Source organism: Pongo pygmaeus, chromosome 18 (assembly GCF_028885625.2).
Source record: "Pongo pygmaeus isolate AG05252 chromosome 18, NHGRI_mPonPyg2-v2.0_pri, whole genome shotgun sequence".
Lineage (NCBI taxonomy): Eukaryota > Metazoa > Chordata > Mammalia > Primates > Hominidae > Pongo > Pongo pygmaeus.
The window spans coordinates 46310715-46454893 of NC_072391.2; the positions used below are offsets into that span (position 1 = coordinate 46310715).

The 144179-nt window shown below is 44.1% G+C and overlaps 2 protein-coding genes and 1 long non-coding RNA gene across 12 annotated transcripts in view; 2 read left to right on the plus strand and 1 right to left on the minus strand.

Annotated features, from left to right (window-relative positions):
* Positions 1-41236: 41236 nt before the first annotated feature.
* Positions 41237-44552, minus strand: CBLN1 (cerebellin 1 precursor). The gene is made up of 3 exons (XM_054455188.2): positions 43927-44552; positions 43648-43767; positions 41237-42321 (listed from the first exon to the last, which is right to left on the minus strand). The coding sequence occupies exons 1-3, from the start codon at positions 44188-44190 to the stop codon at positions 42124-42126; spliced, it is 582 nt and encodes a 193-aa protein (XP_054311163.1). The 5' UTR covers positions 44191-44552; the 3' UTR covers positions 41237-42123.
* Positions 44553-44764: 212 nt separating this feature from the next.
* LOC129015798 (uncharacterized) lies at positions 44765-111970 on the plus strand. 9 transcript variants are annotated; one of them, XR_010124434.1, is made up of 9 exons: positions 44775-44952; positions 46387-46462; positions 48218-48320; positions 50037-50170; positions 52138-52349; positions 93074-93263; positions 94768-94918; positions 104647-104766; positions 110585-111970. It is a non-coding gene; the product is annotated as an uncharacterized LOC129015798 (long non-coding RNA). The 9 variants fall into 9 exon arrangements; XR_008494666.2 differs by lacking the exon at positions 46387-46462 and having other exon boundaries at positions 44765-44952; XR_008494664.2 differs by lacking the exon at positions 46387-46462 and having other exon boundaries at positions 52232-52349.
* Positions 111971-136398: 24428 nt separating this feature from the next.
* C18H16orf78 (chromosome 18 C16orf78 homolog) overlaps positions 136399-144179 on the plus strand; it is a 24839-nt gene continuing 17058 nt past the window's right edge. For both annotated transcript variants that reach the window (XR_008494667.2, XM_054454372.2), the window contains exons 1-3: positions 136399-136708; positions 140349-140465; positions 141089-141212. Coding sequence is in view for 1 of the 2 variants with exons in the window: in XM_054454372.2 (XP_054310347.1) it covers positions 136559-136708; positions 140349-140465; positions 141089-141212 (391 nt within the window). In the remaining variant the exon portion in view is untranslated. The remainder of the gene's footprint in view (positions 136709-140348; positions 140466-141088; positions 141213-144179) is intronic.

A 144179-nucleotide genomic window follows, 5' to 3' on the forward strand; every position in this document is an offset into this window, starting at 1 on the left:
TTCCAGTAGTTCTGGAGCCTGGGAAGTCCAAGATCAAGGCACCCACTGATTCAGTTCCTGGTGAGAGCTATCCTCCTGGATGCAGACCACTGACCTCTCACTGGTCCTCATGTGGCCTTGGTGCATGTATGCCAATATCTCTCTCTCCTCCTCTTCTTAAGGGCCACTAATCCCATCATGAGGCTCACACCCCCATGACCTAATTTAACCCTGATTACCTTCCAAAGGCCTCATCTCCAAGTAACATCACACTGGGTATTAGGGATATATCATATTAATTTTGGAAAGACACAAACATTCAGTCCTAACACTACAGCAGCTGTGTAACCCTGGCTGAATCACTTAACCTTGGTGACTTCCATCAACTCATCTGAAAGTTGGGGTTTGGGATCATGCCCTAGGCTCTGTGCTAAGTGCTCTCTGGGCATTAAACCTCTTAACACTCCCAAACACTCTGTACAGACTGAGAGCATGTCATCATTTCCATTTTATATATGAGGAAGTGTAGGCTTAGAAAGACAAAATGACTTGTCCAAGATCACAGCCGCACAGCCAAAGTTTGGACTCAACTCTATCTGAGTCCAGAACTGGGATTCTTAACTGGGTATGCAGAAATATTATGGTTGAGGCTGGTGTCATGATTTCTTGAAAGTTCTTCAGTGGTGGAAACATTTTAGGGAATTAGACAAAGGCAGTTTAAGCCATGTGAATCTTCTTGCTTAATAAGAGTTCAAAGGAAGCTCTGAAATATCTATAAATGAATAACAAAGGTGTGTGTATGTGTGGTTACTTGCGTATATTTGCAGACATTGTGCAGAAACTATCATTGTGCAGCAGAAATGTTACAGGTAGAACAAAGCACTGTACAAGACCTGCCATTCACAAGGCATCCCCTAACAATTTATGCCTGCTGCCATTTTCCACCGCAAGAGATATGTGATTTCTGTATGTCAGGCGACAGTGTTTAAAAGGCCTGCAGTGATTCATATTTCAATGTATATTTACTCCACTCTGGCAAACAGCCTATGCGGTGCCTCTGCACTGCCTTCTTCCTAGCAACCAAGGCCTTTTGTCGTCACAGCCTCAAATGGGCTCATTGTCGCTTTGTGTGTGGGACTCAGGTTCCTGACACCAAACCTGTCTCGCCTCTCCAGCTGACTGCATTGAAAGATAAATCAATGTGGCCACTATCTTGGAAATGAGTTCAGTGTCAAAGGCCCATGTGAATCTTGTTTATGACTGTCCTCTGGCACAACCCAGTGCATCCTGTTGCTCAGAAGTAAGGACTTTGCGTAAGACACCTGGTGTTGAGACTGAGCAAAAATTGTGCTGTTCTTCTCCTTTGATGCTGGATCCCTCCCCCTGGCCTTTGCACAAGCCTCCATGGGGCCCATACACTTGATCCCCATGATGGAAGGGAAAGGAGGAAGAGAGAAGGGGAAAGGCAACTTGAACTTCCTGGGTGTCATCTGACTCTGCAGACAGATCTTCTCCCGTCTTTACAGATAACATCTTTCCCTAGGCTTTCAAAGAGCACCTCTGTGCCGATGACTGCCAAGTCAGGCTTTGCCAAAATGGCTTCACCAAAGTCTAGACTGAAATAGCCAATACCTAATAGCTATCTCCACCTGCATGTCTTACAGACATCTCAAACTCTACATGTCCACCTGTTTGCTCTCCCACATACATATACACATGTTCTTATCTTAGTCTTACCCACCTCAGTAAATAGAACAAGTAATAGAACAAAGATTCAAACCCAAGGCTGTTCCTGTCTCATGTTTCCAGAATCCCTGTGCCTTCTCTCTCCACCCTGACATACAACCCATCAGCAAATCTGGATGACCCATCTTCCCAAGTATACCTCAAATCTGCCCACCTCCCTCTGTTCCCACTATCACTATCATCCCTGAAATACCACAAAATCCTCTTGATTGGTCTCCCTATAGCTACTCTTGCTCCTCTTTCAAATTAGTCACCTCACAATATCAGGAGTAATTTTTTTAAATGAAAAAATTGGATCACATCACTCTGCTTTTAAAATACTTACATGCCGTCCCTTTGCACTTAATATAAACCTAGGCCAGATGCAGTGGCTCACAACTGTAATCCCAGTGCTTTGGGAGGCCTAGGCAGGAGGATCACTTAAAGCCAGGAGTTAGAAACCATTCTGGGCAAAATAGCGAGACCCCACCTCTACAAAAAAAATAAAAAAAGAAATAGCCAAGCATGGTGGTGCACACCTGGTGTCCTAGCTACACAGGAGGCTGAAGTGAGAGAATTGCTTGAGCCCAGGAGTTCAAGGCTGCAGTGAGCTATGATGGCACCATTGCCCTCCAGCCTGGGTGACAAAGCAAGACCTTGTCTCTAAAAATCAAACCAGCAAACAAATGAAAAAACCTAAAGTTCTTTCCTTGGGCTTCAATGCCCAGCAGGATCTAACCCCTGCCTCCTTCTACAACTTTATCTCATGTCTCACTTCCCTTCATTTACTATTGGTTTAGTCACCCTGAGCTCCTCTTGGTTGCCCACGTATTGTGAGCTCTTTAATACCTCATGGCCTTAGTACATGTGGTTCCATCTGCCTAGAAAGCTCTCACTCCTGCATTTCCCATGACTGTTTATTTTTTTTCCCTCCAGCCTCAGAAACCTAGCCTTACCACTCATCTGTATAGTCTATTCACCTTCTCACCCACCATCTTCTGTTACTTTACATGATTCATCTTTATAGTACTTGTAACAAATTGTTTCTATCTTTTATTTTCTTATCTATTATCGTCTATCTTCTTCTGTAGCCTGAAAGTTCTGAGCAAGCTTGTTTCATCCCTGAAACAGAATCAATGCTCTGTTACTATTTAATTAGTCACCGTACAAACGAATAAGTGACCGCCCAAGATCCCACAGCTGACAAGTAATAGAACAAAGATTCCAACTCAGGGCTGTTCCTCTCCAACACCCATGCCTTTAAGGTTGAATCATGGTTTTTGACCTCCAGGCTGGTCCTTGGCAGAGTTTTACATCTCCCTCTCTTACCCCATGATGCTGGGAGTCCAGTGTTGCTATGCTGCATTCCCACCAAAGGTTTCAGTGGAAAAGGCAATCCTCTAAAAGGGGAATCAAAGTAAGAATTTCAGGAACCCAGTAAGAGGAAATGTGAGGAGATTCCATGTACCTTCCAGGCAGCTTTCTGGTCTACCTGTGTTTTAAATTGGCCCCCTCTAGGACACATACTCTGCCTCTGTGTATGGCATTGAAAAGTACAGCCAACCACTCCCTGAAAACCTTTCCACTCATCTATATGTCCTCAGAGACTGAGTCCCAAGTGTGTGAGACTATGAAGGCTTTCAGACCCTTTCTGGTGGTCTAGGGGGGTTGTTATAAATACTTCATGTGTCCCATGTCATATGCCCACTCAGTTTCTATGCAGCTATCAAGGAACCACTGAGCAAACAGCCAGCATCCTACCTCAAACATGTTGCAGTGTCTCTCCCTTTCTTTCTGTGCCAAGATGCTTTCCACAGCCAAGCAGGTCCTTCAGCTGTTAGCAGTTGTAGCCTGAAAGTGCGTGCTAGACAGTAGCCCCAAAGGAGGTCCTCAACCAATGGGAGTGAAAGTCAGTGGCTACACTTTAGCTTCCTGTTCTGCAGAGGGACAATTCCGCAGTGCATTCTACACAGTTCTTGAAGAGCCCCAGCTGCCCACTGTGGCAGCCCACTCAGTGAAACACCTTTTGCTGGCTTTTTCTCTTTCCCTAGCTCACTCTCCCTGCTTCCTCACTTTGCTTCCTCACTTTGTTCGGGTCACCCACAATTAAATGACTTACACCTGTATTAGTCCCTTTTCACACTGCTGATAAAGACATACCCAAGACTGGGCAATTTACAAAAGAAAGAGGTTTAATGGGCTTACAGTTGCACATGAATATCGTGGCAGAAGGCAAGGAGGAGCAAGTCACATCTTATGTGGATGGCGATAGGCAAAAAGAGAGCTCGTGCAGGGAAACTCCCATTTTTGAAACCATCAGATCTCATGAGACTCAATCACTATCATGAAAACAGTGCAGAAAAGACCTGCCCCCATAATTCAATCATCTCCCACTGGGTTCCTCCCACAACACGTGGGAATTGTGGGAGTTACAATTCAAGATGAGATTTGGGTGGGGACACAGCCAAACCATATCACACCCAATTCTGTGTCTCAGGCTCTTCATTCAGTGGAAGGCAAATTAAGAAAGCCTGAAGCCCACTATAGTTGGTCACCACCCAGAAAACTGTACAGGGTTTGTTGGGAACTCAGGCTGCAAAGAAAAAAAAGCCAAGTATTGGCTCTGATTAGTGCCCCAGAATAAGTAAGTTTGCAAGCACAAGTCATTGCAATGAGAGGAAACCTTTCCACCTGAGGCAGTCTTTGGCCCTAGACCATCAGCGAGCTTGAAATTCTGAGGTCATCACACTCTGCTCTAAAACTTTGCATAACTTCCTTGTCCCTTACCCTGGCTCTTAGGCCTTTTATGGTCTGGCTCTGCCTAACCTACAGCCTCGCTGTTCTTCCTACAGTGATTCCTTCTAACTTCTCCACTCCCCATGGTCCAGTGGGACACGAGCACTTCCCCAACTCAGGGCCTTTGCTTTTTATGCCACCAAATAAGGCCAAACTTCATGACCATTAACTTGTGCAGTTACATCAGGCCCCACCTTTAGAAGGGCCCTGTGCTTGGTTGAATGTTCTGCTTTTGCCATTTAAAAATTCTTACCTATTTATTAAACAAGGGGTTCTGCATTTTATTTTGTACTGGGCACTGCAAATGATGTCACCAGTCCTGCTTCTGGAGTACGTAGAATGAGATCTGGCTTTCAAATAATAGTAATTTACCATACAGGATTATCAAGAAATTGTCATCTCTCTTACTAGGACATAATCTCACTTTTTCATCCCTTATCTCTCACACCAAAACATTTTTTTAAGTCAAAAGTGGATTATTTGAAAGAAGGAGAAGATTGTTTCAAAGTCGTCACTCTACCCATTTCCTTAGTGAATTTTGGGCCAAGGGCAGAGTTCATTCCCAGGGTGCACATATTCCCAGGTGCACAATAAATATTGTCTAAAGGTAGAGGTTCCATCTGTGAGTTGCAAGGAAGGGAATTCCACGAGTGTTCTTTCATACTTCCTTTGTTGAATCTCAACATCTTATTCTAGTATTTTGCAGGTCTTTAAATACCCATGGTTTATTTATGAACTGAGGGTTATTAACTGTTTGAAACTTCATTAAGTCCTTCCCTGGGGACAGTCTGGGCTGAGGTCCTTTTAGATGATCCCTCCCCAAATATCTGTCTAATTTAGATTTAATAGAACAGTTTATTGTATGTTGATAAAATAATAATGAATTAATAAAGCCTTCACTGAGACTTAGGTAACAGATATATAACCTATCGTTGTTAAAGTGCCATGCAAATGTTTTTAATAATCAGCATTTAATATGCAGCAACCCAGACGTAAATCCAGCCTAAACACACATTTGGAAACTCATTTTAAGCAGCTCATGAGTTTCTTGGAGATGGGAAAACCTTAAGGCTGACTGTACAGCAGGCCATCTGGTGTCTTTGAGCCCCTTAAAACCTGGTAGGGATCCTGGGACCACAGGAGAGGCAGAGAGTCCATAGCTGGAAGATGCCCCTGGCTTCCTCTCCCCAGGCTTGGGGTTTGTGGATTCTTGCTGCTCTGTCATGCACTTTAAGATGTTCCACCCATAAAACGCATCAAGGACACTTTTAACCGGGAGATTCAGAACCCATGATTATTTATAACATGACAAGGAGTGCTACTGCAAAGCTTCCCAGGGCAGTAAGTAGGATCTACAGAGGGTCAGTCTATATGTATATGATAACTAAGTCTTACCTGCTTTTCACTTTCTCCAAATCTCAGACTTGCTCTCTGGCTGGAGTTTTCCAGAAAGGGGGATCTACACCAAATATTTAACCAAGATATTACAAAAAAAGTTATCTTTTATCCCCCCCTTTACTGCATCTTATCCTTAAAAGAATATGGATACATGGGCAACTGACATTTGTGGTCATCTTAGATTTGGGCAAAAGGTCACATGTCAGGTTGAAGTTTTTATTACCTTAGACAAGTACCTAGGAGAGGTGAAGGCAAGTTGTCATGTTGAATCCATTCAGGAGGGCTTCTGTTCCCACATCTCAAGAAAGTCGGCTCTACTCACAGATAGAGACCTATAGTACAACCAAACTATCTCCACCAATGATCAGTCTCGGCCAGAGGCTCCCACCATCATCACACTTCTTTAGGATTAACTGTAAATCAGAAGTTGGTTAAGTGAGAAAAGTACTGGGTTTGAAACCACAAGACTTGAGTTCAAGGCCAATATACCACTTACTAGCCATGTAACCTGGGCAGGTTACATGTCCCTTCTTTGAGCCTAAAAAGATATTAACTTGAAGTGCACTTACGACTTCTGTGGTCTGTCCTGGGGAAGTGAGACATTTAATGTCATTAGCAGCCACACTCACCTTACCACTGATTAATTTGCTCGATATGGAAACAGCTTGGGAAGCAGAGAGCAGGTCAGTAAGAGATTGGCCAGCAACCACAGACAATTGTGATGAAGATGAAATATTGGGGTCTGCAGTGGCACTGGTTAGACAAGTTCTAAATGCAGCAGTGGCCCCTGTAAGAAGCTCCAGGTGTTGATGGATGTGGTGCGGACACCTTCAGAGCAAAGAGAAGAGTGAGGATGGAAGGGAAGAAAGGCAAAAATCAAAAACTTCGCTGGGTTGACCTTTCAACCAGAAATGACCTCTGGTCACTGGGAAAAAGAAATCTCAGAGCTGTGTCGCTCATCCCAGAGGAGCTTCATGCCTAAGGGCACAGCCAGAGCTCTCCTGCCTGCCGTCCAATCCTGGCAGGTTACTTGTACTCACTGTGCTTTCATGTCTTCTTCTGGAAATTGGGACTGATAATCCACTGGAAGCTGTTGTGGGAATCAAATGGGTGCACACATGTAAAACTTGGCTCAATGTGGGTGTGCTATCACTAGGATACCCCCACCTCCGCCCCTGGGCTCCTATTTCATAGGGAGAGGGAAGCCTGGTTCCCCTGCTGATATTTGGATATTTGTTTCTTCCAACACCCATGCTGAAATGGGATCCCAGTGCTGAAGGTGGGGCCAGGTGGGAGGTGCTTGGATCATGGGGCTGGATCCCTCATGAATGGCTTGATGCCTTCCCCAGAGACATGAGTGAGTTCATCGTCAGTTAGTTCACGTGAGAGCTGGTTGTTTAAAAGAGTCTGGCACCCCCTCCCCTCCCTCTCTTGCTCCCTTTCTCACCATGCGACACACCAGCTTTGCTTGCCTTTGGCCATGAGTAACAGCTTCCTGAGGCCCTCACCAGAAGCCAAGCAGATGCCAGCACCACACTTCTTATACAACCCGCAGAACTGCGGTTGTAAATCTCTTTTCTTTGTAAATTACCCAGTCTCGGGTATTCCTTTATAGCAACACAAAATGGACTAATATGACTGCTCAGTGATGGCAACCCTCTTGGCTCTTACCATACCTTCCTGCAGATCCTGCCATCTCCCAGACTGCCAGGCCAGGACCGGTGTCTGGGACAATGGCCTTGGGCAACATAAAAAGGATTTGTAGCCTAGCTAGCAACTCAGGCCTCTGCCTCCTGTCAGGGAATTTTGTCCTCAGAGGCTCTGAAATTGCCAGGAAGAGATTACATTGTCAGCTCTTAGTCCTGCCACAAGCACCTCCCACACACTTGTCAGCATTTCCAGATGTGCGTATGCACAGACACATGTGCACACACAGGTATGTAAGAATACACATAGGAACACATGCTCACAGATGTAAGTACCCACATACACATATACAAATCTGTAGAGAGATTCACAGACTAACATGCACGCATATACATGCAGCAAGATATACATCCATATAGAGAGACATGTACTTACAGCCTGATGCACATACACCCACAAAAGATAAATATGCACAATATGTGCACTAGTAAAATGTCACCTGGCACACTGTTACACTGTCACACACTGTGCAGTCATGAACTAGACCACATGTGCAGCACCTTCAAGAAACAGAGAACCTAGGAAGCCCCCAGCCTTGGTTCTAGCTCAAAGTCCACACTACACAGGCAGAGCTTTGTAGCCGTGCTGATGGCCCAGAGCAGAGGGAGGAAGCACATGAAAGGAGACAGTGCTCTGCTGCTGGGGAGACCCAGCTGTCAGAGACTTAGGCTTGGAAGCCCTGAGACCCCAGGGAAGTCAACTCTAGCAGCCAGTGGCTGTGTTGCCCAGAGGGCTGGGCAGGAATCATTTCTTAAGGCTTTTGGTCCCAAAACCAGCTTTCCCACCAGCTATGAAAAGGAATTTCTGAGCAGCTCCTTGTTGACTGAGGGCAGAACCAGCCAAGAATGTGGCAAGCTTTATCCTAATGGACTTTACAGAAGAAGAAAATGAAAACCAGGACTCTGGACAGAGTTCACCAGGGGTGAGTGGGTGGGGATGGGTGGGAGGTGAGAGGCAGAAGGAGAAGGAGGACCTAGTCAGGAGGTACTTGTAGGATGTGGGAAGACATGGGGGAGGCCAGCCTCTGGTCTTCTCCAAACAGAAGCCTCTTTCCAGATTAAGCATTAAGATTTGCATTTTAGATAACAATTCTGTATTGCAAATTTCTGCCTATTCCGAAATCCTGTACTTTTTACATCATTTTGTAGATTCGTCATTAACTCCCAGAATTCGTCAGGATGTCATGGCCATTCAGACCAGCCCTTTCATGATGCATGAATCCGTAATGCATGGATCCTCCAGCATATCTTCTGCTTTTTCTATTATAAAGCCCCTCTGCGGAATTTCTGTCACATTTCTCTCTGATGCTTGCTGATTATGGCTTACTATTCCCAAATGCCTTCCTTCTGCCCCTCAAATAAGGCTTCCAATCTCAGAACCAGCATCCTCACCTGGCACCTGTTGCCCACCTCAGGATGACAACTTCTGCCTGCTGAAGACCCCAGAACCATGACCAAGACAAATGAAAAGTTCTAAATGGTGGAGAAGATGACCAGTGTTGCCGGCCCTGCTGAAGATTCAGCCTAAAACAATTCACATTGCATGTTATCTGGAGGGACAAAGGAGAACCAAAGCACCTACAAAGAAACTGTGCCCACCTTGACTCCCTAGGGTGATTCAGAGAGGATGTCGACTCTCGGGAATTCCCCATGTTGTTTGCTATATTTTGTCTGGGACTATTTTAAAAAATCATTTACGGGAGGCTTCCATTCAAACGCACCTGGAAGAAATAGTATATTTACTGTCAGGAGTTATTAGTACAAGGAGAGCTCGTGGGACAGATGCATTTTCATGGAGAGCACCCTGAAATATTGGGGATTCTTTGGACCTCTCATTCAACTGGGCTACCAGGAATGAGCCAGTTTACATTCCCCTCCTGCCCAACTTTAGATGGGAGTCCTCAGGCAGAAACTAAACAACCCACCAGTTATGAGGCGGTTATGTCAGGATTCATGCATCTTGCAAGGGGGGTCTGAATGGCCACAATAGCAGGATTCATGCATCTTGCAAGGGGGGTCTGAATGGCCACAATACCCTCACCAATTCTGGAGTTTGTGAATCTGTGAAACTATGAAAAAGGCCCAGGGCTTTAGAGTAGGATTTGGTTCTGGATTTTGCAATAGACAGTTGGCATTTGAGCTGCAAATCCGAGTGCCTAATTTGGAAAGAGATTTCTGTTTGGAGAAGGCCATAGGACCAAGGGATCAGTTGGCCCCCAAGAGGCTTCCTACATCCTACAAGGTCCTCATGACCAGCTCCTGCTTCTCCTGCTTCTCATTTATATGGATCCCATGCTCCAGTGTGGAGTAAATTGGGATCTGAGAACACACTCAATGCTCCATTTCCATGACTCTGCATTTGCTGTTCCCTAAGCAAGTGTTCTAATTCTCTTGTTTTTCACCTGCTGGCTCCTACATATCCTTCAATTCTCAGTTTAAGGGGGATCTCTCTGGAATAGTCTTCTTTGACTCACTTTTCCTAGAGGCTAAGTGTCTTTCCTTGAGCTCCCTGAGTGTACAGTGGGAATTTTTGCTTTCGTCTCAATTTCTCCACTTGACTGCATGAGCTTTATAAGAGGAGAGCATTTAACTTACTTATCTTTATATCCTTGACAGTAGAATGAAGGCTGCATGCAGTCAATGTTTAATAAGTATTAGTTGCATGCATGCATGGACTGTGTGAATAAGAGGTACCTGGTGTACTGGTGAGCTTTGGGGCCAGGCTGCCTAGGTTTGTATCCTAGTTCTGCCACTCCTTGATAATTGGACTTTGATAAATCCCCTTATTTTCTCTGCACCTTAGCTTCCTTAGTCTGTAAAAGTGGAATAATAATAGGGCTGTTGTAAGTATTAAGTGAGCTAATATATGTGGAATGTTTAAATAGTGGCTAGTTCGTAGTAAGTGCTCAACATGTTAGTCATTATGATTACATCAAATTAGTCCAAATCCATTCCCATCTGAACATCATCAGTGATTCTGAAGACTTCTCTTCTAAGTCAATATCACCAGAGAGGAATCAAGAAATGACTCTACTTGCTCTTTGGGTCTTGTAACAGTTTCTTCTCTGGTGCCCAAAAACCCTCTATTGAGGCTGAGTGGACTTTATTTACAAGGACCTAGTTAATCAAGTCCATCTGTAATGTAAATGTGCTCCTCATTATGCTAATACAAGCACTAGACATGCAAATCCATAAGCATTTGCATGCCTAATGCAACTGTTCTTGTCCATCCTGTTCTGTTGCTATTTACTATCTAGTTTTTATGACTTATGGATTTCCAACCCTTTAAATTTATATCAGCATCGTGACATATCTGCAAGCAGTGACAGTTTTATGAGCAGTAAAAAAGCTGCAACACACCACCACTAAATACTAATGACATAAATGGTAGTTGTAATGGCCCCTATTTTTATTACAATACCAAACCTCAATATATTGCAATTACCTCTGCACTCAAACTAGACCAAGCCAAACTGTACAGGAGCCATCCCAGTGAGGGAAAAGAGACCAGCAGCAGAATTTCTGGGTCGAGTCAGTCTATAGCACTGAGAAGCTGAGGTCAGCAACTGCGGCAAAAATTTCCTCTGAGAGGCCACTGGGCCTGCAAATCAGAAGCCTTCATCAGGGAGAGATGTGCCCAAATGCTAAGGTGGTCTCACAAGCCTTAAGTATTACTTAAAGGTGGTTCATAAGTTTTAGCCATCCACTCTCTGCCATCTCCATGAAAAGGATGAGTGGAATGGAGAAGGAGGCACCAGGACTACCCAGTCCCAATCCCAACCGAGTCCCTAATTTGTGTGACCCTGAGTAAGTCCCTTCCTTCTTTGAGCCTCAGACTCCCCATCAGGAGGGGTAGGAGTTCATCTCTCTAAGGGACTTTCTAACTCTGACAGCCTGAGACTGACTCTATGAGAAATTCAAGCCCAAGATGTAGCCATTAATTTTCTCCAGAATGAAAATATATCCACCAGGACATTTTTATGCTTGGTTTTATAAGATCTGATTTCGTGCCTTAAAATAATAACACCTTGAATTTATTTTATGGTATTTCCCATCTAAAACACTTGTCTGCCTGTTACGGCATTCATTCTCAGTGTCCCTGGAGGCTTATCCTTTCAGCTGTGCCAGTAGGGAAACCGAGGTCTGGAAAAGGGAAGGGATTTGCCCAAGATTATGTAACACATCAGGGCCAACATCAGCATTAGAGCCTGGGTCTTTTTTTTTTTTTCTTCTGAGAGTCTCTCTCTGTTGCCCAGGCTGGAGCGCAGTGGCGTGATCTTGGCTCACTGCAACCTCTGCCTCGCAGGTTTGAGCGATTCTCCTGCTTCAGCCTCCCAAGTAGCTAGGATTACAGGCACATGCCACCATGCCCAGCTAATTTTTGTGTTTCTAGTAGAGACAGGGTTTCACCATGTTAGCCAGGCTGGTCTCAAACTCCTGACCTCGTGATCCATCCGCCTCAGCCTCCCAAAGTGCTGGGATTACAAGGCATGAGCCACCGTGCCTGGCCAAGGCCCAGATCTTTACTGGTGACCTTCTATTAAGCCATGTTTCTGCCTCTCCAGTGGCCACCCCTTCCAGAATCTGCAAGTAAGAATAACACCTTCTTGGTGCAATGAGAAGAACAACAGAAAGGACCTTTGAAGCAGCCCCTCTTCAATGCCTCAAATTCCACCAGGAGGGTTTTGTTCATTTGGCTCCTGAACTGGACCCCTGGGAGAGGGAGCTCCCTAAACAGTTACCCATCACTAATATTTCAGTGTGGACTTGTTTACAGGCTCACTTTCCCCAAGGATAGGTCGTTAAGGGCAGCCTCGGATGGGCAGTTGTGGGGTGCATCAGTTAAGTACAGAGGGGTATTTTTGGGGGACAGGAGGCCTGCATGGGAGATACTGGATGATGAGAGGACAACAGGAGAAGAACGGGCTTGAGAGGGAAGAGGAGGGTCCATGAAAACAAACTTCCCAGCCCTACTTTCATTTGTGCTCTTGGCTGGGATTTCTTTTCGGGATAGATGCCGTCCTGCTGTCTGAGTGCAGCAGGTGGTACAGAGAAGGTGCTTAACTAATGTCTGCTGAGCAACATTTTCAACACTAAAACCAATCATCATTCTCCTAAGGCAATTAAAATCCACCTGGAATTAAGAGAAATTGCTGGGACTGGCTGAAAGGTGGTGTTATGGACTGAATTTTGTCCCCCCCAAAAAATTCTTATTGAATTTGGTGGGAGGGACACATAATCCCCAATTATGTTGCTCAGCAGACATTGGTTGAGCACCTTCTCTCTACCACCTGCTGCACTCAGACAGCAGGACTGCATCTATCCCGAAAAGAAATCCCAGCCAAGAGCACAAATGAAAGTAGGGCTGGGAAGTTTGTTTTCATGGACCCTCCTCTTCCCTCTCAAGCCCGTTCCTCTCCTGTTGTCCTCTCATCATCCAGTATCTCCCATCCAGTATCTCCAAATGTGACTGTATTTGGAGATGGGGCTTTGGGGGAGGTAATTAAGGTTAAATGAGGTTACGACGGTTGAGTCCTAATCTAATACGACTAATGGCCTTATAAGAAGAAGAAGACATGTGCATGCACAGAGAAAAGGCCATGTGAGGACACAGGAAGAAGGTGACCACCTGCAAGCCAAGGAGAGAGGCTTCAGAAGAAACCAAATCTACAGACACCTTGATCTTGACTTCTGGCCTCAAAGACTGTAAGAAATACATTTCTGTTGTTCCAGCCACCCAGTCTGTGGTATTTTGTGTGGCAGCCTGAGCTAAGACAGAGAGAAGAGGTTTGATGCCATGTCCTGCTGTGGATGGGGAGTTGATTGATCCACTGCCCAGGACACATTTAGGTAGGAATGGAAAGAGTTGCCAGGCAGCAAAACTGCTCTTGTGGAATGGTAGGTGTCGGGTTGCCACTGAGAGACACTGGAATGCACCTATACTCTCTATTTAGAGGGCAATTCGGGTGTTGATGGACGAATTTCTCCCCCACTTTATGAGGTGGTGGCAGTGGGAGACCTGGTATGCATTTATCCAGCAGAGAGAAAAAAATAGCAAGTCAATGGATCATTGTTCATGAACTGAAATCCTAGTTCTGCCACCACCCAGCTGTGTACCCCTGCACCAGGCTCATCTTGGTGCCTCCTCTTCTATCTCTAAAACAAAATCATTGGATAAATCAGTGTTCCCAAAAGTCGGTCACTAAAGTACTTGCTACAGAATGTTTGCCACACTCATATGCCAATTGAACTATTATCTCCTGGATTTGTTTCCTAGAATTGCTGTAGCAAATTACCATCACTGTGGTGTCTTAAAACAACAAAAATTTATTCTCTCACAGTTCGGGAGTCGTGAAGCCTGAAACCAAGGTGTTGGCAGGGCCAGGCACTCTCTGAAGTTTCGAGGGAAGATTTCTCCTCTGCCTCCTCCAGCTTCTTGGTAGTTCCTGGAGTTCCTTGGCTTGTGGCAGCATCAGCTCAGTTTCTGTCCCCATCTTCTCATGGCTTTGTCTCCACTGCCTCTTGCCCTCTTTTATAAAGATGTCAATCATATGGGATTAAGAGCTCAGTCTTCTGTATGTCATATATACTATGCTTAGCTTATACTATATAGTTTACTGTTATTACCCATTTAATTCAGATTTCCAGAGAAGAGACTGTATTCAAAATGCCTCATACAGTAACTGGCACAGAGCACATAATCTTCCCCATGTTTCTGCATCCTCTCCTCCTCTTATAAGAACACAAGTCACTGGAGTTGGGGCCCACCCTAAATCCAGTTTATCATCTTGAGTTTAACTTAATTACAACTGTAAAAATCCCATTTCCACATTCACAGCTCCTAGGGGTTAGGACTTGGACATATCTTTTCAGAGGACACTATTCAGCTCACTACATATGCCAAATATTTTTATTATATTAACTTTAAACCAGTCCCTCTTTTACTTGCCTTGTAATATCCATGAAGCTACAGGTTTGATGTGTTCACTATATTTTCCTTAAAAATGTTTTTAAAATATATTTCAAACCTGCAGAATAAAAAATTTAAACTAACATAATGAACACTTGTGTATCTACCTTTGGCTTAACAAATCTTAGTACTTTGCAATATTTGTTTCAAATCTTTTTCTTTCAAGATATAAAATGTCATAGAACTATGTTAGGCTGGTTTTGTATTCTTTCAGATCCCATTCTCCTCCTCAGAGGCAACTACTCCTTAAAGTTGGTATGTATTATTCTTATTCATGGTTCTATACTTTTTATGATGTTAATGTGTCATATAACATATATATCTGTCATACATAATCTCAAATCAATCTGGACTCCCATGATTGTTGCAACACTGTCCACAACAGCTAAGATTTGGATGCAATCTAAGTGTCCATCAACAGCTGAATGGATAAAGAAAATGTGGTACATATACACAATGGAGTACTATTCAGCCATAGAAAAGAATGAGAGCCTGTCATTTGCAATAACATGGATGGAAGTGAAGATCATTATGTTAAATGAAATAAGCTAGACACAGAAAGACCAACATTGCATGTTCTCACTTATTTGCGGAATCTAAAAATCAGAAAAATCGAACTCATGGAGGTAGAGAGTAAAATGATGGTTACCAGAGGCTGGGAAGGGTAGTGGAGGATTTGGGGTGAGGTAGGGATGGTTAATGCATACAAAAACAATAGAAAAAAATGAAAACAACATACTATTCGATCACACAACTGGGTGACTATAGTCGACAATAACTTAGTTGTACATTTTTAAATAACTAAAAAAGTGTAATTGGATTTTTTGTAACACAAAGGATAAATGGTTGAAGAGATGGATGCCCCGTTCTCCATGATGTGATTATTTTACATTGCATGCCTGAATCAAAACAGCTCATGTACCCCACAAATATATACACCTATCATGTACTCCAAAAATAAAAAATAAAAAAATTCTCAGATTACATATTTTTAATCTTAGGTAAATACTATCATTATACTCTTCATTTTGAAACTTGATTTTATCATTCAACATTATGTTTTTGAGATTTATCCATGTTGCCACTTGTATCTATAGTTCATTTATTTAACCAAAATTTGGCAAATTTTTTCTATAACTAACCTGATAGTAAATATTTTTGGCTTTGCAGACCATGTGGTCTCTATTGCAACTACTCGTGAGAATTTGCTCTTGTAGTATGAAAGTAGGCATAGACAATATGTTAATGATACTTATTGGAGCATAACTGTGTTCCAATAAAACTTTATTTATGAACACTGAAAACTGATTTTCATATAATTGTCTCCTGTCATGAAAAAGTATTCTACTTTTAATTTTTTTCAACCATTTACAAAAATAGGTAGTAGGCTGGATTTGGCCCAAAGTTTGCCAAACTCTGGGTTAAGCGATCTCCAAGTTGCCAGCAGGAATTTTGAAAGTCTGTACATACACTTGCTCGATCCCCCTCTCATGATCTGACTTGAATGAGGCAGGATCCCCCACCATCCCACTGCTTCACACACTGCAGGACCCCTGGCAGTCCTGTGAGCATAAATGGCTCTGGTTGGCTCCCTCAGAGGAAAAGCTGCAGAGGTAGGCTAAACTCCACACTAAATGGGGATCTATGTCTGAAGAAGCTGAGGGTAAAAAATGATAGAAAAAGGCAGAATCATCTTCAAGAAAGTATTTTAGAATCTCAAAATCCCATGCAAGAATGGCCCACCTAGAATCAGATACTAAGAAAACTTCCCGGGAAACCGTGGGTAAACGGCAGGTAAGAAGAAGGAAAAAGAGCCTCGGCAAATAAACACACACCCTGGTGCCACATAGTGGGATACAGTCACCAGGGCATGGGCACATAGTTGGTGAATTGTATCTCCCCTTATAAGGTCTGAAATTCTTCCATTAAAGGGTCATCTACTTCATTTAGGCATTGTTCTCTGGCATAACAGAGTTTATTGACCACAGATTTCTCTTGCATTCAGAACTTTTATTTGGTAGACAGCAAAACTAAATCCAACCCACATGACTTGAATGAAAGGGAATCCTGTGACATGAGGATCCTGTAAGTGAAAAGTTCACAAGCAGAAGAGTTTTCAGGAACAGCTGGAAGCAGAACCTTAAACAATGTCATTAGGATATGGTTTTCCTCTGTATTACTCAAGTCATTTTCCTCCATATTAGTGTGATTGTCATCAAGCTCCTCCCTTCTGATATCATAATGCTTGCTAGTAGCTCCTGTCACATCTCATTGGCTCCAGTGGGATAATGGGAATATTTATGAACCAATCACTGTGTTCAGATAAACTCAAGGCTTTGATTAGCCTGGCCAGAGTCACATGCCTGGCTGCAGAGAAAGAATTGGTTTCATCTGAAGCACACAGATTGTTGCCTAGGAATAGGGGTACATCACTAATGGAAAATTGGGAGCTTCTACAAAAGGTAGAACATATGTATGGCTGCATGGTCAAAATACAACCAATGTCCACACTGACATGACTCTTTCACAGGTAAATTCCTGAGTGATAACCTCAGAGTCAGAAGAGGAAAAATAGATAGAGGCATTGTTCAAGGAAGACTGGTCTGGATGAGAGATCTGGATCACCATCTGGAGGTGAGGAAAACCAAAAGGGAAAAGGACAGGCCTGGGAACCAGAGACCCGAAGGGCATTGCCAATGTTCTCAGCCCCCATTGTTTTGGACACCTCCATGATGATGGCAGGCCCCAAGGGGTGGTGAAGGTGATCTTTTCTATTGGAGAAGTCATACTTGTCCTTCAGGACCCAGCTCAAAAGTCACCTCCTGGATTTTTGGTTTTAGTTCTTACATATAAAGGGCTTGGAAGTCATCATTCTCCTCCTTACAACAACAAAAATGATAGCAAACCAAAAATTACTGGCTTTTCTTGGACTTATTAGAGAATTAAGGCTGCAGGGCAGAAATCTGAAGAGCCAAGCAAATACAGAGAAACAGTCAAAATTAGCTTACTTGGAGCAGAAGCCACTGGAGTATAAACTAGCAGGACACTTAAATGATAGTTTTGGTGAACTGCTGGAGGTTGAGTGCGGACTAGCTTAAGAGTGAGAGAATCATGGGGGTCATAGTCCCAGAAATACTCCCACACTTTCTTGGGTTTTACCTCCAGGAACCCCACCAGATTTTCACGTGAAGAGCCAAAAAAAAGTCCCTTGTATTTCTGGCAAAGAGTGGGGGAAATTAACCATTTTGAAAAATGCTCACTCTACCCTCCATAGCAAAGGCCTACTCTTCAGTGAAAAAGACTTTACTAGAACCTTATCTCACATAAATAGAAGAGCAATTACCCAATCTCAGCCCCTTCTAGCCTTCCTATCTCACCTAAGGGTGGAGGAAGGAGTTGTGATAAGAAATACTTGTGAAGGTCACAGCCCAGAGGCCAAGGCCCACTAAAACACTAAGATTTAATCATAAGATTATAGAATCCCTCCCCTTATCCACAGCATACTACCACAATAACAGAGTGGCAGTATAATAGCAGTGGAATATAGCTGAAGGAGCTGAGAGGCTTAGACTCTGTTTATTTAAGAAGTAAATTTTAGGAAAACTCAAAAATATGAGGAGAGACCAAAAAAAAAAAAAAAGAATACCCAAGGACACAAGAGGAATTTGAAGTCCCTAACACTTATGGCTACAGAAAACATTAAACAAACACCAATACTTAGCCAGATTAATATAAAACTTTACACTAAAGGCCTACTTACATCTCGGTTCCTATTTCCCTAGATATCATATCTGGCTTTCAACAAAAAATTACAAGACATGTTAAAGACAGAAAAAACACATGCTGAAGAGATAAATCAAGCATTAGTATCAGACTTAGATATGACACAGATTTTGGAATTATCAGATAAGAAATTTTAAATAACTACAATTAATACATTAAGATCTCTCAGAAAAAAGTAGATAACATACAAGAACAGATAAGGAATGTAAACAGAGAGATGATAACTCTTCGAAGAAATCAAAAGGGGATGCTAGAAATCAAAACCACTGTAACAGAAATAAAGAATGCCTTTAATGGGCTCACAGTAGACTGGACATGAAAGAGGAAAGAATTCATTAGTTTGAAGATGTGTCCACAGAAGTTTTAGATTAGAATACAAAGAGCTAAAATGATGGGGAAAAAAAACAGAATAGAATACCCCAAAACTGTGGAACAATTTCAAGAGTTTTAACATAATTCAAATTAGAAGGAGCAAAGAGGATGGAGCAGAAAAATCCCTAAAGTAATAACCACCAAGAGCTTTCCAAAATTAATGATATGCACCAAACTATAGGTCTTGGAAGCTCAGAGGAACATCATGCAGGATAAATGCCAAACATTCTACACCTAGGAATATCATATTCAAACTTCAGAAAAAAACAAAGACAAAGAGAAACTCTTGAAAGAAGCCAAAAAAAGACAAACACCTTTGCCCCTACCTATAGAGAAGCAAAGATGAGAATTACAGTGGACTTCTCATCAGAAACTATGCAAGCAACAAGAGAGTGGAGTGAAATATTTAAAGTGTTGAAAACAAAACAAAACAAAAAAAAAAAAACCACCAACCTAGACTTCTACATCCAGCAAAATAATCCTCCAAGAGTGAAGAGAAAAATGGATACTTTGGCAGACAAACAAAAACAGGAAATTCATGACCAGCGGACATGCCCTATAAGAGATGCTAAGAGAGATTCTTCAGAAAGAAGGAACAGTACATAGGTCAGAAATGTAGATTTACATGATAAAAGGAAAAGTATCAGAAAAGACATAAATAAAGATAAAATAGAATCTCTTATTTTTCTTAATCTAATAAATAAATGTTTACTCAAAGCAATAATAGTAACAATGTACTATGTGATTATAACATATAAATAATTGAAATTAATCACAGCAATTTTATAAGAGATAGGTGGGAGGAATTGGGCAAATTCTATTATGAAGTACCTGTACTACCTGTGAAGTATTATAGTGTTTTTTGAAAGTACACTTAGATTATTTGTGAAGATATATTGCAAACTTTAGTACAACAACTAAAAAATTTGAAAAAGAAGTTTAATTGATGTGAAAAAAGGGGAGAGAAAATAAAATAATATATAATTCCAATTAAAACCAGAGAAGGAAAAAAAGAACAAGCACAATGAATAAAAAAACATTTACTAAGTAGATAGATATCAATAGATACTTCAAATATGACTGTTTTAAGCACACTGATTAAAAGACAGAAATGTCAAAGCTGAACTTTTTTTAAAAAGAAAACAAACCAAAACACACATATAGATTAAAAGTAAAATTATAATCTATTGTGTATCTTAATAGCTAAAATAGATAATTTTAAATATTCTCAACACAAAGAAATAACTATTTGAGGTGATTGATATGATAATCAGCCTGATTTGATCTTTCCGCAATGTATACATGTATTGAAATACAACATTGTACTTCATAAATATACAATTGTTATTTGTCAAAAATAAAATAATGCTTTCAAGTCACTTTTTAAAAAGTAAATAAGTACAAAAATGGGTACCAAATGATACCAAAGCCAGATAAAGACACCACAAGGAAAGAAAATTACAGGCCAATGTCCCTAATGAACATAGATGCAAAAGTTTTTAACAAAATAACAGCAAACAGAATGCAACAGCACATTAAAAGGATCATTCACCATGATCAAGTGAGATTTATCCCTGGTATGCAAGGATGGTTCAAATGTGTAAATCAATAAATGTGACACAACACATTAACAGAATGAAGGATAAAAATCACAATCACCTCAGCAGATGCAGAAAAACATTTGACAAAATCCAACATCCTTTGATGATAAAAACTCTGAGAAAATTAGGAATAGAAGAAATGCACTTCCACACAATGAAGACCATATATGACAAGCCACAGCTAACGTCATACTCAGTTGCAAAAAGCTGAAAGCTTTTCCTGTAAGATGAGGAACAAGGCAAGGATGCCCACTCTCACCACGTCTATGCAATATAGTGCCGGATTTCTTACCCAGAGTAATCAGACAAGAAAAAGAAATAAAAAGCATCCAAATCCGAAAGAAAGAAGTAAAATTGTCTACTGTTTGCAGATAACATGATCTTACATAGTGAAAACCCTAAAGATCCACTAAAATGTGGTTAGAACTAATAAATGAATTCAGTAAAGTAGCAAGATATAAAATCAACATACAAAATTCAGTTGTATTTCTCCACATATGATGAGCTGACTGAAAAATAAAGAAAGAAAACAATCCCATTTGGAATAGCTTACGAAACAATAAAATACTTAGGAATAAATTTAACCCAGGAGGTGAAAAATCTATACACTGAAAGCTATCAGACAGTGATGAAAGAAACTGAAGAACACACAAATAGAACAATATCTTGTGTTCATAGATTGAAAGAATTAATATTGTTAAAATGTCCATACAACCCAAAGTAATCTACAGATTTAATGCAATTCTTATCAAAATTCAACGACATTTTTCATAGAGGTAGAAACAACAATCCTAAAATTCATATGAAATGAAAAAATTTTCCAAATAGCCAAAGTAATCTTGGGCAAGAATAAAACAACATTGGAGGTATCACATTATCTAACTTCAAAATATACTACAAAGCTATAGTAATCAAACCAGATACATAGACAAATGGAACAGAATAGAAAGCCCAGAAATAAATCTACACATTTATGGTTAACTGATCTTCTAAAAGGGTGCCAAGAACACACAACAGGAAAATGATCATTTCTCCAATAAATGGTTCTGAAAAAACTGAATATCTACATGCAAAAGAATGAAATTGGGCCCTTATCTCACAGCATATACAAAAATCAATTCAAAATGGATTAAAAACTTAAATATAAGACCTGAAGTTATAAAACTACTAGAAGAAAACATAGGCAAAGCTCCAAGGCATTGGTCTGGGCAATTTATCTTTTAAGTATAGCCCAAATAGCACAAGTAACAAAAGCAAATGTAGACAAATGGGATTGCATCAAACTAAAATGCTTCTGCACAGCAAAGAAAATAATCAACAGAGTTAAGAGACAACCTACAGAATGAGAGAAAATATTTGTAAGCCATACATCTGATAAGAGGTTAATATTCAAAATATATAAGAAACTCAAACAACTCCAAAGCAAGAAAATAAATAACCCAATTTTAAAATGGGCAAAAGATCTAAATGGACATTTCTCAAATGAGGACATACAAATGGCCATTAGGTATCTGAAAAGGTGCTCAATGACATTAATCATCGAGAAAATGCAAATCAAAACCACAAGATACCACCTCATATCTTAGAATGGCTATTATCAAAGGACAAAAGATAACCAGTGTCAGTAAAGATGTAGAGAAAAGAGAACTTTTGTACACTGTTGGTAGGACTGTTGCTTAATGTATACACATTTTAAAAACTAGGAGTTTTGGGAATCCCTGGAAAGAATGCAGATGTGACAAGAGAATCTTATGTGTAATATAAGTGTATGAAGCAATCTCAGTGAAAGGAGTGGGAGAAAAGGTGCTGACCTAAGTAACTTTGGAAATGAGCAGAGTCTGTAAGACTAAGGGCAAAAGGAACTTCACATAAGCTTTGTACTGTAGTTGAAAAAGTTATTTCCTACATGATTGCACGTTAACAATTCTGAAACCACTACACATATATACCAGAATTGAACAATTAAGTAAATGAATGGTAGATGGTTGGAGCTAGGTTCCTTGCTGTTAGAGTGAGAATTTACAGAAAAGCAAGGAGAGGAGGCTAGAATGATCCATGTGGTAAGAGACATCAGTATGAACTCATCTTTAGCCTAGTATAAATATAAATATTTATGCACAGAAATACTTATTGATATATGCATATGCAAGGGTTAATATACACATATATTTTCTTTCTCTGTCAGCTAAGAGGTCCTACAAGCAATGACACCCCATGATAATGAAAATACCCAATGCCCAGATCTTGGTTTCTAATACCAAAAAAAAAGAAACCAGGGCTCCTCCGAGAAATGGCTGATTCTAGGACAGGAGTAGGAAATGTTTAAAATGATCTGGGAGTGTCTTGAAATGCCAGAAAGTGAGGAAGTTAAAAAAAAACAAAACTACATTGAAAGGGGTATGTTAAGTGAACACAGCAGGTAACTAACTTGCACATTGCACACATGTACCCTAAAACCTAAAGTATAATAATAATAAATAAATAAATAAATAAAAAGAATTCCTAATGCCCCAAACTGGAAGAATTTGAGCAACGAAATAAAAAAGTAATGCCTTATAATCTAATGTATAAAATAAATATCCATGAATCCATACTGATATAAATAAACGATTGAATAAAGAGAAGAGACAAATCTTTCTTGCAAGAGAATTCAAAATAATTTATGTGCTTGGCTCTCAACAAGAGGAAGAATAATCCTTCACTCCTTAAATATATGCTGGACATAGTGACTCCCTGCCAAAGAATACAGTATAGAAAGGAGGGAAGGAGGTGGAGATTAACTTTACAGTGGAGAAACCTGAAAAACTACCTAGCCATGTGACGAAGGTCAGTATCAACAGTGGTAAGTCACACTGATAGCATGTACCACTAATAGATGTGTTGAAAAAGCACTTTACTTCTGCGGTCTTCCTCTCAAAAGTTCATAACTCATCTATAATCATGAGAAAATATTAGATAAATTCTCATAGACGGGTATCCTACAAACACTTGACAGTACTCCTCGGAACTGTCAAGGTCATCCAAAGGAAAGTTCTGAGAAACCATTACAGCCAAGAGGAGCCTAAGGAGACGTGCTGACTAAATATAATCTAGTGTCCTGGATGGGATCCTGGAACAGAAAAAGACATTAGATAAAAACTAAGGAAACCTGAAAAATCATGAACTTTAATCATAATTTATGATTATTAAAATTGGCTCATTAATTGCAACAAATGTACCATACTAATGTAAGATGTTAATAACAGGGGAAGCTGGGTGAGAGGGAAACTCTCTGTGTTATCTTCTCAATTTTACTGTAAACCTACAACTGTTCTAAAAAATAAAGTGTATTGAAAACAAAATTACTTCCTCCCTGAAGTCCTCTGCCTCCCCCGAGATCCCGTGGGTCTTGGCACCTCTGTCTACTGTGGCACTGACCACATTTGCACATATCTATCCCCAGCAGTTCCTAAACCTCTGCCACAGCACCATCCCTGCCATCGTTCGAGAAAAGGGGATTGCATTTTCTGAGAACTGCTTTAAAGACAACAACCTGTGCTTGCATGCAGATGTCCTGGTCGGTTCCTGAAATAGCCCATCCCACTTCCTGTCACCAACTCCAAGGACACTGCTGTCTGTATTAGGGGACTTGGGTGTCCCATGTGGACTGATACCTTCCCTTCAGAGGCCAGGGATCACTTTGGCCCATTCCAAGATGAAGCTCCAGGACCAGAATCCAGTTTAGCTCCCTCCCCTTTTGCCCAACTGCTCTCCACTTCCTTTCTGGGGCTCAGGGACCCTCTCTGCCTCAATGGCGATCAGTTGCCTAGAATCAGGAATGCAAGCTTCAGTTGGGATTGTTTCCCCACCACCTGAAGCAGTTAAGAGGTTCTATTTTTAAAGCCCTTGGTTTCTGTCTGTCTCGCTCAGAGGGTGGCTGGTGCTCCAGGACTCTGCTCAGGATAAATGCTCCATCTTTTGCTCTTCTCTCTCTCCTCGGCTTTTATGCCATCGCCAATATCATCCTCCCCCTGGTGCTGTCAGGGAAGCTGGGCTCGTAATTCTTCCAGGGAAGGCATTAGAAAGAAAGAAATTAAGTTCAATCAAAGTGTCAGGCCTGAATTGTTTGTGTGTGGAGGTGCAGGTGAGAGGAGCTTAATAAGTTCACCTCTGTGCCTCAGTCTTCCCCTGTCTTCTCTCCCCTGCCCCACCCCACCATACTGTAGGCACTTCACCTTCATTAGGTGACCAGAGGGGCTAATCAAATAAACTAGTCTCAATCCTGTATCAGCAGCCAATCATAGCAGCAGTCTCAAGAGGATAGACTTGGCTACAGGAACACACATACACACACACACACTCACACAACACATACATGCACACTCACATGCACATACACGCATATATACATATACACACACACATATACATACACAAACACACACATATACACATGCATACACACATGCACACACATACACATAGAAACACATACACACACATATATACACATACACACATGCACACACATACACATAAACACACATACATACACATACAAATACACACACATACACACATGCACACACATATATACACATACACACATGCACACACATACACACATAGAGCAACCACTGAAGTCTTTGTAACATGACAACACGGGCTAAGACCCAATTGTCTTGGTGTCCCCCTCAGCCAGCTCATCTCTGCCAAGGCTTCTTGACCCACCTTAACGCTGGTGAGGCTGAAGTCTATTCCTTCAGCTCAGACCTGTTCTCTGGCCTCCAGACCCTGATATCTTGCTGTCTGTTTGCCACTGACATGTAATACCTCAAAGGAACCTTAAATTCCACATGTCCTCACTGACCTCACTACCCCTCCCCACCATTTAGTTCTTCCCTCGAGGAGTGGCAGTGCATAGCATAATCAGAAATCTCAGAGAAATCAGAGACCACCCCACATGCCTCTCTCCCTGCGCTGCATCCTAATCCATCACTAAATCCTCAGGATTTAGCTCCTAGATAGCTCTCAAATCCATCTAGTGTTCTCTAACCTCACTGTCACGGCCCTAGTCCACCTGCTGAGCCTGGTGGCCGTCACAGCCTCGCCAGTATCTGCCTGCTTCCATTCCTGTCCCCCTCCAGGGTATCCCCTTCCCCACAGCCCCCATGGCATTCTGTAGATGTACAGACAATCGTAGCACTCCTCTGCTTTAAATCTTCCCACACGAGCCCATTCCTCTCAGAATGAAGGCCTAAATCCTCACCCTGGCCTGCCAGGACTTCCATGATCTGACTCCTGCAGCTCTCCAGCCTCATCCTGACTTCTTTCCCGCCCTTACTTTTGGGGCAACACTATCCCTTCCTCAGTCTTTCCAGTGCTTCCACAGATTCATGATATTTTCCACCCTTGGGGTGTTGCCCATGCTATTCTTTCTGCCTGGAATGTTCTCTCCCCACCCAATCTTGGCCTAGGTAATTCCTAACTTCAAATCTCAGCTCAACATCACACTCCCTGAGAGCTCATTGTTCTTCATGTAGGCATTTGCTCCGTAGTATTTATAACTCTTTGTGATTATGTAACACAATATTATTATTGAATTAAGGTGTACCTACTAGCTTGACAGCAGGGACTGTGTCTGGTTCATGCTATAGTCTAGGCCCCTGGAACAATGTCTGCCTCATTGTAAGGGTTCAATAGCTGCTTTTTTGTTCCTTTTTTCTTTTTTTTTTTTAATTATTCTTTAAGTTCTGGAGTGCATGTGCAGAACGTGCAGTTTCGTTACGTAGGTATACATGTGTCATGGTGTTTGCTGCACCCATCAACCCATCACCTAAATTAGGTATTTCTCCTAATGTTATCCCTCCCCTAGCCCCCCACCCCCTGACAGGCCCCAGTGTGTGATATTTCCCTCCCTATGTCCATGTGTTCTCATTGTACAACTCCCACTTATAAGTGAGAACATGCGGTGTTTGGTTTTCTGTTCTTGTGATAGTTTGCTGAGAATGACGGTTTCCAGCTTCATTCATGTCCCTGCAAAGGACATGAACCCATCCTTTTTTATGGCTGCATAGTATTCCATGGCATATATATGTCACATTTTCTTTATCCGGTCTATTATTGATGGACATTTGGGTTGGTTCCAAGTCTTTGCTATTGTGAATAGTGCCGCAATAAACATACACGTGCATGTATCTTTATAGCAGAATGATTTATGATCCTTTGGTAAATACCCAGTAATGGGATTGCTAGGTCAAATGGCATTTCTAGTTCTAGATCCTTGAGGAATCACCACACTGTCTTCCACAGTGGTTGAACTAATTTACACTCCCACCAACAGTGTAAAAGTGCCCCTATTTCTCCACATCCTCTCCAGCATCTGTTGTTTCCTGACGTTAAAATGGCGATCATTAAAAATGGCTGCTTTTATATAAATACATGGGTCCTCCTAAGAACTCTGACAAGTAGGATTTTATTATCCTTCTTCATATCTGGCTCAGAAATACCCTACAACTTACCCAGGTCACACAACTGTTTGTAACAGAGACAAGCTTTGAACAAGACCTAGATGCCTCTAAAGCCTATGCTCCTGATCAGTATTTATACTGCCTTGTCCCTCTTCGTTCATGGGACCTATGGGCCAGGTATGTCCTGAGACTTCCTTCCTTCTGACCAAACAGTACTCATGCAGGGGGAGAGGGTAACGAACCCCACAGAGCCAAGGCGTGAGGGTCAAGACATACACAAATCCCATGGAGAAAGCACTTGCCTTATTGGTCACCCAGCATATCACCATATGTGCACACCTTTTGTTAGTCTTATGAATAATAACTAACATTTACTACAAATGGCCAAAAAACATATGAAAAATGCTCAACATCTCTAATGATCAGGGAAACGCAAATCAAAAGCACAATGTGATACCAACTTACTCCTGCAAGAATGGCCATAATCAAAAAATCAAAAAATGGTAGATGTTGGCATGGATGCGGTGAACAGGGAACAGTTCTACATTGCTGATGGGAATGTAAACTAGTACAACCACTATGGAAAACAATGTGTAGATTCCTTAAATAACTAAATGTAGAACTACCATTTGATCCAGCAATCCCACTGTTGGGTGTCTACCCGAGGAAAAGAAGTCATTATATGAAAAAGATACTTGCACGTACATGTTTAAAGCAGCACAATTCACAATTGCAAAAATGTGGAACCAACCCAAATGCCCATCACACAGCAAGTGGATAAAGAAACTATGGTACATATATACAATGGAATAGTACTCAGCTATAAAAATGAATGAATTAATGACATTCACAGCAACCTGGATGAAATTGAAGACTATTATTCTAAGTGAAGTAACCCAGGAATGGAAAACCAAACATCGTATGTTCTCACTCATAAGTGGGGGCTAAGCTATAAGGATGCAAAGGCATAAGCATGACACAATGGACTTTGGGGACACAGGAGAAAAAGGTGGGAAGGGGGTGAGGGATAAAAGGCTACAAATCGGGTTCAGTGTATACTGCTCGGGTGATGGCTGCACCAAAATCTCACAAATCGCCACTAAAGCACTTACTCATGTAACCAAACACCACTGGTTCCCCAATAACCTACAGAAATAAAAAAAATTAAGAATAATAACTAACATTTGCTGGGTGCCTACTGTGTGCCTTGCACCATTTTAAGTGTCTCACATATTCCTTTAATTAAGCCTCACCACCATCTGATGATGTGGCCATTATTATTATCTCCATTTTCAGAGGAGAAAACTGAGGCCCACTCAAAAGAATAAATAACTTACTGAAAGCTACACAGCTGATCAGGGCAGAGCTGGAATACAAACCCAGACAGGCTATGCCTCAAGAGCCCATATTTTCAGCCATCACTTCAACCAGAGGAACTTACTTGGCTCCGCTGTCTACAGCTTTGGGCAATCAAGATGCCCAGTCTGCCCCTAGATGAAGCTGTCTGGGTTTGTATCCCAGCTCTGCCCTGATCAGCTGTGTAGCTTTCAGCAAGTTATTTATTTTTTGTGTGTGGGCCTCAGTTTTCTCAAGTGAAAAATGAAGAGTCGTCTCTCCAGGAACATTAAATGTTGAGCTCAGTGACACAAGAATAAAAATCACTATCGTTGATGCATCCTGAAGGTGGGATCCCAAAGGCACTGTCATTGTTCCTGTCCCCTAGAACCCACAGCTCAGAGCTGTCCTCCTGCTCCCTGTCTTCCTGCGCCCACTTCTTTAGCCTTCACTTCAATGCTGTGTGCTGCCCCAGGGCATAGGAAGAAATTCCTTTTTGCCTAAAATAGCCAATTTCTGTTCTTTGCAACCAGAGTCCTCATAGAACTCCCAGTTGAGGCTCAAATCATGGACTATGGCCTTTGATGTTCTATGGCAGGTTTTCTTACACTTGGAAATTAAGCCAACATTCTAACAAAAAAAAAAAGAGGGCAGCAGGGAGCTCAGTGCCTGTCACAGGGAAACTCAAGGAGGTGGTGGAGAAAGGACAGGGGCCTCCTAAACCAGGAAGGGGATCAGGGATGCCCAGCCCAGGAATGGGTGTGAGAAAGGCAAGAAGGTGGATGCCCACATTCAAGGGGGCAAGCAGATCCAAGAGTGGCACTGGGCAGGGAGAGACAGCAGACAAGGTGGCTTTGGCAGTGTGAAGGGCCAAATCAAAATGACAAGAGTCAGGTGGGCAGGCTCTCCAGCAGGTACAGTTTGTATAAGGGCCTTTGTGAAGCCACCTTCATCATCCGTGCAGAAGCCAGGCAGAAACACAGTGTGCAGCAATGGGCTGTCACCATTAAGGCAGAAAGTGAAGGATGCAGTAACCACATGGCCTGCCTCCCAGGCGTCCTATGGAGAGGTGAACGTGTTAGCCAATATAGGCAGTACGCCCCTTTCTCCTGCAAAACACACTGATGCTAATTACACTTCTCAGATGAACTCCTCAGTATTACAGAAGTAACATCATTTGTATAATCAGATTTCACTATGGGAAATAATAAGTAACCCCATTTCCCTCCCACATTCCACTCCACCCTGAAAACAACACACAATCAGAGGGAAAGATGAGATGCTAATTCAGCAGATGTTGATTCACTACCTCTATGCTACCACCCACGCCAGGTGTTGGGAGCAATTGTTTACAAAACTGGGCTGCAAATCAAAATTCACACATAAGACTTGTAAAACTGCAGAGGGTCCGGACCCAGCCGAGAGCTACTGGATCAGAATATTAGGAGCAGGAATCAGCAGGTGCACTTCACACAAGCTACTGGGTGAAGCTACTGGCTGAAGAGTAGATGAGGCCAGAGATTTAGCGAGGTAGGGTGGGATGCAGGACAGATCATAAAGGGCCATGACAAATAGCTTAAATTTTATTGTAAATGAGCAGGAAACCCATTTGGAAGTTTAGCAGAGGAGTGCCATGATCTGACTCACATGCTGTGGCTGCGGTGGGGAGAATAGATGTAGGACAACAAGACAGCAGTCCACGAGACAAATGAGGTGACTGCCATTGTCCAAGGGGGAGGTGATGGTGGCCTGGATCAGCTGACTTTTGGGTTTATTTTAAAGGTAAAGTGGATATGACTTTGGGGATGGATTGGATATCAAATGTAAAAGAGTAAGACGAGTTCAGGATGATGCCAGAGTGTCTGGTCTGCGCTACCAGAAGCATGGGGTTACCATTAAATGAGAAGGAAAAGACTTTGACAGGAGCAGCTTTGGAAAGAGAAGACCAGGGGCTCCATTTTAAACATGGTATATCTGAGATGCATGTTAGCCATGTGAGTGAATATGCAGAGTGAAGAGTTGGGTATCAGAGTCTAGGGTTAGGATTGAGGCTGGGTGGTCCTTTAACTTTCTGTGCTATTTTTCAATTTTCATTTGGAAATCTTCCTCCTTCTTCTACACACACACACACACACACACACACACACACACAATCCTTGAGGCTTAAATGAAGTGGACTCCACTCTCTAACTTGATGAGGGGGAAATGACTTAGATCACCAATTCGAACCTGCATTGCCTTTCCATAGAAATGGTTTTAGAGATTGGCATTTGATTCCTTTACAATTTCTTCCACAAAAGATTCCTTTTCTTCTGTGGCAAAAAGACACATTTGTGACATAATTAAATAACAATACCAGGGTGCATGAACATGAGAACTTTTCAAAGACTTTTGAGATGGAGGACTTGAAGCAGAGACAACGAAAGGGTTGGAGCTTCTGCAGCTGTGTTGTGACTGTGAGGAGTGAAGGGAACTGAGTGCATGAGACAGACAGAGATCAGGCATGAATGTTATGTTGGCAGTGATCTTTGTCTTTCATACTTACTTTTCATACTTACTCTTATATGAGCCACCAGTAAATTCTCTTCCAAAAGAAAAAAACCTTCCAGGTCTGCCATAACTCATCTGTGGACTGGTATTTGGAAATAACTACGGTCTATATATGGTCCTATGCCATCACAACTCAAGCGTGGTGTGCAAACTCGTAACATGGGAGCTTGTTAGAATCAGGAAATCTCAGGCCCTAGCCCATATCAAAGGAATGAGAATCTTCCTCTTAATGAGATCTCCAGATGATCTGTATGCATGAATAAGCATTATTAGGCCACAAGGAGCTTGTGCTCTTCTGCAGAAAAAAAGACACATTTGTGATATAATTAAATAACAATGCTAGGGTGCATAAGCATTGGCAAAATTGCCTTGGGAGCAATAGTAATAACAACTCTACTATTTACTGTGCACTAACTCTGGGAAGGAGCTGCCCATCTCACTATCGGTTGGCTCCACAGCAATGCAAAGAAATACCAGCTGACTAATGGTACGGGACCCAGCCATAGCTGGCATACAGCTGTGAGCAAAGAAAAGCCTTTGGAGCATGCTTCAGGAGGCATCTCACAATTCTAACAAAGATCAAGACATGTTCAAAATTATATTACACCATTCAGTAAAGTACAGACATTTGCTTTTGAACCCCTGTGGAAATTCTAGTTCCCATTTTCATAGGTAATGACTTATCAATCCTAATAGAACTAGACATTATTGCTCAATTCATTTTAACAGATGAGCAAACCAAAGCTACAGATGTTAAGCTGTCCACCTAAAATCACACAGCCAGGAAGTAGCCAACCTCACATGCATTCCCCCCTTCTTTAGTAATAGCTGCTCCCAGATAAGGCTACCTCTTCCCAACTCCATCTCCATCCCCACCTGGCTCCATGCTTGGCCAATTAGCTCATTTCTTTTTCTGTGACCATAGAGATTGGTTCTGGGAATGCACATGACTTAGAGTTAGTTGAATATCCATCAGCTGTGGAATTTTTGCTGGCACTGTAGGGGAGAAAAGTGCTCTTTTCCTAATGGGGAAACTAGGCAAGGAGAATGTGAGCCTGTTATTGCTGGAGTCAAATTGTCACAATTAGGGACCTAGAAATAGGCCTGCATGTGTGAAAAAGGGCTGATTTCTGATGACGTATTTAAGCATCTGGATTCAGCCGTACCTGAATTCAACACCCCTTGGATGTTTTGGTTCTAGGAGTGAGTAAATTCTTTTGGGAGGGCGGTACTAAAGCCAGTTTGAGCTGAGTTTCAGTCATCCAAAACCACAAGAGTCCTGAGTACAGTTATAAAGTCAGTCTTCAAAACCAGCTCTGCTTCAAAGCCTATTCTCTTAATCAGTGCTTGCTACTCTGCCATACAACAGGGGTGAAATCCAAAGGTCACGAAAATTGAGTTGGATCATGAGGCACTTACAATGGTGTGGGAGTGGCTTAATGCAAGTGAAATAGACAGCCAAGTCCCTAACATTACTTTCTTATCCTTCTCTGTACTACACTCTCTTGTGCTGGACTGTGGGTGAGGCAGGCTCCCCGCCTGGTTTTTCTACAGGACCTGCAGAGCAGAGCTGCTGCTGGGCAGGCACGCAGAGATTCTGAGGTCAGCATTGTGGAACCAAAGTTTTGATTGACAACTCCAAGCCACCTAGGTATTTCTGTGGTGGATATTTTACAGTCTGAGGATAAGTATCTTTTCTCAGCAGCTTTAGACTCACATTGCTGCTATTTCTGCCCCCACTCCTCCCTTCTCCCATCTTGGGGAGAGTCACGAAGCTGCTTCTGTCTTGTGCATGACTCTTCAGGCCTCACTCTCATCCCTGAGTCCTCACCTCACCACCCACTTCTGCTCCATGTTGAGCAACAGCTCCAGGAATGACATCCAGGATGCTTTTCACCTCTGCCCCAGACCAAAGCCCCTCTGCTCCTTGTTCTCTGTTTCCCACTTGCAGGATAACTTCTGCAAGAAAAAATTCAATAATTCACAGCTAACTTCAGTTTTCCCTAGCCCAATCACATGCTTGAGCTGAATTATGCAATTTTAACAGCAGATATTAACAAGGAAAAGGCCCGTTTATTGGGCACGTGGCTAAGAGACCAGTTTTCCAGCCCCATCCTTGAGCTCACAGCTCCTGATGCACTTCCCCTCAATATGAAGATGGTTTCTGGTGGGTGACATGTTTAATGGCTCCCATGGACCTCAGCTTCTCCTGAGCTCCTGAGGAGAGGGACTAATGAGGAGATGGCTCTGCTCTGATGGAGCAGAAGCCCTGAGCTCTGGGGACCAGGACTGTATGGCTGGTTTGCCATTCCATCATTCATACATGAATCAAGCCCCTACTATTCTAGGCTCTCTTCCAATCACTGGGAATAAAGTAAGGCACAAGACAGCAAGGTTCCTATCCCCAGGGAGGGAGAGAGGCAGTAAACAAGTGAACAGATAAATGAGCATTTTCCAGGGTCACAACTGCCATAAGGAAGATAAAGCAAGGCAGTATGATAGAGCTCAGTTGGTAAAGAAGAGGTGTCTCAATATTAGACAGAGTGATCAGGATGGCCCCACACTGCAAAGGTGACTTTTTTAGCTCAGATACAAAAGTAGAGAAGAAAATGGCCACAGCAATAAGTGGGAGATGGAAGAGTATCCCTTGCCCATAAAGGATCGACAGGTGAAGATTCTGGGACAGGACACAGCTTGGCATATTCTAGGAACTAACAGAAATCCAGAATGAGCTAATTTGCAATAGAGAAAAACAATAGAGGATGATGTCTCAGAAGTCAGCAGAGGCCCCGTCATGGAAGGCTTGGGGGCTACTATAAGGAGTTTTGGTTCACACTGGATAGTTTTAAGCAGAAGAGTCACTTGGCTTAGTTTACATTTTGAGAAGCTCACTCTGGCAAGTGAGGAAAAAATGGGTTAAGAAGAGTCCAAAGAAGGCTCACAGCCAGGCTCAAGCATGTAATCCCAGCACTTTGAGGCAGGTAGATTGCTTGAGGTCAGGAGTTTGAGACTAGCCTGGCCAACATGGTGAAACCCCATCTGTACTAAAAAAAAAAAAAAAAAAAAATGTAGCCAGGCGTGGTGGCTCATGCCTGTAGTCCCAGCTATTGGGGAAGCTGAGGCAGGAAGATCATTGGAACCTAGAGGCAGAAGCTGCAGTGAGCCGAGATCAAGACACTGCACTCCAGTGGGCAACAGAACTAGACTGCACCCCGCCCCCCACCCCACCCCCCTACCACTCCCCAAAAAAAAACAAAAAGAAGACTGCCATCAGATCTCTAAGAGCTAGCCATCAATGGCTTTTTCTGTGGGCTGGGGCTATCAGGCAGGATGCTAGTGACAACTTTAAGCTGGAAATGCAGACACAAAGACCCTTATTGCTGTCTGTGGAGTCTTGTATTGCATAGACTTCAAGCTAGCATGGGACCCTAGAGGCTGTGTGGTGTCACTCCTCGGGGAACAGACTTGTTTCTGCCCTCAGCCTGGATCCCAACTTTTCATGACAGAGACAGGGACATATTTAGGCAATCAAGGAAAACAGCTGCAAACTTCACAGCCTCAAAGAGCACCACTGTCACTCACTTTGATGCAGGAGGTTATTGAGGCCCACATGCTGGTGAACCTGCCAAGTAAGTCCCCACTTGGGAGGCATCAAGAGCCCAGAGCAGGAGGAAGAAAATGCACCAGACATCCAGATGCCATGTGAGGATGAGCTGTGAGTTCGCACCCACAGCTCAATTGGTATTGCTAACATGCCCTCTCCCTCAGCACCTTCAGAATAAGTAAATAATCCATCTACCTGAAATGAACTCCAAAAAGAGTGAAAGAGAGAGAGCATTTGGAACATTTGCTGAGACCTAAATTGACCAACTTTGATCAAGATGAGTTAGTAAAATAGCAGGCTCCTCATCAGCTGCATTTTAATGCCATATTTGGAGCCACTCAGTCATTATAAAATCATCTGAACTTCTCAGCAGAAGTACACATTGGGGAGTTTATTTTTGAGCCTCTCAGAATACAAAGGAGAGTCTTTCCAATTCAAGATCTGGGCAGAGCACACAGCTTTCTTTTAAATGAGCAGGAAGAAAATGCCCAGTTGCCACTCTTTTGTTAGTAATTCCCTCTTCCCTCTTTGAAAGTTTCCCTGAAAGTGTGCAGTAATTTCTGATGATGGAAGAAAAGGCTCTTGAGCCTCACCTGAGTAAGCAGGTTGCTGCGGCTAGCAGAGCATTCCAGAGACCCTTTGTCGGGCTGAACTCCCAACTGGACACTGGGTCTGAAAAATGTAGGGGGTTGGGGGAGTCTTTGGTTTTATTTAGAAGAAACCAGCCAAGCCCACTCCACCTCCATGATCTGCAGGAGAACCCAAAGCTATGATGGGATTTCAGAGTTCATTCTACTTCCAGCCAGAACAAAAACCCAGTGACCTTATGGCCATCCATGAACAAGGAATTACCAGCCCCCTCATTGGCCAAGACCCTGTATGGCTACTTTTTACATCTGGCCAGTGTGCCAGTACCATGGGAAAGCCTGCTGGTTAGCACTCTCTGATCTTTGTTACCTACCACTATCACTAAGGCGGCAATGCCCATTCATTGCCACAGGCTGAATGGCTTGATCCTGGATTAAACAACCAATCAACCAATACCAAATCCCATTATTAAATGCTGGTGGGAAAAGGAGAGTATCCCTCTCCTTTAAGGAAAATAAAATATGGTCCCTGCCCTCTAAGGTGCTCACAGTATGTTGGACATGTGGACAAACAGCATACAAAAACAACTTGTGCTATAGAGTTGACTCCAGACAACAGGTACAATGCAATTTCATTCCAAAATAAACATTCAGGGGAACAGTGAGGATTTAGAGAAGAGCACAGTGCCAAGCCTGCACCCTAGAATCTCACAGTCCCATGAGTCCCACTTCCAAAGTATTATACATATAATTCCTCATTCATTCATTGGAGAAATACTTTTCATGCTGACTGTTTCCAAACACTGTGCTAGGCACTGAGGACACAGCTATAAACAAAGCAGAGAAGACAGATACCTTTGTGGAGTTCCCAGTCTGGTGGGCCAGGCAGATGCATTCACAATGCAACCAGTAATCCCTCCATCCATCTGTTCACACAGTCATGTGTTCACTTTCTCATGCATTCAAGGAACACTGAAAGAGCATTTACCACCCCTGGCACTGAGCTAGGCATTGGGCACACTGCAGGGAGCCTGCAGATGAGGGCCTGATCCTCTTGGAGCTTAGCATGCAGCAGAGATATGGTCAGGGCATGATCTGAATAGGAGAGTTCAGGTGGTCAGCAGAGGACAAGCTGATGAGTAGGGGTCAGGGAGGGCTTTGCCAATGAGGTACAGGGTATAGGAATGTGCTCAAATAGAGCACTGAGGTTAGGTTGGAGTCTGCTCAGATGAGGCACCCTGATCCCTCACCTTACACCCCTTCCTTGAAGTCTTTGGAGCTTAGCAAGATGAACAAAAATCTCCCTAGGCTCTGGGCTGTGGCCACACAACTGGAAAACCTCTGCTTAGAATCACGAGGCTCTCCTTCCTGACATCAGCAGCATTGTGTTTCCTTGCCGCCTCCTGAAGTGCAGGCAGCCTCATCTATGCACAGCAAAGCATTTTCCCCGTAAGAAGACCTAGCAACAAATCCAAATGCCAGCCCATACATCTGATTCTGGCCTCTTTCTCATTGTCCCTGCTCACTACCTTCTCAGGATCACAGCTGGGACTTGCTGGGGACAGGCTGGGCTCAAATTGAAATGTGAAGAAGAGATAAAAGCAAGTGCAGGTACCTAGAAAGGTTTCTGTCTCTGCCCAGGATCTGGGAGCACTTCCATTTCAGCATTGTTCCTGTTAGTGATATAGGGGGTGGGGAGACGGGAGGGACTGAGAGGTCCAGGAAGTCCCCTGAAGGGCACTTTCATTGGCTGTGTCCATATCCTGCAACTGTGCCAGACACAGTTTGGGTTAGCTCATGACACGATCACAGGCCACCTGCTCTGTGCCAGGCACTGTGTAGGAAGCACAGGGCCAGGCAAGATGAGGAAGACACAGTTCCTACCCTGGAGGGCTCACCCTCTGAAGGGACACAGACATGCCAACAGAGCTCTTGGTCTGATGGGAGAGCCTGCAGACATGCAGAGAACATTCATCCACAGTGGTCGATGCAAATATACAAGCAAAGGGATGAAGAGGAAAGATATTTAGGGGGTAAAATCTCCTATTCTTGTGGTTGATGTGGGTGAGGATGGGATGAGTGTGCAGGAACAAGAAAGAACACAGGGTCCTTTTCCTACATCCACCATTCAGGTTCGCTTGCTCTCTGGTTTCAGTTTTCACATCTGATGCTGCTGGGATTACCCAGATGTTCCCATATGTCCTGTTTCTGTGATTGTGGGATACGCCAGGTGTCTGATCGCTCCTTAGTATTGCTGGATTTATTCAGCACCTACTATGTGTCAGGCAGTGGTGAGCACTTTCTGGACTTTTTAGCATAGTCTTCACGACTACCCTGTTGTGAAGGCATTACTGTTCCCATTTGAAATGCGAGGACGCTGAGGCTCTCGGGCAGTGTGTATGTATCCGCTATGCAAAGAGATTGAGAGATCTTTGTAATCGCCCCTGAGCAATCCCACCCCGCCCCCGCCTTTTTTTCTTTTTCTTTTCCTTTTTCTTTTTTTCTCTCCGTGGAATTAGCTCAAAGGGAGCTGTGCCTGAGCTTTTTCCCTCTGTGCTTGACCTTCCGTTCTGGGGCACCACTGCCCCCCTCCCTCCGCCCACTTCCCCACCCAGAGTCAGTATTAGGTTTCAATGTTTTGTTTGAAAGCCTGTGGAGATGACTAGGCCCAGCACCTGCGGGAGATAGGTGGCTAGACACCAGGAGGAAGGCTTAAACTCACCGGCACTGATCAGAAAGTAAGACCTCCTGGAAGTAACACTAGACGTCTTCTAGCCCACCCCTCGCATTTGTGAGTTGAAAAAAAGTAAGGCTCGGATTCGGGGAGAGTATTCTAAGGTCTCATATGAAGCCAGAGGCCAAGTGCAGGGCACACGTCCGCAGTTCAGGGTCTTTCGCCTTCCACTGGGTCCGCCCCGCCACAAGACCCAACCTGCAATCTGTGGGAGAGTCCCACGCCTTCCCTCCGCCCCGCACTATCCCCCACCACCACCCCATTAAGGCAACAATTAAGGAGCGGGGTGAGGCTCCCTCTCCATCTGGGTAATTATGTTCTCATTAAGAGCGGATGCGCCCGGGCTCTGAGCATTAGCGCTCCAGCGCAGCTTGGAAGGCACGCTCCCAGCTCGGCTAATGGTGGAAGCGGCGGCCGGGCAGCAAGCGAGCTGGGGGGCCGGCGCGGGGCCCAGCGCAACCCAGCGCTGCTCCGCAGACAGCAGACACCACAGTGATCACCCTCGGCTACTCGCCTGCGCGGCTCCCGGGGCGCTTAGCGCGGTGTGGAGAACCCGGGCGGAGAAGCCAGGTGTGGGCTTGTTGGGTCCTAGAAGCCTCCCTGAGTTCCCCCTCACAGTACCTTTAAGCCTGGCTGGGTGCCTGAAACGCTGCGCAGAATAAGAAACAGCCTCTGCCCTGGGAGAACTGGCGGGGTGTGGGGAGGGAGGAGGCAGGCTGGTAAGAGAGGCCACACTCCAAAGTGGGAGGCCAGAGCAGAAAGGCATGAAAGGCTTCCCGGAGGAGGTGACCAAGGTGACCTGGGCTGGGGAGGATCCTTCAGGACCAGGGTCAGGCTGAATGAAGGGGTGGCTTTGGAACCCCTACAGGCTTTGCTCTGAAGGGGTTTATTTGAGATGAAAGCAAAAGGCAGGGCCCAGATCTGGAAGGGCCCAAAGGATTCTAAGCATGAAAGGATGCCGCTGTGAGGTGTGGGTTTCTGAATCGGTCCCCTTCCTAGCCTCTGGCTGGGGGAAGGCAGGTAGTCTCTACCTAGTGCCCCTCCTTTTCCATCTCTCAGTCTCCAAGTCTCTGGTTCCCTCCCAGCTGAAGCCCAATGCTCAGAAGGTGGCTCCCCTGCCTCTAGCAGAAGTAACACTCACCTCACCTTCACCCCAGAGGTGAGGGAGGTGGTCCAACCGCACGTGCCAGGACCCTAAGGCCTTGAACCTCCAGGTCCCTGGGGAGAGCTATCCACAGCCCCACTCAGGCCACTGGGAGGCTCAGGCCTGATGGTGAGGGCAGTTTGAGAGATATGGAGCCCCACATCTCCCTAGGCCCTCTGGGGCGGGGACACCAGGTTAGCATGCTAAGGGCTGTGTGGGCTGTCTCTGCCCCTTGGAACCCACACAGAGTAAGAGACAAGCTCAGCCCCAGATGTCTCCCTTCCCAACCAGCACAAAACAAGTCCTGGTTGGAAGGTGCGGAAGGGGTGTTGAACCCCGGGGAAGCAATGCCTGTACTGTGTGGGTAGAACATCTTCCCAGGGGAGGCAGCCTTTCAGCTGGACTTCTTGGGTCCTCAGCAGGATAGGATTTTGCAAAGTGGAGGAGAGAAGGGGTGCTTCAACTTCAATCAGGAACAGCAGGTGTGGCGGCATAAAGACAACAATGGGAGGTAGAATCATCAGATGGCAAGGGAAGGGGTCAGCAGGTGGAGAAAGAAGAGGGAGGCTAGAGCCCAATTAAGAAGGTTCTCCAATACTAGGTTCGGACATTGTGGGAGGCAGGGATCCTTTCCCAGGAAGGAGGTCTGCTGAACTACAGCAAAATCAAAGGAAAATCAACCCCTCTTCTTCGAATTTGGGAATAATTCGCTCCCACTGTACTCACTTTCCAGGCTCCAGAGCTAGGGCTCAGGAGTGAGTCCCAGTTCCAGGATGCACAGGCTTCCCCTGGCCTGCACTCTAGCCCGAGGCCTAGCAATCAGGAGCTGCCACTTGGCAGCCAGGTAAGCACAGGCTGCAGCCAGGACTCACTCACCCAGGCAAAAGAATCTGCAGACTCCCGGTCTGGGAGCAGAGGAGGGCTGGCTCCACAGAGCAGGAGGAACTCTGAGAGGTGTTTAGATTTCTCCCTGTCTTTATATAAATGGGCAAATTTAGGACCTGAGAGCGGACTTGCCAAAGTCACTCCACCGGGACACAGCCTGGTGGCCCCACAGAACAGGCAGCCACGGAGACCAGAACCCCGGTGGTTCTCGCCCTCAGGAAGAGAGGTGACCCACCCACCTGCAGCCCAGGGAGCGCCAAAGCGTTCAGGGGCAGCTTCCTTGAGCGGTGGCTCTCCAACCTTCGCGGCCCTACAGCCTCAAGCTTACACGCACCCTACTGACTATAGGATCTCCACAAGCCCGGAGGGCTGGCCCTGCCACGGCAGAGCTGCTGGGTGGAGCTAGTTTCGCTGCCAAAGGCTCCAACTGTCTCCTACCTCTGCTTCCCAACCAGGAGACTTCGGAGAAAGCGCGTCTCTTTATTAAAAGCAGTTTTTCTTTAAATCCCTTTAAGGCCCCTTATTTCTTCTCATTCCCACTTCCCTGGGGCCTGACAGGGTAGAAGGGAAACTGTTGGGCAGAAACAGAAAAGTACTGGGGTCCACTCCTCACTCGCGAAGTCCCTACCTATCTCTGCGGGTCCCGGAGCCACTGGCCTGGAAGGGCGCCCGCTAGAGCTGCTCCACGGCTTACCGGATTGCATGCGGAGAAGAAACGGGCCCGGGTTTCAACAGAGGCCCCGTGCTCCGTGAATTTCTAACTCGAATCAGCCGCTAGGATAAATCCGAGAAACGTTGTTTATTGTGCTATTATTAACTTTCCCTTCTCCCCACGCCCCTAGAGGAAATAAAATTCATTCCTGAATATTGGGCCAGGAAAAAGTTTCTCTGAAAGGAACCACAACTGCAGGGGACCACCCGGCTGCAGCTCCCAGCTCCTGGCCCTTCGCCCTAGGCTGCCCACTCGCTCCGGCTCCCGACCTCCCCGCTGCCGAAGCAACTGGGTCAGCCTTTCAGACTTAAAACGAAGTCGTTTATTTCAATTTTGCTTTCACATTATGTTCCGATACAATCAAAACTCCTGGACGAACCTCTTGAATAAAGTCCTGTGAATTAGCGGAATCATATATCCTGGGCGCCCGAGTATGCGGCGGGTGGACTCCGGATTCAGAGGAGGTGTATAAAACATACGCTGCTTCGGGAACTGCGAGGGGGACGCGGTGGGAGACATCCGGGGACAGAAGGCGTGAGGAGTCTGCCGCTCCAGGCAGGGTGGTTTGGGTCCTCAAACTGGGACTATTCCTGATGCATTTGGAATGCAAAGAAAAAAATCAAACTTCGCTCCTGGGCCAGCGGCCGCGCCTGGCCTAGCAAGATTTCGGCCACATTTCTTACGTTTCCGCCAAAGCTGTGAACACAGGCGAATGCAGTGCTGGTCCCCGGCCTGGCGCAGGAAGGAGCGCAAGGCCGGCTTTGCGAGGAAGCCCTCGCGCCCAGGCCTTTCTATGGTTGCGTTCCCCCAAGTCTCCTGCCTTTCGGAACCTCGCCCTTTGGCACCCCAGACCCCCAACCTCGCAGCTGGGGAAGATGTGGATTTTAGAAAGCTGTTTCAGAAAAATAAAAGTCCCACTTCGACTTTATTAGATTAAAGCAAAATTAAACCTTGGCTATTCACACGTATGTTACAGAGGAAGAGGAAGCGTCCGGAAGAAGCTCCTTGGCGTTTCGTGGAGCCACAGAGCACGACGGCATTGACAAGCATCAGAACATCAAGCAGCCTTAGATTTCACGATCACTCCGAATAGGACATAGAAATACGGAAACACAGCCAGTTTCCACTGGGAAGAGTTCTTCGTGTACAAATGATATATATTTATATTTTTTAAACCAGTCACCACTAAGGTGAGTCCTTTCTCTGCTAACAAGCAGCCGAGGATACTAAGTATCTTCAGCTAATTAACTTGAACAGTGTTTTAAGAAGAGCAACACTTGCCAAATGAAAACTACCTTCCCCATCCAAAACAAAACAACAACAAAAAAAACCTTACCCCTTTCCAAACTGGAAAAAAAAAAAAAAAAAAGGTTGGGGGCGGGTAATATATCAGATTTCAGTAGGCAGAAGGATTCAGAGGGGGCTAGGGAGAAAGATTTCAGATTATGTAGTGAAATACAAAGTTTCTTTAAATAAATTGCAGGAAACATGAAGTTGGGGGACAAGAAACAATGACAAGGCAGTCTCTTTCTTGATTACTGCAACTGGAATGGGGGAGGCGAGTTTGTTTTTGGAAATGGGAGTGCGCAGAGCTAAGTGAAATTTATTTCTCCTAATAAGGAAATGGACAAAGTTGTCCCACAGCTGGCGCGCACCTTTTAACCCAGATACAGTTAGAGAACATGTAGGAAGTTTCAAGTCGTGCTGCTTTCTCGCCCTCTTAATTTCAGCCTCTTTCTCACTCCCCTTCCTGCCTTCGCCCTCTCCCTGCCTCCCTTCCGGCTACGAGCCAGTCAGAGAGGAAACACGAGGAATCCGGAGAAGGTCGAGTACTTCCAGCCCCCCATCAAGTTTCCCCGCTCCAGCTTGAGGTATGCTCGGTCGCCTTTTTCCATTTGGATTAGGACTCCGTTGCTGGCGGCCTCCCGGGTCACGTCCTGGTCACCAGCGAAGGCTGAAATCACCGGCCACCCGTTTAGCATGAGGCTCACCTGAGAAAGAGAAAGGCCTGCTTCAGAGGCGCAACCTAAGGCCGGCACCGAAGCCGCGGTGGAGCGAACCTCCTCCCTGCTTGGCTAACAGCCTGTAAGGCCTGGAAGCACGGAGAGGTGGGGGGTGGGAGGGGGGGTGAATGGAGGAAAAGGGGCTTTGCAGCTTACTGCTGAGGCTCCAGTGGGGCGAAAGACCACACATCTGGGTGACAGGAAGGGTCTGTCCCCAAAACGGGAGTTGCTCTTATTCCAGTTTCTCAAATGAGCGCGCCAAGCGAATCTCGACTGTGCTCTGTGATCCAATTTAATAAACCCATGAGGTGGCTCTAGCGCCCTGAGACCTTTGACCTCTCTCCCGTTTCCCCTCAGCCTCAAAAAACAAACAACAAACAAAAAAACCCCAGCAACTCAGGCTCCTTCTGGCGCTACCGGAAAAACAAAAACGAATAAACAAAAAGCTCCTGATCCCTCCTGGACTCAGCTGCCAGGACACAGTAGAGAAGCCACTGTGATTTCTGATTAGAAATCTCGCACCGAGGGGCACAATGTATTTCCTCCCCAAACCACGGGCTCAATTCCCGCCCCCATCCAGCCGCGCCCGCCACCGCCTGGTTTTGCCCCTGCAGTGGCACCGTCAGCCAAGGGCCTCGCGCCCTCTCCCCAGCTGTGCGACCCACCTCTCTCGGCGCCCAAGGGAAACCTGGACATCTTTGGGGACCCGGAGAGCCGGCGAGTGATTGCTGGGACACGGCTGGAGCCGGGAGAGAGTAGCACTACGCCGCCTCCCTCCCTTCTCTCTCCACCCCTCACCCTCCGGGGCTAAATGCTGCTAGCTCAAAAACCCAGAGTCCGCACAGGGTGGGGACTGGGGACACTTGGGAGAAAACGGGGGCCCCGTCCGTGGTGCTGAAGACAAGCACACAAGCCGCATCGCAGGCTTCTGAGTCGGGGCAAGGGGTGGGGTGTACTGTCGACGGTGCTTCCTGGGGAGTCCGGGAAGGCTCCCCAAGCGGCAGCTGTCTGGGGCGCTAACAACAGCCGTTACAAGGAAGTCCCTGCAATCCAGGGAACCCTTCGGAGGGACCCGGAAGTCAGAAGCAGAAAATTCTGTCTCTCGGGGGATGGGGCTGGATCCCAAGAGCCAGAGACAGGGAAAGCAGAGGACAGTTGAAGCCACAGAACTGAGAGGACCCGCTATCTGTCCCTCCAAGCAGCCCGAAGTACATGCAGCTGCCACTTCTGCCTACCACCTCCGGACAGCCCGAGCACCCCTGCGGCCAGTAACCCCCCTATGGGGCCAGGGCCCGGCCCGAGGCGTCGGCTGACCTGGATGGTCTGTCTGTTGTAGACTTTTACCACGTGGAAGTTAAAACTGTAGATCCCTTTGCGCGGGGCGATGAAAGTGCTGCGTTCTGAATCAAAGTTGTTCCCAATGTTCACTAGTACCTATAACGAGACCGGAACGAAGGGGAGTGGGCAGGAATCGGTCCCGGACTGTCGTCCCCGCGCCTCCGCAGAGCCCTTGGAGAGGACCGGACATCGGTCTTCCATCCATCCCTCCCTCACCAGCCCAATCTGCAAGCCGCGGGAGGAAGGAGCACTCACCTGGTCGAAGTAGATGATCATGGTGCGATTACTCATCTCGGACGGCTCGTGGTTGGTGCTCCTGATGGCAGAGAAAGCCACCTTGGCGCTGCCGGAGCGCACAGAGATGCCCAGGGCAGTGCCCGTGGGGTCGGACGTGGGGTTGGAGTCGCACACCACCAGGCACTTGCCCTCCAGCACGATGGGCTCCGTCTCATTCTGCCCGCGGGCCGGACCCGCCAGCCACGCAGCCCCCAGCAGCAGCAGCTCCAGGACGCCCAGCATCGCGCCGCCGGCGCCCACCCCGCCCCCCACCCCCAGGGCTGCTCGCGCCAGCCGCCCCCCCCGTCCCAGTCCCGCTCCGAAGCCCCCTCCTCAGCTCCGTGCGCAGCTCAGCCGCCGCCGCTCTGGACGCTACACCTCTTCCTCGCACTCCGGGACTAGCGTCCCCTCCGCGCTGTGTTCCCGGAGCCCCGCCCGGGCCTCAGGGGTGCCGCGGCTGACCAGCCGCACTTGGATGCATAGCCGCTGCTGCTCGGTCCCGCTGCTGCCGCCGCCTCCTGCCCGCACCCGCCGCTGCCGCCGCCGCCGCCGCTCTGAATTATTGATGCAGCCGGCGCTGCAGCCGGAGCGGGCGGAGAGCGCGCGCCGGGCACAAAGGCGCGGACCTCGGCCTGGCCCCGCCCCCGCCGCCTCCCGGCCCGCCTCCCTCCGAGGCCATGCCCCCGCCCCGGCCGAGGCCACGCCCCCCAGCCAATCCTGACGCGCCGCGCTCCCCACCGAGCCAATGGCGGCGCTGTCCGCGCTCGGCCACCTGACCCCGGGCGCCGTTGTTATTAGGCGCGGCGAGGCGGGCGGCGCGCGGCAGCAGGGTTGGGCTCTAGCCGGGAGTCGACGAAGGGAGCGCGGGCGGGGAGCGCGGGCGCGCGCCCGCGTCGGCGCACGGAGAGTCGCATCGGCCGCTCGCTTTCTCGTCTGCCGCCTCGCGCCTCGATCCTGTTCCGCCTCCCTCGGCCCTCCTGCCCGCCCCCGCTCGTCGGCCCTCAGGTAGGAGGCTGCGCGCACCGGGGTCGGGAGCTGGAGGCTGCGAGTCGCCCGCCCGCTTGTGGGCGCGCCGGGTGGGAGGGGAGCGCCCCCCAGCGGGCGCGGGCGCGAGGGCAGCCGGCGCGCTGGGCGAGCCTGGCGCAGGGTCCCGGCGGCCGGGCTGCAGGGCGCGTGCGCGCGCGGCGGGGTGGGGCCTGCGCGGCTCTGGTGGGCGCACGTGGTGCCCGGGAGCTGCTGGGCCGGCACTCACCGCGGGGACTCGGTGTGGAGCCGGGGCGCCGGGTGTCTCCGTGTCCCTCTGCCCCAGCCGGCGGCCGCGATGGTGGAGCTTGGCCTCTCGCTCTCTCCTGCCTCCCGCAGCGACTGCTCTGCCGGCCGCAGAGGTCGGATCGAGAGGTCATTCATTCATTTGTTAATTTGTTCACTTATTCAGGAGAGATCATTGAACCCCTACGGAGTACCGGGTACTGGGCCGGGCGCTGAGGACGCGGGGCTGAGCAAAAGCAGCCGAGGCCCACCTTCGTGCCCCTTAAAACCCAGCGTGCGGGGCGGCAACGAGTACTTTTTTTCTATTTTGCACTTAAAATTTACATTTTGCATCCGTACTTTTTATTTACTGTTCACCCTTACGGCATGCTTTACGCACCCGTACCTGCACCTCCTAGCCTTGAGTGTAGACACCAGATCCTGAGATGGGCGATTTTTCGAGAATAATTTTTACCCTAAGTGGATTTTCGTACCACGCATGGACTTGGAACTACACACACGTAGTCCAAAACGTGAAAGTCAAAATGCAGCTTTGCCAAGTGGCAGGGAGAAAGGAGAGCTGCGAAGATGGGGAGAGGAAGGGCGCGCTCCAGGCGTTCCAGCCCGGGTGCGGGAGACGTAGCCCTGAAGGATGGACGCAGGCTGGTAGTAGGGCGGCGGGAGGGTGGGGGGACCTGTCCGTCAAGTCCAAAGCAGAAACGCGGCGCCGGATCCCAGGCAGAGGCCGGCTGGAACACTTCCCACAGGCTCCTGGCGCTCCGGTCCCCACCGGGCGACCTTGATCCTGGCGTGCTAAGCGGAGCCAGCGCAGCGTCGGGAGTTGGAGAGACGCGGGGCGCCGGCTGAGCGCTCCTGCCCTCGGTCTCGGGGCTAGCCTCTGGCCCGGCCTGCCGGCCGCCCCCAGGGTACGCTCTCCCCCACGCGCGAACACCAGCTTTGGGATCGCCAGCAGCCACGTCTCTCTGCTTCTAGATCTCTTTTTTTTTTCTTTGAGACTTAGTTGATAGCTGTTTAAGGAATTATGTGGAGGAAATCTCACCTCCGACCCCCGCCCCCGTTGAGCACGGCCGGCCGGGGTCGCTGGGTGAGCCAGGAGGAAAGGAAGGGGCGGGGAAGAAGCAGCAATTTTACTTTAAATTAAAATGACACAAAAATATTTTTTCAACTCAGATCTTTCTGAGACATCCCCAGAAAGCGTTGCAAGCTGTGATTACACCTAATGTGAGAGCATGAACTAATTTAAGAGGTGAGAGCTGAATAATGAGGCTGCATCCCATGTAGCGGCCAAGACTGGCAGCTCTGGCGGCGCGCTGGAGGGGACCGGGAGGAGCACCCTTGTAGAACCAGTCCCTGGCGCCCTGGGGTCTTCTCAGTGCCCTGGCGCTGTGTTGTCGGTCACTCCATAGATATTTACGGGGTGCCTTCTGAATGCCGGGTTGCAATCAAGAGCAAGAGATGGGGCGAGTGAAAGAGCCTGTTTTCAGGAGCTCACAAGCAGGATGACAATTACCCAGAGGGAGGTAGTGGCCAGCCTCCCCGTCTTCTCTTCATGCTGAGGCTCTGGTGGGCAGTGCCCAAGCCTGAACTGCAATCTGTATGCCAGTGGTTACCCAACTTGTATTTACAGTCTTAGCCTCTCTGTGGTCCAGACTTGTCATTCTAAGGGCCCTTTTTCACTGACTCACACTGTCTCCTCCCTCCCTGCCTTCCAAACTCAGCCCTTTTTCCCTTTCCTACTGACAACAGCTGCACCCACCCAGAGGTGAAAACTCCCAAGAACCCCATGTCTAACCTAACTCCCTCTCTATGTCCTGTTGCTTGAGCCATTCTCATTAGGCTGCCTGTTCGGTGTTCATTATCTCCTAATTTTTCATCCAGGAATTGATGAAGAATCACCTCCTGCCTCTCCCACACACTGTTTATTCTTTCATTTGATGATATCTGTTAAGTGCCCTGAGATACGTAACCTCCACTTCCCTCCCATATAAGAGATTTCACATTCATTACTCCCTTGGCTTTCCTCATCCCTTATCCACATAGCATGGGTTCAAAATAATGAATATTAATTTAATGTTAATAGATATGTGTTTTTCTGAATTGTGAGGATTAAATGAAATCACGTATATAGGGAGGAAAATCCATTAGAAACCTCAAAAGCAGTTATGTTTATTTTTGCTATTGTCACATTGTTAGAGTCAGAATTCTTTTAGCTGCAAGTGACAAAACCAACTCAAACTGGCTTCAGGACTTTATTGGTTGATGCAAAAAGCCTCGGGTTAGGTCCTGCCATTTAAGGTAGGCTGGATCCATCAATCCGGGTTACCAGGATCTGTTTTCTAGTTGTGGCTTCATTTTCAGACAAGTTGTTTCCATACGATAGCCTCGTAGAAGGTACTACCAGCTTAGTCCTAGCAAGAAAAAAAGAGTACTTACTCTTCAATATTTGCAGCAGAAGTCCCAGGTCTGTTCTTATGAGGGCAGTTTGAGTCGCTTGCTCTTCTCTGAACGTGGAGAAGGCACTGTTTAGATGACAGAGGTTGGATTCAGGTGTATCCCCTGGAATGGGGTTTGGCATTATCTTCACGTGGTCTAGAGTAAAGGGGTTCTCCAAAGGAAAATTAGGGTAGGAATGCTGAGCAAGCAGAACAAACAGATGTCTACTTTAGTCCTTCCCAAAGGGTGAGCTGCAATACATTGCAGACTATCAGAATGGTGATGAAGACGGATACAGTAGCCAAGACAATAGATGCGTGTTTGTCATGGTCTTTTTCAGTCTTCAAGATCTCAGTTAAACATGAAGTCAACCACTCACTATGATGTTATTTGAGGTTTAGCTTTGAAGTGTAAATGTACCACAAATAGTAGAGCCAGATAAATATAAATAAATAATTTTAACAGTCCATTCTAAAAGATTTCTTTGGTAATATTCTGTTGGAATTGATTTCTATCTTTTCATTTGTTAGGTTCCTGGAAAGTGAAAATTTCATTTCTTTTTGGACAGGTACCTAAAATGTGTCATTATTCATCAATTAATGAAAAACAAATGAAAATTTCAGAGAGATATTCTGAAGAATAAAAGGATCAAGTTGGGTCATTTCTAAAATGTAAGATTATAAGGTTTAACTTGCTAAGACTTTTGAGGGGTTGAACAATTGGTAAATTATTATAGAACCACTTCTCTGAGGCTTTTAAAAGTGATGTGTTACAGAGATTTAGGGAACTGCAAGATTGCAGATAAAGAATTTATACTGTTAACTGTTCTATACTTTACCTTCTGCTTTAAATGTGGCCTTATATTTTGAAGTCAAACATTTATTTTCTCTCACTGCGTTCTGAATTTCCTACCACAGTGCATTTTGAGAACTGAATATAACAGCAGTCTTGATAGATGCCATATTCATGGCAACTCTGTCCACCCCCAACACCACACCCTGGAAAAAAACCAACCCTCTATTGTTGGAATGAGATAACATTTTCAGGAAAAGGGAACCATTTTCTCACAGGATATAGAACAAATTCATCCTTTTATTAAATCAAAATGGATTCTCTAATGTTTATACATATCATATAGGATTTCATCTCTTTCAATCTTGGTTCAAAGGCCCAGACAGTACTATTCCCTAGTATTTAGTCCATTTGCTCATAAAGCAGAAGAGAAAAGCTACTTTGTTCCAAAGAGTGTTAGATTTAGGATTTCAAGGTTATTTCAAATTAATGCCTGGAACTAGACTGTAAAATGCAGGAAAGATTCTAAGTTGTTCAAAGATGAAATATCTTAACTTTCACCAAAAACTCTGTCTTCTGGGTTTGTTTTTTTTTTTTGCCTGTCCAGATTTATTTTAAATACAACATTTTTGCTGTTTACATTTTTAAAAGTTACATTTCAAAATTGTTCGTAATTGGACACTTTAATAAAATGTAGGAAAATGCAGTTTTTCTTTTTAATGAAGGACAGGTCTGTTGATAACATTTTGATTCTTAAAATCTTTTTTATCTTATAAAAATGAAACAATGCATTTAAAGTGTCTTCAGCTCTTATGTTAATACCAAATTATACATTTTCTTAGTCCATGTTCAGGAGAGACAGTATATCTTCCAAATTAAGAGAAGCTGGCACCATTTTTAAAACAAGGCCTTGAATCTGCTGTGGTATGTGCTGGTAGGAATTTTGTATGAAGCTGTTATTGAAGTAGATGACATTAAGGTCAAAGGAAAAAAAAAACAGAAAATAATATAATCCTACAGAGCTGCTCTTGAGATCTTGAGAGAAAAACCACATAGGTAACATCAAACACTAGTTGGAATCTTTCCAAGAAGTAATTATCTGTGTGCTGTTTGTGGTGGTTGATTATGGGGACAAACCAAGGTTTAGCCAATTCAGCAAACATTTATGGAGTGCCTGCAATGTGCATGTCACTGTTTTAGGGCCTGTGCCTACTGTAAAGGTGACCCACCCATGATGCCTGCCTTGCAGGACTTGGAGTTTAGCGGTAATAAGAGATGCATACCTGAAAAGCCTATTTAAGCCTCTTCCGGTTCTACAAAGAAGGCTTCTTGAAAGTGGTAGCTTTGATTACTCTTTGGATTTATTTACATTTATCCTATAATCAGAAGGTATACAAAACGGACTCACACATATATAAAATTAATAGATTAGAAAGCATTTAAACAAATATTTCAGGTATGTACTTCAAATGCATTTGGCATTTATCAAAGAAATGGTAAGTGCTGTCATCCGTGGGTGGCAGGATTAACGTGGGACTGCTTATCACCAATTTTGTTAGGGATCTTAGGGAAATTCCTGGATCTTGTATTCACAGGCAATTGTATAAATACTTCCCACAGCTCAGAGACCTAATAGGATGGGGTCTTAGAGAAACATCTGTTGAGCCACAGACTTCTTTGTTACCAGAAGGAAAATGAAAGAAGAAATTTAAATACCACTTGAAGAGAGGTAAATAAATGAGAAATGGGGCTGAGAGGGCGGGTATTTTTTTAAAAATTCATTAAATGAAAAAATCCCGAAATGTTATTTCTGGTAGATTTCTTAGAAATTAGGTCAGAGGAGCATGCCCGGTCTTCCTACCCTCATTAGGCCTCAGCGACAGGTACTTGAACAACTGAGCCCCTAATGTGTATGCTCCCCCACTCCTGAGCCAGTCTCTGCCCTCCTCTTCCCTCCTCTTGCCCCTGGAAGCTGATCGCCACCAACTGGCCTCTGGGTGGATTTGGCCAATGGAAGGCACCAGTAGAGGGAAGAGAGTGAGGTTAGGATATTTCTTCCTGCTGTCTCCCAGCTTCCCTGCAGAGAGTGTGAAGAAATGACCCTGAAAAGCCTCTGGCAGAGGATTCTTCTTTCAGGATGGTGTCTCCTGCTCAGCAGCCCATCCTCCTCCCCTGGGCTCAAGCTCTCACTCCAGTAACACTCCTTCCTCCTTCTCCATCTTTAGGGGGAGGTTTGCCAGTCGGTGGGTTCTAAGCATATCTCGCTGATTCCCCCCCGACCCTGCCGACACCTCTGTAGGTTGTCCCTTCATTAAAATCTCTCCATTTGAACTATCTGAGTTTAATTCCATTTCCTCCTGGCATCTCAGTGATACACGGTATCAGTACAAAAATCTCGCTTCACCTTCAGAACCAACAGATTTGAGACATTTTATCCTCTGTGGAACCATTAGTTATTTCGTCACTGGTTGTATCAGAAAAAAAAATCAGGAATGCAAACCCTTCTTTATTACAAAGTAAGATTTGCATATTACCAATGTTATATATTTTAAACAAAACTATTCATCATAAGTTTTAAAAATTAACTACTGGAGTAGTTAATGAATCAATGTAATTATGTAGCTTTCATGATATTAAAGTAAAAATACTAAAAGAAGTATTTTTTAAAGAAGCAAATGCTCAATCTCCAAGTAAATTTTATTCTGTGCTCTTCCAGTATAAGAATATGTTAATATCTTGAGAAATATCATATTATTTTATGAACTCATAAAGCTATTTTGAGTTTTTGTAAAATGAAAACCTTACCAAAATGTATTTTATTGTTGGAAAGCTTGACCGTTACTGCTATTTAATTTTTTGAGCTTGTAAATTTTATTTGTGCATGTTTTCAACAAAGAAGGATTTTATTATTATTACATAAAACAGGTGATTTCTAGATTTTAAAATCACAAATTGAAAGCAAGGCACAATAATGTATATTTCAAGTTATAGGTACTTAGGAGGCATCCTTTTAGTCATCCATTCAATGTAGCCATCTATTTTACACCTACTGTCTACTATTGTTTGAAGTCCTTGCCGAAGTATTGCAGGCTAGTTAGGAAACATAAAACAATTAGAAAGTAATCTTTGACAAGTAAGCTATCTATAAATGGCAATGAACGGTAGAATAAATTCAATGAAAATATCTATTTAATCCTAGTGTTTACTGGTCTAGAAGAATAGGCTGAGTAAATTAGTATTTCTCTGGCTGTTGTGGTAACACATTGCATGCTGTAACAGTTTTCAGTAATTACAGGTGCATTGAAATTTATCTATGGCTTTGTCATCATATTCTAAAATGTCATGAGTACTTTTTTCTGACCTCAATTACTATGAAATTGATTTCCAATGTTTAATTAACCAAGAATATCAAGATTATAGGGTATTATTAAGGTGAGACTTCTGTAGCCTTTTCAATAAAGACCAGAATTTTGGAGTGCCTTGAACCTTAATCATTGATCTTTAATTCTTATTAAGTCAACTGCCCACCTTTTAAAGACTGAGGCCCAGGAAGAGTAAGTTTCTCTGAGACAATGCATACAGTACAGTGCTTCTTGGGTATTGGCTCTAAGACCAGATGCAAAGAAAGGCTAAAATCCCATTTCATTGTTCATTAGGTGAGAGCCCTTTGTTAAGCTGTGTAACCTCTGTACATAGTTTCCTCATCAGCAAAGTCAGAAAAAGTATGTACCTGAAGGACTGACTGTAAGGCTGGGATGAGAGAATCTATGTGATCAGCCCTCACCAACAGGTGCTGCCCACTTCATGAGTGCTGCTGCTGTCCTGCCCAAGTACCCAGCTTGCAGAGTGCCGGAGTTAGAGTCCCAGGGGTGTTCTCCACAGCTGCATGCTTGATCCAGGCCTATCAGGTGAGTTGGCTCTTTGCTAGTGGTTTTTCTTCTCTTGCTGTACAAAAGTCCAGACAGTAATGTCTTTCTTTCATTTTTATAGATAAATTCCATTGAAAGTCCTCATTCTCAAATTTAAAACAAAGACTCTGTGTACCTCAATAGCAATGCATACACAGTTGGCTTCACAAACATACTGTACATTTCTTTTTTTCGTATTTATTCAACAAATGTATATTGACTACCCACCATGTGACAGGTGTTATTTGTTGGCGGAACCAGGCATCATCAGCAAACAAAACTGACAAAGCTTCCTGCCCTCTGTGGAAGGCATCTGAGGAAGAGACTGGATTTTGTAGCAACATGTTATTCTCATTATAAACTTTATCATTGGAATACTGAAGCCAAATCATCCCCCATCTCCTTGATCAGGATACCCACCTAATCCAGGCAGCTACACAATTGTGAGAGCCTTTGTTTTTTTCTGCTGAAACATCCTTAAAATGTTTCAGAAAACCCAAGATTTGGCTTTTCTTAAATACGATTTTTAATTTTTTTCATTTCTATCTAGAGATTTAATTGGAAATGGAAAATCATCAATTTTCCAATTTAAATGTCTGTTCCAATCAACATTATACCTTTTAGGTTGTCACTGTTATTTTTAAGTTTAAGCAACTTTAAGGATTTTGAATCTGGCTGCCTGTAAATTAAAGGTGAAAGTAATCATTGTGTTGGATTGGTACATTTTGTCAATTGAGAGTGGTTTCCTTGTTCTTAGTGTATGAAAAGTTTATTTTTCTAATGTAGATTAATAAAGGAGATAAAGAAAAACAAAATGAATGATTTATGTGGATGAGAAAAGAACCATTTCCTCAAGGATTAAATAAAATTCATACCTTTTGTTTCTTTTGAAAAGTTTTTTAAATAAATTTTAATGTGTCCTTTAAATATTCCTTTAAAAACATATCCTATTTTAAAATGGACTCTCTGAGAGAAGGAATTGATACCTGTGTTTGAAATCAAAAATAGCATGCATGGAGACTGTTTTTCTAGTTGGTTGAAGCTTTTTTCCCTCTCCTTTACATCAGTGAACCAGCATCTTGCCCTTCAGACCCTACAGCACACTCTTGGGCTCATGAAGTGTATGACACATCCTCCTTGGGGGATCAGCCATGTCCTCACTCTCATGACTACATGAATTCTTCTGTATGTCTTTTCTCACAGCTGAGTACTCTCTTCCTGACTCCCTTGTGGAGTGGGGAAAGGAGGCTGTGACATTGTGCTTGTGCAAACATAATTGAGAGCTTTCCAAGTCTCCTGCATCTTCATAAATGATTTTTTGTTTTATGCTGGGACAGTAGTTCTTTAAATAGAATATTCTCCCATGGAAATCGCCCACAATGCTGAGAGTACACCTTGCAAAAGGTAAGTCTAGAATATAGGGTGCCTCCTCAGCATTGCCCAGAAGCTGAAGTTAGGACTCTCTAGAATACCAAAAACAAATTTATAGCAGTTCATTAAGGAATTATGAAAACTGTGTGCCACCATCATCCATACATGAAACAAGAGCCACCACACAAGCACAGACACAAAGCCCTGAAGATGAAGCCATTGACAGGGCTCTCATTTATTCTGTAGAAACCCACTTGCCTTTTTGAACCAGTTTTCTTTAGAGCATATGTCTCACTGTGCAACCACAGTGGTGTTTATATCCTAGTCACATGGCAAAAATTCTGTCATTGCTTCAGGGAGATCCATTTTAGGCCTGAAGCATGGAGCTCGTAATAGATGGGATTTGGTACTTCTGAAGAAAAGACCCTACTGCAAATTTAGAGAGTTAATTTTTTCTTTTGTTCCCCATAATAGTGTTGCTAGATAGAGCTACCTATTTTGACTAGAAGTTAAATATAGAGGCCTAAATTAGTTTGGTAACTCCCACTCATTCTAAATGAGAACATGTTTGTTTTTCTCCAATGAGATGAGAAATATTTGAGGCGCTTCATGATATCTCTCGCTCACTGCATTTTTTCATTTGATGTATATTTCCCCACGTATTTGAGATAATTTTCAAATAATTGCCCTTTAGAAATCTACTTGATATTAAATGTAAAAAAAAGCAAGATGTAAAATTATTATAGGATGCATTTACAGAAATTACAAAATTTCTATGAACTATTTATGGAGGAAGACTTATAGGGTATATGTCAACACATCGCTTTATTATTGTCTTTGGTTATGAGTATGATTTTTGGAAACCTGCTTTGTACTTTTGGTGTTTTCTCACCATTGGTACAAATGAGGCATTTTTCCCTCTTCTTCAGCCTTGCAAATCACACGTGAGGATGCTCATAGAAGTGCCTCTCAGACAGGCTGTTGTTTTGCTTTCACCAATAAATCATTTATAATTAGAAGTAGAAAACTATTCTTTCCAGTGCAAATACATCCCTTTCAAAAGCAGTTCTCTTTTTGTGAATGATGTCTAGTGTCTAAGAAACTAGGGTAACCTTTATTATATGCATTGCTCTAATCAAAGCATTGTTTTGTGAGGTGAACTCAAGGTTACATGTTTAAGAAAAGCATCGGGTTAATTCCATTAGGAAAACTGTCTTATTGATAAACCTTTAGCCATTGGAAAAACACCATTAGGAGACCACACAAGTGTGTATAGCTGGATAGAATTTGACAACTGGCAAAACAAAACAATAGCCTACAATTGCAGAGTGCTGTCTGTTTAAAAACCAACATATCTTTCACCAACAAATACATATTCACCTCAACACGTGACTTTCATGTGGTTATTAATATCAAATTTTTGAATGTCCACATTTTGGAGTGTAGTCTAGCAGAGGTAAACTGATTTGCCTAAGGTCCTTCAACTGTCAGAGGTAGAATTATTTTCTCTCTCCTGGCTATAAAAGCCTGTCCAGATTCTCCTGCAACACTGTCCTTCAAAAACACACTTCCACTGACTCCAATGCTAGTGATGTCATGCTTTAGCTAGTAGTTAGCAGTGACTTAACTTTAAATATGGAATCTTTTTTTCCTATTAAGCAATGAGGTTTAGTTGGAAAATTCTTAGAGATGATAAACCCCTCTCCTTTTTTTCTTCCTTCTCCTCTTTTGTCCTGAACAATGTTCCATATATATTACTGCCAGAAACAGATTTTTGACATTCCTGTTATGCTTTTCCACACCTTGTAATCGTTTCTACAGCTGTTAGCATTGCCAACAATTATATTTCCACTTTTAAAAAATTGTTACAAAGATGCAGAGAGAAAAGAGGAAAGCCAAGGAATAAACTACAGGCAATTACAGGATATTTTTGTGATGTGACATTTTGGGAACTGAGGCAGCATCACTGATAACTGCACTACTTTTTAATATCTAGATTTTAATCTTTTGTATGAAGATAAAATTCACATGCCTTAAACCTGACCACAACATAATAGGGCATTTATTTTTCTAATTTTCACACCATCCACATTTCTTAACTATAAGTAGAATGCTTATGTTGTACCAGGTTATATGATGTTGCCAAGAAGTAGATGTGTACAATTTACTAATACATCCTTTTGGAAAATGCGTATTAATAACATATTAAGGAGTAAATTGACGTTGTGCAAAGTGAGCCCATGAGTTTAAATGTATGGATTGTACACCTTGCTCTTCCCAATTGCAGATTTAACAGGATTTGATGACCTAATGAGTTTATTTCTGAATGATTTATATTTCTTTGTCAGTTCAGTGATTTAGTATTTTAAATATTTTTAAATCACATTTTATTGAGATAACGCTATTACTGTTTCTTTCCCATCACTTAACAAGGTGAAGTCACTCCTCTCCCACCCCACTTTTGTACCTACCAATGCTTTTTTCACGGTTACAGGCTGATTGGCTTGACATGTCCTAGGATACCACCCAAAGAGAGCTTCATTTTATAAATACCAAGCTCATTTTCCTAAATATTTTCAAACAGATGGATTTATCCTCATATGGTATATTCAGATTAATAGTTTTGGAAAGGGTCATGTGACCATGGTATTACATGGCTGTGGAAGTCCCTCCAAGATCTTGTTTTGGGATAGAAGGACTCAGACATCCAAACTTTTAAATTAATGAACTTATTAAATTCTAAAACTTTGTAACAGTGTTAATTTGAGAAGTATAGTATTTTGCTTAAGGTGTGTTTTGCTTTGCAAAATGCATCTCCTTCATTTTCATATTATGTTGGAAGCTTAGCATGAAAGAACGTGCCTCAGAGGAAACCATAGGTAAGCATACTTTAACAAAAGTTAGTGTCATCATGTTTGTGTCTTTGCCTGTGGTTTTTTAAATGTATAATGTTTAATGTTGATTTGGCTATCAAATTACATTTTCTTTTGTTAAAAAATTCTATAAATTGGAAATGTACTGAATCATTTATTTAGCAGACTGAAGGTTGGTAATGATGGCTGAACAGGTTTAAGCCACAGTAATTTGAAAATGTAAATACATAAAATAATGTCCTTTCTCTTCCACTCAATGTTTCTTCACCAAATAAAGTCCAGCCTGCTCTGAATTTGTTGCCAGTAGGAACAATGTTACAGTGAATCATGGTTTAATATACCTCGAAAATGGCACATCTGTTCTGTGATAGCATACCAATTTTAGCCTCTTTATAAAATACGAAGAGTTTGTCAACCAGAATAATCTAGAACCTGGCAATTCAAATACCATTCGAAGCAAATGTTTTATCTAATAACTAGAACTAAATGTTAGGCCTCATGACAGTTCAACATTTACTAAACAAGTTTAATAACAGGGTAAGCCCTCAGTATCCAGAGCAGAGACAAGCACACCATATTTACACATACAAATTCTGCCTTTAGCCATCTGAAAGGGCCCCGAACTATTGCAGCAAGCAAAGAGTCTTTGCATTGTCCTAAAATCCATACAATACTTTATATTTTACACATTTTAATAGCTAGTTTAACAAATAACAAGTACCATGCTTAATTCTCTGCATGCATTATTTCAACTAATTATTGGAATAATCTTGTAAAGTGGGTACTTTCGTCTCAGCTTACAGGTGAGAAAACAAAAGTTAAATAGATCACCCAGGGCTCTGCTGGAACGTGTTAAGCAGGGATTTCAGCCTGTTCAGTCAGACCCCAGAAGTTGTGTTCTTAACCATTAGCAACACATCATCCCAGGCAGGCCCTACATGAGCCTCATAACCAATTTTATGCTGGATAGTATTATCCCTATTTCACAGATGGCAAAACTGAGGTCCAGAGACTTTAAGTGACCTACCCAAAATTACAGTCATGAGCAGAGGCACTGGAATGTAGGGTCTTGACACTACCTCACGTGGTCCTCTTTCCTGTTTTGGGTAGTTCTCCACTACCACTACTCATTTCTGATGCTGGAAAGGCTGTGTTTTATACATTTCTGTTTCTGGCTTGGAACGAAACACTCTCTGGGTCTCTGCTTGATCAGTGGCCCCTCTAAACTGCACCTCACTACAGCACGGATGGCATAAGATACTTCTTTACACAGCATCTTTTTGTTCCCACCTCACCCCCAGAGCTGTAATAGGTAGAGCCAGCCAAATATCAAAGAGATTATTTGTCTTGTCACCACTAGTTTCCCTTTTCTCTGCCTTATATGTAACAGGAATATTCTTTAGTTCCCCCTTATGTTCTAAAGCACCCCCCCAACCTAAAATTAGAAAAGGAGTTGTGAGTCATTTACACTTTAGTGTGAATGTGCTCTTGTGACTTTGCCAAGGCTGTTGTGCCTAACCCTTTTAATCTAACAGCAGAATGAGAGTCTCTGGACTATCCTGGCTCCTTCCCAGAGAAGAATGAACTGGGAATCATTGGTCTAGACATCAAGACTACCAGAGACCTATTGCTCAGAGATGTTTGGGCTGTACAATTGCTGTAGATATGGCATCTGGAGCAGCCTTTTCTAAGCAATGGCATTATCAGTCCAGGCTCTCTCGCTCTTTCCATCTCTCCACCAGGTGGACTCTTGCCCTCCACCCCTTCCAACTTGTCAGTGATTCAGAGAACATTCTCCATCCTTCCAATGATTACATTCCTTCATCTTGCTGGGGCGCCAATTCAGTGATGGAGCGGCTCTTGGGAGCAGCCTTGGCTTATAGTGCAGCTCTCTGCTACCTTCAACAGGCTGATACTCGGGGAGCTTAGATGTGACTGGTTGTACTGACGTGTGGGTATGTGCATGTGTGTAGAGCAGTAAGATCCTTCCAGGTAGATGCTTGAGGAAGCCTCAGACATCTAGCCCCGTTACTGGGGCAATGTCTTACTTGGGTTTTTCCAGAAACAGACCTGGAGACCGGGATTCAAGTGCCAGTAGTATATTTGGGATGTGACCCCTACAGTTCTGGTAGGAGAGTGGAGAAGTGAGGCAAGGAAAGGAAGGCCGTCAAGGGGCGTGTTAGGAGGGCATTCACCGCGGGTAGCCCGTTGAGGACCTCTGGGAGCAAGTGTGGCGCACAAGCCTCAGCATTACTGCCCTGTGCCTTGAGGAGTAAGGGATGAGGATTTTTCCCCACCAGTTCCCTGTAGTCCTTAGTGAGAGTTTCTGGGGTGGAGGTTAAGGTCTTTAGGTCAGAGAAATTTTCTTTAGTTTCGGAAAAATCTTTCAGGCCGAGGTCCAGACACTCACTGGAACACACTGAAGTTGTTAGGTCCAAGGGCTGTAGGCAGAGCTCCCATATCCATCTGCAGAGGTGTTTCAGGTGGAAGGAGTGGAGACAGCCTTCTCTGCTCGACGCTGTCTTCAGCAAGGGCTTCTGTATCTGTGCATTGAGGATTAAATTATTCACATGGTCAGAGAAGCCCATCACCACTGATAGTTATTGTAGGTATGGAAAACTAACGACTAAGAAGGGAGAAAAATATACCAAGCAGTTAGCTTGGCTGAACACAAAGACTCTTACAGTCACTGGTGTGAACTGCTTATTATCAATGTCTGATTACAGTGCTGCATACTAATGATTATGCATGTCATTAAATGTGTCAGATTAACTTTGTTATAAAATTTATGACAACATTAAATTTTATTCACATGCTCAGCCTTCATAATTTATTGCTTATGTAGCATGGTTATAACTTCAGAAAAACCTCCAAGACAGTGTTGTCTTGATGACTACACTGCTTATCCGTGAGTCTAGTTTTCCTGTTCATTTGAAATGTTCACATTACATTCAGCTCTGTCTCAGGCACTACCAGTGCCCAGCGATTCCACTTGCGAGTGATTGAGGCTGGGGGGATTACTCCCCTCTCTTTGTGAATTCTCTTGCTGTGTGTTATTGATTAATTCAACCAACTCTTAGTTGACCCTAACCATGCAACATGCATTGTGCCAGGTGGTGTGGATTTAGAATATGGATTAGAACCTCATTCTGTCCTCAAGGAGTTCCTGGTCTAGTAGAGAATCACATCACTTTATAGATGATTGTTCAAGAAGGAAGCTTGTTCAAACATGAATAAGACTGTGCATCTTCTGACTTCGTAGGTGTGGAATAACAAAGAGCTGTTCCTTTATTTGGTTTCCAGAAAACATCTCCAAAGCTATACCAGTCATCATTTTGTGCTTTCAGAAATGAGTAACATTGTAGGATAGTACTTATTGCATGGCCTTAGCTTTGTGTGCTAGCTGAGCATTTGTAAATGGAAGGCATTCACGGGTAAAATGTGTTTCCTTTAGCCAAATGCACAATGGTAGTGCCTTTCTAGAATCCAAGCTAAAGATGTTGTCACACGCCACATCCACACACTTCTTAGCAAAAAGCCAACTAGAAGAACTTTGCTATTTACAACAAAGGCAAATGCTATCAAGAAGTAGGCTTAGTACCACAGGAAGCGGAGCCAAATATGTTCTTGAAATTTATAAGTTGACCTAAAAATAATGTTTTGGGAAGCCATGGCTTGCCGTTGTCAGCTGTCAAAATTGAGCTTGGCAGGAGAAATCAGGGTCAGGAACAGAATAGAGATAGTCAACAACAGACAGAACAGAGAGAGGGCTACTGTTGTTTCTGGAGTCCAGTGACCACCCAGGTTATAGTGTGGTACTGGCAGTGGACTAAATAAGTGGATCCACCCTAAGGTGGAGAGAAGGTTCATATGGAGAGAATTTAAAGAGCTGACTTTTAGCCCTTCCAAAGAATTATATGTTCCTAACTGCCAACCTAGGAACATCCTGGATTAACTTGCAATTTAAGGCTGTGGTATACCTGTTTCAAATAAAATAGCCCTGTGAGTAGCAAGGAAGTCAAATGATATCAACTAGGTTTGAAACAACCTCCTTCTTTCTTTTGAATGGAGCAGTGATTAAACGCAAGACATCAGCTTAGAAAATGCATGTATTAGCAAATGCCTAAGATGAGGAAAGATCTGGGCATGCCTAAAGCCAATGCCATTTTTCTTTCTCCACCCCAAACCTGTGCTACGTGATGAATTTACAATATTAAAAACATCGCTGCCGCCTACTTCTTTCAGCTGGGACTTCAGGACCATCTTTGAATCCTCCTCGGCTCTCCACACCCAGCAGTGCAGCAACTCCTCACATCTCTCTCTCTCTTTCTTTCTTTCTTTTTTTTTTTTTTTTTGAGACAGAGTCTTGCTCTGTTGCCTAGGCTAGGGTACAGTGGCACAATCTCGGCTCACTGCAACCTCCGCCTCCCGGGTTCAAGCGATTCTCCTGCCTCAGCCTCCTGAGTAGCTGGGACTACAGGCACGTGCCACCACACCTGGCTAATTTTTTGTATTGTTAGTAGAGATGGGATTTCACCATGTTAGCCAGGATGGTCTTGATCTCCTTACCTCGTGATCTGCCCACCTCGGCCTCCCAAAGTGCTGGGACCACAGGCATGAGCCACTGTGCCTGTCCTACCCCTCACATCTCTTTAAATATTTTTCAAATATCTGCTTTCCTTTTCAATCTCGTGGACTTGGCTGTGGTTATAGTCTCTTGTGAGAGGGTTTCTTGCTTCCATTTTTCTCCCGCTTCAGTCCATCTTCCAAACCCATGTCAGCAGCTTCTCCTGCTTGCACAGAAAATGAAGTTCAGACAGTTTGCATTTGAGCCTTGGCTCACTTTCCCAGCCTCACCTCCGGTGACCCCCTTCTCTGCTCTACCCCAGTCCTTCTTAGCCCATCTTTCTTCTCAGGACACACCAGGCAACTTCACACCACCATTCCTTGCCTGTGCTCTTCTCTTGGCCCAGCTCCCTACCTCTCTGAAATGTTCCAAAATGCTTCCAGGCAGAATTAATCATTTTGTGTCTGTATTCCAAAAACCAAGGTTCCATTCTCTGTTTATCATGGTGATGATAGTTATTTACTTGTCACTCTTAGTTAGCTTTGTAACACCTAGCACAGTAACTGAAACAGTAGATGCTCAAACATGGATTTATTTTTAACTTAAAATGAGATGGGTATTTTAGGATGCCAGAATCTTTGGGTCAAAAAGATGTGACTTAGTTTTCATGTCAGGAATGGCTCTTAGTTCAAGCAGTGAAACAACCCTGGCTCATTCAAACAGGAAGGGAAAAAATTCAAGGCTGTTGAGTTGCTCACAGGCTCTGAGAGGTTCATGGAGGCAGATGTTGGTGGCCTCAGAAGAAGGAGCAATACACAGATTCTCCACAGAGACCCCATTCTGCCACTGCTGCTGGGTGCAGTCTGGTTGCACCTACCACACCCCAAGCCTGATGCCAGATTCTGCTGCTCCCTCTGGAAACTGATGTTGCTCCCAGTGCAGCTGCCACCCCAGCCCAAATGGATTCCCTGCAGCCCCTCCTTAACCCCATGTCATGCCAAGAGTCAGTGCCATCTGATTGACTGAGCCTAGATCACATGCCCAAGCCCTAGCTGCAAGAGAGGCTGGGAAAGCAAGCATCTGGCTTCTGTGGAGTTGTTGGTCTCTGCCACCCCATCAAGACTCATGAGGTGGCTGGGCACAGGCATGGTGGCTCACACCTGTAATCCCAGCACTTTGGGGGGCTAAAGCAAGGGGATCACTTGAGGCCAGGAGTTTAAGACCGGCCTGGGAAACAAAGTGAGACCCCCATCTCTATAGAAAGAATAAAAAGAAAAAAAACTTAGGCATGGTGGTGTGCACCTGTGGTCCCAGCTACTGGGGAGGCTGAAGCAGGAGGATCACTTGAGCCCAGGATGTTGAGGCTGCAGTGAGCTGTGATGGTGCCACTGCACTCCAGCCTGGGCAACAGAGTGAGATCCTGTTCCCACCCCACCAATAAATTAATACATACATACATATACTCTTGAGGTGGGAAATCCCCAGATTCAGCTCAGATGCTGAGGTGACAGAAGGTGCAAAAAGAGTGACAGATGTCCACTAGAACTTTCTTTCAGAACACCAGAACCCTGGTTAAGAGCTTCCTTTGATGGTATGTCTGAGACTTAGCAGGAAACGCATGGCATGCTCAAATTGAGTAACTTGAGGAGAATTGAATAAAGAGAACATTTACAAAGGATGGGCAGGGTGCAGGGAAGCCACCAGGAACAGCTGCACTCCAGGGCCGGTAACACTGGGGAGCTTTTACCACCCCAGGCCTGAAGGGGCAAGGAGCGGGGCAGTTACCAGACCTGGAGACAGACACAGGGTTGTGTGTGTGGAGAGGTCCCTGGCAGGAGCCGAGACTGCATTAGAAAGACACAGCCAGCACTGGGCAATTCCTCGGTAGGGAGTAAGTGCTTCAATTCCCCCTTCCTTCCCTATGGTCCCCTGCTGAGGCTTCCCACAAGCCCCATGCGGAAGCCAGAGGGCCAGGGAGCCCCACTCCTCAAAATGAGCAGAGTATGTTGAAGAAGGGCAGACAGTGGATCCGGAGGAACAAGTAGAAGACAGGCTGCCCATGAGGCTTCATCATATGTCACCAGTATTTTTCTATTCATTTTATTCAATATCTCCTTTGGGGATGTCACTTCACATTTTAAGTACCTGAGCCCACAAGATCGATGTGATCTTAAAGTGTCCTTCTCCTATTGAATTTAACAAGCTGCTATTTTCCCCTCGTTTGCTATTTAGAATGTTCTATCATATGGTTCAACAATTTGTATCATTAAAGGTTAGCAAATGCCAGCCAAAAATTCATTTTTTTCCTTCCTGGGCTTGGGAAAAGAGGATGTGACGTGACCTGCACAAACACAATGTCAAGAATCTCCCTTTGCAAGTCTCCATGTAGAAATCCTCTTAGGATTTGTATCAGCACACGAGATCTCCTGCTGCTCATCTCTGCCTCCTCTTCATTAATATCTTGCCTCCTAAATAAGGCAGATAGAAGAATGGTCATAAAATTGAGCCCTACACAATTACCAGTAGCTATAGGTCTCCCCAAAGATTCAGGCACTGTAATCCCTGATTCTTTCAAAGCATCTGGTAACTTGTGCTAAAATAACCATTTACTTTGGAAAAGCATGCCGAGGAGAAAGCTTCATCTTTGTCTTTGCATAGATGGTGGGTTCCTTTACAGAATATGGAAACTGATTGTTTTCCCATAAACCTCAACTAGGAGAATTGAGGTAATCATGTTATTTAGATAAAAGAATGTTCACCTTTCTTTTTTTAAAAAAATTGTGGTAATAGAATTATTTTTAAAATGCAAATGATGGAGAAGTACACAGCAAAGGGCAAAAGTCACCCTTTCTGTGTGCCCACTTCCCTTGGTCCCCCCTCAATATTAACAATATGCCAGAAAAAGCAAGATTTTTCTAACCACATGATTACAAGCTGTGTCCTCAGGGATTGCTGAGGATGTGGTCTTGGAACAGTATGTACTCTACTTCTCCTTCAAGGTCCAGGCAGCCCTTGGGTCTTCAAGCCCAAGACAGAAAGTGCACTTTGTATCTCACTCTGGGAGAACAACACCCATTTGCAAAGCTGTAAACTTGGGTGGTGTATCATGACAGCCACTCGCAGGGGACTCTAGAGCCACTTCTATCTATTTACTTAAGTGTTAATTGTACATTTCTGATTTACCACTGTCCTACCAAAATAGGAATTTGCTTTCTTATTTTTTTAAAAAAAGGATGAAGGAATCAACTAACAATAAATATCTGAAATTCCTAGGTATGATTTTTGGCATTTGTAGCCATCAATTGTTTGCCAGGAGCAGAGTGTGTATGCTTTTGTTAGAAAGAGTGTCATGAAATGAATATAACTGATATTTAATGTGAACATAAGAAATACTTGTTTCCCTGGCTAACACGGTGAAACCCCGTCTCTACTAAAAATACAAAAAAATTAGCCAGGCTTGGTGGTGTGCACCTGTAGTCCCAGCTACTTGGGAGGCTGAGGCAGGAGAATGGCGTGAACTCAGGAGGTGGAGCTTGCAGTGAGCCGAGATTGCACCACTGGACTCCAGCCTGGGCGACAGAGTGAGACTCCATCTCAAAAAAAAAAGAAAAAGAAAAAGAAATACTTGTTTCCAGTATTACACCAAACACACAGAGTTTTCTATATGGATTTTAGGGATGTGTTGCAAGGATTTTGAAAGCTGCCTCTCTGTGCTTTGTCCTTCAGGAAGAAATCCCTGACCTGGCTCACCCTGGCTCTTCTCCTCTCTTGACTCCTAGATCACATGGTGTCAGTATCCCTCATAATAGCCTGTACTCCTCTGATCCCAAGTACTGTAAATGAGCTGGCTTTTGCGTACCAGGCTCATCTTAGTAGATTCTAAGTTCCTGGAGGGCAAGGAATTTGTTCCAGAATAACACATAGCCATTTGACTGAGTTCTTCCATCCTTCTTTTCCACAGCTTTCCTACAAGACCCTAAACCTTTGTCTCCACTACTATGGCAAATATCCATACTGGATGAATACAAATGCCTACCCTTGGCAGCTGTCTCCTTCACCCATAGCCTATTCATCACAGATGTTACCTCCTTAAAAAACACATGCACATACATACACTATGGAATGAATCCATCTACTTCTTTATATCTTAATTGCCACAACTTTATCCAACCACCGTCATCTCTCCTAGGTCACTGTAGTAGCCTTCCAGTTGGTTTCCCATCATCCATTCTGAAGCCCTTCCATCAGTTCTTTACACAGCAGAGTTACATTTTTAAAATGCAAATCTGATCATATCACTCCTTCCTTAAAATTGTTCAATAGCTTCCTATTTACCACTCAGGAAAGACAACACTTTTCCTATAGCCTAGAAGGTCTTGCATGGGCTGACCCCACTTGCCTCTCCAGCTCGTCTTATTTATAATAAGCTCCCCTTTGTCTCTGAACCCCAGTCCAATCGGTCTTCTTCCAATTCTTCGCTGCTTTCCCCTGTCCCTGAGCTCTTGCACATGCTAAGTCTCTGCCTGGAAGGTTTTTCCAGTCCCCTTCACTTAGTAAAATCTCCTATTCATCATTCTCTGTTAAATCAACACTTTATGAGTGAAACCTTCCTTAAGTTCCCTTGTGTATGGATAACTTTGCCATGCACCTGTCCTTAAGATATCCACAGTTGGTAATTAAGCAATTATTTTTTGAGCATTTGTTTAATGTCTATCCTACAAGACTGAGGTCTGTGAGGGCATATGTCAAATCCATTGTATTCGGATCCAGTTTTTATTCATCATTATGTCTGCCGAACCACATCTGGCATATGGTAAACTCTTTCATAAATACTATCTTAAAATACAGAAAGAGGTCAGGTGTGGTGGCTTATGCCTTTAATCCCAGCACTTTGGGAGGCCAAGGCAGGAGGATCACTTGAGGCCAGTAGTTCAGGACCAGCCTAGGCAAAATAGCAAGACCCTGTTTCTACAGAAAATACAAAAATTAGCCTGTCGTGGTCCCAGCTACTTGGGAAGCTGAGGCGGGAGGATCACTTGAACCCAGGAGTACTGGCTGCAGGGAGCTATGATCAAGACACTGCACTCCAGCCTGGGTAACAGAGCGATACTTCATCTCTTAAAAATAAAATCATAAATAAAATATAAAAAAATAAAATGCATAAAGAGGGGAAAGAAGGAAGGGAGGGAACAGAAAGTAGGAACAGAGTAAAGAAGGGGGAAGGAAGTTGAAAGATTGTTAAAACACCAGTTCAGGTGCCTACTTTTAAAACTACTCAAGTGCTTCCACACTTACTACTTAAAATTGCTTCTTTGTTGTTGCCGTTTTGCTGTGGAATTTGCTAAAATCAGTTTCTTTTAATATCTTCCTTTGGACTACATGCTGTGTATAAAAATAAATGTTTGTCATGTAGATCCTCTTATTCAGCCTGATTCAAATACCCAGCTGCCTGCTGGATACCTCCACCTGGATTTCCCACCAACCGACATGTGCAATACTTAACTCATTGTATCCCTTTCCCTCAAAACTCTCATCTCCTTCTCATTGCAATATCCTCGTTGATGACTTTACATCCCACCAGGAGCTAGATTCCTTGCTCGCTGGCTGGACATCCAGTCAATCACCAAATCCCACTGATTTGCCCAACAAATACCTTGCCTGCCTCTCTATTCCTGCTGCCATCTTGCTAGTGCAGTCACTTATTTTGTCTCATCTGAAGGATTGCAGTAATCTAATTGGCCTCTGAGTTCCAAATTCAGGAACCTCCAGCCCAACCTCCCCTGAATTGCCCCCAGAGTTCTTTCTTGAATGTGCAAATCTTATCATGTCAGTTTCTGTAGATAATTCCTCCATGAGTGGCTATTGCCCTTGGATTAACAGGGAAACATAATGTGGCGTTCAAGGCATTTTGTCCCTCATCCTGTGTCTTGCTCTCCAGCCTTATATCTCATTGCTTCTTGAACTCCATTCACACGGAGCTGCTTGCCCTCTCCGCACCAACCACATGGTGCTGATAGACACCACCATGCGTTTATACATCGTGCTCCCCTGGCCAGGAATGCCTCCACCCCAGCCAATCTGGCAAACTTCTCATCCTTCAGGTTCAAATGAAGTTATTCTCTTTATACTTGCTTTGTTCCTTGTGACAGGAATGGGGCAGGAAGTCTGGTTAGAGGTTACTGATATGATCCAGCTGAGACTAGGGTAGTAGCTGGGGAAAGGAGTAGAGAAGGCCTGAGACATGCTCTAAGTGTAGAGTTTTCAGGACCTGCTGATGGATTGGATGTGGGGGTGAGAGGAGGGGAGGGATCCAGGAGGAATCCTAATCAGAGTAGGTGGCTACCACAGCAGGAACAAAGTTATAAGGAAAAATAATTACATACCCATTATCCACTTCAATAGCTATCAACTCCTTAGTGAATTTTTTTCCCTTTATAATCTTACCTGCCTCTTCATCCTGCCCACCTTTACACACATAATGGATTATTTGGAAACAAATCCCAGACATTTCATAATTTCATCTGTAAATATTCCAGCCACATCTCAAAAATAAAAAAACTCTTTAAAAAACATAACCATAGGCTGGGCATGGTGGCTCAAGCCTGTAATTCCAGCACTTTGGGAGGCCGAGGCCGGTGGCTCACCTGAGGTCAGGAGTTCGAGGCCAGCCTGACCAACATGGTGAAACCTTGTCTCTACTAAAAAATATAAAAAGTTAGCTGGGCGTGGTGGTGGGTGCCTGTAATCCCAGCTACTCAGGAGGCTGAGGCAGGAAAATTGCTTGAACCTGGGAGGCAGAGGTTGTGGTGAGCCAAGATCGCACCACTGCACTTCAGCCTGGGAGACGAAGCTAGACACTGACTCAAAAAAAAAAAAAAAAAAAAAAAACACACAAAAAACAAAACATAGCCCAAACATAACCATATAATATCACTCCTAAAAGCATTAATGAAGAAAGAACAAATGAAAAATTAATAAAGGATTTCATTATCACCAGGTATACATTTAATGTTTACAGTTTCCTGCTTGTCTTATTTTTTTCAATTATTTTATTTCTTTGTTGTTTGTTTGAATTGGGATCTAAATTGTCCTTGTATATTGATTCATTGCTATGTTCCTTAGGTCTCTTTTAACCTCCCATCATGTCTCTCTTCTCTCCCTTCCCTTCCCTTCCTGCCCCTCCCTTCCTCTCCCTGTTTCTCCCCTCCCCTCACCTCCCCCTTCTCTCCTCCCCTCCCCTCCCCTCCTCTCCTCTCCTCTCCCCTCTCCTCCTTCCCTTCCCTTCTTTTTTCTCCCCCACTTTTTTCCTATTTTTTTGTTTTCATTGGCATTGTTGCTGTGTTAAAGAAACCTGGATGTTTGTTTTATAAAATATCAGAAATTCTCTGATTGCTTCTTTATGGTGCCGTTTAACCTGTTCCTGTGTCTCCTCTATTTCCTATGAATTGGCTTTATAAGACACAGGGGTTTTGTTGTTTTGTTGCCTTTAGAAGGGGACAGCAAGATTGTTTCATCGATTATGTTTTATACCTCCATCAGCAAGTTCATAATGTCTTGTAATCTCTATTTTTGTGGCATTAACAGCTATTGATGATTATTGCCTATATCTGTTCATTTATTACAGGTTGCAAAAATGGCAATCTGTAATAAATATTCTCATTCTATTATTTTTATCTTCATGTGTCAACTTAAATATTCTGTAAAGAGAAAATTTTCCCCTTCCCCCATTTGGCTACCATGGGGTAAAGTTTATACAGAATAGGTAGGATATGTGCTTTATTTTTCCCTGTACATACCAGTTTTCAAATAATGAGGTGTTTCCTGGCATCTTCCAAAGGTGTGCTTGTTACTGTTATAATTAATATTATTAAGAATTTATGTGTTAAATATGTTTTATATGGTGATTGCAGTTATTGTATTTTGCAATATTTAAATTGTTCAATCTTTGACCAGTGGAAGCCCGATCAAGTCAACTCTGGACTACTTTTGACATGGCCCTAATTGTCTTTGATAGCTTCCTTGCTTTCTGGTACGTTCCAGGTTCATCTTATATATATCCTACCTCAGACCTGGAATCAGCCATTTCTGTTAGGATTCCTGGTTCCTTTTAATGGGAAATATTATTTAGAGACCACATTCTGAGCAGTGTGCTGATTGCTTCTGGGCTGGTTATTATTTACAGTGGACAAAGATAGAAAACACAAGTTTTTAAACAGAAATGATTAATCCATTCTGATATGTTCAATTCAAATTCAGGACAACCATGTTTTTACTTTACTTCATGGACCTCATACCCATATTCTCCCTTTTCCTATGCTAAAAATCCCAATTCTATATAATTCCAATGTAATTACTAATTTGCTATATCCCACACAACACACAATCAGCCTCAGAGTAATTATACAAAAACTGTGATAACAATATGGCTAATGAAAACATGTCAATTTTTTTTCTCTTTGTCCTTCAGATATATCCAACTAAGGATGTACAGTCAAATTATTGTGTTATAGAATTACTTAGAATCGTTCCTCTGTGTGTAGCTATACCACTAACTGTTTATATAGTTAGGTTCACTTGCTTTATTTTGCTTTAAATTTTTAATAATTCATTTTTAAATTAAATTTAATTTATCGTTATAGAAATATTTGCATGATTGCAAAGTCAAAATGACAAAACAAGAGCTATTCAAAGTCCAGCATCCCCTCATTTCCCTCTTTTCCTATAAATAACCATTTAAATATATGATTTATCCTTTCCCTTTTTATATAAGAAAATATGTTGACATATTTTTCTCCACTGTGTCATTCTTACTTGGTATATCCTGCCCGGTGATGACCTCATGGTGACAAATACAAGTCTCTGTATTGGGCTTCTGGCTCTAAGTGGCCAAATAAGGACAGCCAACGAGTATTTAATAGACACCTGCAGATTCTCACTCCTCTCTCTCATATGCCACAGCTGGTCTGTCAGGATATAACTTCAACTCTAAAACCTGACCCCTTCTTACCACCTCACTGCCACCATCATGGCCCAGGGACATCACCTGCTGCTGGGATTATCACAGTGGCCTCCTCGCTGTTGTCCCTGTGTCCCCTGCTCTGTGCCCTGTGGTTTGTTCTCAATGCAGCAGCCATCAGGCCCAGGAGAACAAGGATTTTCTCAGGGTGACCAGAGCATTCCTTCTTCCTCCGCCATGTCCCAATGGCTCTGGAAGTAAGAGATGACGACGGCCATGTGGTACTTCCTTCCATCAGGTAGACAGCTGACAGATATAATAAGCACTTGCAGTTTATATGATGTTTATTATGTTAATATAAGCTTTGCATATATCAATTAAGTCCTTTAATCCCTACAGCAACCCAGTGAGGATGGTTTCACAATTTTCCTAATATTAGAGACAAAGCCATTGAGACACAGATGGATTTCAAAATTTCTTACAACCAGGTAGTTCACAAGTGGTAGGATTGGGATCAGGATCCAGGGAGTCTGGCTCTAGAGTCCGTGCTTTAAGCCAATGCTGTCCAATAGAACTTTCAGTGATGAAGGAAATATTCCATATCTGTGCTGTCCAATCTGGTCACCTCTAGTCACAAATAGCTATTGAGGACTTGACTTGTGGCTAGTTCGACTGAGGAACTGAGGAACTTTTTTTTTTTGAAACAGAGTTTTGCTCTGTTGCCCAGGCTGGAGTGCAGTAGTGCTATCTCGGCTGACTGCAACCTCTGCCTCCCGGGCTCAAGTGATTCTCATACCTCAGCCTCCCAAGTAGCTGAGATTACAGGTGTGCACCACCATCCCTGGCTACTTTATTTTATTTTATTTTATTATTTTATTTTATTTTTTGTATTTTTAGTAGAGACAGGGTTTCACCATGTTGGCCAGGCTGGTCTTGAACTCCCAGCCTCAAGTTTATCTGCCTGCCTTGGCCTCCCAAAGTGCTGGGATTACAGGTGTGAGCCACTGCACCTGACCAGGAACTCAGTTTTTAATTGTATTTAGTTTTAATTCATTTTTATTTAAATGAGAACGCATTGTTACATGTATTAGACAGCTCAGCTCTAAACCACTATACTATTGTGCTTTTTAGACCTGACCAGAAGAGTGGCACAGAGTTATTTAACTCTTAGTTGCAACTGTTATTTAAATCCAAAGATACAACATCTTTATGGGATTCCGGCTGCCACCTGTGAATTTAAAGTCTTCTAAACAATGGCATCCATAATCTATGAAACATATGCCTCTGTAATGTCAAAGCTCTGTTAGACCAAAAACAGTTATCCAAATACATTATGTTCCTTTTTATTGAAGGAAATGGAGGACCAAAGTGTTCTGACTCTAATTTGTCCTTACTTAAGAGCATAATTGTGTAAGATAAAAATAAAGAAAAGCTAATCACAAGAGGTAGAGCATGACATTGCAGATTTAGTTGAAATTTACAAGTTATATTTCTATTGATTTTTTCGTTGTTTTTTTTATTTTGGAAAATTGAAAATGTATAAAACTATTTTAAAAAAGAAGAGGAAAGAAAAATCCAAGGAATCTTCACCAATAGGAGTTAATCACTGGCATATTTGAGTCAGTCTTTTTTCCTATGTATATAATATTTTTTAAACTGTATGGATTAATTCTTTCCTTTTTTAAAAGAAAAAGCACATTATTGACTTAACCCTCCCCCACCTTGTCTATCACATTAATCACAGTAACTCTCCTTAGTCTCCAGAAATAGACACTATTCTGAACTTGGTGTGTATGCTTTCAGCCCATTTTGTAAACTTTTACATGTATATTCACATATCCTTAGAAACACATAATATTGTTGATGTGGGAATTTTTTTAAAACATTTATATAAATGATATCACACCGTATGTTGTTCTGCAACTTCTTTCCACTCGTCATTTTTGAGCTGTGTGCATTTTGATAATTTACATCTAGAGGCATTCTATAGGCATTCTATAACTATTATATCCTAGAAACACACCACAGTTTATTCATTTCTTGCTGGTGGATATTTAGGTTGTGTCAGTTTTTCATTATTTCAAATTATGTTGCAGTGAACGTCCTTGTACATATCCCCCAGTGCATCTGTGCAAATATTTCTCTGTGCAGATAATTTTAAGATTATAGAATTCGCTCATCTTCAATATTACTAGGTACTTCCAAAGTACCTCCAACTTGGCTATGATGTAGACTCCCACCAGCAGCATATGAAAGCACTCATTTCCCCATACTTACACCAACATCTGATACCAACCAACTTAAACATTTTGCACAGCTGAAGTAAGTAGCTTATTGTGGTTCTATTTTGAGTTTCCGTAATTGCTAGTGACGTTCAACATCCTTCCATGTTGATTGGCCATTTGAATTTCCTTTTCTGTGAAATCCTTGAACCTATTATTTATGCTTCTTTCTTTTGAGTTGCTTATCTTACTGACTTGTAGGAGTTCTTTATCATTTCTGGTTAACAATCTTCTCTTACTAGGCATGTTGCAAATATTTACTCCCTATGTATAGCTTGTCTTTTAACTTTTTTATGATGTATTTTGTCATGCAGAAGTTTTAAGTTTTAGATTTAATGATGGCTTCTAACAGGCTTCTCTCATTCTTGTTGAACTGGTTACAAGCCTTGTTAAATCTTCATGTGTTAAATTCTAGGAAAAGAGAGGAGATTGGTGTGTGACTTGCTGATTTATTGGCTGATTGCCATTTCTCAGAGAAAAATATTTTCTTGTGCATATTTATAGCATTTCCTTAAGGAGCAAAGTCCATTTTTATATCATTGTGAATGTTTTGTTGTGGTGGTAATGATTTTTTGATATCTAACAATAAAATGTTGACAGTGGTAAAATCCTTGTGATAGCTTATAAAGCAAGAATTGATTTTGCTCTTCACTGCACACTCTTTGAAAGTGTATGTTCATGGCTCTTTTTCCTGGATTTTTCTAGTTATTTTGATCTGCTATCTATAATTATACTGAGAATGAATTTCATATGTTTAAAAATTATTTTAGATATCATCTGTCTTCAGGCAGAAGTCATAGCAGACTGGAGGCAGTCTACCAGCTTTAAATCCCAGCTCTCCCACCTATTAGCTGGAAACCTTAGGCAAACCACTTTAATTTTTTGCTTCTCAGTTTCTTAATCTGCAAAATGGGGTATCTGTAAAATAATAGTGCAAGTGTCATGGGACTTCTGTGAAGATTAACTGAGTGGTAACACATCAGAGGGTCCTGGAGCAGTGCTTGGCATAGAGAAAACACTCTACAGGACCCGGCAGTCATTGTCCCTCAACTACCTTAAGATTCATACAAATGAGGAGAAACACTGTAGACTTAGTGCTCTCTGGAAAGTGTATTCAAGTCAAAGAGCAGCTGACGTCTCTAATTTTCATTTCATATGCCGTTAGTGACACTGAAAAATAGACGAATACAGACAATGACGAGCACAACTGATCTATACGAAACTATCATTTATAGATTCTCCATCACACACTTTCAGCCACCCAAGTTCAGTGCTTTCTTACTACAAACATTTAAAAAACAAGGTAAAAACAGACAAAAAAACTCACAAAAGGTATGTCCTTGAACCACAGCTCCAAAAGTCTGGCCCATCACAAGTGTGATGGTAGAGTTATCAGGGTGAGAATGTGTTTGGCCCCACCTGCCCCAGAAGTCCGTGAAGCTCCGTGAAGGCCAAGGCCATGTCCATGCCAAACACATGTTGGTGGAATTCAGTCATTTCTAGGTGCTTAGCGTCAGGTGGGTGCCGCCTTCATTCTTTGTTTTAACTGACAAATAATTATGTATTTGTGGGGCACAATGTGATGTTTTGAGGTATGTGTGCAATGTGGAATGATTGATCAAATCATGCTAACAAATCCATCACCTCACATACTTATCTTTTTTTGTGGTGACAACACTTAAAGTCTCCTCTTTTAACAATTTGGAAATATACAATGCATTATTACTTATTCTAGTCACCATTCTGTGCAATAGCTCAGTAAAGTTTGTGCCTCCTATCTGACTAAAATTTTGCACCCTCATCTCTCACCTTTTTCCCTCCAACCCCCTTTCCCAGCCTCTGGGAACCACCATTGTACCCTCTGCTTCTGTGAGCTTGATGTTTTAGATTCCACATGTGAGAATCACAAGTTAGATCATGTGGCATTTGTCCTGTGCCCGGCTTATTTCATTTAGTGTAATGTCCTCCAAGTTCATCTCTGTTGTCAAAAATAACAGAATTTCCTTCTTTTTAAAGGCTGAATAGTATTCCATCTTGTACACGCACGTTTTCTTTATACATTCATCCAATGACGAACACCTCGATTGCTTCCATAACTCAGCACTATGAATTCTGCAGTGAACACGGAAGTGCAAATATCTCTGTGGCACACTGAGTTCAGCTCCTTTGGATCTCTACCCAGAAGTGGGATTGCTGGGCCCCATGGTAGTTCTATTTTTAGTTTTCTGAGAAACTTCCATGTTGTTTTCCATCACGGCTGTGCTAATTTACCTTCCTACCAACAGTGCACAAGGGTTCCCTTTTCTCCACAGCCATGCTAACACTTGTCTTCCATCTTTTTTTATAATAGCCATTTTAACACGTGTGAAAGAAAGGAGCCCCTTTGTTCTTTCCAAACGTTTTTCATGTGCTCTGCCCCCAGCCCCTGGCTGGCTGGATGCCGGGATCAGGGTGTGTGAATGCCCTTCCACAGCTTCCCAGGAGTGCTGGGCTCAGGGTGGGAAGAGCTGAGTTTGAGGCCTGGTCCCTTACTAACAAACAATAATTAATATAACCTCTCTGGCTTTAGGGAGTCTGGGGGACATGTGGTCATTAAAGATTGAGTGAAATTAACGTGAAATGATGTAACAATGTGGGACTTCAAATAGTGAAAGCGGAATTTCACCAGAAATTACTTTGATGGCCACAACTAGATGTTAAAATGAAAACTGACGCATACTTATGACAGAACATGAGCCACATTATTTTATTTCTGCATTTCTGCACTCTCCTTACTTTGGTAAATCATTTTGAAACAAGCACCCCCCACCCTGCAGCTCTTCCATTCATGAATGATGCAATATTGAGCTGTGATATTTTCAGAAGTGTTTGCTAAGCATTGGCAGCTTAACTAAAAGCATCCTCTCTATTTTGCTCTTGCTGTTACATATGGGATCACTGCTCTCACCTGTTAACCCCCAGCAGAAAATCTGCCTGCTGAACAATAGCTTGCAAACGCAGCGTGGCACTCGGTGCCGGCATAAAGGAGTCAGCGAGCAGGGCGTTGGGTCAGCTTGCTGTTGGGGGCAGGCTGTTTTTGTTGGCACATCCCTTTTGTGAAGGATGTAGTCCTTGTTCTACCATCTGTACCAGGCTGCACACCATCTATTTATTTGCTATCCTTGAACTAACGGGATATTTTCCCCCAGCCATAAATGGGTTGGTGTGAGAGAAGCTTCTCCTGCTGAGGGACTCACTTCTGCACCACATCCTCTTTGTTAATCTTCTGCAAAATAAGGCAGTTTTCTGTTGAAGAGAAAGCAATCATTAATTTTTCATAAGAGCAGCAAAGTTGTGAATATCAGAAGACCTCTTGAATAAAGAGCTTAGAGGTTCCAATGAGAGACGAATAACAAAGCCCTGGGGGGAAGAAAAAAGTATATCCTTTTTTATACTATTTATCATCAACTCCCCCCTCCATGCCCCCACCCCCCCATCATCCGCTGTTAGGAAGGAAGAAGCCATTTATGCAAGCTAACAGTCCTTCAAACCTCATGAACCGTAATTTTAATCCTTATCAGTGCCTTTTTAAATGAATAATACAGTGACCTTCAGCTTTGTCCTATATTATGTAGGTTGATTCGTAAAGACTGCTTTAGTTTTTTAAATTAAGGCAGAAGCTATATGTATTCTACTCAATTCTAGCACTAGTGCTGTCCCAAGAGTGGCATTTATGTTCTTTTGCTTCTTCAGTATAAATAAATATCAAAGTAGGAAGACCAGTGTGAATTCTACAAGGAATAATAAACTAAAATAATATGGCATTGATTTTGTTCAGGATGTCTAAGTGTGTTTTTATGATTGTGTATGTTTATAGCTTTTTCACACAAGTGACATGAATTCTGGGCAATTAAAAAGGACATGAATTTCAAGGCGTTTAGGAAGAGAATCTGTTTTCTAATAGCTGTGTCTTTTACCAAGTTGTGGTTTTTGAGAAAAGCATTGTTGATTTCAGACCTCCACCTTTAGAAACTGGCGAGATACTGCCATTTTGTATTGTTTTACAATATTATTGCCATGAGACCACATTAGAGAACTTTGTTTTGGCTGCTAAAGTGCAATATGTGGATATAACAATCTAATAAAGAAGCAGAGAAAGATTCCTTTACACTGCATGTGTATTATCTTTTTGAGTTTCTTCTGACCAAGGGTTCTTAGACTGTAGCTTTGAGTCTTATTAGTGAGGTCTCAACCCTTCCTACTGTTGAGGGAGGCATGGGCTCCAGGAGCCTGTGAGCCTTGGACAGTCACAGAGGCAGTTCGTTTACAAATGGGAGGGGAGCCCAACGTGGATGGCTTTCCACATGATGAATTTATGACAACTCATGTTCTCACAAATTTCAGTAAACTAATAGTAACAGATCCTATGCTGCTGGGCTAACTTCTCTATCCCCTTTTCTCTGTCCTTCTTAGATCATTAGTGTTATTTTTTTAATCAACTTTTTGCTGCATTATATAAATGACTCAAGTATTACTTAAATTACTCAAGTAATACATAAATATCAGCACCTTGAAAAAATTAAAACATTACAGATAAGTTAAAAATCACCTTGGACCTCTACCGCCATACAAGTTCCTATTCCCCCTCTTCTCCTCAATACCCTCCACCTTCCCAGTAACAATTACCAGTTTAGTCTGAATCCCCTGAAATATTTTTTTATATATTTAAGCACAGTGCTGTGAATCTATAGCACTAAGCAACTAGGCAGCATTGTTTTTAAAAGGCTTTTTCCCCTCTATAGGCATAGCATTGAATGTGTCTGCAGCTGGCTTTTTACTAATATTTCTTTAAGATCTTTCCATGTTAATTCATATGGATCTACCTCATTGTTTCATAATATTTCATGTCGTGCCTATGCTGTAATTTATGTAGCTTTTCTCCTATTCAGGGGCATTTGTGTTCCAATTTTTCACTATTAAAAATGCCACTGCGGTGCGTGACTTCTTATGCACATGAGTGCCTCTCTAGGTTTATACCTACAGATGGAATTTCTGGGTTACAGAATGTGCACATTTTAGATAGGGTCAAATCACTCTCCAAAATGGAGTTAATGTACATTTCTCTTATTACTAATGAGATCGAACCACTTGTCATATGTTTATTGGCTATTGGTATTTCCTCCCTATTATTTGCTTATTCAAACACTTTGATCATTTTTCTATTGGGTTATTAATTTGTCTAATTAATTTGTAGGAGTTATGTGTGTATGCATGCGTATATATACATACACACATAAGTACACACACACACATATGTATATACACATATACACACTGTATTGTGATCCTGTATCTGTTACATATGTCAGTCTCCCAGACTATGGCCTGTCTTTTCAATTTGTTTATGGTGTCTTTTGTCACCATTGTTTTTGACCTAGATTTATATTTTTCAATCTTATTCTTTTTTTCTCCAAATTTCCTTGTAAATATGCTGTAATTATCATTGTAAACTTATTATACATTGGTTATTAGAGAAATAACCAGATTCATTTGAGGTTTGGAGCTGAGACTCTGTGCTGACTGCTTGCTGTCCATCCCTCAGTTGTAGGGGAGCCTCATGTGGGGAGGGCATGGTCATCGCTACTGAAAGCCATTTCCAGCAAACTAGGATGATAAAGCAGCTTTGGTGTGAATCTTTTCTTTCACAAATTTATGTGGATTGAAGGTCTGAAGTTTGAGGCAACATATGTGTGGAGAGGGTGAGCGCATTCATTATATGTGGGAGGGTTTTTTCGTTTTTATTTTTGGGTTTTTTTTTTTTTTTCTGGTGTAATTGGGAAGGAAAAGAAACAGCTCAGCACTTTCCCTGCCATCTACTTTTCAGAAACTATGGACCCACAACTCCCAAGGCTGTATTCTAGGTTTTATTGTATACTTCAAATTGGGATGTATCTCAAAACAGTTGCATTTAATTGGGAGATTATTAAAAAGCATGAGCAAATTCAGAGTTTCTTGCCCAGAAAATGCTGCCAATGTCCAACCTAAATGAGGACATTCTTCCCTTCCTGTTTCACAGTCCTACCAGGAGCCGTATGAAGAAGACAAGCCAGTGCAGGTGATGGGTACACCGGGACTCAGACTTCACCACTATGCAATATACACACATAAGCAATCTGCACTTGCACCCCCTAAATATACACATATAAAATAAATAAAAACAAATTTTGATAAAGGTAAACCAGGTCAGGGCTTTTACCAGACTGCTCTTCCCCAAACTTCACTTATTTGCAAACCATCTTGACAAATGTTGCCATAACAACTTTCCTCCTATTAATATGCTTAATATTCTTCTAATATTAATATCCTCCTAAGAATATACTTAATATTCTTCTTAAATTACCTACTTATTGTTTGTAAATTTATTTAAAAGGATAAATTTAACCTTCGTCACTGGCCACAGATGGAAAACCAGTTTCACTTTTCATATATAAAATAGACAGTAACCATGAAAACAAACACAAGTACAACAATCAAATATTAGTGAAATACTCTGAGCCAGAGGTCTGAGAATGAAATCTTTTAACAAGAGTTCTTGTTTAAAAGGCTACCAAACTAACATTTTTCTCCTTGATATAAATAGGATTGAAAGAGAATTGAAAAAGGAACAACTTTTCCCATGAGACTTGGGGTCATACTGATTAAAATCTTGCATCAAATTAGAATGAATCAATCATACAGAATTTTGGGTGTCTGCATGTTCTTATTGGTGTGAGGTCATCATCTGTGTATCCAGGGCACATACTTTGCCCGACTACCTTGTCCCCACACCATTTGGCTTCACACGTAAGCATTGTTCCGTCAGAGTCAAAGAGCAACAAGGCTCTTTGTCACCATGAGAGACAGAGAGAGACAGGGCTAGGCGGGGAGCAGGAGGGAGAGAGCACAATAAATTCAGTCGAATTGAAGTTTATATTGGGAAGAAAACAGCCGGCTACTAGCTGTAATATAGACATTCATGGCCATATGTAAAGTGCAGCCATGTTACTCAAGGATCCATTTAATTTGTTCTGGGCTCTGATGTCACCATGCACCCACTGAGGTTTTTTTTAAAAACACATTGAAATCATACATATAGTTAAAAACAATCAAGTAATACCAATAGGGTTATTAAATGATTCCCTATTAAATTTATTTCCTACCCCATCTTTTTTCTTCTCTCATTGTACTTCCAAAGGCAGCCAGTTTTAGCCCATTCTATTGATAGGGCTTCTGCTGGTTATCTCTACATTTATAAATAATATGCTTACACCTTTATTTAGTAGTTTGCCACCTTAAACCAATATCTATCAAATTTTTGCTATGTCAGATGAGAATTTAATTAATATTATTATTCTAACCTTTTCCTCTAACTTCATTATGTTTTGACCATTGAGAAGGCTCTTGTCAGTCTGATTCTTAGTTCTTTATAGGTGATCTGTTTATCCCATGGAAATTTTCAGGATTTTTATTTTTGTGGTTCTGAAATTTCACAATAATATGTAAGATTTTATGCCCAAGTATTTTGGATTTTTAAAAAGATGCCAACTCAGTTATTTTCTGTAGTTTCTTAGTATTTCATATATTTTGATACTGTTGTAAATGGTAGCTTTTTTCAAATATCATTTTCTGATTATTATTTTAGCATATAGAAATGCAACTCATCTTTGTAGAAAGATCTTGTATTCTACACCTTGATCAACTCACTTATTACAGCATTTTTGTACACTTCATTGGATTTTCTAGTTGACAATCATGTCATATGTAAATAAACAAAACTTTACTTCTTTTACAATCTGGTCTTTTATTTATTTTACTTAACTTATTCCACTGGCTAGGAATTCTGGTGCAATATTGAATAGAAGTGGTGAGAGCAGACATCCTTGTCTTACTTCTGTCTTATTCTAGGGAGGGAAATTCAGGTTTAAGTAATAAGTATTCAGTCTTGAGTATTCACCATTAAGTATGATATTAGCTGTATGGTTTTTTGTATATGCCCTTTATAATATTGAGGATGTTCCCTTTAATTCCTGCCTTTATTGAGAGCCTTTCCAGGAAGGTATGTTAGATTTTTTCTGGTGACTTTTCTGCATCGATTAAGATGATCATATGTTTTTTCTTTATAGTTTAGCAATATAGTGGATTATATTGATCATTGATTGATTTTTGAATTCCTGAGATAAACTCTGCTTTACCATGATATATTATTCTTTTTGGCGTATTGCTGGATTCAATTTGCTAAAAATTTTGTTTAGAATTTTTCTAGGTTCATGAGGATATTGGTCTGTCTTCTTTGCTTGTAATGTCTTTGTCCAGTTTTAATATTAGGGCATTGCTGACCTCATAGAATAAATTGGAAAATATTTCTTCCTTTCCAATTTCATGGAAGAGTTGTGTAGAATTGGTATTATTTCTTCTTTAATACTCGATATAATTCACCTCTGAAGCCATTTGGCCCAGAGTTTTCTTTGTGGAAAGGGGTTTTTTTTTTTAATTACAAATTAAATTTCTTTTATAGGTAAAGGGCTACAAGGTTATCTAATTCTTCTTGAGTAAGCTTTGGTAATTTATGTCTTTCAAGGAATTTGTTCATTTAAGTTGTTGAATTTGTCGACATAAAGTTCTTCACAACATCCTTGTTTTTATACTTTCGGCATCTGGGGACTGAACAGTGATGCCACTTCTCTCAATTCTGCTGTCAGCAATTTCTGTCTTCCTTTTTTTCCTAATAAGTCTGGCTAAAGGTTTATCAATTTTATTGATCTTCTCAAAGAACCAGCTTTTTGTTTCATTAATTTTTTTCTATTGTTTTTCTTTTTTCTATGTCATTGTTTTTATCTTTGTTATTTCCTTCTACTTAAAGTTTGATTTGCTCTTTTTTTTTTTAATTGTTTAAGGGAAAAACTAATACTTTTTTTCTTTTCTAATATAAGCTGGTACTACAAAATTTTCCCTAAAAACTGTTTTAGTGGCATCCTCCAAATTCTGATATATTGTATTTTAATTTTCATTCAGTTAAAAATACTTTCTAAATTCCCTTTTGAATTCATCTTTGACCCATGAGTTATCTAGAAGTATGTTGTTTTGTTTCCAAATATTTGAAGATTTCCCAGAGATCTTTCTGTTGCCGTTTTTTAATTTAATTCCACTGTGGTCAGATAATGTACTTTGTGTGACTTTAATTATTTTTAGTTTAATAAGACTTATGGACCACCTTATGATCTATTGTTATAGATGTCCATATGTTATTGAAAAGAATGTGTATTCTGCTGCTTTGGGAGTGAAATGTTCTATAAATGTTCATTTTAAAAGTTACTTGATAATGTTGTTCAGATCTTCTATTTTCTTATTGATTTTCATTCTGTTTGTTCTATATATTATTGAGACAGAAGTATTAAAATATCTGACTATATTTTTGGATTTGCATGTTTCTTCTTGCAATTATACCAGTTTCTATTTCGTGTTTACTGAAGCTTTGTTAGTAGGTACATAGACATGATTTGTGATTATTTATGTCTTTTTGATGAAGTGACTCCTTATCATTATGAAATGACATTTTTCATCCCAGGTAATACTCTTTGATCTGAAACATCTTTTGTTTGATATTACTGTAGCTTTCCTTGATTGGTGTCAGGCATGGTATATTTTTTTTATCCTTTTACTTTTAACCTGTTTGCGCCATCACACTTGAAATGTGTTTCATGTAGGCAACATATGGTTGGGTCTTCCTTTTTAATCTAATTTGACAATCTCTTCTTTTTAATTGGGGCATTTAGACCATTTATATTTAATGTGATATGTGATGTGATTAGGTTTATATGCTAATTTTTTTCTCTTTTCCTGCCTGATTTTAGATTAAATGAATAATTTTTACAATTTCTTTTTGTGTCCTTTGTTGGCTTATAAGTTATAATTTTTGTTTTGTTATTTTAATTGTTACTTTAGGACTTATAGTACATATATTTAGCTTATCACAGTTTACCTTCAAGTGATTTTATGCTCATATATAGTGGAATAATCTTGGAATAGTATATTTTGATTTTTCCCCTCCCAATCTTTTTTGAAATTATTGGAAAACATTTAACCTCTACAGATTTTATAAACTCTACATTATGTTATTATTTTATTTAAATAGTTAATTGTGTTTTAAAGAGATTTTTAAGTTAGAAGTAAAACATGCACACACATATGTATATATGTATATGTGTATACATACACATAAGTACACACACACCCATTTCCAATACTCTTCATCCTTTGTAGAGATTCCTGTTACCATCTGGTGTTATTTTCATAACCCTTAAAGTACTTTTTTTTAATTTTGTGGTGAAATCTGCCAGTGATGAATTCTTTTAAGTTTTGTGTGTCTGAAAAAGTCTTTATTTCCTCTTCACTTTTAAAAGCTATTTTACTAAATATAAAATTCTAGTTTGACGGTTTTTTCCTTTTAGTACTTTAAAAATGTTGCATCACTATCTTCTCACATGCATTATTTCTGTCTAGAAATATATTATACAATAATCCCTGCCTTGATTCTCTCTATATAACATGCCTTCTTATCTGAAGCTGCTTTTAAGATTTTCTGTTTGTCACTTCTTTTGAGAAAGTTGATTATGATGTACCTTGCTGTAATTTTCTTCCTATTTCTTTCACTTGGGGATTATTGGATTTCATGGATCTCTGGTTTTATTTTTTCTATCACATTTGGACATTTTATATCCATTATATCTTCTAAATTTTTTCTATCCTGTCCTCTTTTTATTTCAGGGACTCCAGTTTCTTAAGTACAGGCTACTTGAAGTTAGCCCACAACTCACTGATGCTCTACTCATTTTATAAATTATCTTTTCCTTTGTCTTCCATTTTAAATATTTTTATAGCTATGTCTTCAAGTTCACTAATCTTTTCTTCTGCAGTCTCTAATTTGCCATCTTTCCCATCCAATGTAATTCTTATCTTAGACATTGTTTTTTCATCTGTAGAAATTTGATTTTAGCCTTTAAAAAATACCTTCCATGTATCTACTTAACTTTTTAAGCATTTGAAATGCAGTTATAGTAACTGCTAATTCTGTGTTAATTTGGGGTCTATTTTGATTGATTGATTTGATATCCTCTTATGGTCCTATTTTCCTGCTTTTTGTGTGCTGGTTAATTGTTGACTGGGTACCAGATATTGTATATTTTACTGTATTGGTACTGGACATTTTTTTATTCCTATCAATATTCTTAAGCTTTAATCTGAGACACAGTTTCATTGCTTAGAAGCAGTTTTATCCTTTGTCCTCTCTTTTAAGATTTGTTAGGTGATACCAAAGCAGTGCTTGGTTTAGGTGTTACCATTCTCTCAATTGAGGCAAACTGCTCTGTCTATGTCAGAGAATCTTAAGGTTTCCCAGTCTGACTATCAGGAATAGACTCTATTTCTGGGTCTGTGTAAGTAGCAGGCACTGTTCTTCAATCTTTTTGTGTGGGTTTCCACCTAACCTTAGGTAGTTTCCTCACATGCATACACTTTTCAGCACTCAGCTGAATACTCAAGAAGGACTGTCCTTATTTTTTTTTTAATATTTATTTATTTATTTGTTTATTTATTTATTTATTTTGAGATGGAGTCTCACTCTGTCACCCAGGCTGGAGTGCAGTGGTATGATCTCAACTCACTGCAACCTCCTTCTCCCAGGTTCAAGCAATTCTCCTGCCTCAGTCTCCCAAGTAGCTGGGCCTATAGGTGCAAGCCACCATGCCTAGCTAATTTTTGGTATTTTTTAAATAGAGGTTTCTCCATGTTGGCCCAGACTGATCTTGAACTCCTGACCTCAAGTGATCCACCTGCCTCAGCCTCCCAAAGTGCTGAGATTACAGGTGTGAGCCACCATGCCCAGCCAGAAGGACTATCTTTAGATCTTTGGCATTTTCTCTTTGTGAAGCCTTCTCTCCAGTACTCTTCTCTGTAAACTCTAGCTGCCTAGGTGTCCTCAGACTAAGCTTCATCTACTCAATGTGAGGAGCCCACCAGGCTCTGCCTGGATTTGCCCTCTCATCCTGTAGCCTGGAACTTCTTTCCAGGCAGTAAGCTCAAAAATCACTGGGCCCATCTCATTTGCTTCCCTTCTCTCAAGGATCACTGATTGTTGGCTGAAGTCCAGTGTCTAGTGTACTGTTGTTTAATATATTTTGTACTGGGATGGGGGGAGTGAGGTTAGGTGGGAGGATAAAGCAAGTTCCTATTACTCCATTTTGGCTAGAAGTGGAAATTTGGGATTTACTCTCATTTTAGTGGGGTTTTAGTTAGGACAAGAAATAATGCATGTGCTCATTCCACCATATTGAGCCAGGAGCACATTGCACATTTTTAAAAAGATCCTGCTGCTTGTGTTATTGGAGCCTCTATAACACTTAGCTCATGGTTTTGTTAATTGATTGTCCAAGTTCATATTCTCTAAATGGACTTGTTGAGAAGTAGAAACTGTGTCTCATTCACTTTGGGATAGTCTCCATGCTAAATTGGAGCTCTATAAATGTTTGTTGAATGAATTAGTGAATTAATACTGTTGTCTTATTGGTAAAATTGCAAGTTTAAAGAGTCAGGACTGAAGGTAAGAGTGCTTTTTAATTAAAACCTTTGTAGGGAAATGCAATTTACCCTTCAGGACATTATTCTTTTCAGGCTACAGCTTTTTGAGAGCTGTTAACATTAGCACCCACTTCTGCCTTTGTGGCAGGAAACGCTTCTTAAAAATGTTGTCACACATTTTCTGGTAGAATGTATATGCAACACTTGGGGGAATTTTATTCTTGGCCATTTATCCTGGTCATTTTCTAATCTGATCTCAATGTAAAAGTTATTGTGGAATAACAGAAAAATACATCTTTCCAATCCATCTAGTCTCTTTTGTGTGTGTGTGTATGAAATACCAATTTACTCTTCTAAAGAATTCTTAAGGTTCCGTGTATAATTATAAAGACAAATGGATATATTTTAAGATCAAATTTCCTCAAATTTTTTCCTGTTCTAAAGAGTGTAGAATTGTATCATATATTCACTTAATCTTTCAAAGGTTCAGAAGCTCAGAAATTAGAGCAAGATCATCAAAATATGTCACTTTTTAATTCCTCTGCTTATAAAGGCATCATAGTGTAGTGATTCCAAGTACTATAGAGCCTGGTGGCCTGTGTACACCTCCACCTTTTTTTTTGTTTTAACGCAGAGTCTCGCCCTGTCACCCAGGCTGGAGTGCAGAGGTGTGATCTCGGCTCACTGCAAACTCCCCCTCCCTGGTTCAAGCGATTCTCCTGCCTCAGCCTCCTGTGTAGCTGGGATTACAGGCATCTGCCACCACACCTGGCTAATTTTTGTATTTTTAGTAGAGACGGATTTTCACCATATTGACCAGGCTGGTCTCAAACTCCTGACTTTGTGATCCACCCACCTCGGCCTCCCAAAGTGCTGGGATTACAGGCGTGAGCTACTGCACACGGCCACAGCTTCACCTTTTACTAGCTGTGTGGCCTTGGGCAAGTCACTGAATCTCTCCAAGCCTGTTTTCTCACGTGTAAAAGGGTTTAATAATAGTACATTCTAGGGTTGTTAAGAAGATTAAATTGGTTAGTGTTTACAAAGTATTTTAAATGGTGCCTGATATACACGGTAAGTGTAATATAAGCATTAGTTTAAGCAAAATAAAATATAGTGAAATTAAATAAAGTAAAAATAAAACTTTATTTTATAAATATTTCTGCATTTTATTCTTCTGACTTTCCCAAGAAGTAAAAATTACCCTCTTTTATGAAGTTATATCATACTTTAATAGCTTGCATTTTTGGAAATCAGTTGAATATTGAGGGGACAAAGAACCCTTCTAATTTTCCTTCAACATCTTCTATATAACAGTGATGCCTATCTCCCTATTTATCTCACAGGGTTGTGTTTAGCAAGGTTTTGTGCTTGGTACCTCTATTTTTCCTTTAGTCTAAACCTTCGGTTGTCCATGATTCAACTTTAAATTATATCTCTGAACGGCCCCCTCCTCACCACGAAGTTGATTCTAGAGATTTTCCCATCATAATATTTAAGATCTCCTTTTTTTTTTTTTTTTTTTTTTTTTTTTTTGAGACAGAGTCTCACTCTGTCACCCAGGCTGGGCTGCAGCAGTGCGATCTCGGCTCACAGCAACCTCCGCCTCCCAGGTTCAAATGATTCTCCTGCCTCAGCCTCCCAAGTAGCTGGGATTACAGACACCCACCACCATGCCCAGCTAATTTTTGTTTTTTTTTAGTAGAGACGTGATTTGTCCATGTTGGCCAGTCTGGTCACGAACTCCTGAGCTCAGGTGATCCACCCGCCTCGGCCTCCCGAAGTGCTGGGATTACAGGCGTGAGCCACCGTGCCCAGCCCAAGATCTCCTCTTCTCTCTGTTATGTTGCTATTACCTGGGACACTTTAATACCATAAATATGTTTTCTAACCTTACTGAGTTATTTTCTAATTTAACATCCTTATTTTATTTAGTGTTCCAATTATGAGCATCTGTGGCTTGCAGAATTTTGTCAACTTGTTAGAGATAGACTTTTGATTTAGCATTCGTTTCCATTTTCATGCTTATCTGTCTTTTTTATTTGTGTTTGCAGAATTTTCAATTTCTCATCAATCTCTCTGGGTCATTATTATTGTCTTAGCATCTCATTGTCCAGATTTTCAAGAAGTTAAGAAAGCTTAGTCAGATGGTTGACTATATTTTGTAAATATATGACTCAGCTAATGGTTCTTTGAAATTTACGTGGACTTTTTTTACTTAGTAGTCTTAGTCTGTGTAATGCCATCTTTGAGGGACTTCCATGCACAATTTCATATCATCTCCGTATATTTGCTTCTAGCTGGATATTTGAGGCTAGATAGACTCACAAGGTGTTTACAGAAACAAAGATGAGTCAAAAATCCAAATCTCCTAATTAGTGTAATTTTCAATATAGCCCAGTCCTGTCCAGCATCAGGAGACTTGACAGCCCCAAAACCAAAAAGGCATCTGAAATACATATTGCTCATCCCTCTGCCTGCCTCCCCCATGCTGAGGCAGGAGCTGTGGTGAGCGTGTGGATGGCACAGGCTCTGCGGGTGTCTGACTAGAGAGCCTCAGTTACGCGCTCTCCACCTCATCACACAGCAGCCCCATGTAATAGAAATCACTTATTATGAGGGTTGGCTAAATAAAGGCACATTGTGACCGGTCACAATTTCTAAATGAATCCTCCTGACTTATCTGGTCCTGACACTTTCAAAGCTGCCGTTATTACTGAACCTGAACGTGTGGAAAGGACAAGTCAAGACAGAATGATAAAATTCTTGAATGCTTTTGCTTAAAATTATTCATTCTCTTGTGTGTGTGTAAATGGGGACACACGCACACATACACACATTCCATAGACACTCTTGCATACTTAAACGGTTCCCTAGGTGCACTTTTATCATTTTATCTCATCTCACTTTGGTAGTTTCTATTGTAGTCCTTCTGTAGACTAATTCTCTAAATATTTAGAAAAATAAGAGGGTCTTTTATCTGTGTGTAGTCGTGGATTTTGCTGCCTCTTAAAGCATTATCTTTTCTAAGTCCTTAAGTGTTAGAAGTGGGAAAATCATCTTTCTTTTAAATTTAGCAAATGGCACTTATGTGCATATGTACTGATGCCATATACACACTTACACTGTAATAGAAACATCGTGGAAAAGCAAACCATAGGCTTTTAGCATAGGCATGAGCTTTTTCCCTCTCATCTCCGCCTGGAAAGATGGTTGGGAGAATGGGAGGCCTCTCTGGGTCTGTATTTATAAGCCTTACTGGAAAAAAAAAAGTCAATTATTTTTTAGACTCAGATCACACCATTATAAATGTGAATCTAAACAATTGCTCAAGTGCTTTCTAAGCAATGGTTCTATCTATGATCACTCAGATTTCCTTCTTTTATTTAGTAAAAAGGTAACAAATAAGAACGGAGTGCCATTTGCATGTTTCATATTTTTACTCAATATGGAGTCCAGTGGTTGAGTAGGGTCATCTGGTAGCAAAGAGAAGCAAACAAAATTGATTTCCTGTAGCCCACAGTGATTTTCCCTAGATTTAGAGAGCATGTGATTCTAAGATGGGTGTGGGGTAAAACTCTCAAGGCTTTCCTGGCGAGAGACCCGGGCATGCTGGTAGAGAAACCAGACGTCATCCTTGGGAAGTTGGGGCCTCTCTCCTCCTTGAATGAGCTCTGTTTTAGGATATTGTTCATGTGAAAGTATTGCACTTACCTCAGCGTAAAATGTCAAGCCATCACATCCTTGGGATAGAAACAATTAAGGAAGGATTTATGTTTGTAAAAACATGTGCCTATTAAGGTAAGTAATTAGGGCACATGAAAGAAAGATAATATGGAGATGTAAAAATTGGGGGTTCTGCAGTCAGACCCCCTGGATTTAAATCCTAGCTCCACTTGCTGAGTGACCTTGGGCTAGTCATTGAACCTCTCTGAGCCTCAGCTTCTTTCCCTGTGAAATGGGGAAACTAATGGGTTTATTGTGAGTATTAAATGAGTTAATACATGCAAAACAATTCACACATAGTAAGCATGAAATAAATACTAATTATTATCATTGTTATGCACTAAGAAAGGATTTTTGCAACTAAAGTATCAAAAGAAATGGAGATGCTAAGGAATTCTTTGGCTTTAAAAGATGAATTCCATTACAAAATGAGGCTGTTTAACAACCAGATTCCATATTACAATCAGAAAGTTCCAGCAGAGTACCTCAGGCTTCATCTAGGGAACATGTTTAAAGGTACCAATAATTTTTGGGTTTTTTTTTCCAATTTTAATAAATGAAATTCTCCTTCCTTTCTGTCTGTCTCTCTGTTAGCGCTGTTGCTTTCTCTTACTCTGTAGTCTGTATTTCTCTTCCTAGTTTCTTTTTTTTAGAACTAGTTGTGAATTCTTTATTCTCTCACATAGACATATGACAGTGGGGGAGGAGGGCATGTGTGTTTCCTAAATGTTAGCAAGAAGTCTGTCTTGCCATCTCCATAGAGTGGAAAATTCAGCAAGTAGAGTCTGTTAATGTCATTCCCCTTCAAATCACATTCAAAAGTGTGCTTAATGCACTGTGTACATTAATCAGACATTTTGATCATGAGTAATGGTGATGCTTTCAGAAGTTTGGGGTGGGGGTGTGGGTTTTGTATATCTTGGAAGGAATCCTAAGTCCTTGGGTGACTTTGAAGCAGTCTGTATGGGCGCTCCACCCACATCCACTACATCTTTGTCAGATACATGGCCCCTAGGCTCCACTTTGTCCATAGGCATGGAAAGGTGAAAGTGCCTGGGAATTAATATCTCTGGGGACACTCTTAAGCAATGACTGCTGGTTATATGGGTAGAAATACACCAGCTCCCTCACCCCTTGGCTAAAGTAATTCCAAGGCATGTACTTTGCACTTTTCCAGAGTTACCCTGTGAGATTCAACTGCCGTCACCCACTGTGGTAGCTGACTTAATAATGCGTCCTATATTGTGTGGCCACCTTCCCTTCCCTGTCTAACTTCTCCCTCGCTACCCAGACTCTCTGTGTCTCCCAATACACCACTCACTTGTTCGGAGTCACTTCTGGAGTTTCCAGCCCCAGATGATGTGCACACTTTCAGAGGTAGAAGTGAATCTACTAAGCCTAGACTAGGTATCATCAAAACCACTCTGGGCTGCAAATTGGCAGGGTGCAGGCCTCAAATTTGGCAGAGCTCTGCTTTCCCTGAGTTTGGAATTCCACTGACTCAGAGCCTGAATAATCATGGAGGCAGACCTGTCAAGGTGTTATCTGAAGAGTTGTTGTGGAAGTGGACCAAGACCACAGCTGCCCATTCTCTCACCCCACCTTCTTTCTGCAGAGTGGCCCATTTGTGCTTCAGGAGGAAGAGTGCAGAAGCAGTGGTCAGCATGCTGTGATCGATGCTTTCTGAGCGTGGGTGGGCCTTGACAAATGCTCCTATCCACTTTATTCCCTCTTAATAGACCCATCAGACAAGTGCTTGTTGTTTTCCACTGCCAACCTGGGTAAACCAGTCATCATGTGCCCCAGTGTGTCAAAGAAAACGCCTGCTTCCCAGAAGGTTTCCCACTAATGGGGAAAAGAAGGTTGATTCACACAGCCTTTTATTGCAAACCAGTTCATTCTTTGGCAATCTGAAACCAAGACTGCACATTTAGCCAGGCAGGTCTTTTAAAAGCATGTCCTTTACCATATTGTCCATTGTAGACTCCCATCCATATCTTCTTTCTTGTTTTGTGTTATCATTTTTGTGATGCTTTAATACTCAATACACAAACTGAAGCTATGTGGCTTCTGTATCGCAGTGTATTAGGATTCCAAAAAAACATACAATCCCTGAGCAGACAATAAATTTGATTTTGCACAAGTGGCATCCTTTATACTTTGCTCGTAAGGCGATCTCTCAAGTGTATTTTTTTTTCTGAAACACAACGCAAATAGTCTGATGAAGTAAAAATGGGTTGCGTGATGGGGTTTGTGCTCAGCAAAAAGAACTTGGACAAAGCAGCCATGCTGATGTTCTTATTTACAAAGGTTGCCATCTGGGAAATTAATCTCTGCTGTTGCTCAGTAATTAGGAAAATTTAGGACCCCTAGTGCTCCAGCATCTTGCATTAAAGGTTGTATGTCATCGGTGTTTTCATGAGAATTTGCTGGATTTCTGTCATTAATAACAGGCATAAGCCCAGCAAGCTGTAGAATATGCATTGCATTTAATCAGTTTGCTATTTGTATTCATTATGCATGTCATCCGTTTTGAGTCATGAAAAATTGAAAGGCCATTACGAATAGAAAGAGCATCATGGATTACAAATGATGTAACAAGAGCATAAGCGCTATTAATTGGTCAATTGTGCTTGTCGGTACATTTAAAGTGATTAAGGCAGAAAGATTAGAAAGGACACGAATGTGCTTGGGAAACAGAAGCATAGCAACACAAGGGCTCTCCCAAGTCCTTTGTGCCCAAATAAATGCAGCAAAATCCAATGGCATTTATTCCAACTAATTCATTCAACAGATATTTGTTGAGCACTTACCATGTGCTGAGTACAAGGATTGCACTGAGTACAGCAGAAAACAAAATAAGTAAAGCCGTTGACCTCAGGGATTTACCTTCCAGAGGGGAGGGGGAAGTATGAAATGAACAAATAGATGTACAATATAATATATTGTAGTAGTAGAGACCATGAAGACCACCAGAAGCAGAGAGGAAGCCCTCTTTGGGGAAATGACATTTGAACAGAGGTTTAAATGAAGAAAATAAAAAGACGGGGTCCGAGCACAGTGGCTCATGCCTGTAATCCCAGCACTTTGGGAGGCTGAGGTGGGAAAATCACTTGAGCCCGGGAGTTTGAGACCTGGGCAACATGGTGAAACTCATCTCTACAAAAATACAAAAATTAGCCAGGCGTGGTGGTGCACACCTGTAGTCCCAGCTATTCAGGAGACTGAGGTGGGAGGATCGCCTGAGTCCAGGAAGTCGAGGCTGCAGTGAGTCCATATCACGCCACTGCACTCCAGCCTAGGTGATAGAGTGAAACCGTGTCTAATAAAAGAAAAATAAAATTAAAAGACTACATAGATATCTGGGGGAAGAATAGACTCAATATCCCCCACTCCCATTCCAACACTCAAGAAGAAAAGAAAATTCTTGCAATTATTTTTTTACTCAAGTGATTTTGTGAGGCTTGACCCAATAATGGAATGGCTTCCCCAAGGCTAGAGAACTCACTCAGCCTGTTTTCCCATTAAAGACCTCTTGCGTGGTAGCAATTCTGTTAAAGTGGAAACTGATGGCATCATTTGCCATTTTCACTGTCCCTATACATAGTCCTTACCATGGCATGCAGACCCCTATGCTATCCAGCTCCTGCCTCCCATTTCATACCACTCCTCCTTCTCCTGCTAAGTTCTAGCCCCTGGACTTTCTGTTGCTCACATTTCCAGTTCGTTCCTGCCTCTGCACCCATGCATTTGCTGTCTCCTGCCCTCAGAAATCCAGACCTAAGCTCCCAGGCCACATCCTCAGAGACACCCTCCATGACCACCAGGGCTGCACCTGCTCCCTGGCCCCTGTGATTTGATCCCACTACACTCATTACTGCCTGAGTTCTGTGCTGTCTGCTTACTCGTTTCTTACCTACCTCCCATGTTTGAATGTAAGTTCCATGAGACTAGGCCCAGGTCACTTGAGTTCACTGCAGTATCCCATCACCTGGAACAGTGCCCGGTACAAAGAGGCTCAGTACGCCCAAATCGAATGAATGAGTGGATCAATCAATCAGCCAACCAGCCAAAAATAAAATGAAAAATTGACAGTTGGGTTTCTGCTTTTGTATTCAGGTAACTATTTTAAAATTTTGTATTTAGGTAGCTATTTTTTTAAACCACATGGAAGAAAGGGATGTTTGTTCTGCACAGCATTCTCTGGAGTGATTAGGTAGCATTGGTATTTGTGCTGTTTTGCTTCATGTGTCTACAATCTATTGCCATGAATTTCTAATAACATAATACTCCTTTTCAATATACTGACTTGTTTTTTTTTTCGTTTCTTTTTTGTTTTTACTGGCTAAATGCTATAGCATTGTCTTTGAATATTAGCAAGTAATGGAACATGGGCCAAGGGTGAACCATGATGAATTCGTGTTCCAGCAGCCCTGCTTCTTTAGAATTGACAGTCTGGCTTCGTGGTTAATTCACAGCATCTGAGGAATACATCAGAAGAGGGTGATACTGTGGCATGATGGTACCAGGATTCCAAGTTCATTCCAGGTACAGTCGGTACATCATTCACAGCAGATTCGTGAGTGTCCATCCTGTGCCAGACTCCATCACAGGTGCTGGGGATACCAGGCAGAGGACGCAGTGTTGCCAGCTATCAGGAAGACCTGACATTCAACAATCATGCTTCCAAAGCTACCTGCATATTATACTCCCTTGGGGGTCAGCTGTAATATACCTGTGCCTAGGCCCCATCCTATGCCAATGAAATCAGAATCTCTGGGCCTAGGGCTGGCACACCCATCTTTTTTAAGCCTCAAGTGCTGTTCATGGGCAGTCAGGGCTGAGACACCCTGCTGGAGTAGAAGGATGGCGCATAGGTAGCAAAACCACAAAGCAATGGGCAAAAGCCAAGCCGCAGATGGCAGTTGTGTAAGCTGGAAGTGGTGACATTTCTCCTCAGTGCATAACCACAGCTCAGAATGAAATATTTGTAGGGATCAGGAGGCTAAGTGACCTGGTACTGTGCAGTAGATAAACGTTGCATCTATTTATCACCACCCCCAAAAAACCTTCTTAAAATGGCAAATACCATTCATTAAATGATTATTTTTCCTGCATGAGGTCAAACAAATAATCTCAATTTTCTATATACACCCAAAATGGGATGTTGTATACTAAGTCAAATAAATAATTTTAATAGAGACATAATATCTTTCCTAACCAGCAGGTATGAGAGAAAGGAAACTAAGAGAATCTGCCTGGTAACCATCAGGGGGAAGGAATTAACATGTTCTCTAAGACTGTGTTAAAAGATCAGAGCCCAGCACAGTGGTACATGCTGTAATCCTAGCACTTTGGGAGGCTGAGGCAGGAGGATCACTTGAGCCCAGGAGATCAAGGCTGGAGTGAGCCATGATCACGCCACTGTACTCCAGCCTGAGCAACAGAGCGAGACCCTTTCTGAAAATTAAATAAATAAATAAATAAATAAAAGGTCAGAATTTCATGAAGTGGGATGGTAAAGTTGATGTGAAATTCTCTCCCTCAGATACCCTCTGCCTTTCATGGTGGGCATTAAAATGTTTAGACTGGAAAAAAAAAGCAAATCTTTCTGGGTAATTAAGTGAAGTTTATGTTATTCATTTGAAGATCAAGCTTTGCTTCTCCCCTTGAACACAGGTGAAAATAACAGGAAAATGATAATAACTTTATAAGGGCCAAATTATTACTCACAGTGGTACTTCTGAGTGTGTGTTGGAAAATTACATCTTTTGTCAAGTGATAAACTCTGATTTTTTTTTTTAAAAAAGCAATGTTCGTGATCTAGTAAGCACTTTACAAAAGCTAATATGCTCTATGAAAGTGTGTACACAGAGTGCCTAACCTCACACTTCAGCCTCACTTACTCTAACACACTCTACGGCCCTCCATGGGGGAGCAGAAGCTTCCACCCACGGGATGACTTCAGATAAACGCTTTTGATGCTGGGAGCAGCAGCCACCCATGTCTCCAGATACCTGTTCCTCTGACTCTGCCTCCTTGGATTTTACAGTTACCAACAGTTCATGATGATCTTCAGAAATGTTCACAGTTTCAGAGGAGCCACATACTTGAATGTTTAAAGAAAGCAATATTTTGCAAAACACAAGGATGATCCAAGAGAGCCACAGGAGGATCCAGCAGCCCTTTGTCGGGAAATGAAGGTAACCAACAAGATCAGGCCTCGGAAGACCTTCGTGGATCCCCCAGGACATGCTCCCTTCTGTGAAGCTGTGGTTCTCAGCCCTTGCTGCTCATTGAAGTCAACTGGGGGGCTAGAATAATACTGATGCCTGAGATTCTCACTCTGTTGCCCAGGCTGGAGTACAGTGGTGTGGTCATGGCTCACTGCAGGCTTGATCTCCCGGGCTCAAGTGATCCTCCTGCTTCAGCCTCCCAAAGCGCTAGGATTATGAGCATGCACCACTGTGCTGGGCTCTGACGTTTTAACATAGTTTTAGATAATATGTTAATTCCTTGCCCCTGATGGTTACCAGGCAGATTCTCTTATTTTCCTTTCTCTCATACCTGCCAGGATCTCACACCTGTGCCAGAGATTCCTGAGGAAGGAAGGGCAGTATTTTGGAAAAGCTCCCAGGTGAATCGGAAGTGCAGCCAGGTTTGGGAACCACTGATATAGTCCCAGATTAGTGACTGAAATGGGTAATAAGGGAAGCAGTGTTGGCAGCACATTCTACCAAGCTCAAGGTCTTGACATGTCCTGGGGTCAGCAGAGGGCAAAGACTTCATTGCTAAGAGAGAAGCTTTAGTGGGAGAAGATAAATAAGTCTGTTTCCAGGCAAATGTCCCCTTTCTGCTGTCGGCTTCCTGGCTATTTCTGCCCTGCCTGAGCCTGAGGATTTAGACATCACTTTCACGTAAATGCCATAAATGCCAGCTTTCAGGTCTCTCCACACATTAATGACATTGTGGTGAGAAAAGCCACTTGCAAATGAAGTAAATCCTTGAAAGAGTCAGACAATAGTGGGCTTTATAAGCTCTGCCTTACAGGAGAGCCTGCAGGGGGATTTTCAGTGATCTATGCAGGGATCAAGCTGCCATGGCCGAGGCTCTCAGGACAAAGGCCTCTTGGAGTCTTTTGTTTGCCACTGCATGTGACTTTACACCTGCATCTCCTACAGAGCTCTCCCAGGACAGATGAGTAAGAGTGGAGAAGCAATTGGGGTGAAACTCCAGACTCAGCCTGATCCCTTGAGGGGCTTTGCAACATAAATTACACCTCAGAGCCTGGGGCAAAGGAGCTGTGAGGCATTTTTCTCTACACGGGTTAGTCATTGGCTACCTGGGCTCTCGGTAAGAGTGATGCGGCTCCAGAGCCCAAGAAAAAGCGGCCCCTGCGGTCCTGGGGTGGGGAGCTCTTAGCAGCACAGCACTCAGAAGCTGCGAGACGGGTGTGCAGAGCTGATGCTAGGGATCCGGGAGTCTGGGCAAACACCACTGCATGTGCTCCACAGGTGAAGCCTTGCCTCCTCCATCCATCAGCTCAGCACCCTGTATGGAAATGTAAACTGTGATGTGTGCTTCTGCGTTTCCCACCTCTGACACGATAGATGGCACTGCAATGCTTTTCTCTTCCTCAGGGCCCATTTCCAGGCTGGACTGCAGTGGTGTGATCTTCCCTCACTGCAGCCTCCACCTAAAGTAATCCTCCCAGGCTAAAGCGATCCTCTCACCTCCCACCTCAGCCTCCCAAGTAGCTAGGACTACAGGTGCATGCCACCACACTGGCTAATTTTTACATTTTTTGTAGACAGTTTTGACATGTTGCGCAGGCTGGTCTTGAACTCCTGGACTCAAGCAATCTGATCTGCCCCTTGGCCTCCCAAAGTGCTAGTATTACAGGTGTGAGCCACCGTGTCTGGCTCCCATTTCCTTGTCTTCATTGTTGTTGGTTTTTTTCTTGTTACTATCACAGTAGAAAATCTAGCATGTTGGGGAAAGGGTGTGACTAAGGGAAAAGAGACAGGGAGGTCACTTCGACTATGACCTGTGCATCAGTTAAGATGTTAGTGGCAGCAAGAGACAAGACGCCCAACCACAAGGGAACCCCAACACTGGAGACTTTTTCTCATGTATTGGGAAGTCTGGCAGCAGGTGGTCCAGGCTGTGTTGCTCAACAATGTCAGGGCTCTTGATGGCCACTCTGCCATCCTCTTGGTGGCAGAGTGGCTGCAGCAGCTCCTGACATCATATCCTCACACAATAATATCCAAAATCAGGGAAGGAGGGACAGCTTCTTGTCACGCATTGTTCTCTAGTTAGAAAGGAAAAGACTTCCAGCTCCAGCCACAGACTTTACTTTGTAGGAGAAAGGTTGGCCAGGTTTGCATCTGGAGGCTGGGAAAATGATTATCTGGCATTTGAGCTTCTGTCTGCCATGCCCTGCAAAAGAGGAGGTGCTGGTTTTTCTCCAGTTATCCCTTTGGATCCATTCTCTGTCCCACTCTACCCTCGTCCAGGCTCTGTACCCTTGGAGGCCAATCCTGGATTTCATCACTGGGCTCTGCCCTTGGACTTGTCATTTACTTCAGCCAAAGGAAGGCACCAGGAGGAGATAGGAAAGCCAGGGAGAGAGGCTGGGTGTTTCCTCCCTACCAAATGCCACCTTTACCCAAGGCCATGAAGATACTGCCCTTTGTCACCTTCTGAGGCATTGTTTTCCCTCCCTATTTATACCTGCTATCCACCTGGAAGTGATTTCCCCTCTGATTTTTATTATGAAAGTTTTCAAGTCTACCGAAACATTAAAAATAGCTTAATGAACACTAATATCCTTCCACTAAATTCACCAATGGTTAATGTTTTGCCACATTTTTTCAAAATATAGATCTAAATAGATAGGTAGACAGATCGTGCATTGAGCTGTACAATTTTGTTTTATTCCGAACCATGTGAATGTTTTAAACATTTTGACATTTCCCTCCTAAATATTTCAGTATGCTTCTCCTAAGGATAAAGACATTATCCTAACAACCCAAAATTAACATCAATTCAATAATATCACTCAATTACACTTTTTTGCTTAAAATATACTTTCTTAATAATCTCCAATATTTGATATTTCTTTGCAGCTGACAAAGCACTTTCTCTATCATTATTTCGTTTTATTTCCACAGTAGCCTCTGAAGCAACTGTGATCAGCTCCCTTTTCTAGATGAGGAAAAGAATCAGAGAGGCTAAGTGACCAGCCAGGGTCACACAGCTAATGTATAGCAGTCTGGGATTCAAAGGCAGGCCTTCCAAATCCAAATGCCACACACTTTCTATGGCATTACAGCCCCTTCTCACAAGTGTGTTAGTTTTCCTAGAACTTAGACCCCTAAACAATTCTTATATTTGCCCCCCACCAATCTTCCCATCCACCAAAAATGAGGATCCACTTTCCAGCTTCAAATAACAATACTCTAGTGATGCTGGTGATTCACCTGGGCCTCTGTTTGATGTGGGAAAATGCTAGGCAACGCGTTTGGACATTGCATTTTATTTAAGCTAGTGTGATTGATTACATAGTATTTCTTAACTGCATTATGCCTGATTCTCCTCTCATTCCCTGGGCTCACAGTGAAAGAAAGCTTCCCTCTGCAAACCCTTGGGTTTATCCTCCTTGATGGGGAGGATCTGGTTTGTACTTTTCAGTAAGCAGGTGAGAACGAGTGTCCTTGAAGCCAACAAGGGCAGGATCTCTGACTCTCCTTAGCTTACCAGATCTGCCTCCCAGCATCTCTCGAATCAGCCCATGCCTCTCCTTCACCGTTGCTGCTGCACTGGTTCAAGCCACCTTGACTCTTGCTGGGAAAACACAGCAGCCCCTCACCTGGTCCCACGTGGCTGAGCATCTCCTCCATTTGACAGCTGAATCTCATCAGGCTGCCATTCCACCCAGATCCCTTCTGTGGGGTCCACTACATGTAGTAAATTACAGTGCCAGGTGTGGTGGGTGCACCTGTAGTCCCAGCACCTCAGGAGGCAGAGGTGAGAGGATCACTGGAGCCCAGGGGTTCAAGGCTGCAGTGAGCTAGGATCATGCCACTGCACTTCAGCCTGGGTGACAGAGCAAGACCTTATCTAAAACATAAAATAAAATAATAAAATAAATTAAAATAAATATAAGAAAATAAAACACACAGTAGAAGGTGTGCTGTGGCCTCTGCAGCCTCCTTGGTCTGGCCCCAGCTGGCCTCACTGCCTCCTCTCATACCATGTCCCCCTCCTTACCCCAAGCTTAGGCCTCATTTTCCTCAAAGAAGCCTGGGTCCTGTCTCAGAGCCTCAGGGCCTGCTTTCTTCCCTGCCCCTCGTTTCCACCCCAGTCACCTCCTGATTCCTGTGCATCCTTCAGACCGCAGCTTGAGCACCAACCCTGAAGCCTGCAGCTGGATCCCATAAGTATTTCCACAACACCCTGTACTTTTCCTACATGCACCCCAGCGTCTTCATACAATAGGTGCTTAATAAATTGTCCAATGACTGAATCCTCACAATATCTCTAGAGAAGATGGCAAGACGCAGAAAGGAGGAGTCACGACTGAAGCCACACAGCTGACATCAGAGCCAAAGCATAAGCCTCAGTCTCTCTGACCCAGAGCTGCCACCCTTGCTGCCTTGGGAAGAAGGAAGCCCCCTCCTGTTCTATCCTTGAGCTGCCTTGGCAAGGAGGGGCCCCTTGCTGCCGCCATCCTCACAGGACACCACCCACATGAGGGGATGGCGAGCTCCACTTCCACATTTTCAGGTCTGCCCTTTAAACTGCACACGTTGATTCATTCATTCATTCATTCATTCCCTTCATATTACCATTCATTTATTCATCAAGTATTTATTGAGCATATTTATCTGCATGGCATTGTGCTAATCATAATCATGATCATATTCACCACTGCTGAGCAAAACAGTCAGGGTGCTGCCCTCAGGGAGTTACCATGTAGTAAAGGAGACAGACGGAATCACACAGAGGAATGCACATCTGATTGTAGCCTGACTGGAGTGCCATGAAGGAGACCAAGAGGGAAGGGTGATGGAGAAAGCACAGGATGAAGTTCTCGTCTTCCTTCCAACAGAATCTCAGTTGCATTCAGTTGTTGCCCCCCTCGAACCTCCCTTGAGCCTCAGGAGAAACCACCCTGATTCAGAGGTCCAGAGAAGACCTGACTAGCCCAAGGTAATTCCATCCCCTTGCCAGAATGGCTTGGACAGGGACAGGCGACCCATTTCAATGAGGCCAATGAGACAAAGGTATTTCTGCTGGGGAGGCAGGGGCTTCAAGCAAAGTGTCTTGCTTGAAAGGGAGAGCCACCGGAAGAGGCCTCTCTCCTTCCTTAGGGTGTCACAGTGTCTGGATGCGATGCCTAGAAGTGCTACAGCCACTCGTACCCAGCCTGAAGACGAAACCAACCCCAAACACAGCCAAGCAGAGAGATGGAAAGAACTAAGACCCTAATTACACCACTGAGCAGCTATAGCAACCAGTCCCAGAGCCCTCTGACTTCCCGCCAAAGTGAGATGATAAGATACTGTTTAATTTCTCTCTTTTATAGCCAAACGCACCAAAATTGACACAGAGATGTGAGCCATACCTACTGCTGTTACTGCTCCATCCCTAGTTCCAACCACAGTGCATGGTACATGGTAGAGAGCCAACAAACACTTGAGGAATGAATGGTGCATATTGAGTGGGATTTTCCAGAGGCAGACCTGGAGACAAGGCTTCAAGTGCATGTGTTGTATTAAGGAAATGCTCCCAGGGGACAATAACAGAGTGGCAGAAATGGGACAAGGGGGCCAGGGAGCCAAGCACAGAGAATCAATCATCTAAACAGAGCCCCCTGGTTTTTGTTTCACCTGAGAGTAGCTTCCAACAGCTCAGCGTTGCCCCTGAGGCAAGGGAGCTGGGCTTTCCTAATCCTCCACTCCTCAGTCTCTGGCTAAGCGCTGTCCCCAGGGGACTTAATCACCCAAGCACTTCCCCAAGAGTGGCACCTGCTGACCACTGGAGGCACTGGTACAGTGAAGCGACAGAAGGGATCAGAGAGGGTCCAGGTGAGGCACAGCAATGTGGCTGAATAATAACTATATTAACTCATATAGTTAATTCTCAAGCAATGGCAAAGTGTAGGCAGCTTCTTGTCTGCAAATGTTTCCACAATATCTCTCCTGCAGCCAGGGTCTTTTCCTGCTGCCTACACAGAATGGCCATGGAGCATTCCCAACTCTTATTAAAGTGGAAAAAAAAAGCCTTTGCATTTCAATCTATTATTGCACTTTATGACTCATCTCCAGGTTCTCGCTGCAAAACATTGAAAGCCAGATCATAATTTGATGATGAAATATTGATTATGCATTTGTATGCAGAGGTCTATACTATATAGATAGAATTCCCACCCTGTAGTATCTTCTATTTTAAGTCAATATGAAGATGGATGTTCCCCCCAGGCAAATTTTGATAAGATACTTGTGTCAATACAAAAATAGATTAATGCCAATGTGAATCAATACCGTTTATTGGTTTGGATTGCTTCTTTTCCACCCAGGAGCTGGCTCCAAGAGGAGTTTCCAAACACCAGCAGCTCCCAGCCAATCTGCATATTTCTTTATTTAAATCATGAGAGTGGGAAGTGGCAAGGGAATGGTGGGTTGGCAGGGGGCTGCCCACACCCACTTCCAAATTGAGAAGCGAATGAAAATAAAACAAACGCAACTTGTCAACAAATCTGGGAGAAGCTTTATTACCATCATTAGCAGTGTGCTTGTCCTCTGCTGCTTCCAAAAAGAATAAACTTAAAATGACAGAAGAAGAGCGTTCTCCATCCTTGCTGGGTTCTCAGCATACAGCAGGGACTGGGCTTATCTTGACTGTGCATCTGCTGTGTTTCCTGCCCAGCCCCCACTGCTACCTGCAACGCCCTATATTTAGTGCTTCTTTAAAATCTCATTTATCGTCTTCCATCCCTACCAAAAGTAAGGTCCAAAATCACAGAGGACTTTTTTTGTGTGTGTGGGAGTGGGGGTGGTACTTTTTGTTCACTGCTGAATTTCCAATGTCTGGATGTTGAATTAATTTCTTTCTGCTTCATTCATTCATCTAACAAATTGAGCGACTACTATGTGACAGGGCCCTCCAGGTTCTTGGGATATATCAGTGAACACAACAGACATTCTAGTGGATGATAGAGCAATAGAGATAATTAATAAGTGCCATATGGAGAACATTAGAAGGCAATACTTGCGGCTGGGTGTGGTGGCTCACGCCTGTAATCCCAGCACTTTGGGAGGCTGAGGTGGGCGGATCACCTGAGGTTAGGAGTTCGAGACCAGCCTGACCAACATGGTGAAACACCGTCTCTACTAAAAATACAAAAAATTAGCCAGGCATAGTCCCAGCTACTCGGGAGGCTGAGGCAGGAGAATCACTCGCACCATTGCACTCCAACTTGGGCAATAAGAGTGAGACTCCATCTCAAAGAAAAAAATGCCAATAATTGCTATGAGGGAGTGGAAAGCGAGCATGGTAAGTAGGACTGGGTGGGCTGAGGAGAGGAGTTCTAATTTTAAATAGGGGGGTCAGGGTCAGCTTCACTGAGAAGGTAAGGGTGAGCAAAGCTGTGCAGGAGGTCAGGGAATGAGGTATGTAGCTATGCAGGGGTGGGCGTTAGGAATTTCCAGACACATAGACTGACTAGTGCAAACATCCTAAGGTAGGAGTGTGCCTGCTTTATTTGAGGACCAGAAATAAAAAGAATGGCTGGAGGCCGGGCGCGGCGGCTCACGCCTGTAACCCCAGCCCTTTGGGAGGTCGAGGTGGACAGATCACTTGAGGTCAGGAGTTCGAGACCAACCTGGCCAACATGGCAAAACCCTGTATCTACTAAAAATACAAAAATTAGCTGGGCGTGCTGGGCACATGCCTGTAGTCCCAGCTACTTGGGAGGCTGAGGCAGGAGAATCACTTGAACCCAAGAGGTGGAGGTCGCAGTGAGCCAAGATCACGCCACTGCACTCCAGCCTGGGTGACAGAGTGAGACTCCATCTCGGGGGGGAAAAAAGGAATGACTGGAATGGAATGAGTGGATGATGATTGGACAATTAAACAAGTGAGTCTCAGGCTTCCAGGGGCCACCTTGCCCCCCAACCTGCCTCTCCCCATAAGAAGAATAAACTAAGTGGAGACAGATCCAGTCTCTTGCTCTGATCCAGCTATGCCTCAAGCAACTTCTACCCAACATTTTTTCAGTGCTTAAGGTAATATAATCCCTTTTTAAAACCACTTGTAACTGAAATAATCCTGATAAAACACTAAGACTCGAGTGCCTAGGACACCTGAGCTTCTGTGCCCACTGTGGGATCTTAACAATGCCTGCTGGCTGGTCCTGGGCAGTGGGACGCTCAGCCTCGGAGGGCGAGGTCTGGAATCCATCTGTTCAGGGGAGGCCTGGACAGCTGACAAGTGAGAAGGAACCTTTCAAATTTGCAATTTTCAAGTGTCAGAAGGATATTGTACCGCTCCTCTGACACCTGGCATCTTAGGCAGATGCGCCCCGTTTTCTATCAACACGTCTGCTGTGTAAGGTGTGGCCTTTGCACTCACAGGATCCGGAACCCACACCTGAGAATGAGAACTCCAGGTGTTAGCTTCTCCAACAAGTCACATTGGAAGGACCAGGCAGACCCCTTTCCTTCAATTACCAAAGTTGGTGACACAACAGTTTCAAAGGATTCTATTCAATTCAACAAGCACTTTAAGCAGTGGCTCTTCAAGATGCTAGAGGGTTGGAGAAACACATGATGTGGTCTGTCCCCTTAAAAAGAAGATAAGTCAGTGGGCAAGTGACTTAATTCATTTCATTCACTATGTGTTCCATGCTAGAGGCAAGATACTAGGGGCTAGGATGGAGACTCCCCAAACAGGGGAAAGAGGTTTGCATGTGAGTACTTTGTGTATGACCACTTGTTATTCATTCAGCAAACATAAAGAACTTCCCAAATGCCCTGCATTCTTTGAGGCTCTAAGGACACAGCAGTCAGCAAGATGGGCAAGATCCCAGTCCACGCAGAGCTTATGTCCTGCTGGAGGATAAAGATAATAGGCCAGGCGAGGTGGCTCACGCCTATAATCCTAGCACTTTGGGAGGCCAAGGCAGGAGGATCTCTTGAGCTCAGAAGTTCGAGGCGAGCCTGGGCCTCCTGAGCTCAGGAGTTCGAGGCCAGCCTGGGCAACACAGCAAGACCTGTCTCTACACACACATACAAAAAAAAAAATAGAAATAAATTAGCCAGGCGTGATGTGCACCTATAGTCCCAGCTATTCTGGAGGCTGAGGTGGGAAGACAACTTGAGCCCAGAAACTGGAGGATGCAGTGAGCTATGATCATGCCACTGCACTTAGCCTGGGAGAAAGAATGAGACCCTATCTCTAAAGGAAAAAAAAGATAATAAAGTGAAACTCATTTTTAAAGGAGTGATTTCTGAAATTGTTTAGTGCAGTGAGGAAAAGACAGTGGGATATTACAATGGAGAGACGCTGGGCATTGTGGAGCAAGACGGAGAAGTCAGGGAGGGCTGAGCTGGATGGAAGTGGTGGGAAGGAACCAGCCTGCAGAGAAGCAGAGCGTGTGCTCTGGCAGAGGGAGTGGCAAGGCAAAGGCCCTGGGCAGGAGCAGGGTCAGGGTCACGGCTGTGTGGCTGGAGTTCAGCGGGCCAGGGGGAGAGTGATGGAAGGCAAGGTCAAGGTGGGCCGGGGCCAAACCCTGCAGTGCTTTGTCAACCATGGCAAGGACTTGCGGTTTTATTCTAAGTGCATCTCAGAGTGCTGGCATCTTTATCTTGGGGTGATGTTGGCATATTCCCACCAGGATAAATTAACATTCTCACCTTAACAGATCATTGGGTAGAGACTGGAAATGTACCGAGCAGTGCACAAAGAAGATGAGGAGGGTTCTACAGTTTCTCCAGATACATACCATGACAATTTTTTTTTTAAAAAAGAAGAAAGCCTGCAGGTAAGTACAGCCGAAAGTAAAGGGGGCCACAGTAGAGGAGGGAACAACACCACACAATGTGAACAGCAAGGAGGGAGCATTCATTCTGAGCAGAGGGACACGAGGAGGTGGGGCCTGAGAGGACACAGGAGGCGCTGACCCCCCGAGGCAAGGGAGATGTGCCTTCTCTTGGAGACAGCGGCTTGGGATGGTGGTGGGGCAGGTTCCCCGGGGAAGACCTGGACCAGGGGCTGGGGGTGGGAGTTGGAGAAGAGAATGCAGTCTTGGGAGCAGATTTAAAGTTAAGTGGCTTCCATGGACCCCACGTGGCCCTGTCAGTTTCGACCCTCCTGGGAGATCCTGAGTCCTGAGCCTAGGCAGTCTTGTCCTGCCTCTGCTGAGCACCCGGGCCATGGCAGCCATCAGGATGCAGGAAGGTGGGGTCCTGTCCCAGCAGCTGGGAAAGCATGAAGGAAGTTCATTTCTCTGCAGCGGCTATAGTGATCGTGAGGAGAAGTAACTGAAAAGGTCAGACACACACTTCACTTACACAGCTCATAAGTCAGTAAAGAAGCAAAGCCTGAGACTTCCTCAGGAGATGAGTAAATCCTCTGCCTTGCCAAGGCCTGCAAAGCTAGGCTCGGGGCTGGCCAGCCTAGGGGAGTGGCTTCTTCTTCTCTAGTTCCCAGTGCCCTCTGGCTTGGCTTTCTGAAGAGAGGGCTAGAGGAGCTGTGCCCCTAGAGTTCAAAAGAAAAGTACCTTAGGGAGGGAGTATAGGGTTGCAGTCAAAAGAATGGGCTCTGGACTCTCAAAAACATCAGTTCAAATTCAGACTCACACCACTTATTTGCTGTGTGATTTTGGGCCACTCACACAACCTGTCTGAGCTGTCTTTCCCCTCCATATTGTAGGGCTAATAATAGTACCCAAACCATAAGTCATTGAGAGGATTCAATGAAGATCATACAAGTAAAAGAGTTAGATCAATGCCTAGGTTCCCACTGCATATTGGCTGTGGTTGTTACCTTTATCATTTACATCATTTATTAACACTTTAATCATACCAGCCTCCAAAATGACCCCTGTGATCCCTTCCTCCTGGTATTCACACCTGCTATTCAACCAGAATAGGGTTGATCTGTGTACCAATAGGAGATTGTGGGGACGGCAGAATGTGACTTCCAAGGCTAGGTCCTGAAAGATGCTGTGACTTTCGCCTGAGTCTCTTGGGTCACTCGCTCTGGGGGAGGGCTGCTGTCATGTCATGAAGACACTCAGGCATCCCCATGGAAAAGTCTGCATGATGAGCACCTGAGACCTCCTACCCACAGCCAGCATTAACTTACCTGCTCTGTGAGCAAGGCAGCTTGGAGGAAGATCCCCCCACCCCAGATAACCCCTAAATGACAGCAGCTCCCACCAACATCTTCTCTGCAAGCTCATGAGGGAGTGTGAGTCACAACCACCTAGCTAAGCTCGTGAATTCCTGACCTGCAAAAACTGTGCGAGATCACAAATGTTCATTTTTTTATTGAAGCGATTAAGTGTTGGGGTGATTTGTAATGCATCTATAATTAATACAATTATTATACTGAAAATTTCTCACTAGGAAGTGGCCACTCATTAGGCAGCCCCAGCCTTCAGGCTCTGTCCAACCCAGTAAAAGTCAGTCATTTTTGTGCCAAAGATCCCTGAAAGAGACAGCATCGTGTTTGGGTATCACCTCCTCCAGAGAGCCTTCTTGGCCAAGTCAAGAGCTTTTCTCCATGTGCCCACAGAAAGGCTCTTTGTAATCCTCTACGACACTGCATTGTCATTCTGGGAGCAATCATGTTTTCATCTATGCTTTGGCTACTAGGAGGCTCAGACCCAAATTTTCAGGTCACTGCGAAGACTCTCAATTTATTCTTGCCCTAGTTTACTCATCTATTTGCTTTGTCCTGTTTTGTGTGTCCCTTGTGTAAATTATTGCACATCTTTTGTGAAATGAGGCGGCATGAAGCAAGTCCTCGCTGAAGGTCCGGGGCATGACAGGAGAACCTGAGTTTAAGAGGCAGACATCACCTGCTGGCAACAGGGAGTATCCTCTCAGTCAGTCTTTATGTCCCCCTCCCTAGATCCTCACTTCTCATGGCAATCTCCCCGTCTCCTCAGGTGGGGATGGGATGAACAGGCTTGATTAGCCCTTCACTGTAAATGCCTGTCCTCTGTCACTGCACCAGGACTGATATGGTTTAGTTGTCCATGGCTGTCATCCAAACTTGAAGGTGGCACTTGTGAGGAAAAAACAAACCAACAAGCTATCCTAAAAGGAGGCTGGCAGCATGAGGAAGGGGCTTGCCATCCCCTGTGCCAGTGCGGGAAGACCAGCCCAAGTGCCCACCCCACTGCGGGAGCAGACTCAGCTGTCCCCGAACCTGAATGCCGGTAACAAGGGCAGCAGCCTGAGCATCTCAGAGCCCAGAGGCAGAATGTTAGCCGATTGCTTCCAGCATCATCTGGGGCACAGTGGAGACTTGGTTCCTCAATAGGCCTGAGTGGATCTAACTCTGGGAAGTTAGATCCCAACAGCCATCATAGTTTGCAGACAATGTCATTCAGACCATCCAGATAATTTCCTAACTCCAGTTTTGTGCCCACCAAGCATCCTGATTTCGAATTGGCTTCGCATGCCATGTGCAACTGGGAGAGAGTGTGTGGACAGAAATGGGGCCAATTGACTATTTCCCTTGGCTGTCATATTTTTCATTAATAAACTAACTCTCCAGCCACGCATACACACTCAGAATGCCTCTTGCTACTCCAGATCCTCCATTCACTGTGAAGGCAATCATGGGGATTATGAATTCCATCTCCCAGGTGTGGATTAAACTGCATACCAGGGGGAAGTTTCTGTGGTTCCAGTCTACCCCGCTTAGTACATCAGAGCTCAACAGGATCAGGTCAAAGCTGGAAGGATCCTGAGAGCCCACAGAAATAATGACTTCTGTGCTGAGGTTCACAGGAGTAGCACTGGGGTCTGTGAATTCTTGGCAAAAATTCAGAAAACCTAAGGGAATCCATGCATTAGCTGATAATGAGGCCATACAGACTAACTAAAGCATTAGCCACCTCATTAAACTGGGAAGCTTAATACTGTTTTTATTGCACAATCATTTCTAAATGTCTTTTATTAATAAAATTGGGGAAGTTAATTTGTTATTCTTTAATAAGTGCAGTGTGTTTAGGTGACAAAATTTTTACAAAGATGGGGATCAATGGGTTGCAAGAATACTAAAAGATGTTCTCGTTCTGCAGGGTTGGAAGCCCCTAAGCCACCACGCACTACCCATCATTTTACAAAAGAAGGAGAAACTGAGGAACAAAGAAATGCATATTTTCCCTCAAGCTTCAGATTCCCTTTAAACTCTTAGGATATCCTATAACCCCCTGTAGCCTATGGCAGCTAGATTCATGAAAGACAATCTCTCTAGAGTCAATTTGGTTTTTCTCTTAATTCACTCAAGCCTCTGGGAATGAGAGGTCTAGCCCTTGAAGGCTACTTTTGGTGGAAGACGAGGTTCAGTATTAAAAAGGGGGACAGAGGATGGAAAAGAACACAACTACATCAATAGTTTCTCCATATTATTTGATGTTCAGAACAGTCCCATGAAGAAGGTGTAATATTCCCTTTCTACAGACCAAAAAAATTAACGTTTGGAGAGGTAGAAAGACCACCCAAGGGAACACATGTTTAGACAGAAAGCCCAGTTCTGTCTAGTGTTTAAGTCCTGGCCCATTCAGCTACCCTGCTCTGTAACTATCACCCATTTCAGCACCGCGGACAGAGGCAGAGCCCTCAGTCTTCCCTGTAGGTGGGATGGGGGCAGAGGGTGGGAAGATGGGTGCTGAGTCCCAGGGAAGATATGTATCCACCAAAGTGCCTGAATGATGAGAGGGAAGTCAGAGCTAAGGAAGGACACATCATGGTCATCTCTTTACATGTGTATCAAATTGCATTCTGTTTAGAACCATTTTCTAGCCTCCCACCAAGGACGTAAGCAGGACAAGCACTGTCATCTGTAAAGTGCCACTCCCAGACTGCCACCCAGAGTTCATAAAAGGCTCAGATGAATCAATAGTTGGGAAAGTTATCTGGAATTTATAAAAATTCACTGTTAAGGAGACGACTATCACAGACAAATCCCAAAATCAGTGGTTTAACACAATAGACATTTTTTCTGACTTGTGTAAAGCCCCAAGCAGGGATTGCTGCCTGTCAAAAGGCTTGACTGGCACTTGTCTTGAGGCACACTTTGGCACCCAGGCCCCTTGCTCCTTGTTTCTCTGCCACCTCTGACGTGGCTTCTAAGGTCACTGTATTTATCTGTGTCAAGCCAGAGGAAAAAATCATGAATAAATAAACCCAGGGAGATTTGTATGAGCCAAGCCTGAAATTGGCACACATCACTTTGGCTCATACATGGAGGACTGGGAGTGCAGAAAGATGAGGAAATGGGTCTTACTGAGCACAGAACCACAGAACTCTGTTTCCCTCCTGTCCAAAGCTGAGAAATTGCCACAATCAGAAAGTGTGAGTCCCATCTGAGAGTTTAAGAGCAGGAATACATTAAAGACAAATCATGTAAAATACCTTGACTCCTGGGCTTGCTGATACATTCAGCCTAAGCCATCTTTACCTGTGGATAATCTTGGATTTCCCAACTGGGCTTCTTGCAACTCCATGGTAGAACATCAGAGGAAACTTTTTCAAGCAAGAGCTGTTAGATCATGAGATTCCCCAGAAAGATACAGATACAGGTATATGTCATATTACTGGAGATTCTAATTCAGTTACCTTCACAGGCCTGGGAATGTGTTTTTGACACAGGGGCATTAGGATTGTTTCAGCTGCAAGTGACAGAAGTCTAGCTCACACGGTCTTAAGCAAGAAAGGAAATGTATTGATTCCTGTAAGTGCACCAGGGTCTAGATACATTGTCAGGCACAGCTGGATGCAGACTCCAACAGTCTCATTGGGATACCCACCCTCTCCTCCCACCTCTGACCATCCCAGGTGGCTCCCTTCATGGGTCAAGGTGGCCACCAGAAGCTCCAGATACATCTTTTTATCAACAGCCCCAGGAGAACTTCTCTTTCTCAGTAAAATCCCACAAGGTATTTTTTGGCACTAATTGTCTTGGCTTGGTCCCATTCCTATCCCTGAACCAACCACTGTGACCAAAAACGTGATATCCTCTGATTGTCCAGGCCTGAGTCATGAGCCCACCCATGAGTCTGATATGAGGTCCAGTCCATACAATGTACACAAGCTAGGTCTGGGGCATGGTGGCTCCCCAAGGACAGCTGGGGTGCCCTTCCTAGAAGAAGGGAGCAGGGAATGGGTGCTGGGCCAGCATCAGCACCAGAATTCTTAGGCACTAGACTGTGGGGGGCTCAGAGAGGCATGGGAGCCCTGAGGTCCCCACAGGGTGTGGGACAGTCTTTCAGACCTTCAGGGGGGTCTCTGCTCACCAACCTGCTCAAAGCACCCTGGCCCACACCGCGGGCAGCTGGAAGGTGCCAGTCTGCTGAACATGCGTGATTGGCATGAATCTCCTGCTTTCCTTTGTCAGAAGGCTAGGAGTGGATTTGACCCCTTTACTCAGACCCTCTCAGTGGCCCTGCCCCCACAGGCTCACCCCAGCAGGGCCCAGTGCTTGGCTGCCAATGATGCCAAGGACATTAGCTGACAGTGACTTAAAACGGGGGTTCATGACCTCAGGGTAACCGAGGAACACCTGAATCTGAATTCATCAGTCTGCGTATATGGATGTGAGTGCCTCTCCTTTCCCCACAGGAAAAAATCTACAACTTTCATCAAATTACTCAGGGAGACTTTATTCTAAAGAGACTGAAAACCACCGACATCAATTTTGACTCCTATGGGCATCTGTAAATAGCTTCAAGATTTTAAGGTGAAATGTCATGTACCATAATACACATTCTGGAGAAGCAGGAAGCTACAGGCTAACTTGAGATGAAAGTCTCAGATCAACGTTTTCCCAAGTGTGTTCCTTGGAATACAGGTTGACATGATATGATGCCCAGCAAGGGAAACAAAACATATTCATGTTCAAATTAGTTGGGGAAATGCTGGACTAAATAAGGTTTGATGAGATTCTTTTTTCTGCAGGACTTCTCAGAGCCTTTAATATTCTAACATGCTTCGTGACTCTCTAGAAGGGGCTACAGTAGGCAATGCTTCCCAGATTTACCTAATAAAAGCATTGTTTCTGTGGGAGTTTCATTTGTTATTACATGTTTCCTGAATGCAGATTCATAGATTATCCGTTGGGGAACCCTCATCCTCACGGGATGTATGTTCATGGTGGTGTCTTCAAATTTGTGCCCTTGTGAAGCATTCTGGCAGCAAGCATCTGAACACTTCCAAAAGGGGACGATATTTAGGAGAAATCGCTCAGCCTGAGTTAGAGCAAATACAGCAGCTGGTGTCTCTTGGTGCCTGGGAGCCCTAGAGTGTCAGAGGGAGGAGCGTGCACACTGGAACCAGCAGCCTGGTGCTGTGTCTCAGCTCTGTCGCTAACTGGCTATGCACCTCTGGGCATGGCACTTAACCCTTCTGAGCCCCAGCCTGCCATCTGTAAAAAGGGCTTGATGCGAGGATTGAATGAGATCACGCAGGGAACACAATGTCTGGCACTTGGAAGCATCCACCATAAAGAGTCAAGGCAGTAGATGGCCCATCTGGGTTTGGTCTATGCAAAGTTTACCCTCTGCCCTGGTGGCTCCAGGAAATGCTGCCACGTGGCTCCTATTGCCTTAACCACATCCGACCTGTTCCTGACAGCTCCCCACATCTCCAGCTCCTTTGCTGGTGCTCCAGGCACCTCCAAATGTGGCAAGCCCCTCTCCTCTGCCCTCTTGTGGCAGCTGACCTGGCAGGAGTGGTACCAAGACGTCCAAGGCGACTCCTTCCCACCTGCATGGGCACTTTCCTTAGGACATCCTTGCCCCCAGCACCACCTTGGGCCAGCAAGCCACATGGAAATGGATGCAGAGGCACCACTGTTTGCTGACAATTATACACTGTCCTTAAGGTCACCCTTGGCGATCTGTCGCCAGGAGCAGACAAACCCGCACCGCATCCATCCCATCAGAGCTTGTTTCTATCTGCATCTGTCATCGCTGATCGAATTTGAATGGGTTTAGTCTCTATTTTAAATAAAAGATTTATGCCTTAACTGTCAGAGCCTGCCTTTATTTGAAAATTTAATCTTGTTTCTAGGAGTCTAGATTAACTTATTAAATTTAGGCATCCCTCGTGTGTCTCTGAGAGAGGAGGAGTAGATTCTTCTCCCTGCATTCGGCCCTGCACACCCGACAGTGAGAGCCAAGAGCTGGATGGGCTTCTCCATCCAGCACGCCCAGGCTGGACAGAGGCCCCCATCTCGGGCAGCTTTGTCGGGTAACCGTGTGTCCAGGGAGTGCTTTCTTACACCCTCCGTCTCTGGGCCGGCTTCCAGGACCTGCGCTCACCGCAAGGGACACCCATCAAGCCAGCTCTTTCTCAGAGGTTTTAGGGAGGCTTCAGCTTGTCAACATGGGCTGTGCCAAGGAGTTCTGAGTTTCCTTCAGGTCTGTATTATATCTTCCACCCCCTCAGAGTTCCCGCCCTACTGCTTAGACCACCCGAAGCTGTGGGGCTGTGGGCAGCCACTTCACTTCCCCGACCTTGTCTGCAGGTGGAGACAGTGGCAGTGCCCCTCCCGGGCTGCTGCGTCACTCAGTGTAAAAGCAGGGAGGCACTGGAGAGCTGCTGTCTGCAAGTTTGTTGCTACTTCAAAAGGTGCGGGTGGGCCCTCACCTCTTTTAGAGGTGAGGAAGAGCTACCCAAAGCGAAAAGGAGCTTCTCAGCGTCGCAGTGGAGTCACGGCCAGGCTGCCCACACCAGGCGTCCGGACCGGCACCAGTGCCACGAGATCTGCCCCATCTTCTCTTCCCTCTCCTTCCCCTCTCCCTCTCTCTCCCTGTCTCTTTCTCCTCTCTCCATGCTATTGACTGAATGTTTGAATTCCCTGCAAATGCATTCCTAACCCCCAATGTGACTGTGTTTGGAGACAGGGTCTTTAGGAGGTAACTGAGGTTAAATGAGGTTGTAAAGATGGGGCCCTGAACCGATGGGACTGGGGTCCTTATGAGAAGAGGAAAAGGGGTCCCTCCCCATGCAGGGACGACCACAGCGAGGCAGCAGCCGCCCACACGCCAGAGAAGCGGACTCAGAGGGAAGCCTTGCTTCACCGGCACCTTGATCTTGACTCCTAGCCTCCAGAATTGTGATAAATAAATTTCTGTTGCTGAAGCCCCCAAGTCTATGGTATTTTGTCATGGCAGCTCCAACAGATTCAGATGCTCTCCCTCCTCCCTCTCATTGCTTCCCTCTTCCGACTCCCCAGCATCAGTGGTCCCGGACTTTCCCGTTGCAATTCCGCCATCTGCTGGTCCGTCTCAAGATAGCAGGCAAGGTCCGTGCCTCGGAGCCGGTGTCTCCTCTAGGGCAGCCCAAGGCAAGGGTGACCCTTCCACAGCCAGCACCCCGCCCCCCCTCCCAAGGCACACACTCATACACACATGCACATATGCAAGAACACAAATGCGCATACTCATACATGTACAAGGTGCACACACAATGCACACATGCACGTTTACACGCATACAGACACACACACAAGTGCATGTGCACACACACTCATACACATGCCCATACACATTTACACTCACACACACACCTACACATTCTGGCACATGTGAACACACAATCACACACTCGCACACACATGCACATTCTCACACACACATTCACATATGCAAACACACTCATACATGTGCACACAAACTAACATACATGCATTACACAAACACCTGCCACCCACTCCACTCACATATCACACACACACATCCCCAGCCAAGGATGAGCCAAGCTGGCTTCTCACCACCCCCTGGTTTGCCCGCCGTGTACATTTCCCCAGACATCTCAATTCCTGATGAATGGGCAAAACTTTTATTGAGCCACGCGCTTCTTAAAGTCAGGACCACGGCCAACTCCTCTCCTTATCAACTTTCATTGCCCCCCCGCACTCAGTGCCTGGCATGCAGTAGGAGTGCACCAAGTGTTCAATGACTAAAGGAGGCAGTTCTCTTTGGGGGATTGAATTGGTTTTCATCTCTTTGGGGCTGTGAGCTCAGAAGCAGGCATCTTCCTCCTGGTTGGAGCTCAGGCTCACAGGCAGGTGTCCCCACACTCAAGCCCCTGCACACAGCCCCAGGCCACCTAAGGGGTAACTGATGAGAGCATCGTCACCTATCTCATTAGAATGGCCCCAAACCAATCTCTGCAAACCAACTCTGAGTGGGGACACACATCTCTTGCTTTGTCACTTGGCAAAGCAACTCAAAGGGAAGGAAGACACAGTGGCTGTCTCCACAGTTCAGCTGCCTGGGAGGTGCTGTTATCTGATGGGCTAATGAAGATGGATCTATCCAAGGGGAGAGGGAACCCCAGCTTCACTGTGCAACCTTGAACCTCCTCCGTGGCCCTAGTTCCTAAATCGGCCCAGTGAGGCTGGGGAAGATAAGGCTCCCAGGCCTGGCACACTCAGCGCAGGCTCACTTCAATCTCTGGAGGGAGGGCCAGGCTGAGGATAAGGAGAGGAGGGCCCACCTCAGGCTCAGCCTCAAAAGGGGCATAATGACAGGATCATGCACAGCAAGCACTGCCCATCCTCCACTGCCTGTGCTCTGATATGGCTTCGTACAGTGGCCACGGTTACTGATCTTGTCTTTATTTAAAATTTTGAGGCCAGGCACAGTGGCTTACGCCTGTAATCCCAGCATTTTGCGAGGCCGAGGCCAGCAGATCACTTGAGCCCAGGGGTTCAAGACAACCTTCCTGAGCAACATAATGAAATCTCATTTCCACCAAAAAAAAAAAAAATACAAAAATTAGCTGGGTGTGGTGGCACACACTTGTAGTCCCAGTTACTTGGGAGGCTGAGGCAGGAGAATCACTTGAACTTGGGAGGTTGAGGCTACAGTGAGCCATATTTGTGCCACTGCACTGTAGCCTGGGTGACAAAGCAATATCCTTTCTCAAAAAAAAAAATGATATTTTGTTCGTTGCAGATTTTTTGCATAAATTTTGATTTTTTACAAAATATTACATTAACGAAAGTGAGTACTCAAACAGATACACGTTCACCTATGTTCCTGGCAGTGTTATTCACAACAGCCGAGACATGTCAGCAACCTAAGTGCCCATCATCGGACAAAAGGATCGACAAAATGTGGTCTATCCACACAATGGAATAATAAGCAGCCTTAAAAAGGAATGATGTCCTGACACAGGCTACAACACGGCTGGACAAATCCTGTGTGATTCCACTGCTATGAGATACCTAAAGTCGTAAAATTCATAGCAACAGAAAGTAGAATAGTGGTTGCTGGGGAGGAGGGGGAATGCGGAGTTTTTGTTCAATGGGAGAGAGAAAGAGCTGGGGAGATGGGGGGTGGTGATGGCTGCAGAATTGAAATGCACTTACTGCCACTCAACTGTTCACTTTAAAATTGTTACAATGGCTAATTTTATGTTATGTGTACTTTACCACAATAAAAAATGCTGCATGATTTCTTCATCTTGATTATTTATCTTCATTACTGAGGATTTTTTTTGGTACCCTCTTGAACTTTATGCATGAGTTGGAAGCCTCCTGTCTCGCCCATGTCCTGCCTTGAATTCCCCACGTTGTCTTCATTTTACAGAGGATGGGGCTGAGCCTGAGGAATGTGAGAAGTTAAGAGGCCTGCCCAAGGCCATCTAGCAAACTAGAGGTGAACCAGGAATTCAAAAGCCAAGCTCCCAGCTAAGGGCTTAGTCCAGTACAGCTCCCCCTGCTCCCCACCCCCAAGAAGCTTCCAGGGAGCTCTGTCTACACCACCATCCTTTGCTGCTCCTAGAGGAGAGACTGACTCCACAGGACAGGGCCTCACTGGACCCAGAACTCCTAGGGTCCAGCTGCGCCCACCCCTTTTGAAGATGGGCTCCACATCGACCCCACAGAGAAAGTTCTGGGCAGATGCAGGGCTGCTGGGCAAATGGGGAAATCAAACCGGGTCAAGCCCAATTTTTGCATTCTCTGGCTGTGACAATGGCTGCAAATTGTGCCCCTTCATCCTTCTCTTTTCCTCCTTCACTAACAGAATCCACGTTTTCTAGCTAAACACAGGCTGCTGGGAACAAAGCCCTCATTTCCTAGCTTCCTTTGCTGGCTGTGGCTGCCTGCGACCTTAGATCTGGCCAAAAACCCAGAGTCAAAGCATCATGTACAGCTTCAGAGAAGTGTCCTTATAAAGAGCAGTGCCCCCTTTTGTCTCCCTCCCTCATTCCTGCTGTCTGGGAAAGCAGGCATGATGGCCAGTGCACATGCCGCCACATAGGAAGAAGCCATGAACTGAGGACAGTGGAGCCCAGGATAAAGGGGGCTTGGGCCAGCCCTGGCCCATGGACCTGCTCTCTTCTGTTTGAGTTTTGGGTCCCAGCAGGACACAACGCCATATGCCCCGTAACAGCAGCCACCGTGGCTTCCCTCTCCACAGGGCAAGGCCTGTCTCTCACGTAGATCATTCTCCAGTCCCTGCTGGTCTTTCCTGGAACACTTCCCAGTGAATCACTTTCACACAAGTCCTCCCTGGGTGGATTTCTGGAAGCCCAACATAAGACTTCCCTCCCCTTCCCAGCTGGTCTTTCATAGGCCACATAGTGTCCAGTACAGCTGAGGGCCAGCTCTGGATCACTTCACCCTGTAAGTGAAGACAGAAACTTCTACCAAGCATAAGTCACTGCCGTGTGCACTTGGGCAAGCCTCTTGGCCTCGGTGGCTTTAAGTTTCTCTCCTGTGGAATGCAGATGAAGCCAAATAAAAAAGTAGGCATGAACACGTTATGTAAGGTGTAGAGTCATGTCACAGACTGAATGTTTGTTCTCCCAAAAATCCATGTTGAAATCCTAACCCCATAATGTGGTTAGGAAGTGGGGCCTGTGGGAGGGGATGAGGTCATGAGTGTGGAGCCCTTGTGAGTGGCATTAGTGTCCTTATAAAAAGAGACAAAGAGGCTGGGCGCAGTGGCTCATGCTTGTAATCCTAGCACTTTGGGAGGCTAAGGCAGGTGGATCACAAAGTCAGGAGATCGAGACCATCCTGGCCAACATGGTGAAACCCTGTCTCTACTAAAAATACAAAAATTAGCCAGTCATGGTGGCATGCACCTGTAGTGCCAACTACTCAGGAGGCTGAGGCAGAAGAATCACTTGAACCTGGGAGGAGGAGGTTGCGGTGAGCCGAGATCACACCACTGCATTCCAGCCTGGGCGACAGAGCGAGACTTCATCTCAAACAAAAAAAAAAAAAAAAAAAAAAAAAGACACAGAGAGCATTCATCCTCTCTCTGCCAGGTGAGGACACAGGGAGAAGGTGACCATCTGCACCCCAGGAAGACAGCCCTTACCAGAACCGACCACACTGGAACCCTGATCTCAGACTTCCAGCCTTCAGAACTCTGAGAAATATGTAGTGTAAGCCACCTTGCCTGTGGCATTTTTGTTGCAGCAGCCCAAAGTGATTAAGACGAAGTACTTATTTGTATGATCTGGTGAGTGACCAATCTTTAAAACCAACAGCTCTCCACCACAACAGTGATGGTCTCTGAGCCCACGATGTGTATTTATTTCCAGCAATTCTGGCTGAGAGATCCATCCCTCAGACTGTTCTATAGGGAACGTGCCCTGAATGTCCTCTGTGCCGCACCAAGACTGGGGGGACCAGCTTGTCCGAGGTGCCGAGGACCTGCCTGCCCTCCACAGCCATCATCACATCAGACATTCCCCAGATGCCCCCACGCCCTCACCCGTGGCCACCTGGCCTCTGCCTGCAGGCACCCTGCATGCCGCCAGTTCTGCTGACTTCTCAGCCAGGTCTCCTCGCTGGGCGACGAAGTGACAAGGTGCTGGGGCAGCTCCCAGAGCAGCCTTCTCAGCAGGAATGCAGGGACAGGGTCCTGCCCCCAGGGTGAAGGGCTGGAAAGGAAGGAGAGGGAGGACACTGTGGGGATTGGGGCTGACATGAGCAACTCCCTGCTAAGGTGTCACCAAACCCACACACTTCACACTTTTCAAAGCACTCCCTGTCTATGCAGTCTCCTTATCCCCAGTGAGGAGACAAGAGTTCAGAGACTTCAGAGGGCGTGCCAAGGTCACACGGCATTGAGAGCGGTGGTGTCCCTCCTCATCTTCTGATTGCAGGACACTGTGTCTGCCCACCTTCAACATCCCTCAGAATGTGGAAAATGGTCCAGATACTCAGGCCCTTGGTGGTAGACGTAGGAAGGACAAGAAAAGACATGCACCTGCTGACCATTGCCCTGCTGTGACCCAGCCCCTTAAAGAAGGGCCTGGACAGATGTAAAGGCAGAGGGAGGGCATCTTCCTGGGGCTCCAGGCCCCACAACATGCCCCTCCCAGAAACCTGGACCTAGCTCAGTTGAGGGGATGCCTCAGTATCCACTTTCTTCTTCTGATGCTAGAACCCCAATCCTGATTTGGGGAACCATCCCTCCTCATGGGATACATTCTGAGTCCCTTGTCAAGGGTCCTGCCCTCCTCTGACAGAGGGTTGTCCTGTGACCAGCAGCCAAGCTGGTCAGCTATGTCCCCCACTAAAATTCGAGCAGAGGGATACACAGATGGCACAGCCAGTGGAGGCAGATGACACATGGCTCTGCCCCCAGCTCGGGCTTCCCAAGACCCAGATTTCCACATTTTCCTGCTGCTCTGAGAGTTACTCCAGCTCCTTCCAACAAATGTGTTTGGTCCAAGCGAGTCAGGGCCAGTGGCTGGGGCTTGCAACCCCAGTGCCTGCCCAATGGCCCAGCCAGCCCCAGCAAAGAGAGACTCGGAGGAGTTCAGACCCAGCTGGCCACAGGCCCACAAGCCTTGTATGAACTTTTCCTGTTGGACCATAGGGAATTGGAGAGGGGCGGGGGGGGGGGGGGAGGGTAGCATTCATGACACTGAAGCCACAGCTACACCCAATCATGTAGGGTGGCACTTAATCAGAATCAGGAGCTGGGGAACTGGGTTCAAAGGCAGGACAGAGTAGGAAAGGGGCAGCCAGCTACCCAACCCGCATGGCTCCAGGGGTGCCAGCCCAGGGTCCTCCATGGAGACGCAGAGCCTGAGCTGCTCCCTGCAGCTCTGCCTGGAAGGCAACATGGGGGCAGCTCCCACCTGCCTTTCAGGCCCCCCAGCCCTCCCTGCCTCGAGGTCCCATGGCTCTCAGTCCCCACCTTCCTTCATCTGGAAGGAGCCCCTGGGACATTGGAGCCAAAATCACAGCTTAGGCTATGGCCCTTCCTTTCTTTCCTGGGCAGAAGTGTCTCTCTGCTTTGCAAGCTAATAGCATCTTTACTATTTCCCACACGCTTACTGTGTTCAGAACTTTATGTGGATTAATCCTCACCGCCACCTGGGCGCTAGGTGTTATTATTAACCCAAATGTTGCAGGTAAGGAAACTGAGGAAGAGAGGTTAAAAATTGTGTCCATGGTCATACGAGCAGTAAGAGTCAGAGCCGTATTGTGCACTCTGGCATTCTGGTTCTAGCACACCCTTAACCTTTGGACCACACTGCCCTAAGATGAAGAGGGCTGTGTCCTCACTCCCAACCCTGAGCTCAACCCGAGACTCCACTCAGGACCTATGGCCAACTCCCTCCCTTCTTGCCACCTTCCTGACGTCTCATCAGGCTCAGCCTCTGCCTTCACGGTGGTCCCCAAATGCTGACAGCGCCCCCTCCCTTCCTCTGCAGCCCCACCCTGCCCAGCCCTTGCAATGATGGCCACGCCTTCCTCCTCCCACCAGAGTCCTCTTTCACTCTCTCCTGTAAGCTTTAAACAAGAGGCACAGCTGGGAATCTGCTAGGCAAACTGCTGGGACGCCTACACTGGGGCTCCCAAAGCCCCCTGCTGGGGCTGGCCGCCGGAAGGCAGACATTTGGAGCTTCTCAGCTGACTCCAGCAGAGAAGTCACCGCCTCATCACCAACTGCCACCATGCTGTGATTAGTTAATCACTAAGTGCGTGGGGCTTTTAATTAACTGCCAGCCCTGCACAGGCAGCTGTTCCATGAACCACATCTGATCATGGCGTCCCCAGTCCGGGCTGATGGAACACTTCAATCACGCAATTGATGCTTGGATATTTTGATGCTGCAGGGATGGCAGCTGCCACTTCTGCAGCCCTAATGGAAGCCACCAACCATAGGATAAATAATACACCATAGGAAGGAGGAAAAGAGCAGATATGAGTTGGGGGGCCATCAGGTGCTTAGGGGAGAAGCAAACTCTGCCCAAGATATGTGAGTGTGTTACTAGCATAATGTTTATCTATTTATTAGAACTAAACTCGAACAAGTCTAAGAAATAAAGAAACCTAGAGGTGCCACATGACCAGAGAGTACAAGAATTCAGGCATGGCTGGATCCAGGAGTTCAAATGAAATTACCAGAGCAGATGGGGCTTCAACTGTCAGAAGGGCTGTACTTGCAGGCTCTACAAAATCAACTGAAGCTCCGGAACATATTTGAGACACAGAGGAGACAGGGATGTTGTCACTTCCCCCATGGGCGCTGCCTTTGCTTCCCTCTGATACGGTTATTCCCCCCACTTCTGGACCTCGAAATAATTCTGTCCCTACTTCTGCCATAGGCTCCTCACATTTAATTTAACCATTCAGCCACATGTCTGTGTTGCCCAACAGACTAGAATTTCCCAACTTCAGCACTATGGACAATTTTGGCTGAAAAATTTTTTGTCATGGAGGCTGCCCTGTGCCTGGCAGGGTGTTTAGCGGCATCCCTGGCTGGAGTGCACACCACAGCTCCCTTATTGCCCGTGTGCCAGAGACACAATTTTTAACTTCTCTTCCTCAATTACCTTACCTGCAAAATTTGGGTTAATCATAACACCTACCTCCCAGGGTGGTGGTGAGGATTAATCCACGTAAAGATTTTGAACACAATAAGCATGTGGGAACTATTAACAACAGTATTAGCTTGCAAAGCAGAGAGACACTTCTTCACAGGAAAGAAACGAAGGGCCATAAATGTGAGCTGTGACTTAGGCTCCCATGTCCCAGGTGATCTTTCTAGGGGAAGAAAGCTGGGGACTGAGAGCCACAGAGCCTTGAGGTAGGGAGGGCCGGGGCAGCACGAAAAGACAGGTAGGAACTCCCTCCAGGTCACATTCTAAGTAAGCAGAGCTCCACAGATGCCAGTAGCACCCACCAAACCAAAAATGTTTCCAGACATTGCTAACTGTCTGCTGGAGGTTGGAGGGGGCAAAATCACCCCCAAATGAGAGCTCCTGCAGGGCAGCGTCTATCTCTGGTGCAGGGCCTGGCACCCATGGGGTCTCAGTGATGCTTTGTGGGAACAGATGAGAGGGAGGAGGTGAAATAAGTGCAGCCATGGAATACCAGGGGGCGCTGAGCACGTGGGCTCACCTGCTACACAGGGAGACCCGTGTGATGCTGTGTGTCCTATGCACTGAAAAGATGAATGCTTGTGCTGGGTCACTGAGAAACTCTTCTGGCACAGCAAAATCGCAGATTCGGAATTGGAGGCAAGTGGGTGCTAAGAAACTGAGCAGCAGCAGGGAAACTCAGACTCAGGGAGTGGAGGGGCTTGAGGGTGGGAACCCAGCCCCCCATGTTCTCCCTGCAGCTCCACACCACTGTTCACATGCACCAAAACAATGGCGACTGGCAATTTCATATGCCAGGCACTGCTGTAAGCACTTCGCACCTATGGCCTGATTTCAGAACTCTAAACAGTGATCTATGAGATTTGTCATCTCATTTTATCCCATTTTACAGAGGAAGAGAGGGAGGCAGAAAGGGTTTTATTGTTGTTTTTTCTGTACTTGTCAAAGATGCCCAGTGGCAATGCTGGGATTCAAATCTTAGTGACTTGGCCCCCGAGTTCATGCACGTGCCTGTTACACTCCATTAGCCCCTGCCAGAGGACAGAAAAGCTGGCCTCTTTTTTTGCAGGACTGCATAGGGGAGATGCCTCTGGGGACAAGAAGTGGCAAAACACCTACGTGAAGCTTTTCAAAGGAGCTGGCAGTTCCATCATGAGGGCCTTCCCCATTGGGCTAACTAGAAAGGGCTGTGGATTCAAGACCTGGAGGCTTGCTTAAATTCTTGACCCTCCACTGGTTGGCTGTGGCACCATTGCTTCCCTTCCTGGGCTGCAGTCTCTTCAGCTATGCAATGAGGAAAAGAATTCCAGTTTCCTGAGAAGCAAGAGAAATGGGGACTCTACTCCCTGCCACTGGTGGGACCTCAGTCAGCAACTTCACCCCCTTGACACCTGATTTCTCCAGCTATCATGTGGGGATTATAATACCTCTTTTGCCAGTTCATTGGGAGAATTAAATGAGAAAATACATGGAAACATCTAGCATAGTGCCTGGTTGGCAGCGGATGAGGCCACAGCACCCGAGAACCAGCATCAGCCTCGTATCACATCCCAGATGTTTCCTCCAGGGCCTGGCAGCCTTAATCCCAGCCCCAACCCTCACTCTCAACCCAACTCTCATATCTTAGGGTCAAACAACAAGAAAGCTGGGACACCGATGAGCAGGGGTCAGCTCAGCCTCCTCTCTCCACCTCTATGCACAAAAACTTCACACCCAGGGCTTTTTTTTTTTTTTTCAAGGAGAGAATTGCAAGGCTGGTTCCGCGGGATGGCTTCCTATAAAGCAGAAAGGCAGCTTCCGGCATCCCTTCCTGCAGTGTGCGCCGCCATAAGAGGCCACTCCCCTGAGGGCAGCGGAGGGTTGGGGGTTATTACTACTTAAATTACAATGATTATAACCAGGCTGGGACTTGTCAACCAGGCCACCAGTATGGAGCAGGACTAGCTTAAGGTGGCCAGACTAAACCACCCTCGCTTCATCAAGTTGCCCAGAATCTGGGGTCAGTCACCCTCTGTCTACCCACTGGGCCAGACTTCTAGCCTACCAGGCTGAGCTTTCTCTAAGAGACTGGTAACAGAGGGAAATGAGCCCTGAGTTATCATCCTGGACAGCAGGACAAACCCTCCGAGAACCTATGCCCAGCCCCAAAGCACCTCCTCATGGATGCTTGCCTCCCTGCTCCAGCTGTGGTGCTGATGACCTGCGGGAGGAGGAACCAGGGCGAGGACATTGCCTGGACTTTGTCGAAGTTGTTTCTGTGCTTATCCCCCTGCACTGGTTCCCCCGGTCTGGCCTTCCCCGGGCCTTCATTCTGTGCATTTCAGCATCACTCCCCACCCTTGGTCATCATAGGCCCATGTGTTTGTCCATGTTCTATATGAAGCACCTACTGTGTGCCTGGCACTTGGTAGAGATATCTCATTGGATGCCCACAGTTGCTCGGAATAGGGATTATTATTGACTTTGTTTTACAGAACACAAAACTTAGACCAGAAAGGTTAAGCAACCTGCCTGAGGGCACACAGCTGGCACATGGTTGATTTGCCTACAGAGCCTGTGCTGTTAACTCTGTTGCTATCATCATCATGCTATCATGTGCCTTGAGTTTCTGCAACTTTGCAAAATCTCATGAGCTCCTGCACAAGAGAAGCAAGGGTGATGTCAATGCCATTTTACAGATGAGGAAAATGAGGTCTATGAAAAACCGGCCTCCCTATAGTCATGAGGTCAGGAGGTCCCAAGGAAAGGAACAGAGTCAGTGAATCCCCTGATGCCCAGCCCTGCACTCTGCCCACTGCCCTGCCCAGCCTCTCTGTAAATCCCTTACCCTAAAGGCCTCCCTCTCCCTTCTAGTCTCCCTGTGGAATGCAAGAACAGGTGCACCAGAGAACTTTCCAGGTGTTCCCAACCCCTTAGCCTTTCCCTCTGTCCTCCCAGTGGCAAGCAGTGAAGTGTCAGGGTTTCACTGGCAACGAGACCTAGAAGGACCCTTAGCCTCAATCAGCTCAGGTATGCACTGGAGATAAATCCCCCACCTAATGGGAGCCTGGAAGGAGATGGGGCTTGAGCTCAGACAGGTGTGAGTGCAGCTGCACCACATAGTAACTGACAGCCTGGGTGAACACGTGTCTTGGAGCCTTGGGCTCCAAACCTATAAAATGAGATAAGAATCTCTACTTTTCCAGATCAAAGATAGGAAGATATAACTTTGTCTTTGTAATAGTAAAGTGGGTGGGATTATTACCTAATCCAGGGGTCACAAACACAAATGTCTTCAAGGGACAAGCAGATTCCATAGATGGATGAAGCTGGCCATGTGGGATTATAGCAACAGGTGGCATCCCCACTGCTCAAGGGGGCCAGTGCTATCCAGGCCCAGTCATATCAGACTATTTATTTACTTAAACAAATCAGAAATCTGAGACAGAGTGTGTGTGTGTGTAATTCCCTGATTTCTAAAACACTTTGCAGGTTGAATAAAATACATGTGTGGGCTAAATATCACTTTAATATGGTTTGGCTGTGTCCCCACCCAAATCTCAGCTTGAATTGTAATAATCCCCATGTGTCAAGGGTGGGGCCAGGTGGAGATAATTGAATTATGGGGGTGGTTTCCCCCATACTATTCTCGTGGTAGTGACTAAGTCTCATGAGATCTGATGTTTTTGCACGTGGGAGTTCCCCCCACCAGCTCTCTTGCCTGCCACCATCCATGTAAGTCATGACTTTGCTCCTCATTCGTGTTCTGCCATGACTGTGAGGCCTCCCCAGCTATGTGGAACTGTGAGTCAATTAAACCTCTTTCCTTTATAAATTACTCAGTCTTGGGCATGTCTTTATAAGCAGCGTGAGAACAAACTAATACAACTTGCACCAGTTTGCAACCCCTAATCGAATCCTTTTCACTTCAGAGCAGAGGGGCAAGACTAAAGAGGGCATGTAGCAAGCCCAAGGTCATCCAGCGAATGGACACAGAGCATAACAGGTCTCATAGAATATCCCTGGCTCCTGGATCAGCCTGATTTCCACAGTTCCACATTGCTACTTGCCTGGTCTTTAACATCACCCTCGCAGGCATCCAGCCCCAAGGCCTGTGCCCCCTGGGAAGCCAGTAGTCTCCTCAAGGGCCCTGCAGAGCCAAGGAAGGACATTTCTAGGGCAAAAGAGACTGCAGGGCTCTGAATATGTAAATCACAGCGCACTCCACAGCACATCCATCCTGCGGCCTAATTGAGACATTTGCTTGGAATGTCCTAGAAAATAGGGCAGATGTGGCATTCCAAGAGTCAGAGCCACTCGCCTGAGATGCCCTGCTGAGACAGGGGGACCAATGGCTTTTCTCTGGAACTTAGACCAGCCACAGGGAAGCCAGTTCTCACTAATAAGATTATATATTCTTTAGATGGTTTTTGTTTATTGCAATGATACTGGATATTAAAACAGCAGAAAATAGGACAAAATAAAAACAAGACATCTGCCCCATCTCTTCAGGAATTGCGCAGCACCAAGGTGAAAAATCCTGTGGATTTCACCGCCATAAACACCCCAGGGCTGGAGATGTGTTCAGACCTTTCTCCACTTTCAAGGCCCCCTCATCCTTGAGGGATGACTGCTGCCTGAGCCCTGTTTCTCAGACTCTTCTCTTGTGGAACCCCACTGGACTGGGGGCCAGGAGAACTGGGTTCAAGTCCTGAGTGCTCTTATTCCCAGCCGAGTAGACTTGAATAAGTAGCCTCCCCATCTCTGTGCTTCAATTTCATCTGCAGTCGCTTGGCCTGATGTGCCTCCTAGCTGTGGTGAGGGTTGAACGAGGCAGAGACTGCAGATCGGCCTGAGCAGGATCATATAAGTTTTGTCCAAATAATAACAGAAAAATTAGCATGTCTTTTTTTTTTTTTTTTTTTTTTTTTTGCAACAAGGTCTCACCATTGCCCAGGCTGGAGTGCAGTGTCACAACCATAGCTTGAACTATAACCTTGAACTCTGGGGTTCAGCCTCCTGCTTCAGCCTCTTGAGTAGCTGGGACTATCGGTGCACACCATCACACCCAGCTAATTTTTAATTTCTTGTATTTTTTTTGTAGCTATAAGGGTTTCATTATGTTGTCCAGGCTGGCCTCAAAACTCCTGGCCTCAAGCAATTCTCCCACCTCAGCCTCCCGAAGTGCTGGTACTATAGGCATGTGTCATCGCTCTCGGCCAACATTTCTTTTCAAATTTGTTCCTGTTACAGTTTGGACATTTGTCCCCGCCAAATCTCAGGTTGAAATGTGATTTCCAATGTTCCACCTGGTGAAAGGTGTTTGGGTCATGGGGGTGGATCCCTCATGAATGGTTTGGTGCCACCCCTGAGTTAATGAGTGTGTTCTCGCTCTATTAATTCACATGAGAGCTGAGTGTTTAAAAGAGCCTGACACCTCCTCCTCTCTGATTCTCCTTCTCTCATCATGGGACACACTGGTTTCCCCTTCTCCTTCTACCATGAATACAAGCTTCCTGAGGACTTACCAGAAGCCAAGCAGATGCCAGTGCCATGCTTCTTGTACAGCCTGCAGAACTGTAAGCCAAATAAACCTCTTCATAAGTTACTCCACCTTCATAACAACACAAAATGAACTAAGACAGTTTCCAACTAGTGTCACATACAAATCAAAATTTCTAGCTTCTCAAAAACAAAATCAGAAGATCTAGCCACACTGGGCTCACCTTCCCACATGGCCACAACCACCTGACACCAAGTGACAGCCACCCTTTTAGGAAGGGCATGTAATTGACAGTTCACTCCACTCCACACACTCCCTACTGCCTTATACTCAGCCAGCTTCACTCCTCTATGTCACCTGCCTGACACTTGAATTTGAGACCCATGGCCTAGCACAATAGATACGAAAAGTCTTCATATTGCCAACCTCCAGCATCTTGCACCCCTTTCCCATGATTCTTCCCTTAGGGTGGGCTGCCCATGTGTGCTGTGCCCTCCTTACCCTTGGGAGGTGAGCACATGCAGTGTGTCTAGGAAGTTGTATGCATGCCCATCTGAGGCTTTCTTCCCTTTTCCTGTGGTGTGCCCCTGGAAGGTTATACTGCACCATTTTATCTCTTAATGCAAGTGCCCAGGAAGTTGCTTCTCCCTGGTACCTGCATTCAATTAACACTTCAGTGCAACAGAGGTGGGCCATCAAGAAATGGCCTCTCCCTAGTGCCAGCTGCCAATTTATCACTTTTGGAGACGCAATGTGATGATTGCCAAACCATCACCCAACAACCCTAGTGCATTGGGGAGAGTCCACTCCTGCACCACTCATGCCTGTCTAACTATGTCTAACAGTACCAGATGACCATCGGGGGCATGGTGGGCCTGGCCTTTGGTATCTTTTAAAATAACACAGAACGGCCAAGTACAGTGTCTTATGCCTGTAATCCCAGCACTTTGGGAGGCTGAGGTGGGTGGATCAGTGGATCACTTGAGGCCAGGAGTAAACAAATTAGCTGAGCATGGTGGCACATGCTTGTAGACCCAGCTACTCAGGAGGCTGAGGTGGGAAGATCTCCTGAGCCCAGAAGTTCAAGGATGCAGTGAGTTATCATTGCACCACTGAATTCCAACCTGGGTGACAGAGCAAGACTCTGTCTCTAAAAAATGAAAGAGAGAGCTAATACTTTGTATTCTCAAGAGTAGAATTCTGGTAACCCAATCCGCACCCCAGCCCCTGACAAGGCCTCCAGCTGCCTTCTGTGGAGACAGGGGCAAGGCTTCCAAAACATGTAGCTGCTGGTCTCTATTGCAGATTTGGGAAAGAGCAACCTCGGGTGAAGAAGCCTGAGAGTCACCCCCACATCTTGTTCATTCACTCATTCATTCACTCGCTGGCTGTATTTGTGCCTGTTTATCATTGCCTCTCCTACCTACAGGCCTGCTGAATGGGAACAGACCATGTGACTGTGCCCTGCCGGCCTGAGCCCACCCCCACCACCCTTGATAAGATTGGGATAACAGCTGCCCCAGGGAAAATCCGGTCTGAGCCAAAGAGAGTGGACTGAGTCCTTGAGGTTTCTTTCTTTTCAGGGAGTATTGGGGGAGGATTTGAACCAAGAAAAAATGCAATTTTTGGTGTCATCAAGTCCAAAGCTCATACCACTCACAGCACAATAGCCAATAAGTCAAGAGACAAGGTCTTGGGGCAAGGAAAGTGACTTTATTTTAGAGAGCCAGCAAACCAAGAAGATGATGGACTTAAAGACATCTTAAGCTCATATGAATTTAGGGTTCCTTTAATGTTATGGGAAGAGGGGAATGAGAGGGTCATGGTCAAAAGGTGACTGATGACCACAGACATCTGTGCACCAGCAAGGGTAACTTTCATTGTCCTTGGTTAGGTCACAATGCTCCTGTAAATCTTTAACACAACAGTATTAACCATGTGTACACCCTCCTTGTCTTCTCAGGGGTTAGTTTTGGGAAGGGGCTATTGTCATCCTTGCTTTAAAGGTAAACTATAAGCTAAAATTCCTCCCTTACTTGGCTTGGCCTACATACCAAAGTAAGCAAAAGCAGGTAACCTAAAAGATAATCATCACATAAGGAGGGAGATTAGAAGCAAAATAGAGTTAGTCATGCTAGACCTCCTTTTCACTGTTACAGTGGTAGGCGCCTATGCTGAAATGTTTTGTAAAGAAAAGGATGTAGGTAAAATGATCTAGAAGACACTGATTGTGATACAGACAAAATCAGAAAGCCAGAATACAAGGAGAGAAGGCACAACAGCTAGACAGACAGATGGACAGGAATGAGAGGGATGTGGAGCCCTCAGCCTTGGCTCCCATATGTTCTGTTTCTGGTTCTAGTACCCTGAGGCCCAGCTGTGTACCCTGGAGCCTTGGGTTCTAAGATTATCAGTAAAATTTTCCGGTAGACATTTTGGGTGTGGGCTTTCCAGCCCAGTTCACACGGTATCATTACTTCTATGTCCTTGTGGAAACTTCCTTCCTTCTTAACAGAGAAACACTGTGTTGAGTTGTTAAGCAATAGCCTGCCCTCTCCTAGTGCTATTTTTATTTGGGCTAGTCTGAGTAGGTTTCTGTTCTCTGCATCTAAAAATGCTTTGACTAGTACAGATATTGATACAGTGATTCATTCTAACCTTAACTCAGTGATTGACGCCCTCACTGGTTTTATCTACTCCATGTTTCATTTGAATAATTCAGTCATTCATTTACACATTGATTTGCTATTTGTTTATTATAGCAAAAAATAGTTGTCAAGCACCTGCTATGTGGCAGACCCTGTGCTTGACATCCCAGGTGATGTGGAAATGAACCAGGTGTGGTCTTTACTCTCAAAGCCTCATGAATAATAATATGAATGGAATGCAATTAAGTATAAGGTAGACATTAATAAATATCAATTTTGTTAAGTCAAGTTTAGCCTAAAGCTCCCTCCTTACATATTTTAAGTTTTGGCCTAAAGGTTTTTCTGTACATCATGAACTATAACAAATGGAAGCATAAACAGATCGTAGCCTACACTTGTGCCAATTACTGAGTTTTGGCAATCAAATGTAGCCAACTGTCCAAACCATATTCAAATAAAGCAAATGCCAACCTGTAACCAATCCAGCTGTTTCTGTATTTCACTTCTGTTTTCTGTATGTTGCTTTCCTTTATCTGTTCATAAATCTTCTTCTGCCATGTGGTTGTGCTGGAGTCTTAGAGCCTACTCTGGCTTGGGAGGCTGCCTGATTGACAAATCATTCATTGCTCAATTAAACTCTTTTAAATTTAATTCAGCTGAAGTTTTTCTTTTATCAATGTGCATTGCACATTCAGTAGAAGGAAAGGATTTCAGGATAAAAATTAGAAAATGTTTCTTGGAGAGACTAGGCCATAAAAGAGCTTCTACTTCAGTCTGAATTTGGAAATCAGAAAGAAGGAAAAATAAGAAAAGCCAGGGATATTTCTCAAGTTTAATAGTAGCAGCCATTTGTGAAATGGGAGGGTATCTGAGAGATTAAAGAGCCCAGATCATTGGAAGAAAGTGTCTACTCTTGGAGACATAATTAACATCATGGTTTGACTTTGATGACTTCTAAATACACCCTTATCCCACAAGGCCAGGAGCCCAGCAAAAGTGCCTTCTTGTCCCTGGGCCAAGCCACTCCAGACCCACTCTGCCTCTCCTTCCCATTGGGAAACTAACCTGGGCTTCTGTTTCCCTTCCACCACCAGTGTCTCTGAGGTGTTCCAGTCAGAAAAAATGTAATAAAACTTTTCAGCCCAAGGTTAATATCCTTTGAGGAAAGTGCGTTTCTCTTTCAAAGTTGATTTGTTTGCATGAATGTTCAGGTAAAAAATAGACCTTGGAAGATAAACTTTCAGCCATGGAAAACTTTCAGAACAGAACTTGCCCCCCACAAGAACTGCAGAAATAGAGTATAGACAGTTTTGATTATGCTGTTAGTTTTCAGTGGGGTTGTACCATTCCCTAAGAGACATTTAGGAAATTTGGGGGATTACCTTTGTAAGCCAAAAATAAAATCCTAAGTCCCCCTAATTGACTGTACAGACCTCTCTGGGAAAAGAGAAACCTGAAAAATTGAATTCCTGGCCTTGATAAGAAGGAAGATTGAATATGCCTCAGTATAGTCCCTCCCTTATGGAGTTTAGGCACAACTGACCAGAATTAACATTAAAATAGAGATCCCAAGTTTCACAAAACAGATTCTTTGGCAATAAGATACCAAATTCCAGCCTGACACTGGTATAGCATCACATGACAGATAGAAGACCCTGAAGGAAATGAAACTATTTTATCCCAAGAGATTTTTCTTTGACATATTTTGAAATGGCCCTGCAAAGCGTCTTTTGTAGGGGAAAGCTTGCATCTGTAAAGAACCTCCATTAATGCAGCCAGGCCTATCCCTGATCTAGAAGAAATTAACTAGGAGTCAGACACCTTTTAAGGTCTAGAAGAGACATTTACCATCTATCCTCTCTGAAGCCTGCTACCTGGAGGCTTCATCTACATAACAAGAACCTTGGCTTCCACAACCCCCTTTATCTTAACTCAAGCATTTCTTTCTACTGACTTCAAGTCTTTAGCTTAACTTTCAACCTATCGCTAATTAGAAAATGCACCTGTGACCTGTAAGCACCACCCCACTCCACTTCAAGATGTCCCACCTGCCTGGTGAAACCCCATCTCTACTAAAAATAAAAAAAATTAGCTGGGCATGGTGGCAGGTGCCTGTAGTCCCAGCTACTCAGGAGGCTGAGGCAGGAGAATGGCGTGAACCCAGGAGGTGGAGCTGGCAGTGAGCCAAGATCACGCCCCTGCTCACCAGCCTGGGCGACAGAGCAAGACTCTGCCTCAAAAAAAAAAAAAAAAAAAAAAGATATCCCACCTGCCAGGCGTGGTGGCTCACACCTGTAATCTCAGCACTAGAGCTGTAATCTCAGCACTATGGGAGGCCGAGGCGGGCAGATCACGAGGTCAGAAGTTCAAGACCAGCCTGGCCAGCATGGTGAAATCCCGTCTCTACTAAAAATACAGAAAATTAGCCAGGCATGGTGGCACGCACCTGTAGTCCCAGCTATTCAGGAGGCTGAGGCAGGAGAATTGCTTGAACCCAGGAGGCAGAGGTTGCAGTAAGCCGAGATCGCACCACTTTACTCCAGCCTAGGTGACCAAGTGAGGCTCCGTCTCAAAACAAACAAACAAACAAACAAAATATATATATATATATATATATATATATATATGTCCCACCTTTCTGGGCTGAACCATTATATATCTTAGATATATTGATTTATGCCTTTGCCTATAACTTCTGTCTTCCCAAAATGTATAAAACCAAACTGTAACCCAACCACCTCAGACACATGTTCTGAGGATCTTTCGAGACTGTTCCCTGGGCCATGGTCACTCATATTGGCTCAGAATAAAACTCTTTAAATATACTACAGAGTTTTCTTTTTTTGGTCAACACAACTGACAAGCATTAACATTAAAATAGAGATCCTAAGACTCTATTTAGGGGAAAATCATAATCCAAATTTGCTGCAATATTTTTAAATTGGCAAATAAAGTTGTATACATTAATAATAAACAACATGATGATATATTGTGGAATGACTAAATTATTATCAATTATTTTAGTTGTGACCAGATATTATAATATTGAAATACACCCAAAAGGAGACTGTATTGTTAAAATTTTCTTTTTTGTATTAGTTTAGAGGATTATAGCAATTTTTTAAAATGTATGTATGCAAATAAGTTAAGTTTTATATGGATTTGATTTCCAAATAGTAAACAAGGTATTACAAAATGTATTAAAAGGGCATTAGCAAGGGACATTGTCTATGGCCAAGCTCTCCCCAAAAAGCAATTATAAAGCTCCAAAAAATTGATCAAAACCATTATACAGCACTCCAGAAATCAACTGAAGGCATACAACAGTTGGAGCAATACTTATGCTTGAGAACTGCAGAAATCTGGGTAACAACAGTGAGAATCTATGGCATTCTAGCCTAAGGCTGCTCCCATCTCCTGCTCCTAGCTAAGTCAGTAGGGAGGCTCCTCCAGGGTGGGGCACACTGGGAGGAGAGGCAGTTTCTCTGCTGTAGTTAAAGGGAGCTTATTTGACTTAGAGCACTGGGCAACATCCACTCTTGGCAGCTATGTTGGTTTAAGTAAAAGTTGCCAAGGCAGAAAAGCAGGAAGGCCAAAAGGTCCTTTAGACTGAGGTTGCAGTCATGACTGGGGTAAATGTTTCTGGCTAAAGCTGCATGGTTGCATAGCAGAAACCAGACTCTGCTGGCCAACTCTGAGGCTGCACAGATATGCAGAGGAGATGAGAAAGAGCCCAGTAGAAAGCAAAAATAGAGAAAGCATGAAAATGGACTGAAGTTTGAATGTGTTCCTACGGTAGGCTGCTTCTAAAATGGCTCCTATAAATGCTGTCCTCAGTATTAGTACCCTGTGTAATCCCCTCATTTTGGGTGAAGCTGACATAGTGACTTGCTTCCAAAAAATCATATTCTAATATGGCAAAAATGGTGGATGTCATTTCCAAGGTTAGACTGACTTCTGCCTTGCTCTCACTTTCTCTCTGGTTCTTCCCACTTCCTGTGCTGATGAAGCAAGCTGCATGTCATGAGCTTTCCTATGAAGAGGCACATGTTACAAAGAACAAAGGGTTTCTTGTGACAAAGAAGTGATGTTCTCTGTTCAATGGCCTGCAAGGAACCCAATCTTGCCATCAATCACATGAGGGGTGTGGAAGCAGATCCTTCCCCAGTCAAACCTTCAGATGACTGCAAACTGGCCACCACCTTGATTGTTGCCTGAGCCAGAGAACCCAGCTAAGGCACACCCAGATTCCCGACCCACAAAAACTGTAAAATCTTTCTCTTGTTTTAAGCCACTAAACTTTGAGATAACATTAAACAGCAATAAGATAACTGATAAAGCTCCCATACTCACATGTAGATTCATCAGCAGATGTCAGATGACTTTACTTGTTTAAGGTGTTTCAGCACAATCTCTGTCCAATTAGATATGCAGACACAGAGATAATGCTTAGGAAGCTAGCCTTAAATATTTTTAAAAAGCAAGAATGTAAGAAATTTCATCAGAAATTTCAGCAGCTTCACACAACAGAGAAGACAAGATTCCCAGATAGCAATTTCATGATTCACAATAAACCATGGAGTGGGGGAAATCAGAATCCAAAGTTGCTGTAATTTTTTTAATTGGCAAATAAAATTGTATATATTAGTGGTGTACAACATAATGATACATTATGGAACAGCTACATCAAGATAATTAACATATTTATTACATATCAATTAACATATCCGTTGCAATATTTTCAATGCCCAGTTTTCAACAGAAAATTACAAGATAAGCAAAGAAACAGGAAAGTGTGACACATACTGAGGAAAATAGCAGATAGTAGAATTTGTCTGAGTTTCCCTAGATTCTGTATTTAGCAAAGATTTCAAATAGCTACTCTAAATATGTTCAAAGAACTGTTTAAATTTGTAAATAAAATTATGATAATAAACAATCAGAGAAAGATTCTAAATAAGGAGATAGAAATTATAAGGAAAGAAATGGAAATTCTGGTGTTGAAAAGCATAAATTACAATTTTACTTTGAAGACCTATTACAACAGATTATATATGGCAGAGGAAGAGATCAATGAACTCAAAGATAGAGTGATAGAAAGTATCTACCTGAGGAACAGAGAGAAAAAAAATGATTGAAGTAAAATGAACAGAACCATAGGGGCCAGTGGGACAACATCAAGCCAACAGATGTATAATGAGAAAACCAGAAGTAGAAAATAAAAAAGAAGGAGCAGAAAACATATGGAAAAACCAGTGGCCAAAAACTTTCAGAATTTGACTTAAAAAAAATTAAATACACATCCAAAATGTTCAATAAACCTCAAGTAGGATAAATATGTAGAGATCCACACCTAGATAAATCATAGGCAAGCAGTCAGAAGACAGAAAGAAATAGAAAAACAAGCAAGAGAAAAATGACTTATTACTACAAGAGGCAACAATGCAATTAACAGCTGACTTCCCATATAAAACAATAGAGGGCAAAAAGCAATCAAATGACCCATACAAAGTGTTGAAAAAACTGTTAACCAAGAGTTCCATTATCCAGAAAATCTTTCTTCAAGAATGAAGGTAAAATAAAGACATTACCACATAAACAAAGACAAAATAATTCATTATTTCTAAAATCTTACAAATATGTTGCAAAATTAATAAATCCAGATGTAAAATATCACATACATATTATTTTGTTTATATTAAACTCAATAACAGGAAGAAAAAGTTTGAAATTGGATGACAAGGCCGGACACAGTGGCTCACGCCTGTAATCCCAGCACTTTGTGAGGCCGAGACAGGTGGATCACGAGGTCCGGAGTTCAAGACCAGCCTGGCCAACATGGTGAAACCCTGTCTCTACTAAAAATACAAAAATTACAGCGTGCCTGTAATCCCAGCTACTCGGGAGGCTGAGGCAGGAGAATTGCTTGAACCTGGGGGATGGAGGTTGCAGTGAGCCGACTCCAGCCTGGGTGACAGAGCGAGACTCTGTCTCAAAAAAAAAAAAAAAAAGAAATTGGATGATAAGATGATGTTTACCCTTGGAGGGTGGTAATAACTACCAGGGGCTGTAGGGAAGATTCTGGGGTACTGGTTACATAGATGTCTTCATTTGTGATTCTGGCACATTTCTGTATATGTAATTTCCTTCAACAGAAGTTTACTAGAGCAAAAAAGGGAAGCCTGACCATGCCATTCCCTCCCCTTTTTTTGAATTCCTTTATCGTTTTCCTCTTGCTCCCTTTCCCTTCCCAGTCTGAGCAGAACCTGTGGCCACCAAGTTCCTGGATGGCCTGGCCTCTGGCCACCTCTGTACCATTGCCTCTTTCCCTCTGGTACTCTAGCCACCCTTGCCTTCTGCTGTTAGTGCCATGCCTCCCGCTTCTCACAGGGCCTTTGCACAGGCATATGTCTCTGGTCCAAAGGCCTTGTCTTAATCCACTTGGGCCTATGACAAAATACCACAAAGTGGGTAGCTTATAAACAACAAACATTCATTTATCACATTTTTGAAGCCCAGGAAATCCAAAATTAAGGCTCTGACAGATTCCATGTCTGCTGAACCCATTTCCTGGTTCATAGGTGACACCTTCTCACTACATCTCCACATGGTGGAGCTCTCTCTAGTCTCTTCTGCAAGAGCACCAATTCCAATCATGAGAGACCTGCCCTCATGACCCAATTACCTCCCAAGACCCCACCTTTTAATGCCATCACCTTGGGGGTTAGGATTTCAACACATGAATTTTGGAGGGACAGAAATGTCCAGACCGTAACAGCCCTGTTGAAGTCTATTTATCCTTTAGCTCAGAGCTCAAAGGTGGCGTACCCACCACCCCATCCAAGTCTAGTACCATTGATATGGCCTTTCACAGAACTACATTCCTTTCTTTGAGAGCACTCATCTTCACTTGTCATTATGGATTCATACGGTAATTATCTGCCCTATCTTTTCCACTAGCCTATATGTCTTAGGAGGTTTGCCTATGTTTTTCTCCTGCATTGTATCCCCAGCACCATTCCCAATATTAGTAGGTGCCTGATAACCACATGTTGGATGAATAAATGAATATAGATGAATTGGGCTTATAAAAAGCTTTCTTCTAATTAGAGTACACTATAGAAAGACAGGATGCCAAACTAAAGAATTTAGATTTCTTTTAGATAGGCAACAAGGAGCCATTGAAGGTTTTTGAGAAAGGAAGATGCATGGACTGACCTTTATTTTAGTAAGATCTCTGTGGAGGTAGAGGTGGAGAGGCTGCAAGGAGGCTGTGGCACAGTCCAGAGGAGACATAGCACCTGAAGAGGGGTAGTGACCACATGGAGAACAGTGGGAGGTGGCCAATGTCTCACCTCCACTCTGACCTCAGGGCCAGCTACCAAGAATGGCAATGACTTCACAATCACTGCCCAGGCCTTCCACCTTTTAAGGCCAATATCCCAGGGTCTTGGCTCACTCTGCCCTTTATGTTCACATCTGGAGGCCACACCCTACCTTCTGAGTCACCAGGCCATCAAGTCCAGACAAAGGGATCAAAAGAGTGAGAGAGTGCCAGCCACCTCCCACCCAAGCCACTAGCAAGACTTCACAATGTCAGAGCAACCAGTGGACCTGAAGGATTTAATGCCCGCAAAGAGGAAATACACGTGGAAGACTGCTGAAGATAGGCGCATGTCTGACCTCACCTGTGTGCTGGAGTGGCTAGAGAGGAGGCAGGGGAAGAAGAAACAAGCTTCCGAGGTGGGTACCATCCAAGAGAAACGGCAGGAAGACTTTACTCAAGATAGTTGCAGTAGGGGAAAGAGATTGAACTTAACTTTCCTGAAACAAAAGGCGGGATGGTTTTGAAGTGCTGGGATAAGCTAGTGAGAAGTACCCACAGACATTAAGGGGGTGGGGGGATTAGTTAATATGATTAGGCTGTCTGTGTTGCTAATTTGCACTTATCAATGTTAGACTCCCATCGTCTCACAGAGACTGAGAGACAGGGTACAATCTTTCTTGATGATTGCATTTCAAAGGGTCCTCCCAGGTCCTTGAGAAAAACATTCCTGGATTGTAAAACTAGCAAGAGACTGAGAGAGTTACATCTCAAAGGGCCAGAGAAAAAATTTACAAATCCAAGTTTTCTAGAGGAAATGCTCTAAGGAAAAGGAGGCCAAAGGCCTATCATCAGGAAGAAACCTGTCTAAAGTTTAGTCAAGCTGGGCAAATGTTAATATTGGTCAGAATTCTAGAAGGGCCAAGGGGCAGTGGCTTCTCGGTCTCCGTATTGCAGGACGGGATCCTCCTACTGCCCTCAGCTCTTCCCTCCTTGTGATGCCTTCAGAATCAAAGAACATTCATTCCTCACTGCCATTACTGCAACTGCAACTCCAGCTAACATACCTCCTCTTTTCTACCCTACATCGAGCTAGTTCTAACCCACCCTTTCCTCTTTCTCCAAGAAATATAGCAACCAAGTTTGCCTCAGTTTTTCCCAGAGCTCCCCCAAGACCCATCATCTATGAAGAACCAAGCCATGTCTTTGGAAAGTGGTGTCCTCTGCAGAAGATGTCACCTGGTCTTGAATCTCCTGACCCTAGAGCAAAATGAGTAAAAAATGCCATTACTAATAACAATGCTCATCACACTAACTTTTAATGTTTACTGTGGTCAAGGCCCTGTGCTTAGATTTGTACCTGGGTTATGTGGTCAATTGCTCCCAGTCATGCTACCAGGGAGGCACCATTTTTACCCCCAGTTGAAGGATAAGCAAAGTGAAAATAAGTCATTTTATTGAAGTCACAGAAGTAATAAAGGGCAGAGCCAGGGCTCAAACTGAGATTTATCCAATTCCCAAATGCATAGACTCCTCTGCTTTATCCAGGTCAGCACCTGCCTTTGGGGAAAGCTTCCATTATGTTCATGTACTTACTTACTGTATTAGTCCATTCTCATACTGCTACAAAGAAATACCTGAGACTGGGTCATTTATTTAAAAAAAAAAAAAAAAAAAAAAAGGTTTAATTGGCTCATGGCTGTACAAGAAGCATAGGAGATTCCACTTCTGGGGAGGCCTCAGGAAGCTTACAATCATGGCAGAAGGCAAAAGAGGAGCAGGCACTTCACATGGACAGAGCAAGAAGTGGGAGGATGAGGTGCCACACACACTTTTAAATGACTGGATCTCACGAGAACTCTCGCCTTCATGACAGTACCAAGGGGAAACGTGTTAAACCATGAGAAAGTGCCCCCACGATCTAATCACTTCCCACCAGGCCCCACCTCCAACACTGGAGATTACAACTTGACATGAGATTTGGGGAGAGACGCAGATCCAAACCATACCACTTACCATTTATAGTCAGAAAGATCTCGAGTGCCAATTCCATCAGACACATCTGACAAACAGATTTTACTCTAAGGTGCTAATGATTTACAGATAGCCTACCCACTGCCTTGATTTGGGGACGAAGGGGAAGCTTGACTTCTGGGTCTCTCCAAACTCAATTTAATATCATCACAGGAATTACATTCACTTCCATGGTTAGTATGTTCAGGTCTATCTCCTTTTACCAGGATAAGATTCTAATAATCACATTTTAACAGCTTTACCTTAAATGTGGCTTTTATTGTAAATAACTTTGGACCTAGAGAGGGAGCAAGTTTACATGGGAAATATAATTAAGTCTTCAAGCATCATTACCTTTCCCAGAAGCATCTGGGATTTTAAAGAAGCTTTTAAGAGGAAGATGATGTGTGCTGGCAGGTCTCCGACAGCAGCAGGTGATGGGGGACCCTCTAGTGAGATGGTTGGGCTCTATCTTCACCACTCAGGGCCCTCTGTGACCTCCTCTGTTCTCTCCTGGGGTCTGACCTGGCCATCCAGGCTCTTCCCCCAACAGACTGCTCATGGTATTTCCCCCTTGTGATCCATTTGGCATCAGCGAAGACCCCTGAGGTCTGAAGTCTCAGCAATGGAGGATGCTGAATCCTTGAATGTTGCAGTTTCCTTGAGTCTAAAGCATTGCCATGTCAATTCCGCTCAGCTTCCCCAAAATGGGGGTTGTGTGGGGAGCTACTCAGGTGACTCTTTGAGGGAGGTTGAGGATTGAGTGGGGTATGGTGGAAGGGGCTGTCCTGGAGGAGATGGGTCATCTTAGCTCCTCACAGCCTGAAAATGCAGCCTTGGCTCTGAGTTGCACTGTTTCTCCACTAAGCCAAACAAAACCCTAAAGCTAACCAGCATTACCTTCTTTAGAAGGCAACTTGCAACATGGAGCAGGCCATTGGACAGCTTCCTTCCATACTCCCAAATGGCTTATCGACACTTCTCCTCCACCCACCCCGCATAATAACCTGCCCCCCATAATTCATGGAGGGCATTGCACATGCATGTCATAATTCAGTTACTGCTCTCAGTAACCTTATGAAGTAGGTCCTACTATTATCCCCACCTTTCAGACAAGGAAACTAAGCCACAGAGAGAGCAGAAACTTGCCGAGGTCACTCAGCCCTAAGCCGTGGATAGAGCAGGAATCCAGGCAGTCTGACCTGGAGACTGCAGTCCAGGCCACTGTCTCCCTGTAACCATAAGCAGCACATTCCCAGAGAAGACCCAGTCTGTTTAGTTTCTCCCATGATACTCTGGCACCCACCCCTACCGCTTATAGACTAGGTGGGATGCTCCCTGGGTAGCCTACCCTTTAAGTGCTTCTGCTGGGCTCCTGGACTGTGGGACCCTGGAGATCCCTAATGACCCTGCCCTCCCTGCCTCCCCCATGAGAGCAGGAGGGCCAGGAATGTGCCATGCACAAGGAACTCCATTCAGGGCAGGGTGTGCTCAGCTCTTGGGCAGGTGAAGGAATACCTGGGGAAATAGAAAGGCAAGGTCAGTGGTGACCACCACTCCAGGAAGACAGGATGGGGTGGGCCTGGGGTGCTCTGGGACCAAGGGAGAGGCTGGGCTGAACAAAGGCCCAGAGGTCTGGATCATCAGCACCTGTTCAAAGTCAGGGCCGCCTTCCTGTGACTCCAGACTGGAGGCAGGGGCAGGGAAATCAGAGCTGGTAAGGCCACATGGGGGCAGGAGGGGCTTCCTACCAGGCTAGGGAGTGAGGCCTTTATGTGGGGGGTGATGGGGAGCCCCTGATGGATTCTGAGGTGGAGAGGAACAGGACCAGGCCTGAGGCTCAGAAAGTCGCTCTGGGGGCAGCGACATGTATACCAGGGTGCATCTGGAAGCAGAGTGACAGTGACGACAGGCCCTAGAGTGTGTGTGCTGAAGCCGGTGGAGGGGAGGGACAGCACCTCACCTGGGAGCCTTCTCCTCGGAGAAAGGGAGGGGACGCTGTCCCCACAGCGGTGGCCGCAGGGCTCTCTTCCCTTGTCTTTTCAGAAGCAAAAGCCCAAAGTGGTGACAGTCCTTAAAAGAAATAAGAAGAAAGAGAAGAAAGGCAAAGGCCTCATGATGGCACGGGGAGGGAACCGCAGGGCCACGGAGACTTCCCAGCAGGTAACGCGGCCCCCCTTCCCCCCCTCATTCCCACTGGGTCTCCAAATGGAGGAGGGGTCCCTGCTTCTCTCCTGCATAATGTCTGCCTACTTTCTAAATTTTAAGGCTCTGAAATTCACTCTGGCCCCACATTAACACTCAAATAAAATCTCCACCCCTCCCTACCCTGTCCAGCCATGCTACCCAATTGCTCCCTCCCTGTAGTTTCATTCTTCACAGGTGTCACATCCTCCCTTGCCCACATTTATCCCCGAAACCATTCAGGAAGGCCACTTGGAAGATGAGAACACTGCGGTTCAGTGAGGGACAAGAGCCTCCTGGCCACACAGCTAACAGGGCAGACCCACCCAGACCTAATGGCCTCCGAGGGCCTGTGTTTCCAAGGCCCCCAGGGACCCCTCCAATATATGGTGGGGAGAAGAGGGAGGCTTTGGTGAGCAAGCACCCATGGGCAGACCCTGCCCCTCCGACCTCTCCCGGGGCCCAGGGAAGCTCTCTCCTTGGTTGCCTTTGCCTGCCTTTCGGCAAACCCTTGAAATTGCTGTTTGTTTGCTTGGGATGGAGCGGGAAGGGTGAGCCAGGTCCTGTAACTGGGGTGTGACTTCTCACCTGCTCCCTCCAAGGCCATAGGAAAGAGATTCAGGAAGGACGCTGCCTCCTACCAAAGGCTCTATGGAGTGGAGCAAAAGGGGAAACGCCTCAGCATGGTCCCTGGCAGCTACATCAAGGATGGCCCCAAGAAATCTGGTAAGGGAAAAACCTTGGCCCCAGCCGCCAGAATCCTCCTCCATAATCTCCTCCTCTAGAAGAAACCGAAAGCTCACACCATTTTTAGAGCAGTGGCGTCCACGTCAATCCAACCATTGTGCACACAGGAGTCAGAAGCCCGCATGGAGGCTCGGTAGAGACCACTCCTGGGGTCGCTTTTGGCAAGCAGGGTGTGACGTGAACAGGTGGCAAGTGTCTGTCAAGGCCCTGCCCCCTCCCAAGTGTTCCCTTCTCAGGAAACCAGCCTCATGTTTCCAGGTTCCTGAAGCTATTTTGGTGACATCAACTTCATGAGTTACAAATCATCTAATTAATTTAGATACTGTGACAATATCAACTAGAGAAGGTACCACTCCTGCTGGCCTGAAACTTGCCAGGGGTTGCTCACCTCTAGGAAGGGATGAGCTTAGGCTGTGCCAGATCCCCAATTTCAAAGACTGCCTGGATCCTGACCCTGGCTCTACCACTTTATAAGGAGCTCAGAGTTGTATAATCCTGGACAACTTATTCCATCTCTGGAGTCTGGTTTTTCATCTATAAAATGGGACAATAATAATACCTGCCTCATAGTATGGTTGTGAGGTTTAAGCAAGATGATGCATGAAAAGTAATTAGCCTGACCAAGAGGAGGTGCTGAATAAATATTAGTGGTTTTTTTCTAAGTAAAAATTTTGCCAAAATTTCAGGTGGTCTTTAATGTGGTGTTGGAAAAACAGATACATTTGTTACATCTGGCCCCTTGGGACAAAGGTGTAGGGTAAAAGAAAAATGTGGAAGGGATTCCAATTAGCCCAGGAGAAAAGTGCTCAGGAGCCTTCAAGCAGAGGCTGTCAATTCTCATATATAAAATTGCCCCCATTGTGCCCAACAACAGCAACAAAATCTTTTTTTCCCCTTTTCATTTAATATACCAAAGCCATTGTGACCAAAATGCAGTCACTTCCCTTTAAGATTTAAATGCAGTCGACTTTCAGTGCAGTTTAGGATCCTAGATTAAATCCTAGAATAGCACTTTAGGGGCATTACTGGTGAAATCTGAAAAAGTTCTATAATGTACAAAAAAATGTTGATTTCTTAGTCTTGACAAACATGCCGTGGACGTAAGATGTTCACATTAAGGGAAAATGGATGAAGGATATACAGGAATCCTCCTTATTTTCTTTGCAACATTTCTGTAAATCCATATGTGATGGTTAATATTGAGTGTCAACTTGATTGGATTGAAGAATGCAAAGTATTGTTCCTGGGTGTGTCTGTGAGGGTGTTGCCAAAGCAGATTAACATTTGAGTCAGTGGACAGGGAGAGGCAGACCCACCCTCAACCTGAGTGGGCACCATCTAATCAGCTGCCAGCACAGCTAGAATAAAGCAGGCAGAAGTTGGAAGAATCAGACTTGCTGAGTCCTCTGGCCTTCATCTTTCTCCTGTGCTGGATGCTTCCTGCCCTTGAATATCAGACTCCAAGTTCTTCAGCTTTTGGACACTTGAATCTACATCAGTGGTTTGCCAGGGACTCTCGGGCTTTTGGCCACAGACTGAAGGCTGCACTGTCGGCTTCCCTACTTTTGAGGTTTTGGGACGTGGACTGGCTTCCTTGCTCCTCAGCTTGCAGATGCCCTACTGTGGGACTTCACCTTGTGATCGTGTGAGTCAATACTCCTTAATAAACTCCCCTTCATATGTACATCTATCCTATTAGTTCTGACCCTCGATGGGATCTTGACTAATACACCACAATTATTCTAAAATATTTAAGGTTTATTTAAAAAATAAACTAGGTTGCCTTATGCCTTATGGGAAGCCCCATACCTTCCCCAAATTTTTTGTGACTACCAGTGTAATGTCCGGCTCCAAAATCCCGGTCCTGTTGGGCCTTGGAGCTTCTGTAAATCTTGCTTCCAGTGGCTGCTATCTTGTCTCTTTGATTTCTCCTGAAACCTCTCACATGAAGTCATTGTGTGTAAATACATTCTACTGAAGGCTTGGGGTCAACAGAGGGAAAGAATTACGTCACAGAATTACACAGCAAACAAATTAGAGATTGATTATTAGACTCCCTTGTTCTTCAAAGTCCTTTATCCCCTGCCACCAGGAAATTTTTCCCTAGCTACATGTCTTTGCAGGAAGTAGCCCCCTGATGTTTTTCTCAACTCAGACTGGGTAAGGTGAGGCAAACCAGGAGTTCAGGCCACCAAATTTAAGGAAGCACTCACTCTCAGATGCGAAACATGCACTTGTGTGAGTCTGAGAGTGAATACCTCCTTAAATTTTGCACCCTGGGCACCTTGCTTTCCTCACCCAAGTCCTGGTACTGCTCAGTTCTCCCTCTTCCTATCTCTTTCCTCTTCTCTTTCCTCCCTCCTCTTCCTTCTCCACCTAACACTTTCCTATTGGCTTTTTACTTGAAGAGAACCATGTTTCATTTGTCTTGTTTCACACTCAAAGTAGTCTATTAAGACATTTTCTTAAACAATTCACTCCCTAAAAGAAACCCATACCAGCTGATTAAATAATTATTTACATCTCACTGCACAAGGATGCCAGCAGGTCAGGTTGACTTGACACCCATTTGGTTCCCTGCAGTTCCCTTCTTTTCACCATTCAAGTCGAATCCACTCTACTGGAGAATGAAGAAGCCTTGTCTCTCCTGATGTAATAAGACCAATGGCCAGTGGGTGGTGTGGTTTCAAATGGGCCAGCCCAAGTGCAAAAGGTGCTCAGAGGCATCTAGGAACAGTCTGGGCCTCAAGATGTGGCACCCAGGACCTAGTCAGGGCTGAGCCTGGGCACAGTAAGGAGAGCCTCTTGTGTAGACTAAATGAATGGGTATGATCTGAATTGGCAGACAAATTCAAAACAAAGCAGCCCCTAGGAAGGGCCTAGAGATAGTCCCATACACCATGCCCAAGGTTAGCTTGGGTCACCATAATCAAAGCACATCCCGAT

Coding starts and splice junctions, on each gene's coding strand:
- CBLN1 (XM_054455188.2), bottom strand. CDS start 44,190: ATGCTGGGCGTCCTGGAGCTGCTGCTGCTGGGGGCTGCGTGGCTGGCG. Junction 43,768..43,926: donor TGATCATCTACTTCGACCAG/GTGAGTGCTCCT, acceptor GTCTCGTTATAG/GTACTAGTGAACATTGGGAA. Junction 42,322..43,647: donor ACAACAGACAGACCATCCAG/GTCAGCCGACGC, acceptor TCTCTTTCTCAG/GTGAGCCTCATGCTAAACGG.